The sequence below is a fragment of the Chiloscyllium punctatum genome, chromosome 1 (genome assembly GCF_047496795.1).
Source record: "Chiloscyllium punctatum isolate Juve2018m chromosome 1, sChiPun1.3, whole genome shotgun sequence".
Classification (NCBI taxonomy): domain Eukaryota; kingdom Metazoa; phylum Chordata; class Chondrichthyes; order Orectolobiformes; family Hemiscylliidae; genus Chiloscyllium; species Chiloscyllium punctatum.
In genome coordinates, this window is record NC_092739.1 from 130194334 (window position 1) to 130298250 (window position 103917).

The following is a 103917-nucleotide window of genomic DNA, read 5'->3' on the forward strand; positions in this document are numbered from 1 at the left end:
TGTACACTTCAAATGAGCTTCATTTGCTGCAAAGCATTCTAGGATATCAATAGATTGTAGAAGATGTTAAATAAATAAAGGTCTTGATTTCCTCAATCAACAAAACAAATGGCACAGTCAATAAAAGTCCAGCTAAAAGCCAGTAAATATATATTTACCCCATTGGCAGTTTGTATACATTTTGAGACTTCAACTGATTTGGGCTCGAAGGGATTTTGTTTTAATTGGTGCTAAGTTATTAATATAAGGCGTAATTTACAAAAGATAATCTCTGAGAGATAACATGACATTTAGAATGTTGATTCAAATCATTTAGTGGGACTTCAGATGGAATAACTGCCAAATTGTGTAAAATCTTATCTCAGCTTCAGACAATGGTTTGCTTTCAGTCATGCGTTGTATGTGAGTGTCAATGGCAAGGCCAACAATTAATTGGCTATGACTAATTTTGTTTGAGAAAGTGATAATGAATTGTTGAACTGCTGTAGCCCATGTGGTGTAACTATTCCCACAGTGCTATGAGATAGGGAGTTCAGCATTTTGATTCATTGAAAGATTAATCTAGTGTGACTAGGAGGGAAACTTATAGGTGTTGGTGTCCTATGCATTTCCTCCCCTTGTTGTCCTAGGCGGTAGCAGTCATGGGATTGGAAGGATCTTTTGAAGAAATGTTGACAAATTGCTATAGTGTGACTTGTGAGTGATTCTGGCCAATTGTGCACCAGTGAAGGAGGAAACAAATGTTTAAAATGGTGAATTGATGCATTCCAATATACATTCATGGCAAACGCTTCAGAGTTTGGTGCGCCAATAAATTACAGCAGGGGAATAATTTACACAGATAATGTTAGTGCTGTGAGCTTCACTACAACAAGAAGGTTTGTATTATTTGAACACTCCCAATGACCTATTCAAAGAGAATTTTAATTTATGACATTGTTGTTTAGCCAATGAGTGTATGTCTTTGAGGGGAGACCTGAGTTAACTGATGATAGCCTTTGTCCCCAAGAAAACAGGATGGGTGAGTGAAGTATTGGTGTAAGATACAAGAATGAGCTGCCAGCAAAGTGAGCATAGACAGATGTATGGATGATCACATATCCAGTTGCACATTCATTCATGCATAATGAATTAGGAGCAAGAGGATGCCCCCTGGTTCCCTGAGCCTGCTGATAAAATACAAGTCCATTATCATTCATAGAGGCAACATGCTTTCTCTGTAAGAGTCAGCATGGCAGTGTGTGTGTGTCACTGCTGGTACCTTGAACTTGCAGGTAACCTGCAGCAGGTTTAAACCCTTGAGTCCTACCTTTCCGATTCTACTTGTCCATGAACAGCACAATGAAATTCTTTGCTATACCATGAACAGCAGAGTTACTGATGTTGCTGACATCCCACCTGTTGCGACCTGGAAGGGGCTAACAGTGAATAAATGCAGTGCTAACCAGAGAGATGGGGTTTATTATAAAGCATGATATCCTGAACGATTCTAAAGCATGATATTCTGCAATGGTTAGACTGGCCAGAGGGCAATTTATCAGTTTCTGTGAATATTTCACAAAACGCCAGCTAACAGCATGTAAATCCCATCAAAATGTAGTGACAACCATGAAGCCCCCTTATGTGAAAGAAATATAATGGAGCAGAAGGGAATATCTGGAACAGGGAGGTTGGGAGCAGTTACTTTGTTAATGCTAAATTACACATTTAAAAGTTTTCACTCACCTCATCACCAGGAAAGGTATGGCCACAACTTGTACATTCACAAGTGCACTTCTACATATTACTTTTATCTCTTGCAACCTCTCGCCTCAAGAGAAATAATTTGTGGGAGGCAACTCAGGTCTGTGAAGTGCAGCCTTCTTATGTGTTACTACTGTCCAAGCTGCAGAAAACAACTCTGGACACATACAAAATAAAAACCGCAAGAACTGCAGATGCTGTAAATCAGACACAAAAATAGAAATTGCTGGAAAAGCTCTGGCAGCATCTGTGGAGAGAAATCAGAGATTTTGGTCAGGTGACCCTTGTCATTATTTCCAGTTGCATTGTTACAAATGGCATAAAATGTGATCCTTTAAAAACAAAGTCGATCGTGAACTAACAGCAAAGTGCCTGCCAAATTGTTGCAGCAATTTAAACTAAAACAAAGCTGGAAATAATAATTTTTCTCTCTGTATCTATGTGAGATGTGGCTTCATTTAGGAAAGTAGGAATAATTCATTTTTATTCACTGTGGTTCAAATCACATTGCACAACCATTTTGACATAAATCGCATGGTTTGGTCATAGGGGTCTTACATTGACATCTGTTGTCCTGCCAAATGCCAGTGGCAATAACACAAATTACAAATGAGAAACACCAACTGTTCACACAAATAATAGTTTTGAGTAGAGACTAAAGGATTTCATCTGAACGCCAGTGAAATGGCAATGTACGTCCATGCTATCACAGTGTGTGACAATATATCATAGTAAATCGTGATTTGATTAAAACAGATAAGATCCTGAGGGGTCTTGACAGGGTGCATGTGGAAAGCATATTTCCTGAAACCTAGAACCACAGTCCACTGTTTAAAAATAAGGAGTTGTCATTAGTAGGAAGAAATGTGGAAAGGCAACAGTGGGAGGAGATTTGTGAGTGAGAGGAGTGGATAGGTGCCTTGTTGATGGAAGACGTGACTCCAGAATGGTACTTTGCCTCCTGGGTGCCAGGTAAAGGATGTCACAGAATGGCTGCAGGACATTCCAATAGAGGGAGGAGATAGTGTATATACAGACAATGAGCAAAACTAATGTCATTTACAAAAAATACCATGCAAGGACTGTAACAAACACATTGGACAAACAGGCAGAAAACTAGCCACCAGGATACATGAACACCAACGAGCCACAAAAAGACATGACCCTCTCTCACTAGTATCCTCACATACGGATGATGAAGGACACCACTTTGACTGGGACAACACATCCATCCTTGGACAAGCCAAATAAAGACATGCATGAGAATTCCTAGAAGCATGGCTTTCCCACCGGAACTCTATCAACAAACACATCGAGTTAGACCCCCATCTACCACCCCCTGAGAAAGGAACAGGAAGTTACTTCACCACAGGAAATAACATCACCACAGGAAATAACATCACCAACCCAAAGAAACCCAAACATATAAATAGAAAGCAGGAATTTTCAGCATTGCTTCGCATGAGGTCCACTGAAGATGTTACCTAGTAAGGTAACAAAATGTCTGGAAATGAACCTTTCAGCTCAGTGAGCAAATTGACATCCAAGACTCTAGAGAGTTAGGTAGGACTTCAAAGACTATAATCTCCAGTTTACTTCCGATGCTACAGTGGCAAGTACAGGAATAGGACAGAATAGATGAATATGTGGCTGGAGATGGGGTTCTTGAGGCATTGGGATCATTTCTGGGGAAGGTGGGACCTGTAAAGTTGGGCAGGTTAGATCTGAACAGGAACATGACCAACATCCTCATAGGCAGTTTGTTATTGGAATAGCTTTAAAACAGACAGGCAGGGGGAAAGGATCCTGCCAAGCAGTTCACGGGGGGAGAAAAGCTGAGAGGATTTAGCAGCCTTACATTTGGATAAGTCTGCAGACCCAGATGAGATGAGATCCAGGCTGCAGAGAGAGGCAAGAGAGGTGGAATCATGTACCCTGGCATAATTTTCAAACCTTCTCTGCAGACTGGTCAGGTTGAAAAAGCAGTAACAAATGGAATTCAATCCAAAAAAGTGTTAGGAAATGCCCTAATGAAGGCAAGGGATTATGCTGTGAATGGTGGAACTCTGGAAAGTACTGAAGATCTGTAGGGCCTTGGTTTACATAACCACAGATCCTTAAAAGTAGAAGGGAAGATAGAGAAGGTGGTTAAGAGGGCATGTGATATACTTGCATTATTAGCCAAGGCACAGGATGCAAGAGCAAGGAGGTTATGCTGGAACTATATGATGCACTAGTTAGTACTATATGCAGTTCTGGTCACCACATTATAGGAAGTATTGGAGAGATGCAGTGGACATTGCCAAGATGATGCCTGGCCTAGACGGTCTGAGCTATGAGGAATGATTGGAAAGGTTGGGTCTGTTTTCCTTGGAGAAGCAATGGTTGAAAAGGGACCTGATTGAGGTGTATGTAATTGTGAGGGGCATAGATGGTGTCCTTCACCTCCCTCAACAATGGTAAAATGTCAGTGCAGCAGGAAGGCAGTGGGTACCTTATTCACTCACCGCTTCGCAGGTGCCCACGCCTTCTACCCTGTCTACTGTTGAAATCCTGCCTGTTCACCTGCATACCAACCTTGGGCAAAAACAGCCAGTGCAGGATTTCCTGCTTCAAAATAAACTCTCCACCTACATCAAATAAGGTTAATGTTTTAATTAACTCAACTTAAAGCTAAAATTACTGTTAGATCTCATCCTAAAATGGTACGTTTGTTTTCTCAAAAAAATGTTTTTTTTATTCACTCTTATGTCTGATTGTTGCTGGTTAAGGCCAGCACACAGTGTGTTTGAAATGGTTGGTATTTCTGATAAAGGAGGGACAATGAAAGTAGAAGTATCACAACAATAGCTATGGATAATGGTAGATGTATTTTCCCCAGAATGGGGGAATTCAAGACAAGGGGTTGTATTTTTAAGTTGAGAGGAGAGAGATTTAAAAAAGACATTGAGGCAAGTGTTTTACGCAGAGAGTGGTTCGCATGTGGAATGAACTTCCTGAGGAAGTGGTGGATGCGGGCACAGTTACAACATTTAGAAAAGTACATGAATAGGAAAGGATTGGAGAGGTATGGGCCTGGAAGCAGGCAGGTGGGACAAGTTTAGTTTGAGACTATGTTTGGCATGGACTGGTTGGACCGAAGGGTCTGTTTCCGTGCTACATAACTTTATGACTAAATGACATCCTTGTAGAGTGGCTAGCTCAGACTCAAACTGCTGCAGACAAATGTCACAAAGCTCCACAAATTGCAAAACTTCAAGGCAGCAGCTTACCATCACCTTGTCCAGGGCAATTAGGGAGTAAAAAATAAGTTTAGGACACGAGTAATAAATTCAGCCTTTCAAGCCTTTGTTCTTTTATCAAAAGTGAATTAATTTTTTTTTAATGAGCTGAATATATCTTTGTTTTTAAAATTGTAAACTTATTGATTGTACCAGTGCTCCTTAGCTCAGGAAATGTATGTATGTCACGAATTCCATCTTTAAACTTATAAAACTCTCATTGATCTCCCGCTGGCATTTACTTTACATTATAGTACTTATTTTGTTCCAGGTCATTTGGTTGGATCGAACATCTATGAACAGGTGGGTCAGTGGTGGATCAGAGGTTCAAATTTTTATACATTTCAATCCCAACTCGAAACCAATATTTCAAAAGCAGAGGCAGGACATAGGTCATGCAGCCACCCTGCTCACGGGAATATTGTAACATGACGGGCAGTCTCAAATACAACCTTCTTTACAGATTTAACTGAGCTTGCTACATTTCTCAGCTTTTGGGAGGTTTTGGGAGAGGGTAGATGTTTTCACAGAACTGCTTGGAAAGTCAAGAGAGAATACCTACCACTCTCTCAAACTCCTTGTCCACCACCCACCCACTCCACAAAATAAAAAGGGGTGGGGTCCAGATCTCTGGGATTAGACTCACCAGCACTCCAGGCTTTGAAACGCAGGGACTGGAATATACCTGCAAATCCCCACCCTTGATGCTTGACTCCAGAGTCCTTCCCGCTTATCAATTAGACTGACTTTGCAGAGAGCCTGGCAAGAGGAGAAGATGCAGAGTTCTAACAGAATGGAGGGAAAACGGGTCTTCTGGCTTTCCCATCCCAAAGTCAATACTCTGTCTTACGTAACTTGCCTAATATCCACGTCATTGCTTCTACTTGGAAAAGAGCAAAATTCACATGATCAACAGAAGGTAGTCACCAAGAAATCAAATGAGATATTTAGAGGAATCCTCTTGAAAGTGGTGAAAATTTAGAACTCTCTATTCTTACAGGGAGCAGTTAACACGAGTTCTATGATTGCATTTAAGGGGAAGTGTAAGAAACAAAGTTCACACACTTCAATAATTGCAGTCCGAGACAAAATCTGAATCAGTAGTGTCCTTTATTTTACTCTTGCAAGAGGGTGTGATGTCCAGTGTCTATAAGGCAAGGGACATACACACCCCAAATTCAATTAATACACAACATTTATATAATTTGGTTTCTTTTGTTTTACATTGCTCCTCCCCTGTTTACATCTTCCACTTCCCTAAGACCGGCACCCGTTACTCCTGTTTATCCCTTGCCTTATCCGGCCTTGTCTGCGACAAAATGCTTATTTCTGGCCTCACAAGGCCGTTTGACCTCATCCCGCAGTAGGTCATTGTTAGGCATATTCTTTCTTCACCATTATCTACTCCCTCCATCTGTACCTTCCCCTACCATACTGATCCTTATGACCCTTTTAATTGGGGTTTGTTCCTGTGTTTCTGTAAAAGTGGGAAACAGATGTTTATCCCTACTGTTTGTACAGGCGTATCTAGCTTAACTTCCTCCCCTCACAGCATCTTATCTATTCGCCTGTAATATCTACCATTGTTTTGCAGTCACGTTTCATTCTGGCATACAATTTTAGCTAATACAAAAACAATTATGTATTTCCTCCACATAGTTTCCATTCTTGTTGACTCAGCTCTTGGCTAAAACAATTACACATTGGTGTGAATTCATTTACTTTGTATAAGTAAATGGAATTGCAGAAGTAACACTATTTTTCCCACATCCCACAATTTCCCCTTTTTCTTTAATTACCATTTGTTATCTTCTGCAATTTTTCTTTTAAGCCTCGCCCTCGAAATTCGCAAGCATCATTCCGGAATTTTCATCCATCTTGGTCTCACTCATCCCCTCATTATTTAGTCGATAAAGTTCCTCTGCCTGATTCCCTTTTAGGGGCATCTGTTTCATCAAGGTTGTTTCAATCAGTCTTTGGGTGAGCCCTCGTATACAGGGAATGATACAACAGCCAATGGCCACCAATACCCCGACTACTCTTACCAGGGAAGTAAGGATAGAAACCACCACCCCCTTCCATTTTCCAAACCATGATTCAAGCCATCCTGTGAGAGATGTGTCTACTCCTGAATTCTCAGCCAGTTCCTCTACTAAGGTAGTCAATCCCCTTAAGGCCCGAGCAGTTGAACCATCAGGTGCAGTGTTATTAGAAATAAAGGTACAACAGCTTCCTCCTAACATCACACACACACACACCCTTTTTCTGCTAAAATCATATCAAGGGCCATTCTGTTTTCCTATGCCATCCTACTTGTCGCATCAAGCTGTTCTGATATTCCTTAAACCGCATCTCTTGTATAATTTATAAAATGTAATTTTATAGAAAATGTAATTTATCCAATCTACATTTTTATTAATTATTACCCACCAGAAGAGAGCTGACTCAAAGCCTGCTGCAATCTGGTTACGAGCCTTGAATTCATCAGGTACCCCCCTAGGGACTCCTACCGAATCAAGATAAATCCTGTCATCGAAAGAAGTGTCTAACAGTAATCTCTTACCCCTTCCCTTTTTCCCTACTATCTTTTCCTTCTCAAATGCCAGGGTAAATGGGATTGCCAATTGTACAATTGCACATATCCCTCTCCAATCTGGAGGTAGCGTGGGTCTCAATATGTTGCCTCCACAGTCCCACCACAGATCCGCTCGGGGGAACCTTTAGTGCTGAGTAGTTCCCTCCCTTCTCTGTTTCGGTAACGTTCTTAATCTCTGTACATAATTTCAGCTCCCCCAAATCTCTCGACCGACTTGTACCTTGTCTACGCACACACGACGTGTGATTTCCAACTGCGACGGAAAATGTGGGGGGGGACTTTTGCATCTTTCTTCTCCAAGGGAGGGAACATCAGAGATAGGGAGGTACAATTCCTATCATTCCATGCAGTCTCATCCTGATACAGGGCTATCATACATTTCATGCCCTTCCTGTCTCGCTTCCACCCGAGCGGAAAGGGAACCACCTGGGCCACTGGCCTACCGGAGGCACATGCATAGCAATTGCTCTTGTTCAGACTTTTTACAGTATACTTTACCCATTCAACCCAGGCATTTGCATCCCTGTACCCAGTTTCTAGTTCGATAGTCTGTTTCAAGTCCTTTACCTCTATAATTTTTACTACTTTAGGATCATTGGGAAGGGTGAAAGGTTGTATCTTATTACCCAGTAGTTCTACCCATTTTCCCTGTCCTACGCTAATTCGAAAACAACAGCCCAAGAAATCCTTCCCATTTGCTTTCATTTCTATCCCAAATGTTTCATAAAATTGTATCTCATAGGTGCCCCCCCCCCCCCCAGAATTGCTTCGTGCCACGTGGTTTTCTTTATTGTTAGGTATATTGGGTTACACTTTTTATCGGGACAATCGCGAGCTGGTCGGAAAGGGGCCTGGTGTACTGTGACGAGACCATTATACCAAGTACCATCCCCGAGGACATCTCCATAGGACTTAAGATGTATCTCAGAGCTGCGGTACTGTCTCTGATTATCTACATACCCGCAACTTACTAAGCTGCATACATCAGCGTCTATTACTTGTGGATTATCAGACTCAGGAACCATTAATAATACATATGAAAATGATATTTGACAAAATCCCAATACTAAGAGGGCTAGCATCATAACTCTAAGCATTCTCAGTATTCTAAACATCATGCTGAAGCACAAAAAGACTTAATATACAATCTTACAGAAATAATCCCACGGTCGCGTCGCCACTGTATAATTAGTTACTCAAAGTCTCTTTAGTCTGAGTTTCAGCGGATCTTGCCTGGTACGGCCCTTCCCAGTACGGCTGCAATTTAGTCTCTATCCATGATTTTACTAAGATCCAATCGCCCGGACGGATGGGATGAACGGTGAATTCAAGGGGTGGAATCTGTGCCAATAAACCCTGTTTCCTGAGGAAAGACAAAGAGGAGGACAAGCCCAGTATATACTTCTTTAAAAACAAATCTTTAGTTTTGGGAATTGGCAATTCTCCATTCGTTCCCAGGTAAAGTAATCCAAATAAGATTTCATAGGGGGATAGTCCCAAATCTTTCCTTGGGGCTGTTCGTACTCGCAAGAGAGCTATAGGTAAACATTTGGTCCAAGGGAGTCTGGTTTCTATTATCAATTTAGAGAGCTGTCGTTTGAGTGTTTGGTTCCTTCTCTCAACCCTTCCCAATGATGGCGGGTGCCATGAAGTATGGAACTCCCAGGAAATTCCCAACCCTTTCATTACCCCCTGTAACACTTTAGAGGTAAAATGAGTTCCTTGGTCGAAATCTATACGGTTCACTAGCCCATATTGGGGAATTATGTGTTCTAATATTGTTTTAGACACCCCATTTGCAGTGGCAGTAGTTAAGGGATATGCCTCAATCCAACTGGATAAATGATCTACTATGACCAACATATATTTTAGTCTTCCTACTCTGGGTAGTTCAGTATAATCTACTTGTATACTCTGGAAGGGTCTCAATCCTGGGTCTCTTCCTCCCGGGGTCTGTTTTCTCAAGACTTTCTTATTTACCTTTCTGCATATGGTACATCCCTCACATATTTGTTTAGCAATTGTATATATTCCTTTACATCCATATTCCCTAAGAACTAAATCACACATTGCTTGTACTCCCCAATGACTGCCTTGGTGTAGGATGGCCATATTCTCTCGCATCATCATTTTGTTTAACGTTTCCCTTCCATCAGGTAACCTCCAATGCTCGTCTGCTGTTTTTACAGCCCCTAAATCTCTCAATTCTTTTTCTTCACTTTCAGTAAATATAGGAGCTTTCCTAGGACCTGGGACAGTAGGTATTAGGGAATGAATCACCACTTCTTGTGGGTTCAGGGCGGCTTCCCTAGCCACTTCATCGGCTAATCTATTCCCCTAACTTCTGGTTCATTTCCTTTCTGATGACCATTTACGTGCACTACTGCTATTTCTCGGGGGAGTAATAGGGATTCCAAGACCAGTTTAATCAACTCTTCATGTACTAATTCCTTCTCCCAACTATTGATCAGTCCTCTTTCCTGCCATATCTTTCCGAAAGTGTGCACAACACTAAATGCATATTTAGAGTCAGTGAATACTGTTCCCTCTTTATTTTCTAATGCCCTAAGGGCTCTTTCCAATGCATAGAGTTCACAGGTCTGAGCTGACCACCCATTTGGCAACCTTCCTGCCTCTACCACACTACCTTTTGTCCCATCTACGACTGCATACCCATTATGTCTTTTCCCTTCAGTCACCCTGGATGATCTGTCTATAAAAAGTCTAGCCCCTGCATGAAGGGGAACATCTCTCAGGTCCATGCGGACCTTAGTTTGGTATTCTATAATGTCAAGGCAGTCGTGCCCTGGATTCTGAGGAGAGTCTCCTTCCCCTTTCCAAAGAAAGGCAGCTGGATTTAAACAATTGTCCGTGACCAACACGAGATCATCCTTTTCTATTAATATTGCCTCATATTTCAGAATCCGCGAGTCTGTCAACCATCGCCCAGCTTTTTGGTTTAGGATCGTTCTCACTTGGTGTGGGGTGCTTACTATTAGGACTCCCCCAAATGTAAGCTTTCTGCTTTCCTCCACCAACAGTGCAGTGGCAGCCACAGCCTGCACACACTCAGGCCATCCCTGGGATACTGGATCCAATAGCTTCAAAAGATATGCTACTGGCTGTCTCATTCCTCCCCACCTCTGGGTTAATACTCCCAAAGCCACTCCCTTATCTACAGTAACAAAGAGGTGGAAAGGTTTATCTAGGGAAGGTAAGGCTAACATCGGGGGCATGGATCAGATCTCTTTTGAGTTCCTCAACTAGTTCTTTTTCCTCATCATCCCAACTTAGACATTTTGGTTCCCCCTCTAATAGTTTGAGATATAATTTCTTAGTCTTCATAACATAGGAATCAATCCACAATCTGCAATATCCCGATAGACCCAAACATTTGCGTAACTTCCGTTTAGTGCTGGGCAGTGGCATCCCCACTATTCCCTCTATCCGTTCCGGGCTTATCTTTAGCTTTCCCTCACTAACTAAATGTCCCAAGTATTTCACTTCTTGCTCCACATATTGTAGTTTGTTTTTAGATGCCCGCAGTCCTTGCTGGTCCAGGAAATTCAATAATTTGTTAGTGGCTTCTACTACTCTTTCTCTTCTTTTTCCTGTTACTAAGAGGTCGTCTACATACTGCAACAGGGTAGTCCCCTTGGGGCTGCTAAATTTCTCTAATATTTGTTCTAACATCTGTCCAAATAAATTCGGGGATTCCGTAAACCTCTGGGGGAGCACAGTCCACCTGTATTGCTGTTTCTGTCCTGTCTTGGGGTCTTCCCATTCAAAGGTGAACAAATTCCTACTTTCCTCTGCCAAGGGACAAGCCCAAAAGGCATCCTTTAAATCTATCACACTAAACCATTTGTGGTCGTGAGGGATCTTACTTAATAACGTATAGGGGTTTGGCACCACTGGGTGCCTGATCTGTACTATTCGATTTAATGTTCTCAAATCCTGCACCAATCGATAAATTCCATCGGATTTCTGCACTGGTAGTATTGGGGTATTATAAGGAGACATACATGGCTCCAACAGTCCATCTCTAATCAATCCTTCAATTACTGGCTGCAGTCCTCGTTTACCTTCTATGGAAATGGGATATTGTCGCTCACAGACAACGTCCCTTTCCTTTTTAAATTTATTAGAAGGGGAGGGATCGGTAGTTTTCCACGATTCCCTTCTCTAGCCCATACAATAGGATCTATCTCTCTCTCCACATCCTCTGTCAACATTGCCATTCGTACAACTAATTCTTTTTCCTGAATTCCAATCTTCAGTCCTAAGAGGATAATTAAGTCTCTCCCTAGTAAGTTACTTCCTATATCAGGGATATACAGCAGTTCCCCAGTGACCCTATCCTTAGGACCTTCTATCATCATAGGTTCAAATACTGGAGCAGTAAAACCCTCCCCTTTTACCCCTGAAACAGTAATTGATCATGTCGACATTTCTACTTTCTTTGGTTTAAAATTCAGCGATGACAGTGCTGCCCCCGTATCTACTAGGAAGACTACCTCTTCCCGATAGGGTCCCACCTTCAAGTTTATCAAGGGTTCCTGGTGGGCCCCTGAGGGCAGGAACTCCTGACACCCCTATTCTTCATCAAAATTCATAAGCGGAATTGCCTTTTCTTCCCTTTGAAGATCAGTACAGTCCTGCTTAAAGTGCCCTATCTTTCCACAATAATAGCATCCTGCCTGTGGAGACCTCCATCTCTGCCCCTGTCGCTCGAACCCTCTATCAAATGCTCCCCCTTGTCCTCTCCCTCTCCCTCTCCCTCTCCCTCTCCCTCTCCCTCTCCCTCTCCCTCTCCCTCTCCCTCTCCCTCTCTGTCCTACCTGCTGACACCCACCGCTCCGGTTGCTCACTATTGGTTCCATTCTTTTCTGAACTACCTCATCAACTGTAGCTACACCATTTTCACCTTCTGTTTTTGTCTCCTCATCCTCTCTCTTTACAAACACTTTCTGTGCCACTCTTAACAATTCATCTAATGGTTTTTCACTCCACCCTTCCATCTTCTGTATCTTTCTCTGTATGTATGGCCATGCCTTTGTCACAAAATGTATTTCAAAAGACCCTGTGCCACTGGGTCCTCAGGGTTCATTCCAGAATATTTCCGCATTGAGTCTCTTAATCTTTGCAAGAAAGCTGAGGGAGTCTCATCTTTCTCCTGTCTAACTTCAAAGGCTTTAGTCAAATTCTGTGACTTCGGAACTGCCTCTCTTATTCCTTTTAGAATCAGGTCTTTCAATTCCCTCATTTCTTCTCTATGCTCCGGGTTTTGGTTTTCCCACTGGGGGTCTCTGAGGGGAAACTTCACCTCTCCCTGTCCAGCATCCCCATCTCCAATCGGGTGTTCCCTGTCCCATATTTTAATGGCTGCTCCTCGTATAAGTCCCCTTTCTTCCCCAGTAAATAGTATATTCAAATAGACATTAACTCAGCCCATGTACACAGACTGGGCCCCAAAAATTGATCAATTTGTTCAGACAACCCCACCAGATCCTCAACCAGGACCTTCATTTCCTTTTTAAATGTTTTGACTTCCCCACTGGTGAGGGGGGCACTTACAAACCTAATCTCTTTGTCCCCTAGTGGTACCTCCCGAAGGGGATAAGTCATTACGTTCTTCCCTTTTTTTTTGTTTTCCCCCCTTAGGCTTTGATTTAGATCCTCCGGAGGCCTCCTCTACATCTACTGTAGCTTTCCTTTCTTTTGCTGAGGATTGAGGGTCAGGAACAACAACATCCCCGTCCACTGCCCCTTCGTCCTCCTCTTGTGGGTCATCTGTTCCCTGTCCCTGTCTGTCTGTCTCTTCTCCTCCCCCATGTTCACCTAACCCTGATTTTATGGTACGGGGCGGGGGCGGCAAACATCCAAGAGGATCCCAGTGACTAGGTGGGGCAGAGGGGGAATCCTTTGTCTTTACTACCATCATTCCCAAACTGCCCTTCCAACAGGATGCATAGTCCGCCTCCTCTTGACTAAAAGGTTGTTTTTTATTCATATACAAATCTAAATACTGACAGACCCAATCCTCGTCCAAACCATACTTTGGCCAGAAGACAGCCCCGGACGAAGGATTGGTTCTTTGGTCCATACTAAACAACAATATTTAATCATTTTCTTTTTATCTTTTGCCCTTGTACAAGTATTGCTTGTCCATTCCCGCAACATCCTCCCCCACGGACTTTCAGGAGGAATGTTACCAGGGACCTTTTCTTCTTCCTGTACTCCGTGACAGCTACTCTGCCTACCCCCCATTTCCCGGGGCCCTCGCCAGTCCCTCAGCGAGTAAATACCCCTTTTCCCGGCCACCAAGGCAATACTTAAAAGTCAGGTTTCTTACCTTGGTCTGAACACAGATTTGCCTGGCCCCTTTTCACCGTATTTTCTATCGAGCTCCTATCACTGTCTGATTCAGATGTCTCTCTTGTGGGATCCATACCAGTTGCCTAAAGGGGCGGACCAAACCGGGACATGAGACCGCTCCTCAATTGGGAACGGGACACGTCTTCCCAGTGTCCAAGGCCAGCCCATCCCCCCGGCGATGGAAGAATATCCTGGACAGCCCCCAATTGTGAGAAACAAAGCTCACACACTTCAATAATTGCAGTCCGAGACAAAATCTGAATCAGTAGTGTCCTTTATTTTACTCTTGCAAGAGGGTGTGATGTCCAGTGTCTATAAGGCAAGGGACATACACACCCCAAATTCAATTAATACACAACATTTATATACTTTGGTTTCTTTTGTTTTACATTGCACCTCCCCTGTTTACATCTTCCACTTCCCTAAGACCGGCCCCCATTACCCCTGTTTATCCCTTGCCTTATCCGGCCTTGTCTGTGACAAAATGCTTATTTCTGGCCTCACAAGGCCGTTTGACCTCATCCCGCAGTAGGTCATTGTTAGGCATATTCTTTCTTCACCATTATCTACTCCCTCCATCTGTACCTTCCCCTACCATACTGATTCTTATGACCCTTTTAATTGGGGTTTGTTCCTGTGTTTCTGTAAAAGTGGGAAACAGATGTTTATCCCTACTGTTTGTACAGGCGTATCTAGCTTAACTTCCTCCCCTCACAGCATCTTATCTATTCGCCTGCAATATCTACCATTGCTTCGCAGTCACATTTCATTCTGGCATACAATTTTAGCTAATACAATAACAATTATGTATTTCCTCCACATAGTTTCCATTCTTGTTGACTCAGCTCTTGGCTAAAACAATTACACATTGGTGTGAATTCATTTACTTTGTATAAGTAAATGGAATTGCAGAAGTAACACTATTTTTCCCACATCCCACAGAAGCATGTGAGAGAGGAAGTGGGATACAGTTTAAACTTACAAAGTTGGGTGAAGAAGGATGAGAGGAGACTCACAGTGGATTATAAATTCTGGCATAGTCTGAATGGTCTGTCTCTGTGCTGTATATGCAATTTAATTTTATGTAATTACTTTTCCAATTGCCATGACATTCACTGCAATCACTCTTATAAGTGGGAAAAAAATGCAGTTTTCTGCTTTCTTGATCGGTTTTAATGTAGCATGTGCTGCAAATGAGCAGCTAATTTAATGATCTGGATTTGACATATCTGATAAGGAAAAGCCCAATACGATCAAATTCACACATCAAAGACAAATCTGATATTTACACCAGAGGTAAAAGTTAACCACAAATGAAGAGACTTCTTCCAACAAGTAAGACCATCAAATGGCCTTGTTCAGTATTTCCTCCATTTTGAACACTAATGTCCATGCAATGCCTACTATATCTCCTTGCCCTAGGATCACAGTTTCCTTTCATGTTTGTATGTTGATCGTGTCCCTGTCAAACCTTTTTTTAGCGTACAGGCATCAGATAATAAGCTGCTTCCAAATTCTTTCAGCAGATCAAACGAACAACAATTCTTTATGGATCACTGTGCCTTTAGCAAAAATAATTTCCTCTTTGCAGCTTTCAATTTCAGTCTTTTTGTGCTTAATTGCTTTTCTGTTTCAAACAGAGTGGTGCTGAAAAAAACACAGCAGGTCAGGCAGCATCCAATGAGCAGGAGAGTCAATGTTTCAGGCATAAGCTCTTCATTAGGAATGTGGGGAGAAGGGGGCTGAGAGATAAATAGGAAGGGGGTTGGGGCTGGGGGGAAGGTAGCTGGAAAAGCGATAGGTAGATGCAGTGATGGTGGGGGGTGATGGTGATAGAGCGGTGGGGAGGGTAAAACGGATAGGCGAGAAAGAAGTTGGACAGGTAGGGCGGTTCAAGAGGGCGGTGCCGAATGAGAGGGTTAGATCTGGCATGAGGTGGGCAGAGAAGAGATGAGGAAACAGGTGAAAATGACATTGATGATGGAGTGTTCTTCCTCCAAGTGTCGCATGGCTCGGATTTGGTGCATGTCCTTGGCAGAGTGGGAGGGGGAGTTGAAGTCTTCGGCCATATATTGGTGGGATTGTTTAGTACATGTGTCCTGGAGATGTTCTCTGAAATATTCTACAAGTTGGCTTCCTGACTCACCAATGGAGAGGACACCACATCAGCAGCAATGGACACAGTAAATGGTGTTTAGATGTGCAGGGAAATCTCTGCCAGATAGAGTCATAGAGTCACAGAAATGTACAGCATGGAAACAGACCCTTCGGTTCAACCCGTCCATGCCGACCAGATATCTCAACCCAAACTAGTCCCACTTGCCAGCACGCGGCCCATATCCCTCCAAACCCTTCCTATTCATATACCCATCCAAATGCCTCTTAAATGTTGCAATTGTACCAGCCTCCACCACTTCCTCTGGCAGCTCATTCCATACACATACCACCCTCTGCGTGAAAATGTTGCCTCTTAGGTCTCTTTTATATCTTTCCCCTCTCACCCTAAACCTATGCCCTCTAGTTCTGGACTTCCCGACCCCAGGGAAAAGACTTTGTCTATTTATCCCATCCATGCCCCTCATAATTTTGTAAACCTCTATAAGGTCACCCCTCAGCCTCCAACACTCCAGGGAAAACAGCCCCAGCCTGTTCAGCCTCTCCCTGTAGCTCAGATCCTCCAACCCTGGCAACATCCTTGTAAATCTTTTCTGAACCCTTTCAAGTTTCACAACATCTTTCCGATAGGAAGGAGGCCAGAATTGCACTCAATATTCCAACAGTGGCCTAACCAATGTCCTGTACAGCCGCAACATGACCTCCTAACTCCTGTACTCAATACTCTGACCAATAAAGGAAAGCATACCAAATGCCTTCTTCACTATCCTATCTATCTGCGACTTCACTTTCCAGGAGCTATGAACCTACACTCCAAGGTCTCTTTGTTCAGCAACACTCCCTAGGACCTTACCATTAAGCGTGTAAGTCCTGCTAAGATTTGCTTTCCCAAAATGCAGCACCTCGCATTTATCTGAATTAAACTCCATCTGCCACTTCTCAGCCCATTGACCCATCTGGTCCAGATCCTGTTGTAATCTGAGGTAACCCTCTTCACTGTCCACTACACCTCTAATTTTGGTGTCACCTGCAAACGTACTAACTATACCTCTTATGCTCACATCCAAATTATTTATGTAAATGACAAAAATCCTTTGGGGCCTTGGAAGGAGGTGTGGGCGCAGGATTTACACCTCTTCTGGTGGCAAGGGAAGGTATTAGGAGTAGAGGGTGGGTTGGTAGGGGATGTGGAACTAACAAGCGAGTCACAGAGGGAATAGTCTCTGCAGAATGCTGAAATCGGTTGGTGGTAGGGTCTGATTGTCGGTAGCAGAAATGATGGAAGATGATGCGATGTATCCGGAGATTGGTGGGGCGAAAGGTAAGGACTGGGGGGTTCTTTCCTTGTTGTGGTTGGAGGGGTAGGATTCAAGGGCAGAGGTGTGGAATGTGGAGGAGATGCACTGGAGGGCATTATTGACCATGTGGGAGGGGAAATTGAAGTCTTTGAAATAGGAGGCTATTTGGGATGTTCTGGAGTAGAATTGGTCCTCCTGGGAGCAGATGCGGTGGAGGAGGAGAAATTGGGAGTAAGGGACAGTGTTTTTACATGAAGACAGGTGGGAAGAGGCGTAGTCCAGGTAGCTGTGGGAGTTGGTGAGTTTGAAATAGATGTCTGTGTTGAGTCGGTCGCCGGAAATGGAGATGGAGAGGCCCAAGGAGGGGAGGGAAGTGTCTGTAATGGTCCAGGTGAACTTGAGATCAGGGTGGAAGGATTCTGTTTCTTAAGTTATGTTGTTAAAGGGGAACTAAGTGTGATCAGCAAAGTAAAAGTGTGATTTGTACATATACTGATGTTTATCACTTTAGCTTCTTTTGGGACTTGTAAATGTAATTGGTTTCATATTTCAAACAGATGAGGAACAGGGCAAGTACAATGTCATTCACTAGCTTACATTTCAGACCTGGAATATTTTAATTCCTAGCCCTCAATTTAGTACAGACTGCTCTACCTTTTGCCTGGAATGGCTAGATAGAAGTTCTAGAGTGGGGATAAATGGGCAGTTTTATTCCGGCCAGCATCTTCCAGACAGGGGGTGAGGAGGGGCATTATGGGGTGGGAGGTCTATTAGTATCAAAACGAGGCTCTGGTTAACTTTATTGAAGTGTGCTGGAATCATGCTGGGTAAAATAGAACATTTCTTGACTATTTATGAAATTTATAGAGACAAAATTTCACAAGATTCCAGTCAAGCCTTTATCCCTTAAATCCCCATTACTTGTGATGATATCACTGAGCAATTGACACCCCATCAAGTTTTGAGAAGATTTGTAGCTCAGGTTGAGATTCTGGATGTAGATTTGCTCGCGGAGCTGCAAGGTTTGTTTTCAGATGTTTCATCACCATCAATGAGCCTCTGGATGGAGCACTGGTGGCATGGCCTGCTTTCTATTCATGTGATTAGGTTTCCTTGGGTTGGTGATGTCATTTCCTGTGGTAATGTCATTTCATGTTATTTTCTCACGGAATGGTAAATGTGATCCAAGTCAACGTGATCCAAGTCAATGTGTTTGTTGATAGAGTTCTGGTTGGAATGCCATGCTTCTAGGAATTCTCATGTGTGTCTCTGTTTGGCTTATCCCAGAATGGATGTATTGTCCCTTTTCATCTGTGTGTATGGATATCTGTGATAGTTGGTAATGTCTTTTGGTGGCTAGTTGGTGCTCATGTATTCTGGTGGCTAGTTTCCTGCCAGTCTGTCCGATGTAATGTTTGTTGCAGTCCTTGCAGGGTATTTTGTATATGACATTCTGCTGGTTGTTGGTACAGGGTCCTTTAAATTAATCAGGAGCTGTTTCAGCGTGGTGGTAGGTTTGTGGGCTACCATGATGCCTAGGGGCCATCATAGTCTGGTCGCCATCTCCAAAATGTCTTTGATATATGGCAGGGTGGCTACTGTCTCTGGGCGTGTTGTGTCTTCTTGTTTAAGTGTGTTGTGTCGGAATTGGTGGATTGTGCTTATTGGGTACCCGTAGACCCTGAATACATTGTATGAGTGTCCTTCCTCGGTTTCTTGTCGTTCCTGGGTGCTGCAGTGTGTTGTGGCTGGTTGAAATAATGTCTTGATACAGCTCCATTTGTTGGTTTTGGGATGATTGCTCCTGTAGTTGAATACCTTGTCAGTGTGTGTGGCTTTTCTGTAAACGCTGATCTGTAGCTCTCCATTGACTTTGTGTTCTACTGTGACATCCAGGAAGAGGAGTCCGTTGTTGTTCTCTTCCTCTTTGGTGAACTTTATACTGGCAAGAATGTTGTTTATATGTTACATGTTGGGCAGTATGGTGGCTCAGTGGTTAGCACTGCTACCTCACAGCACCAGGGACCCAGGTTCGATTCCCACCTCAGGTGACTGTCTGTGTGGAGTTTGCACATTCGCACTGTGTCAGCGTGGGTTTCCTCCCACAATCCAAAGATGTGCAGGTCAGGTGAATTGGCCATGCTAAATTGCCCATAGTGTTAGGTGCATTAGTCAGGGTAAATATAGAGTAAGAGGATGGGTCTGGGTGGGTTACTCTTTGGAGAGTCGGTGTGGACTTATTGGGCCAAAGGCCCTGTTTCCATACTGTAGGAAATCAAAACTACATAATCAACATTGTCATGCAACTACTAGGCATAGCTGATATCAGCGTGTTTTTCAGGTTTCTGGGTATAACCATGAAAAGTTCATTAGAAAATAGAATTGGCATGTCTTGTGAGAGTTCCCTGTGGTTTTGTACTTCCTGCAGATAATGTTGCTCATGTGACACTGCTGTGATGTTCTGACTGCTGCAGCTGGAAACTGTAACCACTAGGTAGCGCTTCACAACAAGCTTTCTTTTTCACTGTGCTAGCTTCAAATGTTTTGAAACAATTTTTCCATTTGATTTTAAGGAATAATACATTTGATAATTCAAATCTCTTTCACAGCATCTTCTAAAAGCACGGCCTCTACCATGTGTGAGGACAAAGACTAGCGCCGCATGGAAACGCCTCCACTTGAAGCTGCCCTCCGAGCCATATGTGTAGCATCTTGAACTGAAAATATGTTATGATTTGGAGGAGCCAGAGATGGACTGGGGTGTATAAAGTTAAAATTCATACAACACCAGGTTATAGTCCAGCAGGATTATTTGGAAACACTAGCGTGCTCCTTCATCAGGTGGTTGTGGAGTATAAGATAGTAAGACACAGAGTTTATAGCAAAAGTTTACAGTGTGATGCAACTGAAATTATATATTGAAAAAGACCTGGATTGTTTAAGTGTGTGTATATACGTATGTCTGTGTGTGCACGCGTCTGTCTGTGTGTGGGACAGTTCATTGTTGTTGTTGTGTTCATTCATCTGTTGCCGTAGCCTCTGCTCGGTCTTGCCAATGTACCATGCCTCAGGGCATCCTTGCCTGCAGCGTATATGGTAGACAACGTTGGACAAGTCGCACGAGAGAGTGTTCCCTCCCAATTGGAGAACATTTCAGTGGTCCGGCACATTCGACCTCGGACCTTCGGGTGACCATCCTCCAAGGCAGACTTTGGGATACGCAACAATGCAAAGTGGCTGAGCAGAGGCTGATAGCCAAACTCAGTACCCATAGGGATAGCCTCAACTGGGACCTTGGGTTGATGTCACACTATAGTTGACCCCATCTCACACACACAGACTCCTACAGACCCATACACTGAACACCGACTCTCTCCCATACACAAGCTCTCTCTCATATGCTCTCACATACACTCCCACACTCACACCACACATGCACCCTCTCACGGACACTCATACCTCCACCCCACGCACATCCACATGCACACATGCGCGCACGCACATACACACAAGTTTGTGGGGTGAATTTGTACTTGCAGAATAACATTTTATTTTGCTCAAAAAGTTCATGAGTCCATGAACTGGAAATCCCTTTTTTAGATTAGAATCAGTCTGAACATTGGGGCACAGACAGCCTCACGCAGGGCACCTCACACCTTCAACGCATTATCTGAGACGACTTGGCACCTATTGTTAAAGTTCACTTGAGAATGTAACTTTTAAAAAAAAGTTCTGGGATCTACATATGAAGGAACTGAAACCAACATGGTCATTCTAAAAGATCAGCAACTTAACAAAACAATCCAGGTCTTTCTCAATATATAATTTCAGTCACATTACCCTGTAAACTTGTGTTATAAATTCTGTGTCGACAGCGTGCCACTGGTAATGCACAGCAGGTCAGGCAGCATCCGAGAAGCAGGAGAATCGACGTATCAGGCATAAGCCCTTCATCATGCTCCCTGACCTGCTGGGCTTTCCCAGCGGCACACTCTCGACTCTGATTTCCAGAATCTGCAGTCCTTACTTTCTCTCATAAGTTTTGTGTCTTAGGATCTTATACTCCACAGCCACCTGGTGAAGGAGTGGCACTCCGAAAGCTAGAACTTTCAAATAAATGTTTTGGACTATAACCTGGTGTTGTGCGATTTTAAACTTTGAAAATATGTTGCCTTCAATATTCTATATATAACTATATTCTTCCACTATTTTGGGGCCAATATCCTTGGACTCACTTCCTAACTGCACTGTAGCAGAATCATAGAATCCCCATAGTGTGGAAGCAGACTATTTGGTCCATTTTACCCTCTGACCAGCATCTCACCCAGACCTACCTCATCCTTGTTTTTCCCATGGCTAATCCACCTAGCCTGCATATTCCTCGACACTATGGGCAATTCAGCACGGCTAAACCACCTAACCTGCATACCTTTGGACTGTGGGGGGAAACCTACATAGACAGAGAGAAAATGTGCAATCGGACAGAGGAAACCCACACAGACAGTCACCTGAGGGTGGAATTGAACCTGGATCCCTGGTGCTGTGAGCCAGCAGTGCTAACCACTGAGCCATCATGGAACCCATAGGGCCACCTTCCCCACAAGGATTCAACTGTTCAAGATGGCGGCTCACCATCACACTCAGAAGGACAATTAGGGATGGGCAATAAATGCTGCCTTACCAATGTTGCCCGTTTCCCCTGAGTGAATAAGTAACTACTTTATGACTTTCATTAGGTCCAAGGTAACATTACTGCTCTAATTCTGGTCTCTGGTGCATTTCTAATTGTAGGTGTTCCACAACTGGTTTCAGTTGTTTAGGTCACCAGCTCAGAAAGTATACCCCCAACTCCCCCATACCCCTCTGCTGCTCAGAGCTATAAGACACTTTCTAAAATCTAGGGGAAAGTGAGGAATGCAGAGATCAGAGTTGAAAAGTGTGGTGCTGGAAAAGCACAGCCGGTCAGGCAGCATCCGAGGAGCAGCAGAATCAATGTTTTGGGCATAAGCACCTCATCAGAAATATGGAGGGGTGGGAAAAGGGGGCTGAGAGATAAATAGAAGGGTGATGGCAAGGCTGGGGTGAAGGTAGCTGGAAAGATGACAGGTAGATGGAGGTGGGGGGTAATGGTGATAGGTTGGAGTAGAGAGTGGAGTAGATAGGTGGGAAGGAAGATGGACAGGTAGGATAGTTCAAAAGGGCAGTGATGAGTTGGAGGTTTGGATCTAGAATAAGGTGGGAGGAGGGGAGGTGAGGAAACTGGTGAAATTGATATTGATGTCATGTAGTTGGAGGGTGCCGAGGTGGACGATTAGGCATTATTCCTCCAGGCATCAGGTGGCTAGAATTTGGTGGTGGTGGAGGCCTAGGACTTGCATGTCCTTGACGGAGTGGGAGGGGGAGTTGAAGTGGTCGGCAACAGGGTAGTGGGGTAGTTTGGTGCGTGTTACACTGCCCTCCAACTGTTCTACCTGTCCATCTACCTTCCCACCTATCCACTCTACCCTCCCCTCTGACCTATCACCCCCACCTCCATCTACCTATCGCCTTCCTAGCTACCTTGCCCCCAGACCCACCACAACCCTATTTATCTCTCAGCCCCCTTTTCCACACCCTCATTCCTGTGTTTGTGACGAAGAGCTTATGTCCAAAACATCGCTTCATCTGTATCTTGGATGCTGCCTGACCTGCTGTGCTTTTCCAGTGCCACACTTTGACTTCCTAAAATCTACCTATTTGGCTTCCTTATACAGCCCAATGTTATACTTTGTTATAATGCTTCCAAGAAACCCCTTGGGACATTTCATTATCTGAAAGGTTATATCTAAATGTAAGTTACTGGCATTCCTGCCTTTCAACTCTCCTCCATGATAATTTCTCCAGGAATAAGAGAATGACCTTGGAGAATGTAGGACCAATCAGGGATAGCATAGGGAACTTGTGCGTGGAGTCTGAGCAGATAAGGGAACCCCTAAATGAGTATTTTGCTTCAGTTTTCACTAAGGAAAGGGGCCTTGTTGTGAATGAGAACTTTGAGGAGTTGGGAAACAGGCTTGACCAGATCAAGATTGATGAAGTTGATGTGCAGGAAATTTTGGCAAATATTAAAATTGTTAAGTCCCCAGAGCCAGACCAGATTTAGACAGGATTCTTGGCAGTGTGGAGGAACACAGGGATCTTGGTGTTCAAGTACATAGATCCCTCAAAGTTGCCACCCAAGTGGATAGGGTTGATTTGAAAGCATATGGTGTTTCGGCTTTCATTAACAGGGGGATTGAGTTTAAGAGCTGCGAGGATTTGCTACAGCTCTACAAGTCCCTGGTGAGGCCACACTTGGAATATTGTGTCAAGTTCTGGTCACCCTACTATAGGAAAGATACAGAGGCTTTGCAGAGGGTGCAAAGAAGGTTTACCAGGATGCTGCCTGGACTGGAGGACTTGCCTTATGAAGAGAGGTTGACTAAGCTCGGACTTTTCTCTCTGGAGAGCAGAGGTGACCTGTTCGAGGTATACAAGGTAATGAGAGGCATGGATAGAGTCAATAGCCAGAGACTTTTCCCCAGGGCAGGACTGACTGGCAGGAGGGGTCACAATTTTAAGATATTAGGAGGAAGGTATAGAGGAGACTTCAGAGGTAGGTTCTTTTCGCAGAGAGTTGTGAATGTATGGAATGTGTTTCCTGCGATGGTGATGGAAGCAGAGACATTAGGGACTGCTGGACATGCACATGGACAGCAGTGAATTGTGGTGAGCATAGGTTAGGTTATTTTATTTTACTTAGGAATAGTCCTTGGCACAACATTGTGGGTCAAAGGGCCTGTTCTGTGCTGTACTTTTTTAATATTCTATGTTCTATAATTGAAAATCTTATTCTGTGCTCTCCTCTCTTCTCCATTTTTGCTTTGGTGGCTCCTCCATTGCTCTGACCCCTTGTAGACAGCCCTGCTCTGCTCTATTCCCTTGATCTATAGACTATTTTGTTGTTTCCTTTGTGCCAGCACTCCACCCTTACCTTAATCTGCTCGGGTACCCATTGTGAGATCATCTATGCCAACTCTACAAAAACCTCTGCACTTCAAATTTTAAGGACATTTAATACAATCTACCTTGATGCATTAACAATTCTAATTCTTTAACATACATTCCAATGTTTCCTTTCTATCTGCCTGCTCTATCTTTCTCCTCTACCTATTCTCCAGCTTTTCCACCTCCAACACCCTCCATCTAACAATCTTAACTCTGCTTTACCTTCTTCCTGTCCTTCTAGTATCTAATCATGTTCAATCATCCTCACATTCCTGAACCTTCCGAAAGCTTTCCGCATTAACTTCTAGCCTCATTTTGCCTTCCGATTTGGACCCCTTTTAGCATTATAGTCTTCCCTGCATCTTGGTCCCAGTTTTCTCAAATGCAAACTCCCTTTCACAGGAGGGAACTCTGCTTTGATTCATGAGGGGAGATAAAAGTAATAGCAAAAAAACGACTAACCATGGGTTACTTATGTGAAGTTGAGTTCATATCATTCGTCATTTGTGTGTTGTACTCCCTTTTACAGCTTCACTGTTTGATTTAGGCACAGCATATTGAGGATCAGTTTTAATTTAATGCAATTTCAGAAATGAGTGAACCCCTTCAATTTACATCTTCTTCCATGTTAATATTTTCAATAAGACAACAATTTAGTCTTTTCTTATATACATAAAAAAACAAATTTAGTTAACACAATCACACTGTAACACAATACATTTTTGCAGAACCAGATGGAAGCAACTAAATAGCAATACAAAACAACACAAATGCAAACTGCACGCTCTGGTACAGATCAAACGTTTTTATGTGAAAGGCATTAAAAGTTTAACTTAACAGATGCCTGGTAACACTGATTTTAAAACCATTTCATTCAGTCATGCTATTCCACCTTTATGTTATGAGTGCAGTCAAGTGCATAATGAATCAACTTTGTTTTTTTGAGATGAAAGTCCTGAACTTTCTTATACAACAAGCACGTTCTTCAGCTGCTCCTTTTAGAAGTCACTTACTCCCAGGCTTTAAGAATACAATCTTGAATTAGGGAGTACTTGCATTGTGTCAGGAAACATTTTCTATCCCTTTGAACTAGTAGGAAAGCATTCCAAAGCATGTGGTCAGGGTTAGGGTGAGCTCAAACTTCAGTAGCATTATTAATAATTGAGACTAGCTGCTTCTCTGTTTTCTCTATGGGAATGCGGTGAGTGATGAGGTGAGACTATGTGGGAAAAGGACAAAAATCACACAACAAAAAGAAAAGCAAATACTTATGTAACTCAGTTTTGAACACTCCATCACTTTTGAAACATCGCGTCTGTATCAAGTATTCCAGGGTTGGGTATCAATCACACAAAGGGAAAAGAAAATCCCCTTAACTCTTTAAACTAAAATCCTTTGCATCAAACATCAGAAGAATTCACCCTGTTGCACGCATATGGGAATTCCCTTTCACCACATCAGTAGTTCTTGTGGTTTGCCTGAATTTCCAGCACCAGTGCTGTCATTCCTGTCTCTTTCAGTTTTATTAGAAGTTAATCCTGATTGTGGTGTCAGGCGTCAACTTTTAGTAACGCTGGAGTCCTAATTCTTGTTAAAATACTTCAGAATACTGTTGGACTTGGTAATCTTTTTGGGGGATTTAGCTCGTGCATTGGGTTTTACTTTACTGGCCAGTTTAGCAGTGTTTCTCTTAGGCACTGTCTTCCGTTGTTTCCAGTCGGTCAGCAGTTCGTTCTGAACTTCAGCGGGCAATTCGGAAAACACCTTTGGATCCACATTTGAGGGTATGGATCCTGAGTTTGGAAGGGTGAGCCTCTCACATTCCACATTACTCAATTCCAAGATTTTACCAGAGGGTTGGCAGTCTTGCACGGAGGCTGCACTGTCATTAACAGCACCGTGCTCCAGTTGATGATCAGGATCATCTGGTAGACTGCTGGGAACATCTAAACGAGGAGTATCTGAGCTAGAAGTGATTGGACTACAGTCAATGTCTGGTGGTACCAGAAGTTTCCTCTGTTCTTCTGTTAGGGATCTGAACAGGAAGGTGCCTTTTCTCAGCTCTTTCTCTGTAGTCTGCTCTTTCTTACTGTTGCATTTCAGCTGACTTTTTGAAGAGCTGGCATCTGCGATAATTTCCTTCTGAATATTAGCTGGGAGTTCTTTAAATACATCAATGTCAATTCCAGGTGGTAGGTTAGAATCTGAGCATGTCAGGTTCGGGTTAACCTGAACAACATGGTCTGATATTCCCCAGAGAGACTCTTGGTAACTGTCCATGCCTTGCAAGGGACCTGCAGTATTTTCACCTGGATCAGTATCATCAGATCCTCTCCACTGTCTGAGTAGTTGTCTACGTACTTTCCCATTTGGGCTCAAGTCTGATTTTCCTGGGGATTTCTGGGTCAAATAGAACCCGATTGATCCCTTGATGGGTGAAGCCAAAGTGGGCTGAACAAGCTTGGCAAAGCACACGCTGAGAAGGCATACATAAAACTGAGATCTTGTGTCCACCATCTTTTGAAACAGCTTCATTAGGATTTCAACCAGTGGAATCACTGTGTCACAGGGACCTAGTGAATAAAAGTGAGGCATTTACATTCAGGAAGAAGGCACATAAAAATGCATGCAAAATGTAAAGGCCATTTTTCCCAACCAGCCAGCTACTTCCACAGATTGTGGAGAAATTCGACTTTCCAAAAGGGAAATTACTGAATAAGTATTTCCTGAACTTCAAAAAGGAATCAGATAAAACTCAAAAACATTTAATTCATCATTTTTTGACCCTGAGGTTGCTTTTCTCCGATGAAAAATTGGTATCATATTATCCCAGGAGTTATCATATTTGAAGGGGTCTCTCCTCACACTCATTCTCACTGTGCTTTCTTATTTCTCTCGCTTACAGGGTTTCTCTTATCTGCTGCTGGATGCACAGACATTATCTTGGAGGACAAGACACTATCTTCTGTGGCTACAATTCATATGTTGGCCTTGATAGTGAGTATTGGAAGACTATTTTTCAATGGCACAACCATAACAAATCTGAATCGACTAAAGTTCAAAGCTCTGCTAATGATCACTATCCATTGATTCCTGTCTGAACATAGATGTGAGTAGGTGCCAAATGAGGACAGGGAGGAACTTAGAAAGATGTTCTTCAGAATCAACGTCAATCTGCTGGAATTACTATTTGGGTTTATACATGGACTACAGTCATTTGACCCTGGAGCAACCATACAAATGTAGTGCAAATCAACACTTTTAGAAGAGAACAATAAGGAGAAAATTGTTTAATTAAATGTTAAGTTGTGATGAAATTTTAACAAAATCAACATTTGTGAAGTTATTTGTAAGCTTGGTAAAAGGGAAGACATAATGCCTTCAATAACATGGTGTAAATTTGATTATTCATGGAGTCTGGCATGCAAATAGCAAATTAAATGTAATATTGACAAATGTAAAAGTGCTTAAAAAGTGAATTACAGAATGAGTTGGGGTATATAATGAAAAGAACAGAATTACTACTCAATGGTTTCTCAGCCTGAAGTTTCCTTCATGGTCATCACACAAAATTTAGAATGAAAAACAGCCTAATAATGGACTCCTATTGCCAGTGTCAATTTAACAGCAAGAATTCTCGTTTGAATAAGACTGAATGTATAATGGTTGCAAAACAATCAGAGCCCAGAAAAAGCACTGATTCTAATTTTAAAAAATGGCAAGATTATACCAGACAAATAACTTCCTAATGAGCTGTACTTAAAAATCCGATACACTTTCCAACAAGTGATATTGGTGAATACCTGCAACAGAGATTACAGGCAGCGGCCAGAGTTGCTGTTAGAGATTTGTTCAGTTGATGAGTGCATAACTAACACCTACAAGAAATATTGTCATTTTAATTTCAGTAATTTATTTGTATGTGTGAGCACACAAACATGGAAGAAACTCGAGAATAGGAGAATATGTGTCAATATTTACTTGCACAATCAACATTGTAGGTGAAGCTGTGAGAGGTGTTTTTTGTTTTAATTGTCTGTAGAACTATGACTGACAATACCCACAATAGAATATGTTCAGAATTAACATCAAAACAGTTGGCTGAACCTGAGTGTAGTAGCAGATTCTACACATCAAGGATCACTGTAGAACAATCTTAAATTTGTAAGGTTAAAAATCACACATCACCGGGTTATAGTCCAACAGGTTTATTTGGAAGTACAAGCTTTTGGAGCGCTGCTCCTTCATCAGGTAGCTAGTGGGGCAGGATCATAGGACACAGAATTTATAGCAAAAGCAGCACTCTGAAAACTTGTTCTTCCAAATAAACCTGTTGGAATATAACCTGGTGTTGCGTGATTGCTAACCTTGTCCACCCCAGTCCAACACCGACACCTCCATATCATTAAATTTTTAAGACTTTGTAACTTCAGCCAGTGGTGATATATGTGTGTGTGTATATATATATATATATATAGCAAACAAGGTGACTACAATGGTCATTTTAAAACATTTTATGAATACTTATTATCTATAGTTTTGTTTTTGCAATTCTTCCACTAAGGGCTGCTGGAGTTCCTCAGTTGTCTGTGATATCGTGGACCATCAGAGTGACTTGTGTCTAAACAACTGACCCTCCTGTCCTTCCCTGCAGCCAGATGTGGCCAAATCTGAGTTTGCATTGTGCCCCCTTCCACTCTCCCATCTTTTGCATTGGAGGTGGCTCAGAGGAGGTTTACTAGATTGATATTGTAAAGAGTGGATTGTTTGATAAGGAGTGATTGTTCAGGCTTGACGTGTTTTCACTGTAGTTTACAATAGTGAGGTTTGACTTGATTGGAGCTTAAAAGATCTTGAATCATCTTGACAAGGTGGACATGGAAAGGATTTTTTCCCCTGTATGTGAGTCAATGACTAGGGGCCATGATTTTAAAACGAGGGGTCACCCTTTTAGAAACAAGACTCACATGACTTTGGAACTCCCTGCTTTACAAGACGGAACACAGGCACAGGTAGACAGATTCTTGTTAGACAAGGGAATAAAGGATTACCATGGGTCGATGGGAACAGGAGATTCAAAACACAATGGATCAGCTGTGATCTTATTGAATGGCTGAGCAGTCTCACTAGGCCCAAGTGGCCTACATCTGCTCTTCATGTCTTCTTGCCTGCCCCATTTTGCTTCACCCTCTGCTTTGCCACTGGAATATTGTCAAGGTATTTTGGCTACATGCTGGATCCATGTTGGGGAGGATTCCCTCCAGCAAGATAACGATACAGTGCCTTCGGTTTCACTGCATGTGATGCCAGGATTCTGAGGTTCAAGCTGCACCTCAACCTGTGACTGGGGAAGACAGTGGAAAAATTCCCAATGGTCTTCTCTCCACTGAGATTAAACTGTAGACACCAATTCCCTCTTCCTCTAGGTCCCACCTCTCAAACCACCTCCCATCCAATTTACGTTCTCAGCTTTTATTACCCCTGACCCCTTTCTACTTCTTCTTCCACTCTCTTTTGGGTCTAGTTATCCCTTTATTCATTAACTCTGCTTGTCCTGAATACTGCATTCAGTTCCATCTGTACTAGATTAACTAGTGTATTTGATTCTGAACCAGGAGGCCTGGGTTCAAGTCCCACCTCCCCTGGATGTGTACCGTACACATATCTGAATACTTATCATCTTTAGTTTTGTTTTTGCAATCGCTGGGGGCTGCTGAATCACTTTTCACTCATTTTTCACTCACTGAGTCCCTCAGTTGACTGTGATGTCTTGGATCATCAGAGTGATTTGCGTCGAAACAACTGACCCTCCTATCCTTCATAAAATAACCACATAAACTTGTGTATGCCATGTGGTTCCTCTACACGCATCACCATCACTGATTGACAATCAGGTGTGCAGCTGAATACTACACATTCGGAAGAATGGTCGCATCAGATTTGGAATGTTAACTTTGTTTCTCTCTCCACAGTTGCTGCCACATCTGCTCAGTTTCTCTTGCATTCTCTGCATCCTCTGCAGCTACATGCATCCACCATAAGATGGAGCTCTCAAGCTCCAGGAGCCAACCTCTGTGAAAGCTACAGTAAGACTGAGGTTTCTAAAGTCAATTCACTTTTCCTGGCTTTGCAACAGGAAATCAATTATATTTTTAATAAGTTCTTTGCTCAATAGGTAGCAAAGGAAAGTGTAGTTAAGGGCATTTGGGGCATTGATAATATAATTGAATTCAGTTGAAAAAATGAATCATCAATTCGACTGAAGAATATTGCTGGGATATGTAGACTTTCCAGATCTTTCAGTTTCCAATTCATTTAAAAGGAATAGTAGTGAAAGCTGACCTTTGTTCTTGAGGTAAATGTCACTGCACAACTGTATTTCTCAATATTTTAAGAGATGTATACCAGTATACAGTTCAAGTAAAGCACTGAGCTGTGTACCAAAGGATTCAGTGGCAGTCATCACCTGTGTTAATTTTCTGCATTAGCTGATTTGGAATAGGACACTGTCGACTCTCCCGATTAAACCATTTGTTGGAAGCTGTAGTTCGTCTAATTGTAAGCCGAATGGTCCGTGGTACACGTCCATCGTTATGCAACCTGCAACAACATCTACAATGTCCTGAAGGCAAATACACTTGGTTGATTGAAGCAAAGTTTTACAAAATATTGAAGAAGACCACATCATTATATTTGTTAGGTCCTGGTCTCTTATTTACTGAAACAACAAGGAACAGCTTTGCAAAGAAAATACAGTAAATAACTATCACATTAATTAGCTTGTAATGTTTTTACTTTACAAACTAATTCTGTGACTTTTAAAAATTTTGTCAGTTTTATATTCCAAAAGTTGAGGGATGTTAATGTTACAAAATATTACGTTTAACATTTCCTGAGTAACCAGTGTTAGGACGTAACACAATTAAAGGGACAGTGAGACAGCTCAGCATGTGAGGAGAAGCAAAGCTGACATTGCTAAATGTCAACATTCCTGTAACCTGGAGTATTAAAGCATACATTTGGCACTGGAATACATGGTTCGTGACCTGATCTGTGAAGATTCATGTCTTACAGACTAACATTCCGGCAAATCACTTCCTAAAAAGTATGCTCTTCTTAAATAAACATGGCATCATATCATTATATAAATGCCAACATCTAAAACAATTTTAGAAGTTAATCTGAAAATGCTTCACCAACCTGATTAGAAGACTGATCAGCAGCTCTTCAATTCTCATTCTAATTTCATCTAATGAGGAGCACATCCAGAAGGTATCTTCATCACTGAGGGACTGAGGAAAACATGAAGGCTATTATTAAATTGTCTTAGACCTGTGCAAGTGATTAAAGCTATTTTCCAGAAAAAGTCATGATTAGTTCAGGATGTAAATGGATCACATCACACAAATCCAGGCAGATTAGGAAGGTACAATGTGACCTGCTCCCCCCCATCTTCCCCCCAACACACATGCTGTATAAACTAGGTTCAGCTGACCTAACAATGGTTGGTTCACTGATCTTCTTGAACCAGGCCTTGTTGCTTTGCTGCCTTGACACCATTGCATTTCAGTGCCCTGTAATACAAAGTGTTTAAAAGAAATTCAAGTGACACTGAGATTGGATTCAGAGGATTCAGCTCTAAGAAGAGAGGAGCAGGTGAGGTAAGGACCCTGACAGAGCAGCAGACAGACTGGTGGTGGACCTGAAAGATATTTGGAATATAAACAAGATTATAATTCTCAAGTCTAGAAGGTCTGAGAGAGAACATTTGTGTGTTCTTAGATTTTTTTTGAATAAAGAATATTTTTGAAATAAATATGTTCTCATGTTTAATGTATACACTTCAGTAGGAGTAAGGGTAAAATGAAGGAAAGGATCCATATTCTATTTAATTGAGATATCTCTGGGGAACTTAGGCCTGTGGTTGCCCATAGTGTGACTGGTTGTAGCTCGTCACAGACTGTGTCATTCAGTTGGAGCAGCTGTTGGACACAATGAGGACCATACAGTGGGTACAGAGTGTGATAAATACTACTTACATGGAGGTGCTCATACCACAGGTTCAGCCAGGTAGATGGGTGACCACCAGGAAAGGTAGGCAGATAGTGTATGAGTCTTCTGTGGCTATTCCCCTCTCTCTAACAGGCATATCGTTTGGCATACTGCTGAGGGGGATAGCCCCTCACGGGAGTATAACAGCAGGAGCCAGGCCTGTGGCACCACAACTGGCTCTGCTGTAGAGCACAGTCAGGCAAGATCCAAGAGAGCTGGGGGCACAGACAGGTGTTTTTGTGGCCGCATTCGAGACTCCAGGATGGTGTGTTGTCTCCCTGGTGCCAGGATCAGGGACATCTCTGATTGGTTGCAGGGAAATCTTAAGGGGCAGGGTGAGCAGCCAGAGGTCATGGTGCATATTGGTACCAATGGTATAGGTAGAAAGAGGGATGAGGTCCTGCAGAGTGAGTACAGGGAGTCAAGAAAGAGGCTGAAGAGCAGGATCTCAATGGTAGTAATTTCTGGGTTACTACCAGAGCCATGTGCTAGTGAGGTATAGGAATAGGAAGATAGGAGAGATGAATGTGTGGCTAAGGAGCTGGTGCAGGACGCAGGGTTTCAGGTTGTTGGATTATTGGGAACTCTTCTGGGGCAGGGGTGACCTTACAAGAGGGACAGGTTGCACCTAAACTGCAGGGGAACTAACATCCTCACAGGGAGGTTCACTAGGTGGGCGGCATGGTGGCACAGTGGTTAGCACTGCTGCCTCACAGCGCTAGAGACCTGGGTTCAATTCCCGCCTCAGGCGACTGACTGTGTGGAGTTTGCACATTCTCCCCGCGTCTGTGTGGGTTTCCTCTGGGTGCTCCGGTTTCCTCCCACAGTCCAAAAATGTGCAGGTTAGGTGAATTGGCCATGCTAAATTGCCCATAGTGTTAGGTGAAGGGGTAAATGTAGGAGTATGGGTGGGTTGTGCTTCGGCGGGTCGGTGTGGACTTGTTGGGCCGAAGGTCCTGTTTCCACACTGTAAGTAATCTAATCTAGGCTGCTTGGCAGAGTTTAAACTAGAGTGGCCAGGGGCTAGGAACCAGAGCAGCAGGTCAGCAAGTGGAGAGATTGAGGGTAAGGTAGATGTTAGGATCAGAAAGAAAGGACAGGCAGAGACAGTTAATGAACATGATGGTACTAATGGACTGAAGTGTGTTTATTAATACAAGGAGCATTATAGGTAAGGAAATCGAGCTTAGATCCTGGACCAGTACATGGGACCATGTTGTTGTGGCCATTACAGACACTTGGTTGAGAGAGGGATAGGGACTGGCTACTCAACCTTCCAGGATTGGGTTGCTTTAGACGAGCTAGACAGAAAGTTAAAAGTGGTGAAGGAGTTGCATTATTAATCAGGGAGTATGTTACATCTGCACACAGAGAGGACATACTGGAGAGCTCATCCACTGAGACAATATGGGCAGAGCTCAAAAATAAGAGGGGTGCAACCACTCTGTTAGGGTTATACTATAAGCCCCCCAAAACCAACCGAGACATCGAGGAAAAATATGTAGGCAGATTATAGAAAGCTGCAATAACAACAGGGTTTTCATAGTGGGTGACTTTAACTTCCCCAATTTTGATTGGGCCTCTCTTAGAGCAAGAGGCTTTGACCAGGCAGAATTTAAGTGCATCCAAGAAGGTTTCTTGAAACAGTATGTGGATAGTCCAAATGGAGGAAGGGCCATACTGGACATTGTCTGGGCTAATGAGCCTGGCCAGGTGACTGAACCTTTCAGTGGGAGAGCATTTTGGAAATAGTGATCACAACCACTTAGGTTTTAAGATAGCTAAGAATAAGTATAAGTCAGGACCTTGTGGCAAGGTATGAGATTGGGGGAGGGCAAATTACATCAGTATTAGATAGTAGCTAGGGAGTGTTAATTGGAAGCAGCTGTTATCAGTCAAGTCCATATTTGACATGTGGGAATTGTTTAAAGAGGGAGTTTGTGAATTTACTCAAAAGGAAAAAGGAAGTATATGTAAGGTTTAGGAAGCTAAAATGGGACAGGGTCCGTGAGGATTGTAAAGAAAGTGGAAAAGAACTCAAGCAGGGAATTAGGAGAGCAAGAAGGAGCCATGAAATGATCTTGACAAGTAGAGTTAAAGAGAATCCCAAGGCATTTTACAGATACATTAAAACAAGAGGGTAACTAGGGAGAATGTCAAACCACTCATGGATAAAGGAGAGAACTTGTGCTTGGAGGCAGAGGATGTGGGTAAGATCCTAACTTTGAATTGATATTCACCCAGATACAGAGGATAATGTGATGTAAGGACAATTTGAGAATAAGAAGGAAGTGTTGTTGGGTCTCTTGAAGAGCATTAAGATGGATAAATCCTGAGTAACTGATCGTATCTACCCCAGGTTATTGAGAGAGGCAAGAGAGGAGATTGCTGGGGCCTTGACTGAGATCTCTGTATCCTTGCTAGCCACTGGAGAGGTCCCGGAGGACTGGTGAGTAGTTAATGTTGTTTCTTTATTCAAGAAGGGGAAATAGGGATAGTTCAGGAAACTATGAACTGGTGAGTCTCACATTGGTAGTTGGAGAGAATTCGTAGGGATAGGATTTATGTGCATTTGGGAAAGCACGGCCTAATTAAGGACAGTCAGCATGGCTTTGAGCAGGGAAGATCATGTCTTACTAACTGGATTGAGTTATTCAAGGAGGTGGCGAAGGTGATTGATGAGATAGTGCAGTGGATATTGTTTATATCGATTTTAATAAGGCTTTTGACAAGGTCCCTCATGGTAGGTTCATGCAGAAGATTAAGATGCACAGGATCCACAGTGACTTGGCTGCGTGGTTTCAGAATTGGCTTGCCCATAGAAGGCAGAGGGTAATGGTGGTGTTTTTCAGCCTGGAGGTCAGTGACCAGTGGTGTTCTGCCGGGACTTGTACTGTTTGTGACATATATAAATGACTTGGATGAAAATGTAGATGGGTGGGTTTGTACGTTTACAGACGATACAAAGATCAGTGGAGTTGTGGATTGTGTAGAAGGTTGTTCAGGATATAGATCAGTTGCAGAAATGGCAGGTGAAGTTTAATCCAGGTAAGTGTGCGGTGCTGCCCTTTGGGAGATCAAATGTTCAGGAAAAGTATACAATTAATGGCAGGACCCTGAACAGCACTGATGTACAGAGGGATCCTGGTGTTCAAGTCCATAGCTCCCTGAACGTAGCTGCACAAGTAGATAGGGTGGTAAAGAAGATGTATGGCAAGTTTGTCTTTATTGGTCTGGAATTCAGTCAAATTGCAGCTCTATAAAGCTTTGGTTAGACCACACTTAGATTACATTTAGTTTTGGTCGCCACAGTACAGGAAGGATGTGGAGGCTTTAGAGAGAGTGCGGAAGAGGTTTACCAGGATGTTACATGGATCAGAGAGTATGAACTATAAGGAGAGGCTAGAAAAACTCTGGTTGTTTTCTCTGGAGTGGCAGAGGCTGAGAGGAGACTTGATAGAACTCTATAAAATAATGAGATGCATCGAGGCAGTTGACGGTCTGACTCTTTTTCCCAGAATTGACATATCTAATACCAGGACATGCATTTAAGGTGAGTTTAAAGGAGAAGTGAGGGGCAAGTATTTTACACAGAGAGTGGTAGGTGACTGGAACGTGCTGCCAGGGGTGGTGGTAGAGGCAGATATGAGCGTTTAAGGGACTTTTAGATAAGCACACAAATATGCAATGACTAGAGGGATACAGACCAAAGGCAGGTAGAAGGGATTAGTTTAATTTGGCTTCATGTTTGACTCAACATTTTGGGCCGACGGGCTCATTCCTGTGCTGTACAGTTCTGTGTTCTATGTTTTATGAATCCTAAACACTCAGTCATACAACATGGAAACAGACCCTTCACAGAACAATAGAATCATAGAAGCAGGCTATTTCACCCATCAAGGTTAGAGTGGTGCTGGAAAAGCACATCAGGTCAGGTAGCATCTGAGGAACAGGAAAATCAACGTTTCTGGCAAAATCCCTTCATCAGGAATGATGTCCAAAATGTTGATTTTTCCTGCTCCTCGGATGCTGCTTGACCTGCTGTGCTTTTCCAGCACCACTCTAATCTTGACTCCGATCTTCAGCATCTGCAGTCCTCACTTTCACCTATTTCACCCATCAAGTCCATACTGATCCTCTGAACAACTTCCCCAAACAGACCCCACTCTCTTACCCTATCCCTGCAACACTGCATTCCCCATGGCTAATCCACTTAACCTACACATCCCTGGACACTGTGACAATTCAGCACAGCCAATCCACCTAACTGTGGGAGGAAATCAGAGAACCCGGAGGAAACCCACGCAGATATGGAGGGTACGTGCAAACTCCACACAGTCATGAAGGCTGGAATCGAACCCAGGTCCCTGTCGTTGTGAGGCAGTAGTGCTAACCACAGAGCCCTTCAGTCCAACTCATCCAAACCAATCCAGTTTCCCAAACTAAACTAGTCCCATTTTCCCGCATTTGGCCCATATCCCTCTAAACCCTTCCTACTGCTGTACCTATCCAAAAGTCTTTTAAATGTTGTAACAATCCCTGCATCTACCAATTCCTCTAGTTTGGATGAGCATGAGTACAGGGATTACCTTCAGCTGGAACACCTTGAACTTAGGGTTCTGGAGCTTGAATGGCCACTGGCAGCATGTTGGTGCATGAGGCTGAGAGGTTAGTACACAGCACGCCTCCGCAGGTGGTTTCTCTGCAGCTTAAGGTGCACGCAGAGAGGGAATGGATTAGTCAGTCTGGAAGGCAGAGGAAAAATAGACTAGCTAAGAGAGAGTGAGATTAGCAAAGCTTAATGGAACATATTTCAATGCAGAGGGCCTGAGGGCCAAGTTGAGTGCATAACTAGACATGTTTGAGTGTTAAAGCTATGAGCTAGGCTTGGCTGAAAGACAGGGAGGATTCCTGTTTTTAGAGTATTCATATGAGATAGAGAGGGGCTAGAGAGGAGAGGCAGCGTGCAATATTGATCAAGAAATCAATTATAACGGTGAAGAGGGATGATATCTTGGAAGAACCATTAAAGGAGGCTGTATGAGTAGAAGTAAAGAAGACAGACATGACAAACATGCTAGATATGTCCTAGACATCCCCAAATAGTCAAGGAGAATCACAGAAACAAATACACCATTAAATTTTAGCAGAGTATAAAAATAATGGAATGTGTATTCATGGCAGGGCATTTGAAGAACCCACATATTAACTGGAATTAATAACCAAGAACTGCAGGTGCTGAAGATCTGAAACAAAAACAGAAATTGCTGGAGAAACTCAGTAGGGCTGGCAGCATCTGTGAGGAAAAAGCAGAGTTAACGTTTTGAGTTCAATTGAAGTACGGTGTGCAGTCCTGGTCACCATATTATGGGAAGAATGTGATTTCACTAGAGAGGGCGCAGAGAAAATATATCACAACGCTGCCTGGATTGGAAGGTTTGAGCATTGGATGTGCTGAGTTGCTTTCCTTGAGACGGGATCTGATAGAAATTTATAAAATTATGAGAGGCATGGATATAGTGGATGGAAAAGCACTTTTTCTATTAGTAGAGAGGTCAAAAACCAGGGGCACTGATTTAAGATATGAGATGGAGGCTAAGGGGAGAGTTGAAGAGACTTTCTTTCCACTCAGAAGGTTAGTCAGAAACCCTTGTTCCACTTTATCAGTATTTGGGTGTGTACAGACACAGACACAGACGTCAAGTACCACATGCATACAGAATTACAGAATTGTTACGGTGCAGAAGACCATTCAGCCCATCATGTCTGCACTGCCTCTTCAAACAAGCATCATTATTTGTGGGCGGCATGGTGGCACAGTGGTTAGCACTGCTGCCTCACAGCGCCAGAGACCCGGGTTCAATTCCCGCCTCAGGCGACTGACTGTGGAGTTTGCACGTTCTCCCTGTGTCTGCGTGGGTTTCCTCTGGGTGCTCCGGTTTCCTCCCACACTCCAAAGATGTGCAGGTCAGGTGAATTGGCCATGCTAAATTGCCCGTACTGTTAGGTAAGGGGTAGATGTAGGGGTATGGGTGGGTTACGCTTCGGCGGGTCGGTGTGGACTTGTTGGGCCGAAGGGCCTGTTTCCACACTGTAAGTAATCTAATCTAATTACTGAGTGCCAATCACCTGATTCTTCTCCATGCTTTTGCATACTATTTCTATCCAAATAATCATCCAATGCCCTCTTTGAACGCCTCGAGTGAATCTTCCTCGACCACACTTCCAGCCATTCCAGATCCCAACTATTCGCTGACAGAATTTTTTTTTTTCTTTTGCACATTCTTTTTAAAGTATATGCCCTTTTGCTCTGTGACTTGGACATGTCAGTGTAGGTCTGGGGTGGGCTCCCGGTACTTTTGCGATTGGGAACAACTTCACCTGTCTGCTTTATTCAGCTCACTCATGATACTGATAACATTTAATGAATTTGCTCTCAGTTCTCTACCCAGGACAAAAAGCTCTGGAAATTGGAGACCTGAGGATGGTGAGAAAGTAGATCCCCTCAAAGCAGTTTTCTGATCCAGAAGTTCTCAATTCCAAACTGTTTGAACGCTAAATGTCCCCTAGTGAAGTTCAGAAAGGAGGCAAATGGACAGATGCACATGAGTGCGGAGCAGCACTGGTCCACAGATTCGCTGTAGGGCATTCCTGTTCCTCCTGGCTTCACATCTGGGCGGGTCAAGACTGAGAAAAACTTGCCAGTTGCTACAAAGGCCAACTGCTGGTTGTGCCTCTGTAGAACTGGAAAAACTAGTTGAGAATAAACAGCACAGAATGCTCCCACCTGATTTCTCACAAGTGTTGGAACCAATCCTTCCTTTGCATTTTTAAATTTGATGCGCTGCTTGCGGCAGACATGGAGGTCACTTAAAGTCAACAAGCCTGTATGTGTCCGGCTCAGATCGGACGTAGACCATTGCACATGGAAATTGGCTAATGATATACTTGACTTGCATCTAAAATTCTCGCCTAAGAATTTCTGGACATGGTAACTTTACATTGAAGAAAATTACCTGGGGTGGTCCTCTCGCAACCACACAGGAGTCATCCTCGCCAAAGCTGAGCCTGTGGATTCGTTGAGCTGTGCACACCCCCAGGTCCTTCTGTAGCAGATCTAAAGGGAATGTCTGTAGCCCATGAATACTATTAATTCCGAGATACCCAAGTCGCTGGGCAGTTTTGGGACCAATTCCTGGAACACCACGTTAAAACAAAATGGATGAAATTGAAAAGGAAGTTAAATTGCAGAGACTACCAGTATACAATGTACTCATATCTTATATAAATGTTAATCTGGTACGATTAAGGCTGAGCCTTCATTTAAATACATATCAACATAATTTATTGGCTCAAATAAATTGGCTTGCTGAGCTTAGGTCAGGGATGAAACCAGGACCAGAAGCAGCAACAGCGCCTGTGACTTCAGGCCCAATCCTGTGCTTTAGAGCTGTACAACACGGAAACAGACTCTTCAGTCCATGCTGACCAGATATCCCAACCTAATCTACTCCCAACTGCCAGCACCCAGCCCATATCCCTCCAAACCCTTCCTATTCATATACCCATCCAGTTGCCTTTTAAATGTTGCAATGGTACCAGCCTCCACCACTTCCTCTTAGCTCATACCAAACACACACCACACTCTGCTTGAAAACGTTGCCCCTTAGGTCTCTTTTATACCTTTCCCCACTCACTCCAAACCTATGCCCTCTAGTTCTGGACTCCCTGGCCCCAGGGAAAAGATTTTGGCTATTTACCTATCCATGCCCCTCATGATTTTAGAAATCTCTATAAGGTCATCCTCAGCCTCCGACGCTCCAGGGAAAACAGCTCTAGCCTGTTCAGCCTCTCCCTATATCTCAAACCCTCCAACCCTGGCAACATCCTTGTAAATCTTTTCTGAATCCTTTCAAGTTTCACAACATCTTTCCAATAGGAAGGAGACCAGAGTTGCATGTAATATTCCAAAAGTGGCTTAACCAACATCCTGTACAGCTGCAACATGACCTCCCAACTCCTATAAGCAATACTCTAAGCAATTAGAGAAAGCATACCAAACATCTTCACTACCTTATCCACCTTTGACTTTGCTTTCAAGGAGCTAAGAACCTGCATTCCAAGGTCTCTTTGTTCAGCAACACTCCCTAGGACCTTACCATTAAGTGTATAAGTCCTGCTAAAATTTGCTTTCCCAAAATGCAGCACCTTGCATTTATCTAAATTAAACTCCATCTGCCACTTCTCAGCCCATTGGCCCATCTGGTCAAGATCCCGTTGTAATCAGAGATAACCTTTGCTGTTCACTACACTGCCAACTTTGTCATCTGTAAAATTACTAACTATACTTCTTAAGCTCACATCCAAATCATTTATATAAATGACCAAAAGTAGTGGACCCAGCACTGATCCTTGTGGCACTCCATTGGTCACAGGCCTCCAGTCTGAAAAACAACCCTCCACCACCATGCTCCTGAAGGACAGTTGAAACCCTTCTAACCTGGAGTCTATTCCTCTCTCTCTGTCACTCTCTCTCTCCATCCCCCTCTCTCTGTTCAATTAAAATCACTTTTCAGTGGCCTGTATACTGTTCTGACATGACTGTTTGGAAACCTCACTATAAGCTTCACCCACGTGGGTTGAACTGAATGTTGCACCTAATAATTCTTGGAACTGAGTGGCTTGGAATGTGAATTTTACACTTGACAGTGAATACTAGCTTGCTCAGAACAAAAGTAATGTATTCTTTTGTTTGTTCATAGAATGTGGGAACAACTGGCTAGGCCAGGATTATTACCCTCCCCAAACTGCCCACAAGACACTTAAGAGTCAAATACATTGCTGTGGATCATGTGTAGGCCAGACCAGGTAAGGATGGCAGACTTTAATTCCCTAAGGGATATTAGTGAACCCTACGAGTTTCTACAACACTCAGCATTAGATAGGTGGTAACCATTAGGTTAATGTAGTCATTGTAATGAGGTCAGCCAGGTGGAGCTGTTTACCTGGTCTAAACAGGGAGCCTTGGCTGACAGATATAAACAGGAGTGTCAGAGGTTCTGTTCACTCTGAGAGCCGGCTCAGAGGGATCTGGATCACTGTCAAGGTGTCTCCACGTATAAATAAAGGGTGACTTAAATAACTTGGTGGCAGGATACCAGCATAAGTGGAGTTATTTCAGCTAGCTGTTTATTTATTCCAAGATTTTTGAAATAAATGCAAATTTCACTGTATGATGATAGAATTTGAACCCATGTTCCCAGAATATTAGCCATGCCTTTTGGAATACTAGTTCCATGACATCATCACAACACGACCACCTCCTCTTGGTTCAAGGATCTCATCACAACAATGGTCACAAAATAACCATTCCCTTTGCTTTTTGTCCCTTTCCCACTTGGACCTTTAATTTCTGTCTGCCTTTGAGCTCTCTCTGACCTTTTCTTTTCTTTGACTCGTCCCTCCTCTCTCTCAACAACATAAAACCTATCACATTTCCACCTCTTCTTCCACAGCACCAAGATTTCTGAAGAAGTTGAATTGAACTCAAACTACTAACTTTCTTTCACTCTCCACAGATGCTGCTAGACTTGCTGATTTTCTCCCACGCTTTCTGTTATTATTTTAGATCTCTAAGTTTCAAGCATCTGCAGGATTTTGCTTTTATTTTTGTGGTTGACTCCTATCTGCCTTTTGAAATGGCTTGAGAAACCTTGATGCTGACCTTGTTAGTGACACCCACATCCTGCGGAAGTTTAAAAAAGCTGAAATTCAAATCACCCTCACATTGAATCTGTTGCAACCTGAGCATTGCTGTGTAATCTTGCAATTTTGCACTGCAAGGGCTCAAGCCTGGTTTTGCTCTTCTGTACAGCTTAGCATTTCACCAGGCTTTTATTGTGACATTTTAAAAATGAGACTGGAGTGCACCAGGTATATCAAAATATGTAGATGTAACAAAACACAAGATCTTAGTTACAATTCACATTGACTTGCTGTAAAATTAAAACAAGTGTATTTGTAAATGGTTCCCTGCTTGTGAAATCTGCAGAGATGATAGTAAGCTGTAGAGTTGGAAACTCTTACCAGGCACTTGTCTGGGATGCGTTAGGCTTTCCATGCAGTCTTGAATGCTTTCTGGAAGCAATGTTGTTTGTTGGTCTGGTTTGAATGTTCCTGACACTAGTTTGGCCAATAATTTATTGGGTGCAATTCCTGCAGATCCTGTAAGGTTCACCCCGTTGAATATTACTGTTCGCATTTCTGCTGCGATTTGGGATCCGAGAGCCAGCCGGACATGTCTTGCATCAGCAATGTTCAATGCTGTACAGAAACCATTTAGTAAGCAGAGCACGTCATTTTCCCTTTCTCAGCTACAAAACATGGTAGATAAATATGCTCTACACATTTCCTTTTGATAAAGAGTTCTAAACGTATGCAAAATACTGATGAAGTTACTCATAGTTTGTTAAGTGAGGACGTTTTTGATTCTAACTGAGATATGGGGCTTGAATTATGTGGCTAGGGATCACTCACAGTCAACTTCTGATCCCTTGAGATCCTTTACGCATAGTTTCAGAGTCATAAAGCAGAGAAACAGACCCTTTGGTCCAAGTAGTTGATGCCAAACAAAATCCCAAACTACTTTGGCTTGAAATTATAACCAACAACTCCAAGATTTCATTGTAGTTGCCAGCTATACAGAAAATGGAGCTTTGACATGAGATAAAACGGGATGTGATAGCCCAGAGGTATTATTGCTGGACTGCTAATCCAGAGACCCAGGTTAATTTCTGGGACTCAGGTTTGCATCCTGCCAAGGCAGATAGTGGAATTTGAATCAGATAAAAACTGGAATTTAGGGTCTGATGATGACCATGAAACTGTTGTTGATTGTTGGAAAAATCCATCTGTTTCACTAATGTCATTCAAGGAAAGAGACTGCTTTGACCTATGCATATCTCCAGACTCTCTGGCATGTGGCTGACTCTTAATTGCCCTCTGGCCTAGACAGCAACATCCTCATCCCATGAATGAATAAAACACAGATAACGACCCAATGGGGATATTTGATGATGGCAGATTCAGAAAGAGAAGTACATGACCCAACAGCAGCAAGAAAGACAAGCTGGTCGTTGTTTGTGGGGAATGTCTCTTACATTTGGTTCAGTTGACATTACGTTTCATTTACATCCTTTGGTAGCTCAAGAATATATTTAGGATCAGAGCTGTAGTACTCAAAAAATGGGTCAGCAAAAATAAAAGCCCTGAAATGATCAGAGAAAGGGTGAAACGTTTAGTGAAAAGTGGTGGAAAGGCAGGATCTAATCAGGGTGTGAGCTGGTATGGTTTAGGGGCAGATTATGGAGCACAAGCTGGTTGAATCCCCAGTCCTTTCAAACTTCAGAAGATCAAAGCTTTTTATTTAACTTTTCTGTTGGAAAGACAAAAGAATTCAAAGTGGGAAGAGTGCACAGCTTTGCCATTTTACACAAAGATTTTTACATTTAGATGTTTAGATTTTAGATTTTATTGTCACCATCAGCAGTTGACATGCGTTCCAGAGATTGTGAATGTGGACAGACAATAACATAGAATATAGAACATTATAGCGCAGAACGGGCCCTTTGGCCCTCGATGCTGTGCCGCCTGTGAAATCAATCTGAAGCCCATCTAACCTATACTATTCCATTTTCATCCATATGCCTATCCAATTACCACTTAAATGCCCTTAAAGTTGGCGAGTCTACTACCATTGCAGGCAGTGCGTTCCATGTCCCTATTACTTTCTGAGTAAAGAAACTACCTCTGTCTTATATCTATCATCCCTCAATTTAAAGCTATGCCCCCCTCGTGCTAGCTATCACTATCCGAGCCATCACTTCCCATTACTCTTCTTGATTGGCCTTAATCTGACTCTAGTCATTCTTTTATTCCTGATATACCTACAGAAAGCTTCAGGGTTTTCCTTGATCCTATCTGCTAATGACTTCTCGTGTCCCCTCCTGGCTCTTCTTAACTCAGCTGTGACCTGAACCATGCAGGTAACATGCAGCAATGCTGACGTGTGAGAGAGTGCTGCAGAGGGAAAACGAAAGCCTCCCTTTTAACCACAGAATACAGTAGCAGCTTAACTTCAGCAGAGAGAAGGCTAAATATTAGCTTGTACAGCCTTCAGCCTAGACCACAAACAAACTGGCAAAAGTTCCTGATGAGTCTATATGGCATTAATATTCTTCAGATGGCTTCAATTTTAACTTTCCCATCCTTTGATACAAGTGCAGCAATGATTATTTTAAATTGGTGTAAAGTGTTTTGGGATAGTCTGAAATTTTTTTCAATTATATTCTTTTGTTGATCTTCCTATGGTTGTATCCCGATGACTTAGATGAATTTCGACTCAGTTTTTATCTCCTGCCAATGGTACAATTCCTCAAATCAACATTGTTCGTAGCATCTGAATTTGTTAAAATTACAGCAATAAGAACTTAGGTCTGAAAACTGATGCCATTAGAACTTGGGATTCTAATAGGCGGTGGTGTAAACTGGAAAAGGACTGTGTTACACCTAGGGATAAGGTTTATGAGGGGGATGGGAGTCATACTGATCATACTCATCCAGAAGAAACATGAGACACAAGTCAGTCCACCAAAAACTAACCATCCTGCAGAAGCAATACATTGCAGATAGCCCTTCAGTGGGACTAAGTCCCATCCTTGAGAGATGCCAGCCATCTTGATTGGCCAGTAGCAGAATTCAGTAGTAGGAGCTGCAAGTAGACCATGGGATTGTCACAAAGCTGGTCCTTTTTCTAAAAGTTGTTCCTTTTCTCAAGGATACTGTGTCCTTGGATTTTCTAGAGGGGTCATAAAACCGTCCTCGTCTAAGGTGGCTAGTTTGGTACAGAGATAAAAAAGGGTGTTGACAGGCCTTTTGCTTATATGTAAATGTATAAACAGGCCAAAGTGGTCATGTTTTAGAAGTGACCGGTATAATGAAATGGGAGTGGTCAGCTCCCCAGCTGAGCATTCAGTCCAGAACTAGTTAGGAGTTCAGCTGTGTGAACACAGGCTGCAAAACTCTCTCTCTCTCTCTCCTTCTGCCCTTCTAACCTCAACCTGTAAGCACTTGTTCCATTTTTAATGCTTAAGGAGATTTGCTGATTGGGACTGTGTGTATATTTGCATCAGCATAATAACGTTTAGTTATGTTTAGACTGAGTTCTGTAGGATTTTGTTATTCTGTTCTTTGTGTTTCATTGTATTTCATTGTGTAATTTTGTGTATAAATATTTGTCTGTTTCAAAACCTGTTAGTCAACCTAGTTAACTTACTCTGGGTAATTTTCACTGCACACTTACCAAAACAAATTGCAAAGTTATGGTCTGGATTTCCTGCTTAAGAATGTTTTGAGTGGTCTGGCATGGTCCATAACAGACTGGGGGCTCTTTGCGGGATTTTAAATAGTGAGGGTAGGTGCTAGTGTCTTTATTTTGGATGTTGGTGTGGTTAAATAGACAAAGCTTGGGATAGTAACGGCTCTTTCTGTCACCAAACGTTTTTTTTGGGAGTGGATGCAGTGACTTTGAAAGTTTGCATAAGGTGAATAAGACCAAGCTGCAGGAAGTAGCAGACCAGCTGGGATTGGACCTGCCTGCTTCTATGAGGAAAGGAGAGACAATTACAGCAGTAGCTTAGCATTTACCCTGCTGGAGAAACCATCAGAATCTATAGAGATGGCAAGAATTCAATTGCAAATGAAGCAGCTTGAGTTAGAAGCAAGAGATAAGGAAAGGGCAGCAGAAATGAAACAGTTTGAGTATGATGAAAAGCAGAAGAGATGGGGAAAAGAGAGCAGCAGAACAGAAAGCGTTTGAATTTCAGAAAGTGAACCTTTAAAAATGAAAGTCAGCTTAAAATGCTGGATATCAAGGCCGAAGGTAACCTTAGTGAGGAAGTAGTGCAAACTCATGTGGAAGAGCAGAGAGTTAAAATGGCAAGGCTAGCAGCTAAAGTGGCTGATGATTCTAAGCTGGTCCATAAAACTAAGTTTGGCTTCTAGAATCAATATCAATCCATGAGATAGAAATTGGGGCAAAGAAAAATCCTCATGTGGAAAGGGTGAAGTAAATCTCAGTGAAGATCATACGGATAACTTATCACAGGATAAAAAAGAAATCCTGAGGGGAAGAAAGAGATTAAAAAGCTCCGGTATTTTCATTATAATAAAGGGGACCATTTGAAATTACAGTGTTGGTGGGCTAGGAGAAAGCCAGATGTAGGAAACCTAGACAAGCCTGGAAGTTTTGTTGGACTAATAACAAAAAAAACACAAGGAAAGTTAGACGACTGCCTCAGAGTGTACAAGATGATCAGAGGTTGATTAAGGACGAAGTGCCGGATCTGCTTAAAAAAATATACATGCAAGGGTAAAGTTTACTCACATAGGCCAGGAGCAGTAGATAATGAGGTTACAATATTAAGGGACATAGTATCCTCTTAGTTTGTAATGCTGAAGGATGAGGACATATGTACTCCTGAGGGACTATTGCCAGAAAAGGTACTGGTAACAGGAATCTTTGGTGCGACAAAAAGTGCTCAGTTATGTAAAGTGAGACAAGAGAATCCAAAGAAGAGTGGAGAATTTATGGTGGGAGAACTGGACAAACTCTCAGGTCCAGGAATGCAATTTGTCCTTGCAAATGATATAGCTGATTCACTGATAGGCATGCTCCTACTCTAGTTGAAAAGCCAGTGGAGACACAGGCAACTAAAGAAATGAAGGATGTTTATTCAGGAATTTTCCCTGATTGTGTGGTCTCAAGATCACGAAGGCACAAGCTGAAGCAGGAGAATCAGAAGTCACAGATAAGGAAGTTGACATAGCTTTATCAGGGACTTTTTTGATCAGATAAATGGAACATGGCAGGAGAAACTAGGCAAACATGCAAGTATCTTTGGCTCTGCTAAGCTGATTGAATTACAGCAGAAAGATGAGAAGTTAAAACAGTGATATCAAAAGACATATACAGAGAAGGAGAGTGAATGCATCCCTGTGTGTTGTTACTTAACACATGATGTCTTAATGAGGAAACAGAGACCACCAATCATTCAAGCAGATGAGAAATGGGCAGAGATTCATCAAATTGTTTTGCCAGTTCTGTATAGGAGGTGCTGTGAGTGGTGCATGAGCTACCACTTGGGACGTCATTTAGGGGTGAGGAAAACACAGGCTAAAATATAAAGACATTTTTACTGGCCTAGACTACACAAAATGTAGTTGAATCTTGCCAGACGTGTCATACATGTCAGCTAATTGGAAAACCACAGGCTGTAATAAAACCTGCACCTTTAAAAACTATTCCAGCATTTGAAGAACCTTTCACAAGAGTCTTGATTGATTGTGTAGGTCCCCTACCTCAAACAGAAAGTGAGAATAAATATTTATTAACAATAATGGATGTGTCGACTCGATTTCCAGAGGCAATCCCATTATGCAACATCATAGCTAAAAGGGTTGTAGAAGAATTATTTAAGTTTTTTTGCTAGATACAGAATCCAGTCAGATCAAGGATTAAACTTCACATCCAAACTATTCGAGGAAGTTATGGATAACTTGGGAATAAATCAATTCAAATCGCCTGTGTATCACCCAGAATCGCAGGGAGCACTACAGAGATGGCATCAAACAGTAAAGAACATGTTGAAGGCTTATGGTCAGGATTACCCAGATGATTGGGATAAGGGAGTTCCATTTGTATTTTTTGCAATCAGAGATGCACTAAATGAATCAACCAAATTCAGTCTATTTGATTTAATCTCTGGGCATGAAGTAAGAAGACTGTCAGAATTAATAAGTCAGAATTCAGAGACCACCCATTTGGACAATGCGTTAAACTTTGGAGAACGATTAAATCGAGCTGAAGAGTTGGCTAGACAGCATTTAAAAGTATCACAGCATACAATGAAACAGGAAGCAGATAAGAAATCACAAATTTTCAATTTTGCAATTGGGAATAAGGAATTGGTGTTACTTCCAGTAACAGGTGGGCCTTTAAAAGCAAGGTTTAGTGGACCTTATCAAATCGAGAGGAAATTAACTGAGGTGAACTACTTGATAAGGACTCCAGACAGGAAAAAGTGTCACAGAGTGTGTCATGTGAATATGTTCAAGAGGTGTTTTGTTAAGGAAGGAAAGCAAGAGGAGAAGGTGTTAATGATTACAGCACAGAAGGAAGAACCAAGGTCAGAGGATTCTGAATTGTTCATCCCTCAAATCAATCAGACAATGAGGAAGTTGTCAAAAATTGGATAAATTATTGAGTTATCTTCCAACAGAAAATCAAAATGACCTGAAAAGTTTATTAGTATCACATGGGGAGATATGCAGAAATAAACTGGGAAGTACTAACCTAATTGTGCCTTATGTAGAGGTAGGAGATACTTTTCTGATTAAGAATATCCTTATTGGCAAAACCCTCTCAAGTTGGCACAGGTTCAGAAGGAGACAGAGCGCATTCTCCAAGATGGCATAATCAAAATGAGTTAGTGACTGAAACTCACCCAAACTCATGGTGCCAAAGCCAGATGGTACCCAACAGTTATGTGTCTACTATCACAAAATCAGTGCATTATAAAGACTGATGCATATCCAATTGCATGGTTGGAGGACTGTATTGAAAAAGTAGGACAAGCAACTTTTATTTCTAAGTTGGACCTGCTCAAAGGCTACTGGCAAGTACATCTGTCAGAGACAGCAAAGACAATTTTGGCTTTCATAACACCAAATGGACTATATCAGTTCAAAGTCATTCCATTTGGTATGAAATATGCTCCAGCCACATTTCACAGACGAACTAATAAGGTCATTGCTCCAGCCACATTTCACAGACGAACTAATAAGGTCATTGCCGGGTTATTCAATTGTGTTGTTTATATTGATGACCTGATGATATTTAGTCACTCATGGAAGGAACATTTACAGCATTTATTGGACTTATTCGATTAACTTTGGATGGCAGGCTTGGTGGTAAACCTAGTTAAAGTGAAATCGCCAAAACCCAAGTCACCTTCCTCGGCCATGTTATTGGACATGAACAAATAGCCCCATGGGATACGAAAATGAAAGTAATTATGGAATTTCCCACATCGTCAATGAAAAAAGCAGTACTATGGTTTCTGGGGTTGAGTAGATTTTACCGAACGTTTGTGCTGAACTTTAGCAGTATCACTGAATTGTTAAAACAGGGCAAGAAGTTTCAGTGGACAGTGGACTGACAAAAGGCATTTGACAGCCTAAAAACTATGTTAACCACTGTCCCAGTATTAGCCACAACAGATTACACAAAGTTTTTCAAAGTGGCTATTGATGCCAGTGATGTGGGTGTCAGTGCAGTGCTCCTGCAGGAGGATGACCAGGGAATAGAAAGACACATCGGGTATTTTTCCAGGAAGTTGAACGTTCATCAACAGAAATATTCAATGGTGGAGAAATACACTTTAAGCTTGGTGTTGGCATTACAACATTTCAGTGTTTATATTAGCAGCAATGCACCTGGATCAATCATATACACTGATCATTAAAGACAAAAATGCCAGACTGTTTAGATGGAGCTTGTTGTTGCAGCCATTCAATTTGACAATTGTACATGTGGCAGGGCGCGAATACATGATTGCCCATGCATTATCGAGACTCGAATGAGATACAGGGACATTCAGTGGCAAGTGTGCCATGGCCTGAATTCACATGTGGTTCTGCATGTTTGCATGTTTATAGTTAGTATAGTGTACATGTGTGATTTAGACTATTAACCAGTTTGTTTTTGAAGGGTTTTAAAAATGAAGCCATCTTTTGATATTGATAATTAATTTTTTTAAAGGCAGAGGTATCACAAAACTGGTCCTTTTTCTAAAAGATGCTCCTTTTCTCAAGGATACTGTGTCCTTAGTTTTTTTTTAGAGGGGTCATAAAACCTTCCTGTGTCCGAGGTGGCTATTTTGGTACAGAGATGAAAAAGGATGTTGAGAGACCTTTTGTTTATATGTAAACCAATGAGACTTCAGGCCAAAGTGGTCATGTTTTAGAAGTGACCCGTATAATGAAAGGGGAGTGGTCAGGTCTCTCTCTCTCTCTCCCTCTCTCTCTGTTGTGTGTATTCAGAATAGCATAGTTAAGTCTAGTTTGGATAGACTGAATTCAGTAGGGGTTCTTTACCCTGTTCTTTGTATTTCACTATGTAATTGTGTGAATAAATTTTTGTCTATTTTAAAACCCGGTAGTCAACCTAGCCAACTTACTCTGGGTAATTTTCACTGTACACTTACCGAAACAAATTGTAAAGTTATGGTCTGGGTTGCCTGCTTAAGAATGTTTTGAGTGGTCTGACTTAGTCCATAATCGGATGAAGACAGCCGTGGGTACATCCTGGGTTTCAGACAGGATAGGAAAAGAGAACACAGGGAGGATGTTGAGAGGTGGGTTCTGATGGCCAGGCAGTGACTGACAATGAGTGAGGCTGACATCTTGGAGGATGGGGTAAAAAGGCATGGCTCCGATGTCAGCATGGAATCCCATTGAGGATGTAATCCTGTCCCTTCCTCCTTGAGTTTTAAAATGTCTGGTTTAAAAGAAAAACTGAACCTACTCTTGCCTCCTGTTTATGCCAACTGTGTTATGGCGTAGACAGTGTAATATTTGGGTCAACTGAGTTGTGAACCAACCATTAATATTTCGAAAATGTCTGTCAATTTTGGTACCCACCCTTTCACTGTATTGACCTTGTTTGAGTGGCTGGGAATGTGGTGAGCTTTGTCACCAGTCATATTTTACATGTCCTGATACCCCCTCCCATCATAAAAACTTCACTTGGTTGGAGGGGCTGTAAAATCCAAGTATAACAATTTGTACATAACACAACAGATCTTGCCGCATTGGTCAGGAAAAGAAAGATCATACGGGTTTTAAACAGAAAGGAAGATAATATAGGCTCAAGGTTTGCATACAGATTTGTAGCTCGGGTGTTGGTTTCTGTAGTTGTGGGTATGTTCGCCGAGCTGGGGAGTTGATTTGCATATGTCACCTATCTGTGTGACATCTTCAGTTCTTTGGAGCCTCCTGTGAAGTGCTGATATGTTGTATTTTCTGAAATTTGGTTCTGTTCCTGCTGCTTCCAGTTGCCAGTTATGGCACTTCATTGTAGTGGCCGTTATATTGGGTCTAGATCTATGTGCTTGTTGATGAGTCTGTGGGTGAATGCCAAGCTTATAGAAATTCTCTGGCTGTCCTCTGCTGAGCTTGTCCTATGATTGTTCTGTTGTTCCATTTGAATTTGTGGTCCCTGTCATCTGTGTTTATGCAAGGACAGCTGGTTGTGGAGTTTAGTGGCTAGTTGCTGTTCGTGGATGTGGATTGCTAGTTGTCTGCCTCTTTGTCCTAGATAGTATTTTGTGCCATCTTTGCATGGAATCTTGTAAACTACATCTGACTTGCACTTGACAGGTATTGGGTCTTTTGTTCTACTCACCAGAACACATGTCCCTACTAGCCGTACACACAGATATCAAGGACCACAAATTCGACTGGGACAACACAACAATAATACGACAAGCTAAACAGAGGATAGCCAAAGAACTTCTAGAAGCTTGGCACTCAGCCACAGACTCCATGAACAAAGACATTGACCTAGTCCCAATATACCAACCACTACAATGAACAACCAGAACCAGCAACCGGAAGCAGCAGGAATGGAACCAAATAAATTCTAAAAGACACAGTACAGCAGCATTTCACAACTCACCCAAACAAAAAGACCCGATACCCATTATGTGCAAGATTAACATCATTTACAAGATTTCATGCAAAGACAGCACAAAGCACTATATAGGACAAACAGGCAGACAACTAGCAATCCACATCCACGAACACCAACTAGCCACTAAACGCCATGACCAGCTATCCTTGGTAGCCACACACACAGATGACAACGATCACAAATTCGACTGGAATAACATAACAATCACAGGACAATCTAAACAGAGGACAGCCAGAGAATTTCACAAAGCATGGCACTCCACCATGGTCTGCATTAACATAGGCCTAGACCAAAAACACACACCATGGCAATGACCAACCAGGAGCGGCAGGAACGGAACCAAGTAAATTCCGGAAGATACAGCACAGCAGCGCTTCACCGGAGGCTCCAAAGCACTGAAGATGTCACCCAGACAGGGGATGAAACATCTGCAAATCAACTTCCCAGCTCAGTGAACATACCCACAACTGCAAGATAAGCTCACACAAATTTTATTCTTCAGCCAAGGTGCCACAACTCCTGTTCAGGGGACAAAGTCCAGTTGATGTTAGGTACACAGTGAGCATATTTGTTGAAATCTTATTTGCTTTTCACATTCTAGATGGATTTTCTTTGTTGATTAATTTCAGACACTGTGCATTGTGGCTCCAGCATTTCCAGTTTTTTTGCGCTTTTGAACTGGCTGTCAAGAGGTTATCTGGAACAAATTGTTTGCCTGAAAGTATGTTGTGCCATGAGAGTAAAGTAAACAATTTTACCAGAGTGTAGTGCCGGAAATATGATGCAGCATTGACAGGAAGTGCACACAGACAGAGCTTTTAAAGATGGGAAGAAAGCAGAGTTAACATTTCGAGTCTGGTGACTCTTCATCAGAGCAGTTGCTGAGTTTCACCAGCAATTTTCTGTTTTGGTTTCAGATCTCCAGCTCTTAGCAGTTCTTTGTTTTATTTCAGTGTTTATAGATGTAATGACAGGCATTAAATTGCAAAGAAAAATGAATAAACTCTAGGATTGACACTTTGAAGAAATATTAGAAAGCTCTTTGAACTTTAATAGACTTAGAAGGCATTAAAAAGTACTGATCCACAGCTGTGCTAGCTCGTGTGTCAAACAGTGACAACATGTTTGTCTTGGCTTGTCCTAGGGTGGATATGTTTTCCCAGTCGACTAGGACCACACATCCATCCCAAGGCAAGCCAAACAGACACAGTACAAGAATTCCTAGAAGCATGTCATTCTAACCGGAACTCTATCAACAAACACATTGACTTGAATCCCACTTACCAAGCCCTGTGAAAAAGAACAGGAAATGATGTCACCACAGCAAATGACCTCACTAACCCAAGGAACCCTAAACACATAAATAGAAAGTGGGCTATGCCACCAGTGCTTCATTCAGAGGCTCCCTGATGATGTTACCTAGTATGGTGATGAAATGGTTGAAAACGAACCTTCCAGCTCAGCAAGCAAACCTACATCCAGTTTTAGTCTTTCCCACAAAAGGGAAACCTCTCCCAGTCCCCAGACACTACCGAGCCCCCTCCAGATCCTGGTTTCAAAAATACTACCCTCATTCTTGTAAACACTTAAGAGGAAGGGTCCAATATAAGAAAACTCTTTCATTTCAAAAATGATTCAAGTGAACTTTCTCTGAAATGCTTTTTTAAAAAAATTTGTTCATACAATGTGGGCACAGATGACTAGGCCAGCATTTTTTTGCACATCCCTAAATACCCTGGAGAAGTTAGCAGTGAGCTACCTTCTTAGAATGTTTCTGTCCTTGGGTTGTAGGGACGCCAACACTGTTATTTAGAAGGGAGTTCCAAAATTTTCAGACAGTGACGGTGAAGGGAACGATTACGCAGTTCCAAGTCAGGTATAGAACATAGAACAGTACAGCACAGAACAGGCCCTTCAGCCCACGATGTCGTGCCAACCACTGATCCTCAAGTATGCACCCTCAAATTTCTGTGACCATATGTATGTCGAAGAGTCTCTTAAATGTCCCCAATGACCCTGCCTCCACAACTGCTGCTGGCAACGCATTCCATGCTCTCACAACTCTCTGTGTAAAGAACCCGCCTTTGACATCCCCTCTATACTTTCCTCCAACCAGCTTAAAACTATGGCCCCTCGTGTTAGTCATTTCTGCCCTGGGAAATTGTCTCTGATTATCAACTCTATCTATGCCTCTCATTATCTTGTATACCTCAATTAGGCCCCCTCTCCTCCTCCTTTTCTCCAATGAAAAAAGTCCGAGCTCAGTCAACCTCTCTTCATAAGATAAGCCCTCCAGTCCAGACAGCATCCTGGTAAACCTCCTCTGAACCCGCTCCAAAGCATCTACATCTTTCTTATAATAGGGCGACCAGAACTGAACGCAGTATTCCAAGTGCGGTCTAACCAAAGTTTTATAGAGCTGCAACAAGATCTCATGACTCTTAAACTCAATATCCCTGTTAATGAAAGCCAAAACACCATATGCTTTCTTAACAACACTGTCCACTTGGGTGGCCATTTTAAGGGATCTATGTACCTGCACACCAAGATCCCTCTGTTCCTCCACACTGCCAAGAATCCTATCCTTAATTCTGTACTCAGCTTTCAAATTCGACCTACCAAAATGCATCACCTCGCATTTATCCAGGTTGAACTCCATCTGCCACCTCTCAGCCCATCTCTGCATCCTGTCAATGTCCTGCTGCAGCCTACAACAGCCCTCTATATTGTCAACCGACACCTCCAACCTTTGTGTCGTCTGCAAACTTGCTGACCCATCCTTCAATCCCCTCATCCAAGTCATTAATAAAAATTACAAACAATAGAGGCCCAAGGACAGAGCCCTGTGGAACACCACTCACCACAGACTTCCAGGCAGAATATTTTCCTTCTACTACCACTCGCTGTCTTCTGTTGGCCAGCCAATTCTGTATCCAGACAGCTAGGTTCCCCTGTATCCCATTCCTCCTGACCTTCTGAATGAGCCTACCATGGGGAACCTTATCAAATGCCTTACTAAAGTCCATATACACCACATCCACAGCTCGACCCTCATCAACTTTTCTAGTCACATCCTCAAAGAACTCGATAAGGTTTGTGAGGCATGACCTGCCCCTCACAAAGCCGTGTTGACTGCAGTTAATCAAGCCATGCTTTTCCAGATGGTCATAAATCCTATCACTCAGAATCCTTTCTAACACCTTGCAGACGACAGACGTGAGACTTGCTGGTCTATAATTGCCGGGGATTTCCCGATTTCCTTTCTTGAAGAGAGGAATTACATTTGCCTCTCTCCAGTCCTCAGGTACGACTCCACTAGAGAGCGAGGATGAAAAGATCTTTGCAAGTGGTGAAGCAATTGCATTTCTCGTTTCCCAAAGCAGCCGAGGACAAATCTGGTCCGGGCCTGGCGACTTGTCAATCTTAATGTTTGACAACATTTTCAGCATATCAGCTTCCTCTATCTCTATCCATTCCAGCATGCACACCTGCTCTTCAAAGGTTTCGTTCACTACAAAGTTCGGTTCTTTCATAAAGACAGAAGCAAAAAACTCATTTAGGGCTTCCCCTACCTCCTCAGACTCCACACACAAATTCCCTATGCTATCCCTGATCGGGCTTACTCTTTCTTTGACCATTCTCTTATTCCTCACATAAGTGTAAAATGCCTTTGTGTTCTCCCTGCCAAGCCTTTCTCGTGCCCCCTCCTGGCTCTCCTCAGACCATTTTTAAGCTCCTTCCTTGCCTGCCTGTAATCCTGTAGAGCTGAGCTTGACCCTAGCTTCCTCCAACTTACGTAAGCTACTATTTTCCTTTTGACGAGAAGCTCCACCGTTCTCGTCATCCAAGGTTCCTTTATCTTACCACTTCTTGCCTGACCAGAGGGACATACTTATTCATCACTTGCAACAACTCTTCCTTAAACAGTCTCCACATGTCTATAGTGCCTTTACCATGGAACAATTTCTCCCAATCCATGCTTCCTAACTCATGTCTAATGGCATCATAGTTTCCTCTTCCCCAATTAAATATCCTCCCATTTTGCCTCATCCTCTCCTTCTCCATAGGTATGTTTTCATAGAATCATAAAATCCCTACAATGTGGAAACAGGCCCTTTGGCCCAACAAGTCTACACCGACCCTCCGAAGAGTAATCCACCTAGGCCCATTCCCCTACCCTATTACTCTATATTTACCCCTAACCAATGCACCTAACTTCCACATCTCTGAACACTATGGGCAATTTAGCATAGCCAATTCACTTCACCTGCACATCTTTGAATTGTGGGAGGAATCCAGAGCACTTGGAAGAAACCCACGCAGAATATGCAAACTCCACACAGACCGTTACCCCAGGCTGGAATCAAACTCGGGTCTCTGGCGCCATGAGGCAGCAGTGCTATCCACTGAGCCACAGAGCTATACCCTGTTCTGTTTTCTGGAAGAGCGCTCTCTGCACTATTCTCTCCTCCCCTTGCTCTGTTTTATTGTCTTTCTTTCTCTCTCTCTCTCTCTCTCTGTAATGCTCTCTATTTCCTTCACTCTGTTCTCTGCCATTGCTCTCTCTCCTCCCTTGTGCTGCTTTTTGGATTTAAGATATCAAAAAGGTATCTCTTCTGTGCTGAGTCAGCTTAGTGACCAGTTTAGAATATGGTATAACTGGCATCAGTGTCTCTTACACTTTTGTCAGGCTCAAATATACATTTTTAAAAATGGTAGATCCTGCATTTACCAATTATCCTGTAAGACTTGCTGAAAAATACAGATGTGTGGTTTTCATGCAAGGACAAGATTAAATGTATATCAATGCAGCTGCTGTAATATGCGTGTGTAAAAATTATGTTCATATTTCTGACAAACTGATATGGGCAGTCCCTACATTTTACAGCTGAATGATGGCTGTATCTACAACAACAGCAAGCTATATTTACAAGACACCTACCAAAATGTCCCAAGGCACATCAGACAGAACAACATCATAGGAGATAGAAGTACAGGCAACCAGAAGCTCAGTCAAAGAGACTTCAAGGAACATCTTAAAGGAAGAACATGAGGTAATGAGGTAGAGACAGATGAAGAGGAAACTCTCGTGTTGAGGGTCTAGACAGCTAAACACGTGGCCTGTAATTGCTGAGGAATTTTACCTACTTTGGTTACCATACACACGACCAGACACAAACACGTTTGCCGGGATGACACCGCCAGTTCCTATTCGCTGTAGTCTCTTCTCCACCAGTTGACTTATATCGATAAAATTCTCATCAAGGCACAGTCTTTCGACAAACGGAGTGAACTCCTCCAGTAATTCTACAAATAGGACAGTACAGAGATAATTATTGTGGGACACCCAATGTACTTAATGTGCAATGACATTTACCTGTATTAGCAGGAGAGCTTTGCTGGCCTTGTGACATGACCTTGCTTAGGGGAAGTTGGCAGACAGGTACAGTGCCTCCATCCTTTTACTTTCACACACTGAATTTCAATCTGATAAGATAGAAATTTACTTACAATTCAGGCTTGCATTTCTAACCCTCCTCAGTTAGCCCATCTTCTGAAGGAGCTGATTGTTGCTGTGTTAACGAAGCAAAGTGACTAGCTAGCTATAAAGGTCTTGTCCTTGGAACATTATAACCGTCATAGTTAAGTTCAGCTGCTTGCATGACTGCGGTGCAAAACCCAGCCATGTCCAATTTTATTCTAAAGTTCATATTTGCTGCCCCTGGATAAAATATCCAATCAAATGATCATTGCATTGCACTATTCACACATTGACCAATCGCAGCCTTACAAATGTTCCTCCAGCTATTTGAATGTTTAGTAACACCTTATTTTTTATCTTCCTCTTGCATTTTTTCATATGAATATTGCTTGCATTTACAAATGTAGGCAGCAGTTATAAGTCAACAACCCTTAATTGCATATCTTTTCAGTTATATTTAACTTGCAATCCATATTATTTTCTTCAACTGGACTCTAACTCAAAATTCTGAGACCACAAAACAGTGAAATTCTTTAATTTCTATTCTTCCTTCCTCCCTAAAATGCTAAATTTGGTGCCGTTAATCACAAATATCCAGGTTTCTCTGACTTTCATCCTTATTAACATTCTGCACTTGACCCTTTACCTAGATATCTCTGTAATGAAAAGACTGACCCCATTGACTCCATTTATCAGAATTTGGATATAGTTTCTTACAGATCCATTTACAGATCTTAACGTTCCATTTGTATTAGCAATTGCCACTACACCCGAGGCAAGGAATTTGTTATGATGTGACATTCTGCAATAGTTTCCTTCATTTTGAGTACTCACCTTAGACTGTATGAATTTCTTCATGAGCACTGCGATAATGTGAAGAGACCCTTCAGCTAGAGAAAATGATGGCTGTGGGCTCTGAAAGCTCATCCCATTGATCTCTGTGGCCTGAGTAGCTCATGATTCATGCTGCATGTGCAGCATCGCCACTCACTCAACTCACTCTTATGCTTCCTAGGCCTCGCCATGGAACAGCACCAGATTAATTGTAAGCAGGAACAATCATAATCCTCATCAGAGACATTTTAAAGGCCAAAGAGGAGCTTCAGAGTGATTTATATTTTTAATACTGAGCATTCTATAATTAAGCTGAATACTGTACAATCACATAAAACCCACTAAGTTGTAGTAATGTTTTACCAAGTAAGAATTCACTGTAACACAATAAGCCAGAGAAAGTATATGATTAATACATGATTATAACAAAATGCCTATCTCAGGTTTTGACACAACTTACTGAGTAAAGTCTGCATCTAGATAATATGATCTGTTATATTCTTACTTTATTATCAACTAAAAATAGTCCCCAACCCAGCAAGTGTATCCAATAGTGTTAAAAGTGCAGAGAAGAATATATGAAAATTTTCTTGCTGTAGCGTAATGTTGCAAGCCTTTGTTAAATATTTTGCACTGCGCTAGATGTCAATATGCAATCATGTGAATGTATTCAAGGACACTGACGTATGGAATGCCTTGATTGAAATGGAAAATCCCTCATAGTAAGATCCAGATTCTTCAATACCCTGGGATTTTCCGTATACTTGTTTTGCCAAATCACACCCTAATTGACTCAACCATCATACCAAAGGGTTTTCTCAACTGTATGTTATTTATTGCTGAGCCTTGGACTTTTTAATCATAGTGCATGTTTTTAAAATATAACTGTAAGTTGAAATTCCCAATGCATATCCCAGTAATGCTGAACATCTGAGTTTCTTATTCACTCTTACATTCATCTGTTTGGAATTCCTTTGTGGTAGTGACAAATTTAGACTTTCTGCTTAAAATGTAATAAGATGTTTTCTTTCCACTTCCCCTGCTACCTTTCTCACCATCAACAATATCACCTGCAAATCCTCCTCCATGCCAATTGCCATTTTGACTTGGAAATATATTGCTGGACCAGCCACACAAAATTTCGGGGAATTCTGAAGCAATTAATTCACTCCCTGATTCCCCAAAGTCTCCTCTAACTATGAGGCACAATCAAGAGTGAGATGAAATGCCCCACGGTCAACTAATTGAGTGCAGCTTCTAAAACACTCAACAGGCTTGACACCATCCAGAACAAAGCAGCCCATCCATCATCCTCAATAATCACTCCCTCCGCCACGCATACATAGTAGCAACCGTATGTACCATATACATGATGTACTGCACCAACTTACCAAGGCTGCTCTGACAGCACCTTCCAACCCGACAAGAGCGATCATTGAGAAGGACAAGAGCAGCAGATCCAATGGGAACAACACCTTCTGCAAATTTCCTCCCAAGTACTACACAAACATGCATTAGGTGCAAAGGTAGGCCATTATCTCTTCCATTCAATAAGATTATGGCTAATCCATTGCCTATCAAGGATCTATCTACCTGTGCCTTAAAAATATTCAATGACCCAACCTCCGCCACTTTCTGAGGCAGAGAATTCTAAAGTTGTACAACACTCAGAGAAATTCACCTCATTACTGTCCTAAAAGGAAGACTCCCAATCTTAAATGTGTTCCTTATTTCTAAACTCACCACAAGAGATCCCTTCCCTATCCATCTGGTCAAGATCAATCAGGATCTTATGAACTTCAATTAAATCATTCCTCACTCTGCTGAACTCCAGTCGAAATAAGTCCAGGCTGTCCAACCTTTTCACATTATCAAACTATTCATTCCAGGTATCTATCCAGTAAACTCATTCAAACCACCCCCAACACATGTACATCCTTCCTTAAACAAGGTCACCAAAAGTGTAAACAATATTCAAGATGTGGTCTCATCAATGCCCCACTTAAGCACAACATTCTTGCTTATACATATAATTTATCTCATAATAAGGGTTAGTATCTCCTGATTACATGATTTACCTGCATATTAGCTCATGAACTAGAACACCTAGATCCCTCCCAATTCTAGATGCCTCAAAATTCTGCAGCCATTACCCATATTAGTAATACTCTGCTTTTTCATTCTCCCTGCCAAAGTGAAAAACTCTACATTTCTCACATTATACAGAACTTGATTTCCTAGTATTTTGTCCACTCCCTTAACATAGACAGATTAGTCTGCATCCTTATATGTCACCTTCACAACACCCTTTCCTGCCTCCCTTTGTGCCATCTGCAAATACAGCCACCATGTCTTCAATCTCGCCATCTCAGTAACCAACCCAACTTGGAACTGTATCACTGTTCCTTCCTGTCAATGGACCAAATGTCTGGAGTTTCTTTCCTAACAGTACTGTGACTATGTCCGCACAAATGGGATTGCAGTGATTCAAGGAGGCTCACTGCCTCATTCTCAAGGACAATAAATGTTGGCCTAACCAGAGACATCCATATCCTATGAAAGAATAAGAGAGGTGTGGTTCATGCCTTTGTTATCTCAAGAGTTAATCACAATGGTCTCTTAAACAGCAACAAGCTTCAATTCATTCAAAATGCTGCAGCTTGATTTTTAATTTGTATAAATTATTTTTATTTATTCATTTATAGGATGTAGGCATTACTAGCAGAAGCAAAATTTCTTTATTGGTCATCCTGAATCATTTACTGCAAAAATGTAGTTTATTCATAAAATTTGTAAAAGTACATTACACTCGTTACAAACAGAAACAAACTTTAACTTGTTCCCGTACAACATTTTGTACTCTTGGGTGTCTCGACATTACAGCTTGAAAATTACAAATTGTACAATAGAAATAAACTTTACTCCAAGTTCCACTTTTAATATTCACAACATACACTCCTTAACAGGCAGACAGTCCAAGGGGTTCTATGGATACCAGCCTCTTGGTGTACTTGGCTGGAAGAACATAGACAGAGACCTCTTTTGCAGCAGGACCCCAAACTTTCTCATGTCCCTCAGCATGCAGCTCTGGACTTTTAAATGTGCAAATCTGCAGGACTCATTTGAGGACGACTCTGTGCATTGGAAAACTAGCAAGTTTTGGGCAGACCAAATGGCATCTTTCACCAACTCAACTGTTTTCCAGCCAAAGCTAATGTTTGTCCCTATGAGCATTGCTGAGAATAGACTGTAAAATCGTCCAACACACCTTTGGGATGAACATTAATAAGAGCACACAAGATCTCTCTCCAGATTGCCATATAAGGCATATTCCAAGAGAAGATGGATATCTGGGCAGTATGGTGGCTCAGTGGTTAGCTCTGCTGCCTCATAACACCAGGTACCTGGGTTTGATTCCACCCTTGATTGACTGCCTGTGTGGAGTTTGCACATTCTCCTTGTGTCTGTGTGGGTTTCTTCTGGTTGCTCAGGTTTCCTCCCACAGTCCAAAGATGTGCAGGTTAAGTGGATTAGCCATGGGAATTGCAGGGTTACAGGGATAGGGTAGGGGTGTGGGTCAGGGTGGGATGCTCTTCAAAGGGTCAGGGTGGATGTGTTGGCCAAATGGTCTGCTTCCACACTGTAGGGATTCTATGAAAATGAATTCTCTTCAACTAAATGCCTTGCTAAGATTGACTCAAAGACATTTTAAGAGTCAACCATATTACGAGCGATCTGGACTGGCTGGAGTAAGCAGATGTAGTTCCTAAAGGGTTTTTGGTAATGTAGGATTTCCATTACTGATTCTATCTGTTTAGTCCAGATATATTCACTTTTAAATTAAGTTGAGATTCCCTAGAATCAGGTGGGATTTGAACTCACATCCATAGGTCATCAGAACTCTGGATGACGAGTCCAGTAACATAACCATTATGGTACTGTTCCCATCATTCCCAGAGGGCTTTTCTTTTGTGGTCTAGAATTCTGACATCAAAATTCTTGCTCTAACTTTTAAATTCTTCCATGCCTTCATTCCACCCTTCATTAGCTATCTCCTTACAGTCACTTTAAGTTTCTATATGTACCATTGACTCCTCTAACATTATCCTTTGCCTTTTCCTATGCTCTAACTGCCTTCCGATCAATGGTTTCATTACACTCCTGTTCTTAGTGCATGAACCATTATGCTAATGGAAAAAATATGTGGTTGCATTTCTACCATTGTTCTGCTTTTTTAACTTTCAACGCAAAAGATGCAAATTCAGAGCAGTATGAGTAACACACATTCTGAAAATGTTTCAAATAAAAATGATTCTTTAATTTAAAATGTTATTGAGGAAAGAGACATACTGTTGAAGCTTTTCATCTTGTACTCATCAAGACAGAATCACAACAAAACAAAATTTTAAAGGGAACAATAATTTATAGCGCTTGAAAAGGTGTTGAATAGTTGGCAACTGAAATCAAATATTTAGAGGTGTTGCCATGGAGAATGCACCAGGGAACAGTTGACTGCTACATTTCTGTTTAAATTCATAACTACAAAGCAAAAATTTGAAATGAAACAGAAAGTGCTGGAGAAACTCAGCATGTCAGGCAATGTCTGATGAGCGATAAACAGAGTTAGTGTTTCAAGATCAGTATCACTCTTCTTTGGAAATAGGTCACAATTTAAATCATTAGTGGTTTAATTATTGCAAGACAATAAAGTACAATATACAGTTTTACCTCTATAGTTCTCTTTTCAAGTAAAATACTTATTGATAGATGACAAAACAGTGAATGTGAAACAGAAGGACGAAAGCATGTTTTGCACTTATACAGAGCTTTTTCTGACCACAGAATGTCCCAATTCACTTTACAGCTTCTGAATTAAAATACTATTGAAGTAATGTTGCTGTTGGAATGTCGGAAGAGTGTCAACCAACTTGCACACAGTAAGCTCTCACAAGTAGCAATGTGTCTTGATCAGATCACGTGAGTTTGTCATGTTGACTCGGATATAAATATTGGCCAGATGGTGAGATAACTTTGATGCACTTCTGCTAAACAGAGTCTTTTTACCCATTCTGATGAGAAGGCAGATGGGATCTCCATTTAGTAACCATGAAAAAGATAAAAATCACACAACATCAGGTTATAGTCCAACAGGTTTAGACTATAACCTGGTGTTGTGTGATTTTTAACTTTGTACACCCCAGTCCAACACCGGCATCTCCAAATCATGAAAAGGATAGCACTCTTGACAGTAAAACAGTGGACTGGAGGTTCAGCTTTGATTTTGATGCAGGAGTATGACTTGAACTCAGAACATTTCGGTTCAGAAGGAAGGATGCTATCAACTGAGCAACACACAAGAGGAGTATAGAGAATTGGCGAGGGGTACAGTGGGGGAGAAATCAAATTTATGAGACCAATCATCCTGCAGTGGGAGCAGTGTTTATGGTATCATGTAGTTATACAAAATGAAGCAGGACATTAAACCAGGGGTGTTTGTGGCAACACTTTAAAGGTGTGATCTAATTCAGTCCCAGAGCTCAGCATTTTCTCAATAATGATGCAAATTGTCCCTCCTCAATATGCATTTTTGACAAGACTTATGAAATCTGATTTCAGATTCCTTTCTAGTAGTGTGTTCAAGATCTTAACAATCTTCTGATGTAAATGAAAATCTAATTTCCCTGAAAATCTTTTGTCAAACTTTCTACTTTATCACTGACACACTTACTAGAGGTGACCATTCCTGCTGGTTTACTCTGTTAAAATTGATCATAATTTTGAATAACTCTATGTGATCTCAATTTTATCTTTTCTGATTGCAGGAAAACAATCTTAACTTCTTCAATCTCTCTGCTTAATTTTAGTCTCTCACCCCTGGTGCTAGCATCATAAATCTCTGCAATCTCCCCAAGGCCTTGATATCTTTCTTAATGTGTGGTGCTAAGAATAGGTCATTTGAAAGTACAAGCTTTGGGAGTGCTGGTCCTTCATCAGGTAGCTAGTGGGGCAAGATCATAAGACACAGCATTTATAGCAAAAGATCAAAGTGTCAAACAACACATGCAGTGTATTAGACAAACCTAGATTGTTGTTAAGTCTTCAATCACTTAGAATGGGGATGCAGGTTTCGATTGATTAATATGTAAATCCCAGACCTTCTTTCAAGTCAGTCCCGAGACAATTTAAGGTTTTATCAGCATAAAAAGAGTGACATCTCAGCTCAGGTGTATTAAAGGTGTGAGGTTAGAGTCTGTTTATCCCAACTGAGTCAGACTGGTTCTATTTCCAAAGTAGGAATTTATAAAATGTCACATGGACTGACTGCCTACAGTTTGTGTGCTTTTTGAACAAAATAGAATACAGATTGTGTGCTTTTTGAGCAATACAGACAGACAGACTTTTACCACAAACTTTAATGCATTGTCTAAGCTGAGATGTAACCATTTTTTTACATTGACAAAACCTTAAGTTGTCTCAGGACTGTGGCTTGAAAGAAATTCTGGGATTTACATATTAATGAATGGAAACCTGCATCCTCATTCTGAGTGATTAAAGACTAAATAGCAATCTAGGTTTGTTCAATACATTGCATTAGTTGTATGACACTTTGATCTTTTGCTACAAATTCTGTGTCCTATGATCCTGCCACACCAGCTACCTGATGAAGAAGCAGTGCTCTGAAAGCTAGTAGTTCCAAATAAACCTCTTGGACTATAACCTGGAGTCGTGTGATTTTTAACTTTGTTCACCCCAATCCAACACCGGAACCTCCACATTATGCCTAGAACAGTACACCATACTGCAAATGTAACCAAAGCACAAAATGTTCAGCATGACTTTAATATTTTATTCAAATATTCAAATAGACTTGGTTTACAAAGTCTTTGGCAATGATCTCTAGAACAAAGAACAAAGAAAATTTACAGCCTAGGAACAGGCCCTTGGGCCCTCCAAGCCTCAGCCGATCGTAATGTATAGTCTAAACCTGTTGGTCAACTCCTAAGTATCTGTATCCCTCTGCTCCCCACCTACTCATGCATTTGTCCAGACGCATCTTAAATGAATCTACCGTGCTTGCCTCTACCACCTCTGCTGGCAACGCATTCCAGATGCCCACCACTCTGTGTGAAGCACTTGCCGCATGTATCCCCCTTAAACTTTCCACCTCTCACCTTGAAAGGGTGACCTCTTGTTATTGAATCCTTTACCCTGGGAAAAAGCTTGTCTCTATCTACCCTGTCTATACCCTTCATGATTTTGTAAACCTCAATCAGGTCCCCCCTCAATCTCCCTTTTTCTAATGAAAATAAACCTAACCTACTGAACCTCTCTTCATAGCTAGCACCTTCCATACCAGGCAACATCTTCATAAGCCTTCTCTGCACCCTCTCCAAAGCATCCACATCCTTTTGGTAATGTGGCGACCAGAACTGTACACAGTATTATAAATGCGGCTGAACCAATGTCTTGTACAATTTTAACATGACTTGCCAGCTCTTATACTCAATACCTGTGCAGCAACCTTCAGGGTACAATGGACCTGCACTCCCAGATCTCTCTGCCCATCAACTTTTCCCAAGGCTCTTCCGTTCATTGTATAATTCGCTCGAGAATTAGTCTTGCCTAAATGCATCACCTCACAATTGTCTGGATTGAAAACCATCTACCATTTTTCTACCCAAATCTCCAGTCTATCCATATCCTCCTGTATTCTCTGACAATCCCTTATGCTTTCAGCTACTCCACCAATCTTAGTGTCATCTGCAAATTTGCTGATCATACCAACAGTGCCCTCTTCCAGATCATTTATGTATATTACAAACAACAGTGACCCCAACGCTAACCCCTGAGGAACACCACTGGTCACCTTTCTCCATTTTGAGAAACTCCCTTCAACTACTACTCTCTGTCTCCTGTTGCTCAACCAGTTCTTTATCCACCTAGCGAGAACACCCTGCACACCATGTGACTTCACTTTCTTCATTAGTATACCATGGGGAACCTTATCAAACGCCTTGCTATATGACATCCACATGTATATGACATCCACAGTCCTTCCCTCATCTATCAACTTGGTCACTTCCTCGAAGAGCTCTATTAAGTTGGTAAGGCACTATCTCCCCCACACAAAACCATTTTGCCTATCACTGATAAGCCCATTCTTTTCCAAATATAAATAGATCCTATCCCTCAGTACCTTCTCCAGCAACTTTTCCACTACTGACATCAGACTCATGGGTCTGTCGTTACCTGGAACATCCCTACTACCCTTCTTGTACAGGGGGACAACATGAGCAATCTTCCAGTCCTCTGGCACCTCACCTGTATTTAAGGACGCCACAAATATATCTGTCAGAGCCCCAGCTGTTTCCTCTCTCGCCTCTAGCAACCTGGGATAGATCCCATCCGGTCCTGGGGATTTGTCCACCTTAATAACCTCTAGCCTACCCGATACATCTTCCCTACTTATGTCAACGTGATCCAGACTAATCAAACTTCTATTTCTAATCTCAACATTCATCATGTTCCTCTCCTCTGTGAACACTGACGCAAAGTAATCATTCAGAATCTCACCCATTCACTCAGATTTGACACACAGCCTTCGTTCATTATCCTTTAGTGGACCAATCCTTTCTCTAGTTAACCGCTTGCTTCTTATATAAGAATAAAATGCTTTGGGATTCTCCTTAATTCTGCTCACTAAAGCTATTTCATAACCCCTTTTAGCCCACTTGATTCCTCATTTAAGACTTGTCCTACTCTTCCGATATTCTTCCAAGGCCTGCTCTGTTCTTAGCTGCCTAGACCTTATGTATGCTTCCCTTTTCCTCTTGGCTAGTCATACAATTTCTCCTGTCATCCATGGTTCATGAATCTTGCCCTTCCTATCTTTTGCCTTCAACAGGACATGTCTATCCTGCACTACCTTTAACCTATTTTTGAAAGCCTCCCACATCTCAAATGTGGACTTCCTTTCAAATAGCTGTGTCCAATCCACATTTCCCAACACTAAGATTACATTGAACGGTCTGCCCAATGCTGCTTATTTGAATAGACAAGACAGCGGTATCTTACAGTTCGCACAGCAGCACATATTTTTGTTATTCTCTATAGGAATATTGCTATTGATTACATGAACATTGTATGTCAACTGAACAAAAATGACTGGTTTTCTATCTGCAACAAAACAAAAAAAAAATCAAATGTGCATTTTCTTACTTTCACAGTTCCCTTCTTGAAGAATGAAACGGTTCTTTTCGTCCAATATTTATTGAATGCTAACAATAGACAGTTTGAAGCTACAAGAGAGACAATTGGTGTTTTTCAACAATGTTCAGCTGTGTTGAGAAGAGCAAAGGAAGATTTTGACTCTTGACATTTTAAATCCCATATGACCCCTCACTAGCGCTTACCATCATTTAATGCTTTCAGTACGTAAGGCAACATTGTTAATGCTGAACCAGATAGTAATGAACAGAATGTACAGAAGATACCAAAGGGTACTGTTAGCAATTGCGCCAAAAACAGATGCAGCATTTCATGTAAATTAGAGAGCAATGTCAAAACCCAGCTCAAGAGAATGTTTTTCACAGGTTTCTCCGGGATTGACAGTGTGGAATCAAGAATGGTTGTTCCTCCAGCATTGGTAATCAATGTTTTCTGGCCACTGATGGCATATTCATACAACCAATGAAATAGTTTTCCCTTTTGCCTGTTTATACAATTTCCCCAGATATCAGAGTGGGAGGGGTCCAATGGACAACAAGGCACTTAGTAGCCAGAGACAGAAGAACAGATACATAGGCTGATCATGGAAATGTTTAAAAACAACAGGATTGTTGTAGTGGTGATTTTAACTTCCCCAATATTAAGTGCCAAGGGCTTAAATGGGCAGAATTCATTAGATGCATCTAGGAGGGTTTCTTGAAACCATATGTAGATATTCGAACTAGGTAAGGGGCCATCCCAGCCCTTGTATTGGAGAAACAGCCCAGCCAGGTGTGAACATTTTCAGCAGGGGAATATTTTGGGAAAAGTAATCATAATTCTGTAAGCTTCTTAGACAGTTATGAATAAGGATACAACTGATCCTTGGGTGAAAATGCTAAATTGGGAAAAGGCTAATAACAACAGTATTAAGCAAAAACTAGAGAATTTAAATTGGGGCCCACTGTTTGAGGGTAAATTCATATCTGACACATGGGAGCTTTTAAAGGCCAGCTATTCAGAATTCAGAGCCAGCATGTTCATGTAAGATTGAAACATTAGGATGGCAAGATTCAGGAACCCTGAATGAGAAGAGATATTGAAAAATTCAGTCAAAAGGAAAAAAGAAGCATAAATAAAGTTTAGGAAACTGAAATTAGACAAGGCCCTTGAGGAATATAAAGGAAGCAGGAAACAATTTAAACAAGGAAATGGGAGGATTGAAAGGGGCCATGAGATGTTCTTGGCAAGTAGGATTAAGGAGAATCTCAAGGCATGTTATGTATATATGAGGAACAAGAGGGTAGCTAGTGAAAGGGTAGGTCCACTCAAGGACAAAAGAGGGAATTTATGCAAAGAGCCAGAGCAAAAGGGTGAGATCCTTAGTGGTTATTTTGCATTGGTATTTACCAAGGAGAAGGTCATAGATATTAGTAAGGTTAGGGAGGGGAATGTTAACATTAATATTCTATGGCATGTTGATATTAGGAAGGATGTGATGTTGGGGTGTCTTGAAAAACTTTTTTAAGGTAGATACATCTCCTGGGCCTGATGGAATCTGTCCCATGATACTGAGGGAGGCAGGCGAGGAGATTGCTGGGACCTTGGCAGAATTCTTTGCATCCTTTTTAGCCACAGGCGAGTTCTCAAAAGACTGCAGAATACCCAATGTTGTTCCTTTGTTTAAGAAGTGCAACAGAGATAATTCAGGAAATTATAGACCAGTAAGCCTTACATCATTGGCAGGGAAATTATTGGAGAAGATTCTTAGGGACAGGATTTATTTGCATTTGGAAGAGGATTAACTCATTAAGGATAGACAGGACAGCTTAATTTAAGAGTGGTCTTTTCTCACAAATTTGATGGAGTTTTTGAAGAAGTGACGAAGATGATCGAGAGTAGGGCAGTTTCTGTTCTCTACATGGATTTTACAAAAGCTTTGACAGGTCTGTTGTGGTAAGCTGGACCAGAATATTGTGTCAAATGGGATCCATGGTGAGTTCATAGAGTCATAGAGATGTACAGCATGGAAACTGACCCTTCGGTCCAACCCGTCCATGCCGACCAGATATCCCAACCCAATCTAGTCCCACCTGCCAGCACCCGGCCCATATCCCTCCAAACCCTTCCTATTCATATACCCATCCAAATGCCTCTTAAATGTTGCAATTGTACCAGCCTCCATCACTTCCTCTGGCAGCTCATTCCATACATGTACCACCCTCTGCATGAAACCTTTGCCCCTTAGGTCTCTTTTATATCTTTCCCCTCTCACCCTAAACCCATGCCCTCTAGTTCTGGACTCCGCGACTTCAGGGAAAAGACTTTGCCTATTTATCCTATCCATGCCCCTCATAATTTTGTAAACCTCTATAAGGTCACCCCTCAGCCTCCAACACTCCAGGTAAAACAGCCCCAGCCTGTTCAGCCTCTCCTTGTAGCTCAGTTTCTCCAACCCTGGCAACATCCTTGTAAATCCTTTCTGAACCCTTTCAAGTTTCACAACATCTTTCCGATAGGAAGGAGACCAGAATTGCATGCAATATTCCAATAGTGGCCTAACCAATGTCCTGTACAGCCGCAACATGACCTCCTAACTCCTGTACTCAATACTCTGACCAATAAAGGAAAGCATACCAAACGCCTTCTTCACTATCCTATCTACCTGCGACTCCACTTTCAAGGAGCTATGAACCTGCACTCCAAGGTCTCTTTGTTCAGCAACACTCTCTAGGACCTTACCATTAAATGTATAAGTCCTGCTAAGATTTGCTTTCCCAAAATGCAGCTGCCTCCAATCAGCTTTTGAAAGTTCTTGCCTAATACTGTCAAAATTGGCCTTTCTCCAATTTAGAACTTCAACTTTTAGATCTGGTCTATCCTTTTCCATCACTATTTTAAAACGAATAGAATTATGGTCACTGGCCCCAAAGTGCTCCCCCACTGACACCTCAGTCACCTGCCCTGCCTTATTTCCCAAGAGTACGTCAAGTTTTGCACCTTCTCTAGTCTTGTACACACTTAGAAATTCCTCTCCATCTAAACATTTAACACTATTGCAGTCCCAGTTAATGTTTGGAAAGTTAAAATCCCCTACCATAACCACCATATTATTCTTACAGATAGCTGAGATCTCCTTACAAGTTTGTTTCTCAATTTCCCTCTGACTATTGGGGGGGTGGGGGGGGTCTATAATACAATCCCAATAAGGTGATCATCCCTTTCTTATTCCTCAGTTCCACCCAAAAAACTTCCCTCGATGTATTTCCGGGAATATCCTCCCTTAGCACAGCTGTAATGCTATCCCTTATCAAAAATGCCACTCCCCCTCCTCTTTTGCCTCCCTTTCTATCCTTCCTGTAGCATTTGTATCCTGAAACATTCAGCTGCCAATCCTGCCCATCCCTGAGCCATGTTTCCGTAATTGCTATGATATGCCAGTCCCATGTTCCTAACCATGCCCTGAGTTCATCTGCCTTCCCTGTTAGACCCCTTGCATTGAAATAAATGCAGTTTAATTTATTAGTCCTACCTTGTCCCTGCCTGCCCTGACTGTTTAACTCACTTCTGTTCTCAGCTGTACCCATCTCAGATTGACCTCTTTTCTCATTATCTCCCTGGGTTTCACCCTCCCCCCCCACCTTACTAGTTTAAATTGGTAAACTGGATATAAAATTGGATTGGTCATAGAAGACAAGAGTATAGTTATGAAGGGGTAATTTTCTGACTGGAAGCCTGCAACTTCTGCAAGGATCAGTGCTGGTAGATATATGAAAAGTGGTGGAAAAGTGGATAATGAGGAAGATTGTCAAAGGATACAGTAGGATATAGATAAATTGGAAAGTTGGGCAGGATGTGGCATATGGAATTTAATCTGGACATATTTGAGGTAATGCATTTGGGAGGCCAAACGCAACAGGAAAGTATACATTAAATGACAAGACTCTTAGGAACATTGAAATACACAGCTATCCTGGTGTGCAAGTCTGTAGCTCTCTGAAAGTGGGAACACAAGTGTGTAAGATAGTCGAGAATGTGTACGGCTTGCCTGCCTTCATCAGTTAGGGAACTGAGTTTTAAAGTTGGCAAGCCACGTTGCAACTATATAAAACTTTACTTCGGACCATTTGGAGTATTGTGTGTAGTTCTGGTTGCCACACTATAGAAAGGATGCTCAGGCTTTGGAGAGGGTGCCTGGACTGGAATGTATTAGCGATTAGGAGAAGTTAGGCAAACTTGGATTGTTTTTGCTGAAGCATTGGAGGCCAAAGGGTGACCTGATGGAAGTATGTAAAATTACAAGAGGCATGGATAGAGCTGATAGTTGGAGTCTTTCTCTCAGGATGGAATTGTCAAACACAACAGCGTTTAAGCTGAGAGGGGGAAAGTTTAACGGAGATGTGTGAGGCAAATCTTTCATGGAGGTGTGGTACATGCTTGCATTGTGCTGCCAGGGGAGGCTGTAGAAGCAGATAGATTTGAATGTTTAAGAGGCTTTCAGACAAACACATGAAGAGGCAGGGAACAGAGGGATTTAGACAACAAGCAGGCAGATGGGATTAGTTTAGAATTACATCATGGTCGGCACAGATAGAGTGGGCCAAAGGGCCTGTTCCTGTGCTGTACTGCCAATATTCTATGTTCTGATACTGACTGTGCTCAGGATCTTTGCATGTTTGTTTTGATTCAACCAGTAAATACTTCAACACCTCAAAAACATTGCAAGCTTAAGAGAGCAAAAAGGTACTGCAGTGGAATAGTTAAGTACCAAAGCTGAGAAATACCAAGTAGAAACACAATTGAGAGAATAAAAACATATTAAAACGGTCACTTTGGTTTTACATTGGCTTGATTGCCCTGCACTCTGGACTGTGTTCCATAGTTGAAAGCATTTTTTTTAACTCTTTAGCTTGTAAACCACAGACAGCCAATAAACTGGTTTTATTCATAGCAACTTTTGATTAATATTAGGTCCTTTTTTATCTCGATGTAAGATTCAATAAACTGAAATGTCAATCTTACAGTCTACAACTCTGTGTCAAGTATAGAATGGATTTTCCTGATTTATGACACTGCATAAGTAATTAGCATTACATTTGTTCTCAATATCCTGGAATGTAGAAAGAGAATGAAAATCGGCAAATGCCCTTGTTCTTGGTCACTATTCAGTGATGCCAGCTATAAATCACACACGTGCATAAGTTGTTTGAGCACAGTAGAAAGTTCAGCTTCAATGTCACTTGTGGTTTTGTAATTTGCTAACATGCACAGCCCAAGTTCCAACATGAACATGGCCACTTGAATGAAATCCAGATTGTCACCTGTAAAACTGTGAGAATCTCAACCTTCAGAGAAAGGGAGGAAAGCTGAAATTAGAGCAGCCAAAACAAAACAAAACTTTCTAAACATTGCATCATGAAGGAGAAAACAAAAACAAAATATTAAAAAGCTAAATCTAGGTACCTGTGATTTTGTATGAAATTTCTCTGTAGTGTGTCAAATCTTCTCCACAGATAAGAATCATTTCTGGACATATTTCTAAGGCTTCAAGGACTGTCATTACTTTACTAACCCCACATTTCCTGGCTTCATAATTACAAGTGACCACCATATGTTTCTGATGAACAGCTAAAAGAGAAAAGAAAGAGGCATTATTAGGGGATCAGGAAGTTTACAATATTGAGGTTTATGAGAGTATTATATTTTAGGATTGTATCTTAAGTCTGCATGGTTTGACTGTTACTGATCAACGACATATTTAAATTGGTTGCTAGCAACGAGGTGGAGACAATAATGGCAGTCTCTGAATTTATTATGAGTAGACCCTGAGTTTTATAAAATTCTAGAACATTATTTCAGATCAAAAACAATTGTGGTGTAATTAAATTATCCATTTTCTTCTAAGGTGAAAGGAAATTGAGGTCAAGGTAGCATTTCTACCTAGACATAAGGTAATGAGTTTCACAAGGTTTTCCATATATTCAATGAATATCTCAAACAGACAGTCAAAGTTGTGTGTGGTCAGCAGACAGAGAGGTTGCTTGGGTAGGAGAGTGATACTCTCTTTAATCAAAGAGATACATTCTGCAGCCAACTGCAGGTTCCAGGGAGTTTTGTTCTGGCATGGCCAAGAGGCAGAGAATCATCAGAAGTGGGTCAACTGCTGGATTTAAGGAATTTCTGAAAACAGGGAAGTGTCTAGAGATGGTTACTACAACTTACTGCTTGGCAAAATGGGGATATTGGAACTTATTAGAAGCTGGGAGCAACTATGAACTAATGGCTAAGAATGGCTGTAATTCCCAAGAATGTGATAGATAATACCTGTGGAACGCATGTACTACAGCTTAAAGTATCATTTGCTAACATAAAATGTAAGTATTATTTAAGCATTTCTTTTTTATTTATTGACCTCAGTTAAAGGTTTAAAATGCAAAAATCTTACTTAGGCATTCATTCAATTATCAACTAGAAGTTCAAAGATCCTTTTAAAAGTTATGATTCTTTCCACGGGCTATAACAACAGAAATATTTTTGTTCACTCATAAGACTTGGGCGTTGATGACTGGACCAGCATTTATTGGCCATCCATTGGCAATGGTGGTGGTGAGTAGTGGTCTCTCTCTCTCTCTCTCTCTTTCATGAGAAGCCCCTTGGTCTGATAAGGCTACAGCGACTTTAGTTTCTGTAATCGTTGGGTACGAATGTGCCAGGCTACAAGGTGGCAAACTGTGTTGGAGTACAATTCTGCTGAAGGTGATGGCTGTAAACGGGTCATGGTTGCCCAGTCTTGAGCTACTCTAGATCTAAAGAGTGGCGCTGGTCAGGCTGCGTCCGAGGAGCAGGAAAGTCGAGGTTTCGGGCATAAGCCTTTCATCAGGAATGTGGCCTCAGGAGAAACGTCGATTCTCTTGTTCCTTGGATGCTACCTGGCCCGCTCTGCTTTTCCAGCACCACACTTTTCGACTCTGATCTCCAGTATCTGCAGTCCTCATTTTTTCCTTACCCCAGAGCTACTCAAAGTATATTCCATTTAGTACGATGATGGTGCCACACAACACAATGGAATGTATCTCAACATGAATACAGATTTTCATTTCCAGAAGGACTGTGCGGAGGTCAGTCCTATCGATATTTTCATGGACAACCCCTCCAACTGAGGCTGTCTGACAGCTTCTGTCATAAGTTTACTACTGACAGATTTTCCAATCTGTCTAAGCTGTTACTTCAATGGAAGGACAAGCCAAAGAATTATAGAAACCTTACAGTGCGAAAGCTGAGCTGACTGTAAGAGAAGTGTTTTAAATCAGCAATACATCTGCTTTCATTGAGACATGGCCATATTCACAGGTACTGTGTGAAGACATACTAAATGTAACCAGACAAGGCCAGCAGGTAAATGCTGTCATAAACACTCTGACGATCCGATGTAAACAGAACTGCAGATGTTTATTGATGCTGATTCTTAACTGGAGCAGCCAAAGACGAACTGCACTCACCACAGACTGCATCTCTCTCTGAATCAAATTCAGTCTTTCCCTGACATTTTGAAAAACCATCTGGGGTCCCCTATGGCAAATCATCCCATGTTGTATCAACCCCCTGCAGATGCAAATTTATCCCACCCACTCTCAATTTATGGCAATTTTAAAACTGACGATTCCCTATTTACTGATTCTTTGACAAGGTGAAAGAACTCTGTTCACTTTATGTTAACCCTTCAAATTTTTTAAATATTTTGCTAAATTTCCTTAGTTCCGCTGTCTTTTAACACTCCCATTTTTTCTAGAATGGATGAAATGCCAGCCTAATGAATATGCCACGCAATATACCAAGCTGCTCCACTCAGCAGAACCTGGTGGACAAAAGACAAAGCTTCTGACAGGAAATCTTAAGGCTTATTATTGTAGACCAGAGTTACTCCTGCAGCTCTGGGTTATTAAAGGATGAATGCCAACTGAGATGCTGTGGCCCAATGCCCATCCAGTCTTCCCGAACAATGCCTCATTCATTAAGTAACCTGACATTGCTTGGATGCCTGGTTTTAAATGGGCTTGAGGCCAGCTGTATATTAATGAGGCCATGGACCAAAAAGGACCAAAGCCAGCTCAGCACTGGCAGTTCTTCAGCTTTCAACTGAGAGATAAAATTCACCCTTTGTTAGAGATGGCATTCGGGGTTGGCTTTATCAAGTCAGTGAGAAAGAGAAGTGTCCTTGGGCATGGGCATAAGGAAGTACAGAGGAGGAGAGATCATGGACCAAATCTTTTTTTGTTCAGTTGACAGCAGAAATGCATTTATCAAATGTGACGTCAGACCAGCTTGTTACAAGTCAATCAACCACAATGAAAATTTATTGTATGAATATCATTCTATGAAAAGAGAGAGTTAACATTTGATTACCTAAAGGCTTGCCTTTAAGTTCAGGGTTTCGGAGCATTTCCACTTGAGCATAGAAGCAATCCAGATCAATGTGCACAATCACTCTGTATCCTGGGACAGAGGTGTCTTGGATTGAATCTTTATGGATATTACCTGGAGTGAAAAACACAACATTCCTTACTCAACTCTTATTCTGTTAGCATTGAAAACTCAAGATTGATTTTACATTCCTCATCTCCTACAGCCCTCAAACATACCTTCATTACTTTAATTCTGGCCTCTGTGCATACTTGATTTTCATCTCTCCACCTGGGTCCTATAAACTCTGGAATTTCCTCCAAAACCCTCTTTGTCTTTTCATCTCTCTCACCCTTTCAAATTGTCCTTTAAACATGTCTCGTTAAACCTTTTGGTATGTGCCTGGAAAACACTCCAGTGAAAGGATGGCATACTGCATCAAAATGCTATATAAACACAAGTTGTTGTTTTCAAAATAATTTTTGTGTGATACACAGCAAGCTATTTAATCCTTTTAAATAGGATTGCCATGCACTTGGAGATGAATGTCCCCATGTGAATGTACTCACTGGGGTGAGAAATGGAACAAATCTTTACTTTGTGTCTAGTTGCAGTTCAGGTCAGGATATCATATACCGTAACACAACAATTCAGAATTCCCATTTAATTTATCAAGATAAACTACAGCAAACCAATTATCAAGAAGAGGCGTCTTGGCTTTCACAGTAATTTAATTATCTTCATCCAAACTGCCTCTACTTAAATCAAAATCAATAGCAACTTCAGCAACCCTCTTGAAATAGTGTTTAGACTAGATTCTCTACAGTGTGGAAACAGGCCCTTCAACCCAACAAGTCCACACTGACCCTCCGAAAAGTAACCCACCCAGACCCATTTCCCTCTGACTAATGCACCTAACACTATGGGCAATTTAGCACAGCCAATTCGCCTGACCTGCACATCTTTGGACGGTGGGAGGAAAGCCATGCAGACACAGGGAGAATGTGCAAACTCCACACAGCCAGTTGCACAAGGCCAGAATTGAACCTAGGTCCCCAGTGCTGTGAGGCAGCAATGCTAACCACTGAGCCACTGTGCCACCCCACGGTGATAAATAAGTGCTTCATACTGTTAAAACTTTACAGCCAGAACTATAATATGGAGCACAGTAGATAGCAAACTTCTAGTTCATGCATTCGTAGGCATTCAAGACCGCATTGGATGATTAAAGAAAACGTGTGTAGGGAAATGGGTAAAAGCAGTCAGGTAAGAGAACCGGTGCAGGTGTGATGGGCTGAATAGCCTCCTTTGATACCTTAAAATTCTGTCATTCTATGACGAAATACACAATCACAGTGGGATCACTATCAATGCATTGTTCAGTAACCAGGAAGGTCCCAGACCCAGAGAGAACAAAAGACAAGAAACTTTAGGCTGGTTAGCCTGACCTTAGTCATTGCTAATATTTTAGAGTCCATTATTAAGGATGAGATTGCAGAGCACTTGGAAGTGCATGTTAAAATGGGATAGAGTCTCCATGGCTTCATCAAGGGGAGGTTGTGCCTGACAAATCTTTGATAAGGCTTTGAAGAGACAACAAATAAGTTAGACAAAGGACAGTCAGTGGCTATGATCTATTTGGATTTTCAAAAGGACTTTTACAGGATGCTACACAGGAGGCTGCTATACAAAATAACAGCCCATGGTTAGGGACTAGGTCGGGATGTGGTTAGAGGATTGGCTGACTGGCAGAAGGCAGAGAGTGAGGAGAGTGTCTTTATCAAAATGGCAGCTCGTGACTAGTGGAGTTCCACAGGAGTCAGTGTTGGGACCATAACTATTCATGTCATGCATTAATGGTCTGGATTAAGGAACTGAGGGTATTGTCGCTACGTTTGCAGATCACACAAAGATACATCGAGGGGCAGGTAGTGTTGAGGAAGAGGGAGGCTGCAGAAAGAACTGGACAGGCTAGGAGACTGGGCAAAGAAATGGCAGATGCAATCCAATGTGGAAAAGTGTGAGGCTATGCACTTTGGTAGGAAGAAGAGGCACAGACTATTTTCTAAATGGGGAAAGGTTTCGGAAATCTGAAGTACAAAGCAACTTTGGAGTCCTAGTTCAACATTGTCTTAAGGTTAACATACAGGTTCAGTGGCAGTTAAGATGGCAAATGCAATGTTAGCATTCATTTCAAGAAGGCTAGAATACATCAGAGATGTACTGACGAGGCTGTAGGCACTGACAAGGCTTTGGCCAGACCACGTTTCGAATATTGTGCCCAGTTTTGGGCCCTACATCAAAGGAAGCCCCTTTGAGGGGCTCCAGAGGAGATTCACAATAATGATCCCAGGGATGAAGGGCTTGTAATATGAAGAATGGTTGAGGACTCTGGGTCTGTGCTCAATGGAGTTCAGAAGGATGAGGGGAGATTTGATTGAAACTTCCAGAATACTGATAGGCCTGGATAGAGTGGACATGGAAAATACGTTTCCACTGTAGGAAGGACTAGAATCTGAGGGCACAGTCTCCGAGTGCAAGGCCGACCCTTTAGAACTAAAATGAGGAAGAAGGTGGCGAATCTGTGGAACTCATTGTCACAGAGGGCTGTGGAATCGAAGTCATTGAGTGAATTTAAGACAGACATAGATAGCTCCTTGATTGCTACGAGGATCAGGTTTATGGAGAGAAGGCAAAAGAATGGGAAACATATTAACCATGATTGAAGGTGGAGCAGACTTGATGGGCTGAATGGCCTAATTCTACACTTATTTCTTATGGTCTAATCATTTATGATCTGTGCTGACTTAGCTGATCTCAGCAATGGTGGTAGTAGGCACTACAATTCACCTCAGCAATCTTTGTCTTAAGAGAAAAAGTGCCAGAGTTATCACACGCAAAATTACAAACTGTGGACAAGATCTTGACTTTTTGTGACAATGTGGTAATGGAAAAACAGAAGGGAAGGACTAAAAGCAGCTGCTGCCTCGCTATCACACGTTTTGCAGTGTTGCACAAAGTCAAACCTGTGTGTGGGAATGTTGAATGAGAATATGGCTAGGCTTCCCCAACCCTTTACAGTCAAATAAATCTATTAATGTTCACTGCATTGATTGGGATATCAGAAGGCAGGTGATACTCATATGAGAGTGTATGTCTTCAAACCAAGCAAAGACAAAAGGGGTAGAGAAAAAGAAAATTCATTCAGAAACAGTAGACCGACGTTGTAATGAATCACAATCTGCCTGGATTGGAAGAATATGATTCCATGATTTAGATGGCATTGACTCCAGAGCTAAAGAAATCGGCAAGTCTGAGAAGTCAAAAAGATTTTTTGAAGGTCCTTTGTTTGTATCAACAAGAAGCGTTGTACTCAGTGGTGAATCAAGTTTTCAAGCTGTTTCAAATCTCTTGAGGGCTTTCAGCAATGACTGAGGCAATTCTGCAAAAAACTATTTATGCATTACTCACTTCTTGAATTCAACTGTCAAATCACGAAAAGAAAAATGTTGACACTTGCTGAAATTAAAGCCGGAATGGATGAGGAACTGGTTATTGGGGGGTGGAGTGGGGATGAACAGCTGCTTGTTGTTCAACACAACAAATACATAATATAATCCTTCATACAGCACTCCTCACATAGAATGGTCAGGTGAAATTTATAAGAGATGGAGAGAAAGTGGAAAATGGGAGTAGTGAAAGGAATGCTGAAATCATAGAGTCATATGAAACAGAGGCCATTCAGCTTATCATTCCTGCACTGGCTCTCTGAAGCAACTATCTAATTAATTCTGCTTCCCTTTGTTTCTTTCAAAGCACTGCAAATCTTTCCTTTCCAATTCACTCATGACATTGTTAATGAAACGTGCCCATCAAGCATCCATTATTTACGCAAGATGATAAGGCAAAACCAGGAACTACTAACCGGTCAGCCTGACATCAGTGCTGGGTAAGTTATTGGGCGGGAGTCTGACGGACTGGATTTACCTGTATTTGGAAAGGCAAGGACTGATTAGGGATAGTTAACATGACTTTTTGTGTGGGAAATCGTGCCTCAATAATATGATTAATCTTTTTGAAGAAGAAGATTGATGAAGGCAGAGCGGTAGACGTTGTCTATGTGGACTTTAGTCAGCCATTCGATAAGGTTCCGCATGATAGACTGGTCAGCAAGGTTAGATCACATGGAGTACACGGAGAGCTAACCATTTGGATACAAAATTGGCTCAAAGGTAGAAGACAGGCAGTGGTAGTGGAGAGCTGTGTTTTGGAATAGAGGTCTGTGACCAGCAGTGTGCCACAAGGATCAGTGCTGAGTCCATTGCTTTTTGTCATTTATATAAATGATTTGGATGTGAACATAGGAGGTATGGTTAGTAATTTTGCAGATGACACCAAAATTGGACAGCGAAGATTACCTCAGAGTACAATGGGATCTTAATCAGATGGGCCTGTGGGCTGAGGAGTGGCAGATGGAGTTTAATTTAGATAAGGTTTTTTCCCTGGGTTAGGGGAGTCCAGAAGTAGGGGGCATTGGTTTAGGGTGAGAGGGGAAAGATTTAAAAGGGACCAGAGGAGCTACCTTTTCACACAGAGGGTGGTGCGTATATAGAATGAGCTGCCAGAGCAAGTGGTGGAGGGTGGCCCAATTACAACGTTTTGGGCATAATTCCTGATGGAGGGCTTATGCCCGAAATGTCGATTCTCCTGATCCTCGGGTGCTGCCTGACCTGCTGTGCGTTTCCAGCAGCACACTCTTCGACACTGATCTCCAGGATCTGCAGTCCTCACTTTCTCTTTCTTTTTCTCTCTCTCTCTCTCTCTCTCTCTCTCTTTACTTAACAGGCTGACAAGCAAGGAAGGTAAATGGTAGGAAGCCCTAATTCCTTGTGAATGAATGTAATGAAAGGGGAGGAAAAATGTTCTTCAAAGGTAAATCTCTGCACGAGTTCTTCAGGATATTGTCCTCAGGCCAAGCAATTTCAGTTGCTTCATCAATGACATTCCCTCCATCATAAAGTCAGAAGTGGGGGACGTTTGCTGATGATTGTGCAATATTCAGCACCACTCATCACTCCTCACTCACCATAAGACCATAACAAATAGGAACAGGACTAGGCTGTTTTGCTCCTCGAGCTAGCTCTGCCATTTGATAAGATCATGGCTGATCCAACATTTCTTATATCCACTTTCCTGATTCCTACTTATTAAGAATCAATTTACCTCAGCCTTAAATATACAGAAGGACTGAAACCCCACAGCTCCCTGTGGCAAGGAGTTCCAGAGACTCTCAACCCTCTGACAGAAGAAATTCTCCTCATCTCAATCTTAATGGTTAAGAAAAAGAAGGAAGCATATGTAAGGTATAGACAGGATAGATCGAGTGAATCCTGAGAAGAGTATAAAGGCAGTAGGAGTATACTTAAGAGGGAAATCAGGAGGGCAAAAAGGGGACATGCGATAGCTTTGGCAAATAGAATTAAGAAGAATCCAAAGGGTTTTGACAAATACATTAAGGAAGAAAGGGTAACTAGGGAGAGAATAGGACCCCTCAAAGATCAGCAAGGTGGCCTTTGCGTGGAGCTGCAGAAAATGAGGGAGATACTAAGTGAGTATTTTGCATCAGTATTTACTGTGGAAAAGGATATGGAAGATATAGACTGTAGGGAAATAGATGGTGACATCTTGCAAAATGTCTAGATTACAGAGGAGGAAATGCTGAATGTCTTGAAATGCATAAAAGTGGATAAATCCCCAGGACCTGATCATGTGTACCAGAGAACTCTGTGGGAAGCTAGAGAAGTGATTGCTGGGCCTCTTGCTGAGGTATTTGTATCATCGATAGTCACAGGCAAGGTGCTGGAAGACTGGAGGTTGGCAAACATGGTGGCTCTGTTTAAGAAGGGTGGTGAGGACAAGCGAGGGAACTATAGACCAGTGAGCCTGACATTGGTGATGGGCGAGTTGTTGGAGGGAATCCTGAGGGACAGGATGTACATGTATTTGGAAGGCAAGGACTGATTAGGGATAGTCAAACATGGGTTTTTGCGTGGGAAATCATGTCTCACAAACTTGATTAAGTTGTTTGAAGAAGTAACAAAGAAGATTGAGGGCAGAGCAGTAGGTGTGATCTATATGGACTTCAGTAAGGCATTCGACAACGTTCCCCATGGGAGACTGATTAGCAAGGTTAGATCTCACGGAATACAGGGAGAACTAGCCATTTGGATACTGAACTGGCTCAAAGGTAGAAGACAGAGGGTGGTGGTAGAGGGTTGTTTTTCAGACTGGAGGCCTGTGACCAGTGGAGTGCCACAAGGATTGGTGCTGGGCCCTCTACTTTTTGTTATTTACATAAATGATTTGGGTGTGAGCATAAGAGGTACAGTTAGTAATTTTGCAGGTGACATCAAAATTGGAGATGTAGTGGACAGCGAAGAGGGTTACCTCAGATTACAACAGGATCTGAACCAGATGGGCCAATCAGCTGAGAAGTGGCAGATGGAGTATAATTCAGATAAACGCGTGATGCTGCATTTTGGGAAAGCAAATCTTAGCAGGACTTATACACTTAATGGTAAGGTCCTAGGGAGTGTTGCTGAACAAAGAAAACCTTGGGGTGCAGGTTCATAGCTCCTTGAAAATGGAATCGCAGATAGATAGGATAGTGAAGAAGGCGTTTGGTATGCTTTATTTTATTGGTCAGAGTATTGAGTACAGGAGTTGGGAGGTCATGTTGCGGCTGTACAGGACATTGGTTAGGACACTTTTGGAATATTGCGTGCAATTCTGGTCTCTTTCCTATTGGAATGATGTTGTGAAACTTGAAAGGGTTCAGAAAAGATTCACAAGGATGTTGCCAGGGTTGGAGGAACTGAGCTACAGGGAGAGGCTGAACAGGCTGGGGCTGTTTTCCCTGGAGCCTCGGAGGCTGAGGGGTGACCTTACGGAGGTTTACAAAATTATGAGGGGCATGGATAGGATAAATAGACAAAGTATTTTCCCTGGGATCGGGGAGTCCAGAACTAGAGGGCATAGGTTTAGGGTGAGAGGGGCAAGATATAAAAGAGACCTACAGGGTAACTTTTTCACGCAGAGGGTGGTAAGTGTATGGAATGAGCTGTCAGAGGAAGTGGTGCAGGCTGGTACAATTGCAACATTTTGTTTGGAGGGATAGGGGCCGGGTGCTGGCAGGTGGGACTAGATTAGGTTGGAATATCTGATCAGCATGGACGGGTTGGACCGAAGAGTCTGTTTCCGTGCTGTACATCTCTGTGACTCTAAATTGGTGCCTCTTTATTCTGAAACTATGCCATTCAGTTTTGGACTCTCCAATGATGGAAAACAACCTCTCTACATTACCCTGTCAAGCACCTTAAGAATCTGACATGTTTCAATGTGATCACCTCTCATTCTTCGAGTCGCAACCAGTTTAGCCTTCACTCAGAAGACAATGGCTCCATACCATGGATAATCTTTGTGAACCTTCTCTGAACTGCACCTGAAGCAATCCATTCTCAAATGCAGCAAGGCCTCGATAATACCCAGATTTTGGCTGACAAGTGGCAAGCTGCATTTTTCCACATAAAGGCTAGGCAAGAGACATCTCCAACAAGAGAGAGTCTGAACATCACCCCTTGACATTCAGTGACATTCCCATTACTAAATCTCCATTATCTTAAGGGAACTAGACGAGATTTGATTATAGCCATTATTCTGTATGTTCCCTTTGAAAAGAAAGCAGTGAAATAATTTGCTTGCAGAACTTGTCTTTCTTAAATATTTAAAGTCTGTCTCCTGGAAAATTTGTGAATCATATACAAAGGAACAGGGATATATTTTAACTTTGCTCGTAGAATGTAGAGTGGCATTTAAGTAAAGCACCCTTCACATGCTGAGGTTCCAGTTATTATTGTCACTGGACAGTTGAAGCATACAACTGTTCGGGTAGTAGGGCACGTGAGAGAGTCTTGTAAAGATCATTTCATCCTGATTGATATTTTAGAGGAGGACTGGGTGGAGGTGGGCGGTGAGTATTGAAGTGGGCAGTGAGTATTGAGGTGGGCGGTGAGTATTAAGGTGGGTGGGGCGGGGAGGGTGGGCGGGGGGGGCGGCAGAATGGTGAGGTGGTTAGCATGCCATTTCATTGCTGAAGAAGAATTGCTGAAAAATGTACATTTTAACTCCCTTTTATGGGATTAAACCAGGCCAGGCTTCTTCAGCACAAGATACAGAAGTTGTTTCTACCTAGCTCTCATCTGGATCAGCTGTCTGTCTGAAATGCAGTTGGGCTTGATAGCAGCAACCAGTCTTGGGATAATAAACGGCTCTCGATATACATGACACTCTAGTGCCATACAATGACCATCTCCAACAAGAAAGAATTTAATCATCTCCCCTTGACATTCAATGATGTTACCATCCCTGAATGCCCCACCATCAATATCCTGGGGACTACCATTGATCAAAAACAGAACTGGGTCAGCCATATAAATACTGCCGCAACAGGAGCCGGTCAGAGGCCAGGAATTTTACAGAAGTCATTCAAATCCTGACTTCCCAAAGCCTGTTCACCATCTTAATGGGAGGCGATAGCCTGGTGGTAATATCATTATACTATTAATCCAGAGATCCTAGTAATGTTCTGGGGACCTTGGTTCAAAACCTGTCATGGCAGATGGTGAATTCAATAAATATCTGGAATTAGGAGTCTATTGGTGACCATGAAACCATTGCCAATTGTTGGAAGAACCCATCTGGTTCATTAATATCCTTTAAGTAAGGAAACTGCTGTTTTTACCTGGTCTGGCCTACATGTGACTCCAGATCAATAGCAATGTGGTTAACAATTAACAGCCCTCTGGGCAATTAGGGTGGATCATAAATGCCAGCCTGATCAAAAGAAAATCTACAAGACACAAGTCATAAGTGTGATGGAATACTCCCCACATTCTTGGTGTGAGTACAGCTTCAACAACACTCAAGAATCTTATTACCATTCAGGACAAAGCAGCCTGCTAGACTGGTACCTCAGCCATGAACTTAAATATTCCCCACCCCCCTCCTTATGACTGACACTCTCTTTCTGAACCATCTACAAGATGCATTGCAGCAGCCTTGGCATCATCTTCTAAACTGATAACTTTACCACTTTCAAGGGCCAGGCTAAAAGGATAGCAGATGGTAGGCAAACCACTACTTATAATTTGTATTCAAAGTTGTGCACAATCCTAATTTGGAGATATATTCATAGAGAAAATTCCTAGAACTCGTTAGCTTACAGCATTTAAGAGTGTAGCTGCACCATATAAAATTGCAGTGGTTCAGGAAGATGGCTCACCCAATTAGGGATGGGTAGTAAATGTTGGCCTAGTCAGTGATGCCGACTCCATGAATGAATTTTTAAAAAACGGCTGGAAGAAACTTCTGGCTTTCACTGGGCTTTCTTGCCACCTGCTTTGAAGAACACGTTAAAGTTGAAGAGACAGGATACCAGCGGTTTAGTCAATTTTAACTGCCCATATTCTGCGCAGCTACTTTCAATATTACTCATTGTATTTCCGAGCTCCAGCTGTCTCTTACTGCTCACAACTCTTAGAAGCCTCTTTAAAGAACTCTGTCACCGTTATTACTGCTGAAATGCCTATTTGTAAGACAATACCTTGCATAACTGAGGTCAAAACTTCGGTTGATTTCTTTGCAGCAGAGAAGGGGGAGGGGAGGACCTGATTGAGGTGTTTAAGGTTCTGAGGGGCATGGACAGGATGGACAGAAAACAGCTGTCACTAAGAGTCAATAACAAGATGGCAGACGTTTAAGCTGAACAACAGGAGGGAGCTTGAGGAGATATAGTTTCACCCAGAAGATGCTAGGATCTGGAATGCACTGGCTGGAACAGAAGTAAATGTGGATAACCTCACAACCTTACATGGATGAGCACTTGAAAACATTCAAGGCTATGGACCTACAGCTGGAAAGTCACATTTCATCTTGATGGGCCGCAGGGCCTCTTCTGTACTGTGGCCTAACCAATTTTAAATAATTCCAGCATTATATCCAGTTTTATACTCTATATTTCATCCAATAAACAGGAAGTGTCCCACGTGCTTCCCTCTCCACCTTATCTAAATTTCCTGCCATTTAGAAGCACCTGTGGACAAGCACTCCAAGGTCTCCCATTTCTGCACCCCTCAGTTCTCCCAGAATCACAGAATTGAAACGTTGCAGAAGGAAGCCAGTCAGCCCATCATGCCAGCACTTGTTCTATATCCTAATGCCAGTCTCTACACACTGAAATAATCATCCAACGCCCTTTGAATGGCTCAACAGAACCTGCCTCTACCACATTTCCAGACAATACATTCCATACCTTAATGACTTTCTGTGTGAAAGGAAGCTTCTTCTCACATCACCCTTGTCTCATTTGCTTCACTTCATCTCGTTCTTGTATCTTTTATGAGCAGAAACAGTTTCTCCTTATCTCTTTGTCCAGCCTGCTTATGATTTGAATACCTGTAAAATCTCCTCTCAACCTTTTTCTCTTCAAGTAGAATAGTCCAATTTATTCAACTTATCATAACTGAAGTTTCACATTCCTAGAACAATTCTTATAAATCGCTTCTGCACTGTCTGCAATGCATTCACATCTTTCCTATAATGCAGTACCCACAATTGTATACAATACTCCACCTGAGGTATAATAAGTATCTTAAGCAGCCCTCCAAGGGGGCGCAGTGGTAATTTGGCGCACCGACCTCTACACCACTGAAGCCAATTCACAGACACCTCCTCCTCCTGCCCCCCTTGACCACGACTTCACATCCCATCACCAAACTATCATTTCCCAGAATATCCATAACCTTATCACCTCAGGAGGTCTCCCACCCACAGCCTCCAACCTCATAGTCCTGAAGCTCCGAACCGTCTGATTCTACTTCTTACCCAAAATTCACAAACCAGACTGCCCCGGTCGACCCATTGTCTCAGCCTGCTGCTGCCTAACCAAACCTATCTCCACATACCTTGACACCGTCTTGTCCCCCTTGGTCCAGGATCTCCCCCCATACATTCGAAACAGCACTCACACTCTCCAACTCATCCACGACTTTCATCCCTAGCCCCAAATGCCTCATCTTCAGCATGGACATCCACTCTGTATTCACATCCATCCACCACGACGAAGGCCTCTAAGCCTTCTGTTTCTTCCTCTCCTCCTAACCCAACAAGTACCCTTCCACCGACACACTCACTTGATTGGCTGAACTGGTCCTCACCCTCAACAATTTCTCCTTTGAGTCCTCCCACTTTCTTCAGACAAAAGGGCACCTGCATGGGCTCCAGCTATGACTATCTCTTCATCCAGTATGTGGAACAGTCCATCTTCCACAACTACACTGGCACCATTTCCCACCTTATCGTCCACCATCTTTTGCTCCCATGAAGAGGCTGGACAGTTCATCAACTTCACGAACACCTTCCACCCTGATATCAAGTTTACCTGAACCATCTTGAACGCCTCCCTCCCCTTGCTGAACCTCTTCTTCTCCATTTCTGGCAACCGACTCAACACAGACATTTACTTCAAATTTACTGACTCCCACAGCTACCTAGACTACGTCTCCTCCCATCCGCCTTCCTGTAAAAACACTATGCCTTACTCCCAATTCCTCAGCCTCTGCCACATCTGCTCCCAGGAGGACCAATTCCACTCCAGAACATCCCAGATGGCCTCCTTCTTCGAGGGCTGCAATTTCCCCTCCCATGTGGTCAACAATGCCCTCCAATGCAACTCCTCTACTTCCACACCTCTGCCCTTGAACCCCACCCCTCCAATTGTAATAAGGACAGAACCCCCACAATCCGCACCTTCCAACAAACCAACCTTCAGATACAACACTTCATCATCTGCCATTTCTGCCACATAGAACATAGATCATTTCAGCTCAGTACAGGCCCTATGGCCCTCGATGTTGTGTCATCCTGTGGAACCAATCTGAAGCCTATCTATTCAACACAATTCCATTTTCATCCACATGTTTATCCAATGACCATTTAAATGCCCTTAAAGTTGGCAAGTCTACTACTGTTGCAAGCAGTGTGTTCCATACTCCTACTACTCTCTGAGTAAGAAACTACCTCTAATATCTGTCCTATATCTATCACCCCTCAATTTAAAGCTATGTCCCCTCATGCTAGCCATCACAATCTGAGGAAACAGCTCCCACTGTCCACCCTATTTAACCCTCTGATTATCTTATATATCTCAATGAAGTCACCTCTCAACCTTCTTCTTTCATGAAAATTGCCTCAAGTCCCTCAGCCTTTCCTCAAAAGACCCTCTCTCCATACCAGGCAACATCCTAGTAAATCTCCTCTGCATCCTTGCCAAAGCTTCCACATCCTTCCTACAACGCAGTGACCAGAACTGTACGCAATACTCCAAGGGCGGTTGCACCAAAGTTTTGTACAGCTGTTGTATGACCTCAGAAATTCAATCTCTCTAGCAATAAAAGCTTACACAGTGTTTTGCCTTCTTACAACCTTATCAACCTGGGTGGCAAATTTCAGGGATCTATGTATTTGGACACCAAGATCTCTCTCCTCATCTACACTATCAAGAATCTTATCATTAGCCCAAAATTAAAAATCACACAACACCAGGTTATAGTCCAATAGGTTTAATTGGAAGCACACTAGCTTTCGGAGCAACGCTCCTTCATCAGGTGACTATCACCTGATGAAGGAGTGTTGCTCCAAAAGCTAGTGTGCTTCCAATTAAACCTGTTGGACTATAATCTGGTGTTGTGTGATTTTTAACTTTGTACACCCCAGTCCAACACTGGCATCTCCAAATCATCATTAGCCCAGTACTCGTTATTCCTGTTGTTCCTTCCAAAGTGAATTACCTCACTTTTCCGCAATAAACTCCATTTACCACCTCTGAGCCCAGCTTTGCAGCTTATCTACATCCCTCTGTAACCTGCAACATCCTTCAGCACTATCCACAACTCCACCGACCTTACTGTCATCCACAAATTTTCTAAACCATCCTTCCATGGCATCATCGAGGTCATTTATAAAAATGACAAATAGCAGTGGCTCCAAAATAGATCTTTGCAGTACACCACTAGTAACTGAACTTCAGGAAGAATGTTTCCCATCAACCACCATCCTCTGTCTTCTTTCAGCTAGCCAATTTCTGATCCAAACCTCTAAATCACTCTCAATCCTATGCCTCTGTATTTTGTGCAATACCGACCATGGTAGACATTATCAAACGTCTTACTGAAATCCATAAAAACCACATTGACCGCTTTACCCTCATCCATCTGTTTGCTCACCATCTCAAAGAACTCAATAAGGTTTGTGAGGCACAACCTACCCTTCACAAACCAGTGTTAACTATTCCTAATCAACTCATTTCTTTCTAGATGATTATAAATCCTATCTCTTATAATCTTTTCCAATATTTTACCCACAACCACTGTAAGGCTCAGTGGTCTATAATTACCGGGGTTAACTCTACTCCCTTTCTTGAACAAGGGATAACGTTTGCTATCCTCCCGTTTTCTGCACTATTCCTGTCGACAACAATGACATACAGCCAGGGTGGCACAGTAGTTAGCAGTGCTGCCTCACAGCACCAGAGACCCGGGTTCAATTCCCACCTCAGGCAACTGTCTGTGTGGAGTTTGTACATTCTCCCCTAGTCTGTGTGGGTTTCCTCTGGGTGCTCCGGTTTCCTCCCACAGTCCAAAAATGTGCAGATTAGGTGAATTGGTCAAGCTAAATTGCCTGTAGTGTTAGGTGAAGGGGTAAATGTAGGGGAATGGGTCTGGGTGGGTTGCTCTTTGGAGGGTCGGTGTAGACTTGTTGGCCGAAGGGCCTGTTTCCACACTGTAAGTAATCTAGTCTAATCAATGGCCAGCAATCTCCTCTCTGGCTTCCCAGAGAATCCTAGGATACAGCCCAGGGGACTTACCCATTTTCACACTTTCTAGAATTGCTAACACCTCCACCCTGTCTAGTCTTGTAGCCTGTATCTCAGTATTCTCCTCAACAACATTGTCTTTTTCTAGAGTGAATACTGACGAAAAATACTCATTTAGAGCTTCCCTATCTCCTCGGACTCCACGCATAAATTCCCACTACTATCCTAGATTGGCCCTAATGTTTCTCTAGTTATTCTTTTATTCCTGATAAACCTATAGAAAGCTTTAGGGTTTTCCTTGATCCTACCTGCCAGTGACTTTGCATGTCCCCTCCTGGCGCTTCTTAGCTCTCTCTTTAGGTCTTTCTGGCTAACTTGTAACTCTCAAGCACCCTAACTGAGTCTTCATGTCTCGTCCAACATATTACTTCTTCTTCCTCTTGACAAGAGATTTAACATCTTTAGTAAACCATGGCTCCCTTGCTTGACCACTTCTTCCCTGCCCAACAGGTACACACTTATCAAGGACACACAGTAGCTGTTCCTTGAATAAGCTCCACATTTTAATCCCCTGCAGTTTCCTTCCCCATTCAATGCATCCTTAATCTTGCTTAATCGCATCATAATAGTCTTTTGCCCAGCAATATCACTTGCCCTGCAGTATATCCCTGCCACCTACAAACAGACTCCACCACCAGAGATGTATTTCTCTCCCCACTCCTATCTGTGTTCCACAGATACCATTCCCTCCGCGACTATCTTATAGAGTCATAGAGATGTACAGCATGGAAACAGACTCTTCGGTCCATTCCATCCATACCGACCAGATATCCCAACCCAATCTAGTCCCACCTGCCAGCAACCGGCCCATATCCCTCCAAACCCTTCCGATTCATATACCCATCCAAATGCCTCTTAAATGTTGCAATTGTACCAGCCTCCACCACATCATCTGGCAGCTTATTCCATACACGTACCACCCTCTGTGTGAAAAAGTTGCCCCTTAGGTCTCTTTTATATCTTTCCCCTCTCACCCTAAACCTATGCCCTCTAGTTCTGGACCCCAGGGAAAAGACTTTGTTTATTTATCCTATCCATGCCCCTCATAATTTTGTAAACCTCCATAAGGTCACCCCTGAGCCCCAGCCTGTTCAGCCTCTCCCTGTAGCTCAGATCCTCCAACCCTGGCAACATACTTGTAAATCTTTTCTGAACCCTTTCAAGTTTTACAACATAGGAAGGAGACCAGAATTGCACGCAATATTCCAACAGTGGCCTCACTAATGTCCTGTCCAGCCGCAACATGACCTCCTAACTCCTGTACTCAATACTCTGACCAATAAAGGAAAGCATACCAAACGCCTTCTTCACTATCCTATCTACCTGCGACTCCACTTTCAAGGAGCTATGAACCTGCACTCCAAAGTCTCTTTGTTCAGCTACACTCCCTAGGACCTTACCATTAAGTGTATAAGTCCTGCTAAGATTTGCTTTCCCAAAATGCAGCACCTCGCATTTAGCTGAATTAAACTCCATCTGTCACTTCTCAGCCCATTGGCCCATCTGGTCCAGATCCTGTTGTAATCTGAGGTAACCTTCTTCGCTGTCCACTACACCTCCAATTTTGGTGTCATCTGCAAAATTACTAACTGTACCTCTTATGCTCGCATCCAAATCATTTATGTAAATGACAAAACGTAGAGGGCCCAGCACCGATCCTTGTGGCACTCCACTGGTCACAGGCCTCCAGTCTGAAAAACAACCCTCCACCACCACCCTCTGTCTTCTACCTTTGAGCCAGTTCAGTATCCAAATGGCTAGTTCTCCCTGTATTCCATGAGATCTAACCTTGCTAATCAGTCTCCCATGGGGAACCTTGTCAAACGCCTTACTGAAGTCCATATAGATCACATCTACTGCTCTGCCCTCATCAATCTTCTTTGTTACTTCATCAAAAAACTCAATCAAGTTTATGAGACATGATTTCCCATGCACAAAGCCATGTTGACTATCCCGAATCAATTCTTGCCTTTCCAAATACATGTACATGCTGTCCCTCAGGATTCCCTCCAACAACTTGCCCACCACCGAGTTCAGGCTCACTGGTCTATAGTTCCCTGACTTGTCCTTACCACCCTTCCTAAACAGTGGCACCACGTTTGCCAACCTTCAGTCTTCTGGCACTTCACCTGTGACTATTGATGATACAAATATCTCAGCAAGAGGCACAGCAATCACTTCTGTAGCTTCCCACAGAATTCTCGGGTACACCTGATCAGGTCCTGGGGATTTATCCACTGTTAACCATTTCAAGACATCCAGCACTTCCTCCTCTGTAATCTGGACACTTTGCAAGATGTCACAATTTATTTCCCTACAGTCTATATCTTCCATATCCTTTTCCACAGTAAATACTGATGCAAAATATTAATTTAGTATCTCCCCCATTTTCTGTGGCTCCACACAAAGGCCGCCTTGCTGATCTTTGAGAGGTCCTATTCTCTCCCTAGTTACCCTTTTGTCCTTCATATATTTGTAAAATCCCTTTGGATTCTCCTTAGTTCTATTTGCCAAAGCTATCTCATGTCCCCGTTTTGCCCTCCTGATTTCCCTCTTAAGTATACTCCTACTTCCTTTATACCCTTCTAAGGATTTACTCGATCTATCCTGTCTATACCTGACATATGCTTCCTTCTTTTTGTTAACCAAACCCTCAATTTCTTTTGTCATCCAGCATTCCCTATACCTACCAGCCTTCCCTTTCATCCTGACAGGAATATACTTACTCTGGATTCTTTTTATCTCATTTCTGAAGGCTTCCCATTTTCCAGCCATCCTTTTACCTGCGAACATCTGCCTCCAATCAGCTTTTGAAAGTTCTTGCCTAATACCGTCAAAATTGGCCTTTCTCCAATTTAGAACTTCAACTTTTAGATCTGGTCTATCCTTTTCCATCACTATTTTAAAACGAATAGAATTATGGTTGCTGGCCCCAAAGTGCTCCCCCACTGACACCTCAGTCACCTGCCCTGCCTTAGTTCCCAAGAGTAGGTCAAGTTTTGCACCCTCTCTAGTAGGTACATCCACATACTGAATCAGAAAATTGTCTTGTACACACTTAAGAAATTCCTCTCCATCTAAACATTTAACACTATGGCAGTCCCAGTCGATGTTTGGAAAGTTAAAATCCCCTACCATAACTACCCTATTATTCTTACACATAGCTGAGATCTCCTTACAAATTTGTTTCTCAATTTCCCTCTGACTATTGGGGGGGGTCTATAATACAATCCCAATAAGGTGATCATCCCTTTCTTTTTTCTCAGTTCCACCCAAATAACTTCCCTCAATGTATTTCCAGGAATATCCTCCCTTAGCACAGCTGTAATGCTATCCCTTATCAAAAATGCCACTCCCCCTCCTCTTTTGCCTCCCTTTTCTATCCTTCCTGTAGCATTTGTATCCTGGAACATTCAGCTGCCAGTCCTGCCCATCCCTGAGCCATGTTTCCATAATTGCTATGATATCCCAGTCCCATGTTCCTAACCATGCCCTGAGTTCATCTGCCTTTCCTGTTAGACCCCTTGCATTGAAATAAATGCAGTTTAATTTATTAGTCCTACCTTGTCCCTGCCTGCCCTGACTGTTTGACACACTTCTGTTCTAGGCTGTACCCGTCTCAGATCGATCTCTTTCCTCACTATCTCCCTGGGTCTCCCCCTCCCCACTTTACTAATTTAAATCCTCCCAAGCAGTTCTAGCAAATTTCCCTGCCAGTATATTAGTCCCCTTCCAATTTCGGTGCAATCCGTCCTTCTTGTACAGGTCACTTCTACCCCAAAAGAGATTCCAATTATTCAAAAATGTGAATCCTTCTCCCATACACCAGCTCCTCAGCCATGCATTCATCTGCTCTATCCTCCTATTCCTGCCCTCACTAGCTCACTGTTTGTTAATTTTCCCAGATGCACTCCGATGTCCAGCAATACACGAATTCAAACAGCAAAGACAGTAACTGTGCAGGTTCTCTCTCTCTCCCTCTCTCCTGCACTGACCTCACCATGTGCTTCCTTTGTCTGCTCTTCTCCCTTTTAACCTGCTGTTGTTTTGACTTTTTTTTAACAAAGTTCCAAAACAATGCAACAGCATATAAAACAGTCATTGCTGCTCCTGGAATTTGAGGAAATCACCCTCCACTCCCGGCACCTTTCCTTACCACCACAGGGTAAAACCTGTGCCCACACCTCCCCTCCTCACCTCCATCCAAGGCCCCAAAGGATTCTCCCACATCCAACAGAGATTCTCCTGCACCTCCACACGTCATCTACTGTGTCCGTTGCACTTGATGTGGCTTCCTCTACATTGGGGAGACAGGACGCCAACTTGCGGAACGTTTCAGAGAACATCTCTGAGACACATGCACTAGACAACCCCACCGCCCTGTGGCTGAACACTTCAACTCCCCCCCCCCACTCCGCCAAGGACATGCAAGTCCTGGGTCTCCTCCACCACCAAATTCTTGACACCCAAAGCCTGGAGGAAAAATGCCTCATCTTTTGCCTTGGCACCCTCCAACCAAATGGGATCAATGTTGATTTCACTAGTTTCCTCATTTCCCCTGCCCCCACCTTATCCCAGATCCAACCCTCAGCACCACCCTCTTGAACCGTCCTGCCTGTCCATCTTCCTTCCCACCTATCTGCTCCACCTTCTACTCCGTTCTATCACCATCTCCCCCCACCTCCACCTCCATATCGCATTCCCAGCTACCTAAGCCCCAGCACCAACCCCCTCCCACTTATCTCTCAGCCCCCTTGGGCCACCCCCCTCAGGCCACCCCTCTCATTCCTAATGAAGAGCTTATGCTTGAAACATCTACTCTCCTGCTCCTTGGATGCTGCCTGACTGGCTGTGCTTTTCCAGCACCACTCTTTTTGATTCTTGTCCTCAATTGCTCCTGTTAATAAAGCTGAGAACACCTACTAACTGCTCTCTCTACCTGTCCTGCCACCTTCAATTAACTGTGCACTCTGCTCCTGCATACCCTTTAGAATTGTATCCTTTATTTGTATTGTCTTTCATTGTTCTTCCAATCAAAGTGAATCACCTCCCACTTCTCTGTATTGAACTTCATCTGGTCGTTCCACCAACTTGTCAATATCTTGTTGGCTATTTGTCATTACCTCCATAGCTATTTCTGCACTCCCCAAATGCGTGACTTCACACTTTGAATTCCATTTGCTCAGTCAACCAAATTATTGACACACCTCTGGGATCAAGAACTTTCCTCTTCACTTTCAGCCACACAGCTAAATTTACGTCATCTAAAATTTTTCCAATGTAAGTCCAAATCATTAATGTACACTAAATACATTAACATACAAGTAGCAAGATACCCAACATGAGAAACCATTTTCCATTTGCAAAAACATCCATTACCAATTACCCTATTCTTCCTATTGCTGAGCCAATTTTGGATTGAATGCTCACATTCTCTGCGTCCCATTAACATTTTTTTTCCTGGCCAATCTGCAATGCAGAATCTTGTCAAACACATTACAAAAATCCATATAGACAACATCCATTGCACCTAATGTATGTCAATCATACAGTGAAAAAGAGTCCAAAATCAGAAATTGCTGGAACACCTCAGCAGGTCTGGCACTATCTGTGGAGAGAAAGCAGAGATAACATTTTGGGTTCAGTGATCCTTCTTCAGCATATGTAAACCTTTTTCTGAAGAAAGGTCACTGGACCTGAAATGTTATCTCTACGTTCTCTCCACAGATGCTGCAGGACCTGCTGAGTTTTTCCAGCAATTTCTGATTTTCTTTCTGATTTCCAGCTTCCACAGTTCTTTGCTTTTTTGTTGTTTTGTAAAGAAATGGCCTGTTAGCCCATTAAGTCTACAATGCCAAAAATACACCAAATCTACAGTAACCCCTTTGTTCAGCACTTGGCCCCATTGCCTTAAATGTTATGACATTCCATGCACTTATCCAAGTACTTTTAAAAGTTTGCTTTAAATACGTCTACTACTCTCCCACGCAGTGCATTCTGGACCCCTACCACCCTCTCGGTCAAAACATTTATCCTCAAGTTCCCCCAAACCTCCTGCCTTTCAACCTGAAACCCTTGTTATCAACCCTTCAACTAAGGCGGAAATTTCTATCCATTTTGTCCATGCCTCTCATAACTTCATACCCCGATATCAGGTCTCCTGCCAAACTTCTGTGCTCCAAAGAAAACAAATCTATGCTTTACAGCCTCTTTTCACAGCTAAGATGCTCCATCCCAGGCAACATCCTGGTGAATCACCTCTGAACCCCCGCCAGACCAAACACATCAGTCCCTATAGTCCTAAAGACCAGAAATGCACACAGTATTGCAGCTGCAGCCTAACCAAAGTCTTGTACAACTCCAAAATAACCCTTCTGCTCGGATAACCTATGCAGCAACTATTTCTTTCTTGTTCCTTCCTCAAAAAAATGTAATTAATAAGACATGACCTTCCCCTAACACAACCATGCCAACAATCCCTGACAAATCAGTGCCTTTCTAAGTGACGGTCTATTCAGTATCTCAGGATTGATACTAATAATTTGCCCATCACCAAAATCAGACTGACTGGTGATACTATCCCACTCACCTTTTATCAACAATGGTACAACATTTGCAAACTTCTAATCTTCAGGTATCTCACCTCCATCGAGTGAGGATTGGAAAATGATCTGCAGAGCATCTGTTAATTCCATATGCTTCCATGGTGATGTTGCCAACGTTAAGGATGTCAGTCTCGCCACTGCTTCCTTTTGTATTACGCATATTGTGTCTAATATTTCACACTTCTCCTCTCTAATTAGAATGTTTGCATTATGAATATGTGAAGAACATACTCATTTAAAACCCTGCCTTTATCTTCTGCATCATGCAAAAATTACCATGCACATCTCAACCCATAGGCTCAACTCTTCTTTAGTTACAAAAAAACCCAGAAATTTCTAGAAAAACTCAGCAGGTTTGGCAACATCTGTGGAGAGAAAGCAAGGTTAACGTTTCAGGTCCAGTGACCCTTCTTCATGACTGACTGTAGTGAGGAAAAGGAGAAAGTGAGGACTGCAGATGCTGGAGATCAGAGTTGAGACTGTCGTGCTGGAAAAGCACAGCAGGTCAGGTAGCATCCGAGGAACAGGAGAGTTGACATTTCAGGCATAAGCCTTCATCAGGAATATCAGGAATACTGATTGCAGAGGAAAAGGTTGGTATACATTATTAAAGATGGTGTTGAGATGGGGGGAGAGAATCCAATAAGAGTTGCAGCCTAGAGAGAGAGAACAACAGTTGGGCAGACAAAGGAATGGATAACGGTCAACCTGGGAGAATCAGGAGCTGCTAATGGGGACCACAAGCGGCTGACAATGGGTTGTTTGTGATGACAAGCCTGGTGTGCATGGTAAGGAAATGGGAGATAGTGCTCAAGTCCTAAAATTGTTGATATTGAGGCTAGAAAGCTGCAGAAGCAACCAAGCAGAAAATGAGATACTGTTCCTCCAGCTTGCGCTAAGCTTCACTGAAGCACTACAGCAAGCCCGAGACAGAGATGTGGCCAGGGAACAGGGTGGTGTGTTGAAGTAGCAGGAGACCAAAAACTTGGAGTCATTTTTTGCAGACAGAAAGTAGGCTAGTCTCCTCTGTGTAGAGGATACCACATTATGAACAACAAATACAGTATACTACATTGAGTAAATGCTGCTTCACCTGGAAGGTGTGCTTAGGGCCTTGCAAAATGAGAAGGGAGGAAGTACACAGGCCGGTGTTACATGTTATGTGATTGCAGGGGAAGTGCCGTGGATGGTAAAATGCCTCAGGAATGTGGGAGGTGTTGGGAGTGGAGAAGGAGTTGACCAAGGTGCCACAAAGGGAACAGACCCTGCAGAAGGCTGAGAAGGGAGAGGAGGGAAATATCCGTCTGATGCTGGCATCCCGCTGGAGGTAGTGGAGATGGTGGCTAATGATCCTTTGGAAGTAGATGCTGTCGGGATGGTAGGTGAGGATGAGGGTGACCTTATCTCTGTTGTGGGAGGGAAGCAAGGGGTTGAGGGCCGAAGTGCAGGAGATGGGTCGGAGCCGGCTGAGGGTGCTACCAACCACTGTGAGGGGGAATCCTTAATTGAGGAAGAAGCTGGACATTTCAGAGGTCCCCTTGTTGAAGGTGGCATCATCAGAACAGAGATGGAGGAACTGGGAGAATGGAATAGAGTTTTTGCAGGAAGCAGGGTGTGAGAATGTACAGTCAAGGTAACTTTGGGAGTTGGTGGGTTTGTATTGCATATTGGTGGCCAGCCTAAACTCAGAGATGGTAAGGAAGGGAAGGGAGAAGTCAGAGAAGGACCAGGTAAAGGTGAGTGCAGGATGGAAATTGGAAGTGAAATAGATAAACTTTTTCCATTTTCTTTTGTTAACTTTTTGCTCTTAATATACAGAGAAAACATCTTTGGGTTTTCCTTGATTTTACCTGCCCTCTTTTTTTTCCCCACATATTTTCTTTGCCTTCCTTCTTTTATTTCTTTTATTTCACTACTATGTAAAGAAATAAAAAATAAATTTAAAAAAAAACTTTCCATATCTCATGGGAGGTTGAATAAAATATGGTTTAATCTTCTAGAAGACTACCTCCTGCCAGACAAATTGACAATCTGCTGGAATCAACTGACTACTAACTACATAGATAGCTATCGGGAAGTGATGCTGGTAATTAAAAGTGTTAACTTTGCAATTAAAAAGTGTTAACACATCAGCTAACACCATTGTTGCAATGGTTATCATCAAAATCCATATGCACATTATGCAATTTTAAAAGCCAAATTTACAGTATATTGCATCTCAACCCAAAGACTCTAATCCCCATTATCACCAAGCTAAACTCCCTACTCACCGCCGCCACCCGCCCCCCCCCCGCCCCACCCCCATAGATGGATCTAAAAGTTATCAAAACAATTTTTCAATTTGAATTGTGACAGAGCCCACAACCATAATAGCCACAATTTCCTGAATTAGTTTGTCAGTTCTTAATCGCAATTGTGTCCTGCAGGATAGGTTTTGAGCCTTCATTTTCGCTTTGCTACAATAAAATTCGAAAATGGTTTTGCCTGCAACTTTGGGGCTTCTTAAAGAAGTCAGTTGCTCCTCAGATCTAAAAAAAGGCGGAAAGGCATCCTTGATGGTTCAGTTGATAAATGGCACATTACTGAATCTGTGAAAGAGCTGAGTAATCAGACTGTTTATTTACAGGGCACCATTTTTAACCAATCCCTAATTTCTCTTCAACCAAGTGGCTTACTAGACCAGTTAAGTGTCAACCATATTGGTGCAACATTGGAGTCATAACGGCCACCATTACTGATACTAGCTCTACATGTAGATGTCTTAATTGGGTAGGATTGAATCCTTATCCCCAGAAAATTAGCCTGCGCCTATGGATTCCTGGAACTGATAATATTGCCACTACACAACCATCTCCCCTAGGTATAATTTCAACCCTCGTACAGTCTAGGTATGTGCTACATCCTTGATGATTGTCTAGTGGTCACTGCTACAAAGTAGGATAATGCAGATATCCCCCTAGGAACACGTCAGAATTGTCACATATTGTATCTGGACAAATAGCTTAACAGCACCCATTATGAGGGATCACACATCATGGAGATGTACAGCATGTAAACTGACCCTTCGGTCCAACTTGTTCATGCTGACCAGATATTCTAAATTAATTAGTCCCATCTGCCAGCACTTTGTCCATATCCTTCTAAACCCTTCCTATTCATGTATCCATTCAGATGCCTTTTAAATACTGTAATTGGACCAGCCTCCACAATTTCCTCTGGCAGCTCATTCGATACATTTGCCACCTTTGCATGAAAAGGTTGCCCCTTTGATCCTTTTAAAATCTTTCCCCTCTTACCCTAACCTATTCCTTCTAGTTCTGGACTCCCCCAACCCAAGGAAAATACTTTACCTATTTACACTATCCCTTCCATGCCCCTCATAATTTTATAAAACTCTCTAAGGTCACCCTTCAGCCTCCGACACTCCAGGGAAAACAGCCCCATCCTAATGATCTGAATCTGTTTCATCTTATAAAATAGCAAGAAGCAATTCCTGTAATGCCCCTTCATCCATCCAAGATGTACAGATTGTTAGTAAATTACACATTTTCTTTTGGAAACCCTGGTCAATAATGGCAAGTGCTGTTTGCCCAAAGTTGGACCAGATCAAAATCAGACATCAAAATTCATTTCTGAAAATCAACATTTGATTCGAATTCCAGTGTGTTGTTGATACTGGGCAACTCGTCAGTTTTCAACAAGTGTTTCCTCACACCCATCTCATCATCAGCAACATACATTTCTCAACTGAATAAACTGTGGCCCAACATTTCAACTCCCCCTCCCACTCTGCCGAGGACATGCAGGTCCTGGGCCTCCTCCACCGCCGTTCCCTCACCACCCGACGCCTGGAGGAAGAACGCCTCATCTTCCGCCTCGGAACACTTCAACCCCCAGGGCGGCACGGTGGCACAGTGATTAGCACTGCTGCCTCACAACGCCAGAGACCCGGGTTCAATTCCTGACTCAGGTTACTGACTGTGTGGAGTTTGTACATTCTCCCCATGTCTGCGTGGGTTTCCTCCGGGTGCTCCGGTTTCCTCCCACAGTCCAAAGATGTGCATGTCAGGTGAATTGGCCATGCTAAATTGCCCGTAGTGTTAGGTAGAGGGGTAAATGTATGGGAATGGGTGGGTTACGCTTCGGCGGGTCAGTGTGGGCCTAAGGGCCTAAGGGCCTAAGGGCCTGTTTCCACACTGTAAGTAATCTAATCAATGTGGACTTCACCAGTTTCCTCATTTCCCGTTCCCCCAGCTACAGCCTTCCAGCTCAGCACCTCTCTCATGACCTATCTTACCTGCCTGCCTATTTCCTTTCCACTTAACCACTCCACCCTCCTCTCTAACCTATCACTTTCCTCCCCACCCCCATTCACCCATTGTACTCTTTGCTACCTTCCCCTACCCTCCTCCCTGACCTATCACCTCCATCCCCACCCCCATTCACCTATTGTACTCTATGCTACTTTCTCCCCAACCCCACCCTCCTCTCATTTATCTCTCCACTCTGCAGGCACCCTGATGAAGGGCTTTTGCCCGAAACGTTGAATTTCCTGCTCCTCGGATGCTGTCTGACCTGCTGTGCTTTTCCAGCACCACTCTAATCTAGACTCCCATTTCTCAACTGAAGCCATGAACCCGCCCTGTAAGCTGCCATTATTTGGTTTGCAATTGGCTAAAGATAACAATTCAAATACGAGGCACTATATTTTAAGCCTCCAATTTGGCAGACAGAATGACTTTCAGTTTCACTAGTACCTGTCAAGTCACTGCTTGTTGCAGCAACAGGAACAGGAGACGCAGGGCTGCTGTCAACGTAGTCAACTGTACAACACCATTCCCGTTCATCTTCCTCCTCCTCCTCTTCCTGTAAACTGTAGCGAGGGTTGTCTGCTAACTCATATTCACTGAACTCCATAATTAATGAAAATCCTGAGACATTGCAGGATACCGACTCCACAATAAAGCAACCAGCAAACCATATGAGGTGGACAACCAAAATATGCCCCCAAACCACTGCAATCTTTGACGCACTTTACTGTAAAGTATAATGTTGGCATGGTTACAAGCTTTATCGGAAAATGCATTACTTCAAACTCAGTGAAGTGTTGTTGGAGTTGGATTAGTCATCGAGAGAGGATTCAAACTGAAACAACCGCAGAAAAATGCTGGAGAAACTCAAGAGATTCTGAGCAAAGGGTCACACTGGACTCGAAACGCTCACTCTGTTCTGCTGTCCGCAGATGCTTCCAGTTCTGCTGAGGTTCTCGAGAATGTTTTGTTTTAAATTTCAGATTTCCAGCATCCAACCGCGGACACGTTTATTTGCAGGATTTAAACTCTGCCTGAGTCACTGCAGCTCCATTTGAAAATGGACAGTGGACGGATTTTAAATTGTTGAACTTTTTTTTCAACCAAAATACCTCTGTTCAACAGAGTAACTCATTTCGTGACACATTGTGGCCTTCACTTTGCATTGTAGCACATACTGATACATGGTCAGTGTGCTGTTTTCCCTTTCCATGGGTTATGACTCAGAACTGAACAAGAGCAAGGAGCAATTCCTGGCAGGACAGGGTGCACCACAAAGCCACCAGGACAATATTTCAGGGGTTTGTAGACACAACAAACACTTTAGGGCATTTAAGAGAAAAAAAAGTGCTAGATCTAAAAAAAACTCTAACTCTCTTCTATACTCCCTATTCTCAAAGACAATACTGGAGAAATTCAGGTCTGGCAGTATCTATGGAGTGAAACAGAATTAATGTTTGGAGTTCACTATGACTCTTCTTCAGAAAGTATAACAGACATTATAATAAAGCGTCCCTGTGGTAGCTGCCAGCATATTCTACATCAGGCCAATGTGATCACTCCAGACAACGTTAAATGAATGTAGTTGTTATGGTAATATGGGTTAAAATATTAATAAATGTAAAGGTAAAGATCTTTGTGCAGAGCATCTTTTTCAGCTTACTTCTTAGCCCCTTTGACAAAGAGGTTGAACTGTGACATTGAGGTGTTTCCTGGAAATAATCCAATTCTCGGAACAGATGCGATAACCCTGTGGTAAAAAGCAGCAGTAATTGACACTCAAGCAGAATTGTTTTCACAGCAGCAATTGTTTTCTGCAGCTCAATCTTTAAACAATGCTTTAGTTCATGATACCACAGATGCGAGCATTATATTGTTATTTTAAATTTTTCATTGCATTATGGGTTGCCCATTGAACTTGTAGTCCTGTCATACCTCTTATCAACCCTTACTTGATCCAAAGCAGGCCAAGCAGATAATGCTTGAAATACTCTTTGGGTCAGTTGGCATCTTTGAAGTGAGAAACAGAGTTAACATTTCAGGCCAATGACCTTTTGACAAAAGTTTCTTACCTATATGCAGCCTAGATTTCAGCTAAGTGCATATTTGGAAGGTGCAGTCTGGTTCACCTTTTTAGTTTTTCCTCCCTCTTTATGTGAACACATAAAATTTCAATTAATGAGTGAATGTTTCAATTAGGTTTCAATTCCATTTTATTTCTTTAACTGTTTTGGTATACTGGCTGTTGTCAATGATTCTTATGTGAAATTGTGGGACAAGCCAGAGAGGTAATATCCCTAATAAGTTACATTCGTTTATTGGGAAGTACTGCAACCTCCATTTGACATCTTTCTGATTGACGTGTCTGATGAGGACAGATAGCAAGTCTAGAAATTTCACTTCTTGCCGTTTTATGGAAAGGGGTGTGCCAATTATATTCTCATCATTCTTTTATCAAGATGTCTTTCCTATTCTTTGAAAAGCTCTGTATATTAGGGATTGTGTTTGTACAGGCAATCCCATCCTCTGATATTTTGGTCAAGTCTGAGCTTGGATGTTGTGTGGTGACAGACTGCTTGAACGCGCCAATATGCACTGTGAATATACCTGCACCACACCACGTCATTTTAGGCACAGCAGTTAAAGAAGGCAACTCACTACCATACTCTCAATGATAGTTAGGAATCAGCGATTGTTCTTCAGTTTGAAGAAGAGTCATATTGGATTCAAAATGTTAAGTCTGTTTCTCTTTCCACAAATGCTCCCAGACTGCTGAGTTTTTCCAGCATT

The 103917-nt window shown here is 42.4% G+C and overlaps 1 protein-coding gene across 1 annotated transcript; it reads right to left on the bottom strand.

Annotated features, from left to right (window-relative positions):
• Window positions 1-24994: 24994 nt before the first annotated feature.
• Window positions 24995-101798, bottom strand: poli (polymerase (DNA directed) iota). Its single transcript, XM_072574168.1, has 9 exons — window positions 101575-101798; window positions 76226-76357; window positions 73286-73450; window positions 57448-57606; window positions 42576-42812; window positions 39506-39684; window positions 31638-31729; window positions 30904-31037; window positions 24995-27010 (listed from the first exon to the last, which is right to left on the bottom strand). Exons 1-9 carry the CDS (start codon window positions 101732-101734, stop codon window positions 26019-26021), a joined length of 2250 nt encoding a protein of 749 aa, XP_072430269.1. The 5' UTR covers window positions 101735-101798; the 3' UTR covers window positions 24995-26018.
• Between the last annotated feature and the right edge of the window lie 2119 nt (window positions 101799-103917).

What these genes read in the sequence shown, in the direction of transcription:
- poli (XM_072574168.1), bottom strand. Translation starts at nt 101,734, where the DNA reads ATGGAGTTCAGTGAATATGAGTTAGCAGACAACCCTCGCTACAGTTTA. An exon ending in AATTTCATACAAAATCACAG is followed by an intron (nt 57,607 to 73,285) that starts GTACCTAGATTT and finishes TCCTATTTGTAG; the next exon opens with AATTACTGGAGGAGTTCACT. An exon ending in TTGCGAGAGGACCACCCCAG is followed by an intron (nt 31,730 to 39,505) that starts GTAATTTTCTTC and finishes TGTTTTCCTCAG; the next exon opens with TCCCTCAGTGATGAAGATAC.